The 144179-nt window shown below is 48.4% G+C and overlaps 2 protein-coding genes across 9 annotated transcripts in view; one reads left to right on the top strand and one right to left on the bottom strand.

The window, feature by feature from the left end:
- Positions 1 to 7331, top strand: part of LOC311598452 (UPF0538 protein C2orf76 homolog) — a 60153-nt gene extending 52822 nt beyond the window's left edge. For 2 of the 3 annotated variants that reach the window (XM_084783490.1, XM_084783491.1), the window contains exon 6: positions 7168 to 7331. In XM_084783490.1, coding sequence (XP_084639616.1) covers positions 7168 to 7244 — 77 coding nt within the window. In that variant the 3' untranslated portion in view covers positions 7245 to 7331. Of the gene's footprint in view, positions 1 to 6297; positions 6406 to 7167 lie in introns of all 3 variants that reach the window. The other variant, XR_014779541.1, reaches the window with a different exon arrangement.
- Positions 7332 to 36146: 28815 nt separating this feature from the next.
- Positions 36147 to 84662, bottom strand: STEAP3 (STEAP3 metalloreductase). Of its 6 annotated transcripts, XM_084792503.1 has the most exons (6): positions 84506 to 84662; positions 67283 to 67349; positions 62044 to 62543; positions 59842 to 60369; positions 53887 to 54051; positions 46111 to 47599 (listed from the first exon to the last, which is right to left on the bottom strand). In XM_084792503.1, the coding sequence occupies exons 3-6, from the start codon at positions 62533 to 62535 to the stop codon at positions 47318 to 47320; spliced, it is 1467 nt and encodes a 488-aa protein (XP_084648629.1). In that variant the 5' UTR covers positions 62536 to 62543; positions 67283 to 67349; positions 84506 to 84662; the 3' UTR covers positions 46111 to 47317. The 6 variants fall into 6 exon arrangements, with proteins under 6 accessions (XP_084648631.1, XP_084648629.1, XP_084648628.1 ...); XM_084792505.1 differs by lacking the exons at positions 46111 to 47599; positions 67283 to 67349; positions 84506 to 84662 and adding exons at positions 36147 to 36705; positions 77820 to 78033; XM_084792502.1 differs by lacking the exon at positions 67283 to 67349 and having other exon boundaries at positions 84506 to 84661.
- Positions 84663 to 144179: the final 59517 nt, after the last annotated feature.

The following is a 144179-nucleotide window of genomic DNA, read 5'->3' as shown; positions in this document are numbered from 1 at the left end:
CTGTCATCCTTCAGGCGCTGTGCACCTTGTCTTTTTGAGACAGGGTCTCAGTAGCCTGACAGTCATCAAGGACACTAAGTTGGGTGCCACATGTCCCTGCCTCCACAGCACTGGGATTACGAGCAGTGACCACTATGCCTGTCTTTTTTTTTTTGCCTCTGGAACGGGATTTGAAAAGGCAGATCCTCAGGCTTGGAAGGCATCACTTTACCCTCTGCGCCGTCCTCAGCCTGTCCTCCTTTATTAGTGTCAGTGTTTGTCTTTTCAGGTTTTGTTTCTGTTTTCCTTTCTATCAAGCAGTGCTAGGGATTAAACGCTGGGCCTTGCACACCCTGGCGGGCAAGGCACTACCGAGCTCTACCCCTGCCATTTTGTTGTTGTTGTTGTTATTTTAAAGTATCACTTTTTGACTCATAATGATTGTATATATTTTTATGTATTTACAAGTAAAGATATTTGTGCACTCTGTGGAGTATGCTATCATAATTTGATACATAAACACACACGTATATATACACACATTACACACATATACAATGATGAAGGCTATCACTTAGACATTTATCACTTCTTTACGTTGGAAACATGCCAAAGCCTTCCTTCTAGCCATTTCAAATTGCAACATACCCTGACTCCTACAAGCCATTAGCCATTCCATGAAAACAGCTTTTTTAAACAAATGTGTATAGAATTTGTATATGTTTGTGTGCATGGGTGTCTTAGGGTTTCCATTGCTGTGATGAGACACCATGACCACGGAAACTCTTGTAAAGAAAAGCATTCAATTGGGCCTGGCTCACAGTTCAGAGGTTTAGTCTGTTGTCATGCATGGCGGCCTGCGGGCAGAGATGGTACTGGAGAGATAGCTGAGAATTCTATATCCAGATCTGCAGAGAACAGGAAGAGGGAGTGAACCACTGGGCCTGGCTTGAGCTTCTGAGACCTCAGAGCCCACCCTCTGGGGTGTACTTCCTCTATCAAGGCACAGCTACTCCAGCAAGGCCGCAGCTACTCCAGCAAGGCCGCAGCTACTCCAGCAAGGCCACAACTCCTAATGGTATTACTCCCTATGAGCCTCTGAGGGCCACTTCTTTTTGTTTTATTTTAATTTTATTAATTTATTCAGCTTACAACTCAATTGTTATCCCCTCACTTGTATCCTCCCGTTCCTCCCTCCCTCCCGCTTTCACCCTATTCTCCTCCCCTAGGTCTATGACCGAGGGAGACCTCCTCCCCACTATATGGTCATAGGCTCTCAAGTCTCATCTTGGTAGCCTGCTTATTCTTTCTTTGAGGGCTACCAGGCCTCTCCACCAAGGGGAGGTGGTCAAATATGGAACATCAGAGCTCATGTCAAAGTCAGTCCCTGCTCTCCACATAACTGTGGAGAATGTCCTGTCCATTGGGTAGATCAAAGAGGGGTCCAGTGTTTACTACTGTATTGTCCTTGGTTAGTGTAATAGTTTGAGCAGAGCCCCGTTGGGGGCCACTTTTATTGAAACCACCACAGTGGGGTTAAGTTCATGTGTGTGTCTCTCCATGTGAAGGCCAGAGAGCAGCACTGATTATCTTTCTCAGTTGTTCTCTACCTGATTTTTTGAGACAGTCTCACTGACCCAATTAGGCTCAATTAGACTCAATTAGGCTGACTGGCCCATGAGCTCCAAAGATCCTCCTGTCACTGCCTCCTGCTCCTCAGTATTAGGGTTGTAGACGTGGACGTCCATGCCCGGCTTTCTGCATAGGTGCTGGAGATCTAATGCACTGCACTGAGCACTTTCCTCACTGAGCCACTGGCTGGTGTATGCATGTCCTGGTTGTATGTATGACTGGTATATGTCCTTATCCTAATGCATCTGGTCCCATGCATGCTGCTACTTATGCTTGGATTCTATTCTTCTCATGGCTGGATTGCATCCCACTGCATAGATGTTTTTACCTTTCCAACACCATGCAGGCCTGAGCCTGATCTATGGAAGTTCAGATGTATCATTATGTGCTGTTTTCGACGTGTTGTTTGAAAACTTCTCTGTTGGCTGATTTACATAGCCAGCCCAATACAGGCATTCAAAACGGGCATGACAGAGAGAGAGCCCAGTAGTCTAGACCTCCTCCCTGCATTCCAGACTCCGTCAATAAACATTTAGAAGTGAGCGCACCTCTGAGTTCTACTCTGCAGAGTTTATAGATCTAAGTTGGGATTTCCCTGCCCCCCAACAGAGGACCCAGGTTCAGTTCCCAACACTCACATGGTAGCTCACAACCATCTGTGACTGTTTCAGGGCATCTGACACCCGTTTCTGGCTGTCACGGGTACTATACACATGTGATGTACAGACAGATATGCAGGCAAACGCCCATCTACATAAAATGAAAAGAACTAAATCTCAGAAACAAAGCCAGGTGTGTGGTGTCTGACACATAACACATAAGGGTGACTTCCGGCTGCTATATGCACATCCACACATACATATGTACACACATTCACATGCATACAAAAGGAAGGATAGGTTATTTTCCTGGGACAGAAAAGAGGGTGAAACTTTGTCTTTGGACCTCAGTTGGCTCTGAGAACTGGTTTTTCTTTGTTTATTTGGGTTTTTTTAATGCTGTTATCATCACTTGACAGTCTGTCCAGATTGTGTCACAAAGCCAGCACACACACGTCAGTTTTCCTCAGACTGCACAAGTCACAACCTAAGTCAGGAATATGGATAGAGAGCCTGTAGTGTGCCTTTGTTGATACCTGATAAGTTTGTTTTCATAGGTCAGAGGAGTAATTAAATTGTTACTCAAAGTTGGAATAGATTATTCTTGCTTTCTCTTAATTCAGGTAATCATCAGTCTCTCATTAAAGAGGTATGTGTGTGCACATGCGTGCATGTGTGTGTTTGTGTGTGCGTGTGTGAAATCTGCTTAGAAGTGTTATAAAATTTGTAAGTCTAGATGTTACTCTGGCATGCCCGTATTAAGAGGCTCCACCGCCTCTTGATATTTGGGGGGCTCTCCTTGATTTCATTTGATAGTGACATGAAGACACTTGCCTGGTTTGGGATCTCACGGTCTTCAGATTCCCTCACTGAGACCTCTGTGCCTGACTGTACTGCGCTCAAAGCACATTTACTTCAGAGCCAACTGCCCTTCCTGTGGGCTCTTCTCTGCTGTGCTTAAAGAAATCAAACCCGGAGACTGAGAGCTGAAGGGGTATTAGTGGAGAGAGTGATGATGTAGTGGTCATGAAAACCGTTTGTGGGCAGGGCTGCAGCTCCCTTGGCGGAGGGCTTGCTGATCACCACAGGGCCGGTAGCTTCTTCCCCAGTGTGGTACGTGCCTGTCACCCCAGCTTGGGAGGTGGGGGAGGCAGGAGAAGAAGTTCAGAGTCATTCTCATCTACATAGGAAAAACCTGGTCTACAGGAAACTTTGTTTTAAAAAGAAAATCAGCTAGCTAGGCCTGATTGTGTAGGCCTGTAATCCCAGAACTGGAGGAGGCTGAGGCAGGAGGATCTCTGTGAGTTCTAGGCCAGCCTGGTCTACAAAGGGAGTCCAGGATAGCCAAGAAACCTTGACTTGAAAAACAAACAAGAGAAAAGGGGTGAGGTAGGGAGGCAGAAGGGGAGAGAGGGAGAGAGAGAATCACCTGTAATTTCTATTTAAATTGTTAAATAATTTAAGTACATAAACTCATTTTCTAAAATGTTTTCAACATATACCGAGTTTTTGTTTTGTTTTGTTTTGTTTTGTTTTTTTGTTTTTCGAGACAGGTTTTCTCAGTGTAGCCTTGACTATCCTGGACTCACTTTGTAGGCCAGGCTGGCCTCGAACTCACAATGATCTGCCTGCTCCTGCCTCCCGAGTGCTGGGATTTCAGGTGTGTGTCACCACATGGAGGTTAAATTTGTCTCATGCTTTACTCTGTATGTGTGCATGTGTGTAGTGTACATGTCTGGAGGGGGTGGACGTTCACAGAGGCCAGAGGAGGGTGTTAGGATGTTCCGTTATGGAGTTCCACCTAACGCCTTTGAGACCTGCAGCTAGGGTGGTGGCCACCAAGTTCCAGGGAGCCTCCTGCCTCCACCTCTCACAGAGCTGGGCCTGTAGGCGTTGTGTGACCACACAAACAAATTCAGGTCCTCTTACTGCAGAGAAAATACTCTTAACTACTGAGCCACAGTCCATTATGTTTTACCTTTGAATAGTCAAAATAGTTTGTAGTGTGTGCTTTCTGATTTGTTATGGTTGAACTGTAAATAATAATAATAATAACAACAAAAATAATTTGAAGCATTAAAATGATCCATTTGTTGGCCCAGTTTTCCAGAGAGACTGGGAGGCAGTGAGCTGAGAATAATACCTTAGTGATTTTATTCTGAGCCTTGGTAGCTCTCCACACTTTAGAAACACTGAGTTTCAGCTAGCTGTGGTAGCACACACCTCCAATCTTGGTGCTGGGGAAACGGGGGTCAGGGGTGGTGGACATGAGCTCCAGACCATCAGCCTTCATTGTACAGCACAACCTTTCCTCAGACACCCAAGCTAAACAAACAGAAAACCAGCACACTCTACGCTTGCATAACAGCCTCTGTGGGCTGAGCGCAGCCTGGTCTACATAGTGAGACCCTGCGTCAGAACAAACAGAGGCAAACAAAAGCCATAAATTCCGAGTTACTAAAGCCTCACCACCAAAGTGCCTGGTCAGTGTTTGCTTTCTGTCCGGTTATCCTGAGGGGCTGCACGTGAGTGTCAAAGGCAGGCAATGCAAGGGGTGAGGACCACTCAGTGACGTGAGCCAAGCACCAGGCGGGCAAAGACCGCACGTTCCCTATGGAATGGCACATGAAGACAGAGTCCTGCCCTGTGATTATTAAGAACATATGCCTTTGCTTTCTGTACTAGACACACAGCTGGAGGGCTAGAGACATAGCCTGGCGGGTAGAGAGTGTGTGTACACAGAACACACAGAACCCTGAAATCCAGCCCCCATACAGCATAAACTGGGCTGATGGTGCAGACTTGCTTTTCAGGAGCTGGGGAGGTAGAAGCAGCAGGATCAGAAGTCCATGGTCATCTTTGGCTACATAAAGAGTTCAGAGCCACCCTGGGCCAGAAACCCTGTCCAAAAGAAGAGAAGGGCGAGAGGGAGGAATCGGTGGTGTAGCTCTACCTCTGAGTATGCTTCCCTGCAGAAAGGAGCTTTGTTTTGTTTTACAATGGATGGTGCTCCAAATACCTTACCTTGGACTAACAGGACATCTGGTGTCTTCCTCTACTACCCTCTGGCTTTTTTACCTTGAGACAGGGTCTCTCACTGAACCAGAGCTCTGTGACTCTTTCTTTGACTGTTCCAGCTAGGCTGGCTGGTGAGTCTGCTCTCAGGACCCTCCTGTCTCCACTCCCCAGTGATGGGGTAACCAGCTCACACAGCCATGCTCAGCTTTTATGTGGACGCATGGGATTCGAACTCATGTCCTTAGCCCTGCAGAGCAAGTGCTCATACCCACTGAGCCGTCTCCACAGCCCCTGTAGCCCCCTTTTTTTTCAAGCAGCCAATGGTCGGTGTAGAGCCTCTTGGCCATTCTTTGAGATGTGACTACTTGCCAAGCTGCAAAACTGCACCACACCAGCTCACTGTTTGCCTAGGGAGTCTCGGCTCCCAGCCCCTTTGAGTCTCAGTTTCTCTCTGAGGTGTCCTCCACCCAGGCTCAATGTGATGAGGGCTCCCAATCAAATTATCCACCACTTGGACTAAACTTAATCCCGAGGATGCAGTAGGTCTGGATCGAGGATCTGTGGATATGGCCATATAGTTTTTTTCTTCTCTCAATATTTGTTTTCTCTAGAGCAGCTTATGGTAGAGAGATACTACATATGATATTCTTGCAAACAACAAAAACATTCCTAATGAAATGTCACACTAATCTCTTGAATTTCATTCTTTTGTGATAAAATCTAATGATGAGATTAGAGTTGTACGCCACAGAGCAGCAATAATCCTCTGCACTCCTCATCCTATTTATTTGGGTTGAAGAGTTTTACTTGTCTCTTTGGAGCGCCTATGTTAATTGAGTATTCAGTATTCATTACGAATAATCATGTCTGTTTTCTTGTTGAGCTTCGGAAGGGCCCTTTTGCCTTCTGTGAAAGCTGAGCAGACTGTATTAACTCCGGGTTTAATTTAAAAAAAAAAAAAAGTGTGTGGAACTTGTGGGCGCCAACACCCTTGAAGAACCACATGTTTAATAATGGGAAGGCTCGCCATCAGATCTGAATTAATAATGCTGCTGACTTATTGTTTTAGAAGACGGAGTCCTTGACCTGCTAGGTTGAAAGCACTGTGGCCGCCCTGAACCTCTGTGGGTCCTTTAGCTGAGCCATTTCCCCCGTGAATAATTAGAGGCATTTGAAGGTATTGTACAGAAGCCAATTTGTGCCTTTCACTTTGCATATTGCTGAAGCCTCATGAATTAGTCATGAGCAGGGCCAAAAATTAACTTCTTCAGACACATATTTTGATGGGTCATGAGGGAGAATGTAAAGTGATCTGTAAAATATTCTACTGATCCTCTAAGTATTAAATTATTATACCTACAGGCTAATTTCGGGAGGCGGAGGGAGACCCTTCCTTTCTGGAATTGACTAGCCTGTTTGAGAGAGATCAGGGCTTTTTATTTTCCAGGAGTATAAATGAGGAATGTTAGTATTTCTTGAGAATCTTCACTCTTGTGTTACCTCTTGATTTTAATTTTAGGAGTTATTGTTTTTAAGTGTTTAAAGTGTGTGTGTGTGTGTGTGTGTGTGTGTGTGTGTGTGTGTGTGTGTGGACAGCATGAGAGGGTCAGTTCTCTCTTTCCACCATGTGAACTCTGGGATCGAACTTAGGCTGCCAGGCTTGGCTGCAAGCTCCTTTGCCCACTGAGCCATCGTGCCAGCCTGAGTTACTTTTTTTTTTTTTCTAAAATAAATTATTTGAGTTTGATCTCCTATAACCACACTAAAACTTCTGATTGATTTGATTAAAAAGTTATTATGCAGTCCAGCCAACAATTTATCTTTTCATTTTAAAAACCTACGATAACAAACCAATGTAATATGGATTTCCATAGTTGCTTAAAATCTAGTTTCACATTAAAATCTCTTTTCTCTCCTTTTCTGTTTTTCTTATTTTCAGCCAGTGAAACTGAAATTGCATTCTTCTGCGAAGAAGATTATAAGAGATACAAAGCTAATCCCATCTCATCCTGGTGAAGGTGTCTGGGGGACACCTTTGCATACCTTCATTGCGCAAGTAACTTTTTTTTCTAAATTGTCAAATAAATCTCTTTTTAAAAAATCCTTGCCTTGCTTTCTCTCTATAGAGGTCCCTTTCTGCCATTCATTTCTCTCTTTGCCTTCCTCCCTCCTTTTTTCTCACCTGCCCTTCCTTCTTTTTCTTCCTTCCTCACTTCCTTCTTTCCTTTCTTGTTATAAAATGAGCAAAACCCTTGATTTTTAAGAATAAGTGTTTAAAAAGCATCACTTCTTAGGGCTCGGAAACAAAGCTCAGTGAGTATGCTTGCTTAGCACACACAAAGCCCCAGTTCCCTCTCCTGCAGTGAATAAACCCTGTGTGCTAGCACATGTCTGCCACCCCAGCCTGTGCAGTGGCACATGCCTGTCACCCCGGCCTGTGCGGTGGCACTTGCCTGCCACCCCGGCCTGTGCGGGAATACATGCCTATCACCCGGCCTGTGCGGTAGCACATGCCTGCCACCCTGGCCTGTGCGGTAACACATGCCTGTCACCCCGGCCTGTGCGGTAGCACATGTCTGTCACCACGGCCTGTGTGGTGGTAGCACATGCTTGTCACCCCGGCCTGTGCGGGAGCACATGGCTGCCACCCCGGCCTGTGCGGGAGCTCATGCCTGCCACCCCGGCCTGTGCGGTAGCACAGGCCTGGGTGGTACAACATGTCTGTCACCCCGACCTGTGTGGTAGCACATGCCTGTCACCCCGGCCTGTGTGGTAGCACGTCTGTCACCCCGGCCTGTGTGGTAGCACTTGCCTGTCACCCCGGCCTGTGTGGTAGCAAATGCCTGTCACCCCGGCCTGTGTGGTAGCACATGCCTGTCATCCCGGCCTGTGTGGTAGCACATGCCTGTCACCGGGCCTGTGTGGTAGCACATGGCTGTCACCCCGGCCTGTGTGGTAGCACATGTCTGTCACCCCGGCCTGTGTGGTGGCACTTGCATGTCACCCCAGCCGGGTGGTACAACATGTCTGTCACCCCGACCTGTGCGGTAGCACATGCCTGTCACCCCGGCCTGTGTGGTACATGTCTGTCACCCCGCCTGTGGTAGCACATGCCTGTCACCCCGACCTGTGCGGTAGCACATGCCTGTCACCCCGGCCTGTATTGTAGCACATGCCTGTCACCCCGGCCTGTATTGTAGCACATGCCTGTCACCCCCTATTTGTGTGGTAGCACATGCCTGTCACCCCCTACTTGTGTGGTAGCACATCCCTGTCACCACAGCACTTGAGAAGTAAAAGTAAAATAAGCAGGAGTTCAAGGCCATCCTTGACTTTGTAGGAATTTCAGGACCAGCCTCCGCTACGTGAAACTCCATCTCCTAAATAAATAAATATCATTTGCTTTCTAAAATTAGGGACTATGTTGTGGTTTAACATTTTGGGTTCTTTAAAAAGATATACCCAGAGCTAGAGAGAGGTTAGGAACAATTGCTGCACAAGCATGAGGAACTAAGTTCAAATCCCAACCACCCATGTGAAAAGCAGGGTGAGGCTAGATTTTCTACTGTGACCCCAGGGCTATAGAGGGCAGAGCCAAGAATGTCACTGGGGTGTGCTTGCTCCCTTCTCAAAGGAAAAATCAGAGCATGAGAGTGCGGTACCCAGGGTTCTCTTCTGACTTCAGCATGGAGGTGCCGCCCTGCCACACATGTAAAACACACACACACACACACACACACGCACGCATGCACGCACGCACACACAGACACACACACACACACAGACACATACACACACATACACAGATACACACACACACACACACACGCACGCATACACGCACACACACACACACACAAACACACAGACACATACACACACAGACACACAGACACACACACGCATGCACACACGCACGCACACGCACACACAGACACACACACACACACACGCACGCATACACGCACACACACACACACAAACACACAGACACATACACACACAGACACACACACACACACACGCACACACACACACAAACACACAGACACATACACACACAGACACACACACACACACAAAGAAATGGGGAAAAAATTTAAGATATAACCAAGAGCACACTATTTCATTGCGGGCTTTTGCTTTGTTTTTGTTTTTGTTTTTGTTTTAAATTCTCTTTAGAGAAACTGCTACTGTCTTTGACTGCCAGAGATTGCTCTTAGGCTCTTAGGGGACAGTCAAGGCCATCGTTTACCACGGGGTGTGAGACGTGCACCCCTCAGGCATTGGTTAGTGGCCCTTTTAGGGAGATGGCTCCTGCTACAAGAGGTTGCTTTGCTTCTGTTTTTAGTATCAGATCACACAAACAACACTGTTAGCTTTTTTTTTTTTTTTCTGGGCCATTTCCTGGCATTTATTATAGCAAAGTGTAGCAGCCAAATTCATTTGTCAGAGAGACCAGGTAGCTGGATATGTGTGCTTTCAGGAGACAATGGTGGAGATGCAGTCTGCCTCCTGGAAGACACGTTCTTCCAAAGCAGCATAACTTCCTGGTTCCTGGGGATGGCTGAGCAGTGGCCATGCTGAGGGGCTCTCCCAGCTGGCACGTGTCTGCTCGGACTGGATAGATGGGTTGGCTGCCTCTGGACTTCCACTGCTGGCCTCGTACTTTGCCGACAGGACAAACTGGCTTCACTGTGGCGATGGAGTCCTGAGACAGACGGCCCAGTGCTTCCTCTTTAAAGGAGTCTGATTAGCATGGTCGGAAGCACTCCGAGTTGCCGAATGGTTTAATAGAGTTCTTTTTTAAAACAGAGATTGTTTGTTTTAGTCATTCGTTCATTAAGCAAAGTGCTGAGCACACACACATGGCCTCAGACAATTTTTGCCTCAGTTAGGGGAAAGGATAGACGCACTTTTACTAGAATGGCAGGACAAACAGCCACAGGAACACGGATACGGGGGCGAGCAGTTCTATGAGGATTTATTTATTTATTTTTTCTAATTCCCTGGTTGAGCTACATCTTCAAGAACTGAAGACAGTTTTGCTTAGGGAAAAGTGGTTGTTGTTGTTGGGCATGTGGTGCCACAGTGTGCACAAGGCAGTGAGGGGACGGCTTTGTGGAGTCATTTGTCAGTCCTCCCCTGTTTCACAAGAGTTGGGGGATCGAAGTCAGACCCTGAGGCTTGTACAGCAAGTACCTTATTCCCTGACAGAGTCTTGTCTTTGTTGTTGTCCGGTTGCTTTGTGAGTTTTGTTTGTTTGTTTTCAAGAAGCGCTAGCAAGCTTGTAAGCAGAGTGACATGAGAGTGTTTGGGGCTTTAGCAGAACATGTAAGTTCCAGGGGTTGCAGGGGACAGGGACTTGATTCCAGTTACAGAAATAAACAGGGAAAAACGATGAGCTTTTTAGAAGAAAGTTTGGATAATGTTCATGACCTTGGGATAGAGAAGACCTTCACATGTGGCTTCTGACGTTCATCAAGTCTGACACACAAACACGGAAAATGGCGCACGCCTATAATCCCAGCACCCGGGAGGCAGAGGCAGGTGGATCACTGTGAGCTCGAGGCCAGCCTGGTCTACAAAGCGGGTCCAGGACAGCCAAGGGCACACAGAGAAACCCTGTCTCGAAACAAAACAAAACAAAAAAATCACAGTGGCTGGGGAGATGGCTCAGAAGCTAAGGGCGCATACTGCTCCGACAGAAGACCTGAGAGTTCAGTTCTCAGCACCCTCCTCTAGGAGTTCACTGTGCAACTCCATCTCCAGGGGATCTCACGCCCCCTCTGGCCTCTGTGGATACTGCACTTGTGCACAAACCCACACACAAGCATACATGCATACATACAATTAGAAAGTGAACCTTCACATCACAATGACTGGAGAAGTCTACTTGCACATATAAAATGAAGGATTGGTTTCTAGAATATTTAAAGGACTCTTGCAAATCAATGAAAAGAAGATAACCATACAACGAAGTTTTACAAAGATTTGTATAAAAGGAAAATGGGGGCGGGGCGGGGGGTGCACTGGGAAGGCAGCAAGATGCTCAGCAGTTGAAGGACTCAGTGCTGAGCCTGAAGACCTGAATGTGATCCGCAGGACTGACAAGGTGGAAGCAGAGAGCTGATTGCTGCTAGTGGTCTACACACACACACACACACACACACACACACACACACACACACGGAGGGGGGAGGAGGGGGGCAAGTGAGAGAGGGAAGGAGGGGGAGAGGGAAAGAATAAAAGGAACACACAAGTATGTATGACAAATAAGAAACTACACATCCTGTTTTTTCAAGGAAATTTGAGTTAAAATAGCAGGATATCACTTTCCATTAACAGATTGGCAAAAAAAGAGAAAGGTTTGTCAGTGCCCTTGCCTGTGATTCTGCCTGTACTACTGATAGGAGTGTAAATCTTGTACAGCCATTTTAAATGAACAATTTGGAGGAGTGTTTGCTAAAATAACTGCAAATTATAGGGACCCAGAAGTTCCAATCCTTGGAGTCTTTTCCTAAGAAATCTCTGAGAAAGCAATTCACTGTAGTGTTAAAATGGGAGACTGCAGCCAGCCTAAAAGATAGTAGTAGAAAGGCTGGGTAACCTGCGTGCCTCTGAGTTCCAGATTCCAGTTGATCAGCAGTGAGGACATCATGCCAGTTAGTGTCATAGACTCTGAGACATAATGATGAATGAAATCACAGAGGTCTCTAACGAACGTGATACAGTTGTTAAGAAGCAGTTGGGCCCATGAGATAAGGCCTGATGATGCGCAAAGGTGCTTGCTGCCAAGCCTGCTGGCCTCAGTTAAATCCTTGGGACCACACGGGGGAGGGAGACAGCTGGCTCCCACAAGTTGTGTGTGCACACATAAGGTGATTCGTATGATGCACAACGCTGATTTTCACTTTGACTGGTTCTAGAATCACCTAGAAGACAAACCTCTGGGCGTGGCTGAGTTTCTAGCTTGGGCTAATTATGATGAGAAGGTCCACACTAGCTGTGGGCGGCTCCATCCCGTGGGCTGAGTGCTGGACTGAGTAAAAAGGAGAAAGCGAGCCAAACCCAGCACTCATCTCTCTGTTTGCTGACCGGGGATGCCGTGTGACCAGCCGCCTATGCTACTGCCGCCCTGCCTTCCCCACCAAGATGGACTGCACCCTTGAAAACGTAGCCCCCCAAAATCACTTCCTCCCTTAAGCTGTTTTTGTTGGGAATTTAGTCACAGCAACAAGACAACTTATGCAACACATATGCGAACCAAAGGACACACAGGCAGAAGCTGGGATTGGGATTCAAAGGCACAAAAAGTCTTATCTATAAGGCTTAATTTTACCAGAATATATCTGCATTCAAATTCAGCAAAAACAAACCTAACACATACATAGCCAATCTTAAAACAACAAGAAAGAAAAGAGAAATGGAAGAAAAAGCCCATCAGGTAAATGCTGTAAACAAATGAACATTCTGGTGTATTATTTCCATCTGAATTGTTCTTCCCTGTATTAATATTTTAGTGTTTATCTTATTTTATGTATTTAATTTTTACAAGTAACATTTACTTTTTAGAAACCATCTTGGAGGTAATAGCCAATCCCAACACTTGGGAGGCAGAGGCAGGAGGAACTCTGTGAGTTGGAGGTCAGCCTGGTCTACAAAGTGAGTCTAGGACAGCCAAGGCTACACAGACAAACCCTGTCTAGAAAAACAAACACACACACACACAAAAAAAAAAAAAAGAAGAAGGAAAACCATCTTGGAGATAATATAAATGATATATACTGTAGCCTAGGCTAGCCTTAAACTTGTTTTGTAGCCAAGGATGAACTCGAACTCCTGATCTTCCTGCCTTTAGCTCCCAAGTACTGGGATTCTGGGCCTGTGTCATCATACCCAGGTAATACTGCTGCAAGGGACGAAACAGAAGGTCTCATGGGTCACATGCCTGACTCCTAAATGCCCTAATTCTAAGGTAAGTTCTTCGATGACCTTTTTGTACATATTTTAAGACATTTTCTGCACATATAATTTAAGTATATAGGCATAATGTAGGTACACTGCATATGTCTATAGTCCTAAGAACTTAGGAGGCTGAGGAAGGAGAATACATATATATGTATATATATATACATACATATATATATATGGATTTTCTCTCCCCCCCCTTCCTCCCTCTGTGTGTGTGTGTGTGATGGCACATGTGTGCAAATCGGAGGACAACTTTTGGGACTTCTCTGCTTCCACCATGTGAGACTAATGGATCCGGCTCAGGTCCTCAGTCTTGGCAGCAAGCGCCCGTTGAGCCACCTCGGCATCGAAGGAGAGTAACCATGAGTGAGGCTGAGAGGTCTCGTTTTGTTTCAGTCGCTGCAGTCAGACATCAGCCGTTCAGCCCCACAGCAGAGCTGGGAAGGAGCATCAGTGGATCTTGCCTTCCCCATGAAGAAAATAACATGGGCCACATTGCAGAGTTGTCACGGTAACAAGATATATAACTTTTGCGATATACATGGGCACAAATGAGTGTCAAATGAGACCCTGCCTGAAAGTCCCTTATTAACCAGGGCCTGACCCAAAGTACGCTCTCATCACACCTGTCACGGTTCTTACAGTGAAATTTGGAATAAAGACCTCTGGCCCTCCTAGATACTGAGCCACTTGCCAGGGCATTAAATCTGATTAGAGAATTTCATTTTGTTTACATTGCAAGAACTGAGTTGTCTGGGTCAATAGGATGTACACTTCGGGGCCAGCGAGATAGCTCAACAGGTAAAGGTGCTCGCTGCCAAGCTTGCTTTCCTAAGTTTGATCTCCAGGACCCACATGGCGGAAGGAGAAAACCAACTCCTCCAAGTTGTCCTCTGAGCTCCACACGAGAAACTGTGGCATGTGTATCTGCACGTGTACAAATATGCACATTGGTTCTGACTTCAACCCTCACTTTCAGAGATGCTATGAAAATAGCAGCAACGGGCCCTCAGGGAACATGATAGGAGTGTTGTCCACCTTGCACCAGTGGGCGGCTTCCGCTTCCAACTGGGCTGACCCACAGGACTTAATGCCTAGACTGCCCATGGAGCCCTGGGAAATCTACCTGCCTCCTCTTCCCTATAGGCCCTTTTATGTAGCTCGTGCTTTGAACTCAAGGTACCTTGTCCTTTAAAAAATTTTTATTCATTTATTTATTTCTTATTTTTATGTATGCATGTGTTCATATATATGAATGTGTATGCATCTGCGGAAGTTAGAAGAAAATTAGTGCTCACTGTCCACCGTATTTTGAGAGGGTCCCTGTTGCTTGCTAGTTCTGGTGCTGAGCTGGCTGGCCTGCACGCTTCTGGAAAATGCTCTTGTCTTTGTATTCCATTTCACTGCATGATTGCTGGGCTGTGGACAGACTATACAGCCACTAGTTTTACATGGGTCCTGGGGTACTGGCTGGACCATCTCTCTGACCCCCCAGGAACCTGGACTTCTGTTGTCCTTTTCTCGTTGGGTATACATTCGGAGGGGACAAGCTTAGCTCGTGACTACTGTTCACTGACTGTATCACCTCACGCTATTCTCAGAAACTCCTGAGGAATTTGCTTAGGAGCATTAACTAAAGAGGAAAATGGTCCCTTAGTTGATTTAGCAGTGACTTGAACTCCGCCATCAGGACAAGTGACTTAGGTCTTCAACATCCCCTTACCTCACAGTGACCCCACCGTATGAGGCCCTGGCTCTCCTCTTCCCTTGCTTTGGCGCTTCCAGCACCTCTGGGCAGTGCAGGTGTGGAGGAGACAGCATGACTTGTCATTTCTTCCCATCTGAGACACTTATTCAGTGACTCAGACCTGAGATCAGCCTCTGTTCCCAAACGTGCATTTGGCTGAAAACATGCACATAAGAGTTTAGATAAATGGCCTTTGGAGACTCATCTCTTTTTCATGGTCGTTAGTCAGTGAGGGATCATACAATGTACAATGGCGTAAGAGAGGCATCCGGGATGCGTGTCACAGTGCTCACATTGTGTTTGGTACATCTGTTCTCTGCTGCTCTGAGTGAGTACTCAGACAATAGCGACATTTGTAAGCAGCCAGACTGAAGATGCAGAAAATCCACTTTGGGTCCCAGATGATGCCGGATGACTCTTGAAATAAGGCAGAGGGAGATTCAGTGGGTAATGTGCCTGTAACACAAGCGTGAGGACCTGAGTGGAGATTCCCAGAACTCACTTGAGAAAAGCAGATGAGGAGCTGGAGAGCTGGCTCACCTGGGCTCAGTCCCCAGCACCCACACGGTGACTCACGACGGTCCACAACTCCAGGTCCAAGTGATCCGATACCCTCTTCTGACCTCTATAGGCTCCTGTATGCATGTGGTGCACATACATACACTTAGGCACATACATACTCACATATACATAAAGTAAATGTTTGTTTTAAGAAAAAACAGGTGGGCCAGTGAGATGACTCCATGGATAAAGGTGTGTGTGGCCAAGCCCGAGGGCCTGCGTTTGATCACCAAAGTCCTACATGGTAGAAAGAGAACTGATTTCTACACAATGTCCTCGTCCTCTGACCTTCACATACACTCTGTGGCATAAACACACACACACACACACACACACACACACACACGCAAACGCACACGCACACGCACACCACATTCAGCCAAAGCTGAGGAGGCTTAGCAGTCCTAGGAGGCCAGCCCTTTGACATCAACTCTTTCTTCCATGAGTGAATGACTCGGAGATTGTGTTTGGATTTTAAAACAAAGCTTGGCAAGTCCCCGACACTCATATTATAGCAAAATAAAGTCAGTGGCTCTGTATATAGGGAATACATTAATATAATCAGCTTCATAAACTTGTATAGACTGGGTTCTGGAAAAAAAAAAGGCTCAGTGTTCCTGAGTGCTTACGAATTTCAAAAGGAGTTGAGAAAATATGATTAGATGTGTGAGGGGCTGGTGCCGTGGCGGCTGAGCTGCTAGGCTGCTTGCCCAGTATGCAGGAAGCCAGGGTACACTTCCTATGGTGGTGCCTGCCAATAGGTCAGCCCTTGGGAGATGGAGACTTGGGGAGCGGAAGTTCAGAGTCACCCTTTATCACAAGGTCAGCCTGGGCAACATGAGACGTCTACAAAAGAGAGAAAGAGAAACGTGGTTGGTGTCCATCCCCTCCCGGAGGGGCTGTATCTGCATCTCTGGGTATCAGATGTATTTCTCTGCCTGGAAGTTCCCTGTATGCCCAGAGGCGATTCTGTGCCTTATGAGGACTTTCTTTCCCCCTTAGCCAGAAAACAAAACACTATTCTGATTATCCACCATAGGAAAGGGAATTGTCCCAGATTGTCATCTGCTTCCCTTTGAACTGACCCTGGAAAACTGGGTAGAGCTCAACAGTGGCCTCTAGAACTGTACACAAAAAGTACCTTGTGTAGAAGTGACCTAGAAGTGAACTTGTGGTGACATTTAAAATTATACAAATTACAGAAGGCAAATGGTGCACTTCTGCGCGGGGGTGAGCTGTTTGTCTTGCTGTGTTTGCTTTAGACAAGCGTGAGGCGAAGGCGGGAACACCCGCTCTGCAGTCAGGCAGAGCCAGCGCCCACCACCACTAACCTAGAGGTCTGACACGGGGGGCGGGGGTGGGTGTGGGTGGGCAGAAGCCCGGGTCTTCTGCTCCATTAAATGGGAGTGTGTGTGTGTGTGTGTGTGTGTGTGTGTGTGTGTGTGTGTGTGTGTGTGTGTGCTGAGCCCAGGATTGCCCCTGGGCTTCAGGAAAATGACCTAGCAAGGCGTGGGGCACACACGTGTTATTCTAGCACATCCATGCTTCATTAACAACATTGCACCAATTTGCACGCGCTGGGGCTGGGGATGTGGTTCAGTTGGTTAGGGGACTTGTCACTCAAGCACAAAGACCTGAGTTCTCATGCCTAGCACCCACATAAGAAAGCTGGGCGTGGTGGCGTATGTCTATAATTGCAGCGCTGGGGAGACAGAGACATAAAGGTCCCTACAGCTCACTGGCCGGCCACTCTGGCCAAATAGGGGACCTCTGGGTTCAGTGAAAGGAAGATGCTGTTTCAGAGAGTACAGTGGACGGTCTGGAGAGATGGCTCTACCGTCGAGAGCATGTGCTGCTCTCACAGACGATATGAATCCACTTCTCATGTCCGTGGTAGGTGGCTCACAAACGCCTGTTCCAGGGCATTCGACGCCCTCTTCTGGCCTCCTATATCCATGTGCACATACCTAAGCAAAAAATTAAATCCTTCGAAGTGTACTGCACGCATTGTCCTTGGCTGGTGCCGTGCAGTAAACTTTGAACCCTGACCCAGATCTAGCCAACAGACAGGACAGTCTCCACAGTTGAGTGGAGAGTGGAGACTGACTTTCGTATGAACTCGGGTGCACCATATTTGACCCCATCCCTTTGATGGGGAGGCCTGGTGGCCCTCAGAGGAAGGATAGCAGGCTACCAAGAAGAGACTTGATACCCTGTGAGCATATACAGGGGGAGGAGGTCACCCCCAGTCACAGTCATTGGGGAAGGGAGTAAGGGGAAAATGGGAGGGAGGGAGGAATGGGAGGATACAATGGATGGGATAACAATTGAGATGTAATATGAATGAATTGATAAAAAAAATTAAAAATAAATTAAATCTTTCAAAAAGAAAGTCTGGTAGAGAGTGCTTGAGAAAGACACCTGACATTGAACATGGATGTACACACATGTGAATGTGCACTCTCACGCACACATGAACACTGCACACATACACACATATATACACCTATAAAAGAAGCTGTAGATGCTGAACAAACTGCTGTGTCCCACATCAAGTAAGCGCTTACGGTGCCAGGACTTCCCAGAAGGTGGGCACATCTTGCCACCCTACTTGCCAGCGTCTGCTAGTCAAACCCTCAGCTCTGCAACAGTGGCCCAGGTGTTCTCAGGCCCAGGAAGGGCTCTTTTCCAAGAACCCCTTGCATTCCCATCGCCTTTTCCAGATGCCTTATACCTGGATACAGGCAACCCAGAGCATGTGACCTGTCCTTTTCATGTAGCCCCCTTTCCTGCTTGCTTTGTTTTCCAGTGAGGGAAAGTAGGCTCCTTCAAACCAGCACAACAATTTATACTTCCTTTGTTTTCTGGGCATAACTTGCTTCAAGTTCAGGTGCAGAACAAATGGATGCAAAGAGAGGCCAAACATGGTTTCTGCCTAGAATAGTCTTGCAAGGTCAGTTTTCGCAGTTTGAATTTTTGAGATACGCAGCTCAGAACCAGCTGATGACTGCTCCGCCACTGATCCATAGATCTTGCATCTTCCAATGAGAAGATGCTTGTAGCCTGCATTCCTTACCAGGAGTCCAGACAGTAGTTGGTACCCATCTGCCCTCTGTCAGCCACCAGGTGGCAGCAGAGTCTGCCAAGGGCCAAAGCTGGGGGCAGAACCTGAGTCATCTATTCATGACCTAGAGTAGGTGGCTGGCCCATGTGAAGGTGACTGGCCTTGGAGTTCTTTAGCTCAAAGTCAAATCCTTAAACTTGTGACTGGTGTGGCACTTGCCAGTTCTCAGAAGTTATGGTACGATGGCTGGTGTCTTAACATTTGATTTAATTTAAAAGCAGGACCTGGTTACTCTTAAAGTCATAGCACAACTTCCATATTGTGCCTCCGTTATTGCTGGAATGTGTGTGTGTCCACGTGCAACTGTGTGTGTGCAGGTGTGAGTGCAGGTGTGTGTGTCTGTGTGCAGGTGTGTGTAGAGGATTGTTTGGGTGCCTTCCTCTATTTTGGGGGGACATAGTCTCTCCCTGAACCTGGTGTTGGCTAGACTTGCTGTCCAGGAAGCTCTGTTATCCACCTGTTTCCACCTCAGTTCCTGTCCTGAGGTTCCAGGTGTGCAGCACTATACGTGACTTTACACAGGTGCTGGGGATCAAAGTGGGGCCCTCATAGGAGTACAGCAAGCGCTTGTGCACTGAGCCATCTCCCCAGCCTCCTTCCATCTTGCTGATTTCCAGAATGCCACAGACGGGCTCACACTTCACTGAATGCCCCCTGCTTATATGCTGAGGGTTATTTTTCAAAGCTGAGGACCGATAGTCGTGAGCAACTTCTGAAAGTTCCTCACCCTGATGCCTCCTGGTCCACTGCAGACTCCATTGCTTAAGCCCAGTGAGGTCCTAAGATAAACTGCTGCCCTAACCAGTGCCTCAGCAGGGGAGCTGGGAGCTGTCCTCTTGTTCCTGGGCACTGCCAGAGCTTTGGGGGCACTGGACACCTGGACAGGAATATGGAGATTACGCTGAAGAAGGGAGCATCTCTCTTTTCACCATGAAGGCTGCATATTCTCATATAAGATGGGGCCATGCGGCTGACTCATACCTTGTATAAGACTCCATGCTTGCCTCCCAATTACTTTGAACATTAAGGTTAAGAAACATCACATGGAGGGGAATAGGGTAAAAGCGGGAGGGAGGGAGGAATGGGAGGATACAAGTGATGGGATAACAATTGAGATGTAATCTGAATAAATTAATTTAAAAAAAAGAAAGAAACATCACATTTAGGTAGTGTGTTAGAACTGAGGACAAGAGCGAACATAGACTATTAAAGGGACTCTGCAGGTTAGTTTACATGACAGGCGAGGTAGTCCAGCAATGGCTCCTACATCCTGGAGAAGCTGAGAACCCAGCAGATACTCACTGGACACCTCCTCTGGAGCATCCCTGGAGAGGTGCTGGTCTTCCTGCACACTGGAAGGCTGAAGACGCTGGGTTCTGATGTCTGTGTGGCATGGAGTGGAGGCAGCGGCAGCAGCTGCAGCAGCAGCAGGTAGATGCACTCACCATCAGGAAGCAGAGGCAGGCAAGCAGCGCTGCTTTTTCTTTGGACCTCTTTTTATTTATTTACTAATAGAATATTTTCTGTTTCCTTTGACAGTTTTATACAAGTAAATAATTTATCTTGATTATCTGCACTCTGACTTCCTCCTTCCACTCCCTTCAGACACCCCCAAAATGACTTCCCTTTATCTTTCATTCCCTCTCCAACCACTTCTTTGCTTGTTTGTTTGGTTTTGGTTTTGGTTTTTCAAGACATGGTTTCTCTGTGTACCCTTGGCTGTCCTGGACTCCCTTTGTAGAACAGGCTGGCCTCGAACTCAGGTTGATCTGCCTGCCTCTGCCTCCTGAGTGCTGGAATTAAAGGTATGTGCCACCACACCCGGCCTTCAACTGCTTCTTTTGCTTTGTTTTGTTTTTGTTTGGTTTGGTTTAAGTTTTTTATTTTATTTTATTTTATTTTATTTATTTTACAGGGGGATGCCCCGGCGAGGGGGGTTTGGCAACCTACTGTGTCCAATGAATGGCGCCTGCAGGAATGTTGACTTGCCATGTGCAGGTTACCACAGCTGCAGTGAGTTCACAAGTGCACTGCCCATGCCTTGGCCATGTCATGTTCTGAAGACAGCATTTCACAGCCCTCCTGCCTTCCCCCTTCATTCTTTCAGTTTCTTTCCTGAGATGTTTCCTGAGCCTTGGGCAGGTTGACACAGATGTCCTTTTTTAAGGCTGAACACTCCATAGTTACTTATTTTTATCCAGTTCAGAGTCTCTGGGCTAACAGCTGCCCACTGCAGAGAGAAACTTCTCTGGCCAATGTATAGGCAAAGCCATAAATATTTAGGAGGCAGTATGACACCATGCCATGGACCTCTTCACAAAGCCACCTGCTCTGAGGATGGGTTTTCCCTCTGCTCCCCAGTTTCACTCTTGAAGATGCCCCAGAGATGTGTCTCCTAGATGGTTCCAGATCCCATTGCATTGTCAGTTGGATTCGCCATCATAAGTTGGAATAAATGGAATAAAATCCAAGTGCTGTGTCCCTGTGGTAAGTCCCTGTCTGGCTGATGACAGGGAGTGGAGGTGGGCCGAGAGTGGAGTCTGAGAGTGTGGCTTGGGTCAGGGTTTTGTTTTGAGAGGTCTAGTGACTCCCCCGGTGTGTTCAGTCCAACCAAGCTGTGTAGATGTTTAACCAGTCTGTAGATGTTTAATGTGGGTACCACACCTGGAGATGCTTCCAGACAGGAGGACCAAGTTTTATTATTAGAAGATATTGGGAAGTGGGAGGGTCTTAGCTGTTAGAAGTGCGTACTGGGTTTGCAGTTCCTAGTACCCACCTATAGCAGCTCACTGGTACCTGCACCTCCAGCTTCAGGGAACCTGTACTCCCCCTTCTGGCCTCTGTGGGCAGTGCACTCACGCAGATAAACACACAAACACACACAGACATAAACATGCTTTAACTTTTTTTTTTTTTTAAAGATGGTGGGATTTAAACAGTAAGAATTGGTTACCTTTTTTAAACTATGGAAACTGGAAGAAAGGCTTAGGTAGCATTTTCTAGGTCCTGAATTCCAAGTAGAGGGGCCTGATTTTAATCCCCGGAACTACATTAAAATGCAGTGCACATGGGTGCAGTTCCAGAGAGAGCTGGAGGATCCCTGCAGCTCACCGCCAGCGACACTGACAAGTAGGTGAGCTCCGGGCCAATGAGAGACCCTGTTTCAAAGGAACTGGACAGCATTGCTAAGGATGGCATCAGAGCTCTCCTCGGATCCCCACATGCATAAACGCACACATACACATACATCTGTACACATGTAAACAAGAACACACACACATACATTAAAAAAAAACCAACCGACTATTAGTTATATCCTTCAGGGGTGAGATGAGAAGGGTTTACTGTTTTCTAGAAAGGCTTTTGAGAACATCAGGTTCCTTCATAACCGACAGGACCTTATGTCACTGAACAACTTGTTGAGAAGATGGCCAGTGAGATGGCCACCAAGCCTGACAACCCAAACGGGATCCGTGGGTCCCACACGGTGGAAGGAGAGAACTGACTTCTGCAAGCGTGCACATGAGTCCCCCTCCCCCCCCCCCCCCCACAGAACAAGAAACAAATAAATGTAACCTTAAAAATTGAGGTTGGGGTCTAGCCTCTGCTTTGCTGCAGTCTCATCACAGACAGTGATGCAACAGACACTGGCGGGCACCCTCCTGCTTTCCATTCCCTTCCCTGCCTCCTGCCTGGGAGTCAGAAGGCTGCGCTGTAAGCCTCCCCACCCGACTCTCGGGAGATGGAAGAGCAGACACCACTTCTGCCATGCGGGCTGGCGCGCACTCTCTCTCTGTCTCTGTCTCTCTGTCTCTGTCTCTGTCTCTGTCTCTCCCTCTCCCTCTCTTTCTCCGTCTCCCTCCCTGGTGCTGGTGCTGGTGCTGGTGCCTGAACTCTCCTTGGAGTCCCTGCTATGTTTTTGCCCATTTGTCTGTCTGTCTGTCTGTCTGTCTGTCTATGTTATTAATAACTCTTCTGATAAACTCCTAGTCCCCAATAATCTATTTCATTGTCCTCTTGCACCACTTAACTCCCCCTATTGAACACCTCACAGCGAGCAAGCACCCGTGTTACACCATGCCTGGCTCTTGGTTGACCCTCAGTAGACCTTCCATGAGCAGCAAAGGCCACATGTCACAATTTTGATTTGCCCAGCAATGAGGGTGAGCAAGCTCTCAGGGGAGACTAAGAGGCAGTGCGTGTGAACCGGTTACTCTGCCAGGTCTTGGAAAAGCATAGACATCTGTCCACCATAACCTTGGAGGCTGCTTCCAGGACCTGTGGCTGCTACCAAATGGTATCAGGGCTGCCTTTGATTTGCATACATCCTCATAAGTATATGTTCATGGGTGTGCAAGTGCACATATGTGTGTTTGGCCAGCAAGCCCCAGAGATCTGCATGGCTCCACCTCTCCAGAGCTGATATTACAAAGGAATACTGCCATACCCTGCTTTAAAAAACAAAAACGAACAAAACAACAACATGGCTTCTGGGATCACTCAGGTTGCTGGCCATGCTTGGGTGGCAAACATTTTACTGATTAAACCGTTTCCCCAGCTTGAAAAGGGATCTTTTCAAAATCCAAGTCTGACTCTGTCCCTCCCAGTGTGCAGCCCTGTTTTCCCCCTGATAAAGTGCACTCTCTGCTGTGGGGACCCATGCTCTCCCTAGTTGCATCTCTCACCGATTGTCACACTGTCTGCTTTGCCCCTCCTTGCCTAACACAGGCCTCCACCGCTTCCACTGCTTTCCCTGGACACACCAGGTCCCCACACTGCTCAAATCCTCTCAGCTCTCTCTCAAGATGCTCAGCTCCCCAGCCTTTCTCCAGACCCTTTCCACCTTGTGAGTTATTGCCCAGGAACACATCCCTAAAACATTGCCTGTCCCGCTGCCTAGCCTCAACCCTCCTACCCCACCCCTCACCCCATTCCACTACCATCTCCAGTCAGCAGACTAAGCTCTGCTCTCTTTGGGTTCCTTAGTGTAGCCATACTGTTAGGAGTAAAGCTTTTCTTTTCTTTTGGCTTTCTGAGACAGAGTTTCTCTGTGGAGCCTTGGCTGTCCTGGACTTGCTTTGTAGACCAAGCTGGTCTTAAGCTTACAGTGACTCACTTGCCTCTGCCTCCCAAGTGCAGGGATTGAAAGCGTGTGCCACCGTGCCCCGGTGAGAAAAGAGGCTCTAAAGAGGCTCTTGTGCTCCTCCCCTCTGCCCTCAGACACCCACACAGCAAACACTAAGGAATTAGAATCTCCCCAGGAATCTCCTGCTGGCAATAGATGCCCACCAGAAGGGGGAGTGTGTCTCCCAGGGAGAGATTTCACACAGTACAGGGCAGGACCACAGCTTGGCCAGAGCTGCTTAGCTATGCAGAGATCTTGCCTGCTGTTTAGATCGAAACCTCATGTCAGGACCCCAAAGACAGAATTGGGCTTGGGGGGTTCACTGGTTCTCTTCCTGCTGTGGCTACAATGACTAACTCTCCTTTCTCTACTTTTCACTAACACTTATCTCCTCAGTTGGCCTGTGGAGGACGGTGGCTGATTGTAGTGTGTTTCCTGCTGCCAGGCTCTGACCCTAACAACTGTGAGCACCAAACAGCTCTCACCCGAACGGGCATAAGACAGAGTTTATTCTGGAGCCAAATATGAGTGACTGGAGCTCAGAAACACATTTAGGTCACCCCAGACTCTGTCTTCCAATGTGGACGTCATTTCGTGATGTTTTTACGTTGACTGGACAGTCATAAATCATGCTACTTTTTAATTACATGGGTGGGTTACAGCCAAGCAGAGATGCCTTAGCTGGGGGCCTCAGGATTCTTAGCCCTTTGATTGATGGAGAGTGGGCTTTTGTTACTACAACCCAAAAGGTTTTGACCCATTAGTCATGGGATGTTAGGTCTGACAGACGTGGGCAGTGAATGGCTATTTAGAGGCCTAAAGATAGCATAGCCCAGGATAAATTGTAATTAGACCCCAGACCCACCACCTTCCATCCTCTTTCCCATCACTGAAGCTCCAGTCAGTTTTCGCAGATACCGCTTCTTTCTAGGAATTCTCTCATAAAACTGTGACCTTGCCAGTTTATCAGAACACCGGTAGTAAAGCTGTGACTTTTTTGTTTTGCGTGGTGAGGATGGGACTCGGGACCTGACACATGGTGGTCAAGCCTCTGCTACTGGGCTATGCTTTTTCTACTTCTCCTCTTCCTGCCACACACTGGAACTTAGCAAAAGTATGCATCTGTTTTATCTGTGTATGGTGAGTCACGGCTCTCCATCACGCATTGTATATCCTTCTTGAATTTACTGGGCTTTCCCAGACTTACATTAGGAGGTTCAGATACCCGCAATAATCTCCCAATGCATCAGCTGCTGCACAAATTGCTCAGCAGCGTTATCTGTGCCTCACGCTGGGGGCCACACTTTCGGCATACAAACTCCCTGCCACACTTTGGGATAGGTACCTGGTTGGAATTTCATTTGTAGACTTAAGCTGGCTGGGAGTCTGGGGTGTGATACAAGAGACAGGCAGGGTCCTAGCTACTGAGAGCCCTGACACATAAAAAGAGGTAGGTTAGCGTGCACAGCAACCACCCAAGTTAACTAAGGAGGTTCTGTTCCCTGTCCCCAGAGACGCCTGCACTCAGCTACAGCTGCCCCTTCTGAGCCGTGTGACCCCATCAAGGGCTGCTTTCACCACTGTGATTTGTTGCAGTAAAAATAAAAAAGGAGTCTGGAAGCAGTTAAGGTCACTTTGCGCCAAGACCACAGCACTACATCATGTTAAATAAAGTGTCACTCGATCGTTAGCCTGTCATTCTTTTGAGAATGCATCGCAGATAACTCTAGAAACTGTGCGTGTATGGCTTGGACTTGACTCCACTGTCAATTTTTAGAGAATCTGGTAAGAACATATAAACAGCGCTGGAGAGGTGGCTCGGAGAGTCCCGCTCTTGCAGGAGACCCCCGTTCACTTCCAAGTACCAAGGGCAGTGGCTTCTTATGACCACCTGTAATGCCACTTCCAGGGGTTCTAACGCCTCTGGCCTCTGTGGGCACCTGCACTCACATGAACATTGGTACACACACACACACACACACACACACACACACACACACACACACACACACACACACCCCACAGGCACACACAACTTTAAAAAGAGAACTTGTAAATAGATCTACATTTTCTATTGATTGATTGATTCATTGAGTGTGTGTGTGTGTGTGTGTGTGTGTGTGTGTGTGTGTGTGTGTGAGAGAGAGAGAGAGAGAGAGAGAGAGAGAGAGAGAGAGAGAGAGAGAGAGAGAGAGAGTTCATGTGGGTACATGCATATGCACGTGCACGGAGAGGCCACAGGTTGACTATGACTGTCATTCCTTAGGGACTGTCCTTCCCGGTTTCTTGCAGGCAGAATCTCTCAGTCACCTGGGATCACACATTATGCTAGGCTGTCTAGCCAGCAGCCCCAGGGGTCTTCCTTATGTTTATGGGTGTTCTCCTTGCAAGTATGAGTGTGCACCACACCCATGCCTCATGGCCACAGAGGCCAGAAGAGGGCAGTCAGGTATGAGCCTCCATGTGGGTGCTGGGAACCCACAGGGCTCATAGGAAAGCAACCAGTGCTCTTAACTGCGGAGCCACGTCTCCAGCTTTTTAATATGGGTCCCTGACATAGGGCTCGGGTCCTCATGCTTGCCTGACAAGCACAGTCCTGACTTAGGCAGCTGCTGCCCAGACTAAAGAAAATGAGAGCCAGTGGTGGTTGATGGCACTGTGTAGGTCCTTCGCCTCTCTCCTCACAAGATCTCCCCCATGGAGCATAGGTAGCAGACCCCGTTCCAAGGAGAAACACCACAGCCCAGCAGGTGAAGCTGTCTGAAGTCTCTTACAGCCCACGTCACAGACGAAGAGCTCATCCTGCCTAGACCTATCCAAGTCTAAATTCACTCACGTGAAACCGTGAGTGAAGTGTTTTAGAAAATTGACACCTGGGAGTTTCTGTAAGTAAATACCTATGGTATGTTATTTTTGAAGCCACATTGATCCATGCATGTGTATTTCAGGTTTTTCTTATGAAAGGGTATTTAAAAAAAATAAACCAATGTAGTCCAATGCTGTCACATAATAATCCACTGCTATACCTAGGTAGCAAAAGTGAAGGTTTCTTGTGTTCTTATATAGACATTGTCAATGGCAGTACAGCCACATTAGCAAGAAGTTAGCTTTGGGTGAATGAAGCATCCTTGATAGCTCTACCACCTGTCAGCACTGGAGATATGCATCTACGTGAACAAGTAGGTACTAAAAGCCTCACCATTGAGCTACACACTGAAGCTGCACAGAGCACAAGGGGGGGATGAAAGCTAAAGACTGAAGACTACTCAGCTCTCTCTCTCTCTCTCTCTCTCTCTCTCTCTCTCTCTCTCTCTCTCTCTCTCTCTCTCTCCCTCCCTCCCTCTCCCTCCCCCCCCCCCCCCGTGTGCATGCACGCGTGCGCACATGTGCACATGCACACGCAGGTGTGCTTGATTGTGTGTGTGTAGGTCAGAGACTGACATCCAGTGTTTTCCTCAAGTGCTCTCCAGCCTTTTCTCTGGCACAGCGTCTCACCAAACCTGGAGCAAGCCAAGGGGTCCTTTTGTCTCTGTCCACCCAAAGCTGGGATAACAAATGGATGCCACCATGCCATGCAAGGATTTTTTAAATGTGGGTTTTGGGGGATTGAAGTCAAGTCTTCATGCTTGCAAGGCAAACACTGCCTGGCTGAGCATCTCCCCGGCCCCACACTCAGGTCTTTTAAACCTAAGTCAGTTAGGGGCTGGAGAGAGAGCTTTGTAGTTAGCTGCTCCTGCGGAGGACCCATGGAGTAGCTCACAGCCATTGATAACGCTAGTTCCAAGGAATTCTCTTCTAGCCCCCAGGGGTGCCTGGCAAGCATGTGGCACACATACATACATGTAAGCAAACACTCATACACATAAAATAAAGAGAAATAAACTTTAAAGCTGGCCACTTAAAAAAAAACATAACATGTACCAAAACTCCAGGGTATCTCAAAGGCACAGGGGTTAGAGCCCTGAAGCAGTGAACCTGTTTCTCTCTTCTTTTAGGATGGAGGAAGCCATGGAAACAGAATGCTGTGGCTGCTGTGGTACCCAGTCTCCCCACACCAGAGAAATCATGCTGGCCTCATGTGTTCATTTTGGGTTTTAAAACAGAAGAATACTTTATTGGAGTGGGGAGAGAGAGAGAGAGAAAGAAAGAGAGAGAGAAAGAGAGAGAGAGAGAAAGAGAGAGAGAGAGAGAGAGAGAGAGAGAGAGAGAGAGAGAGAGAGAGAGAGAGAGAATATTTCTAGAATGTGAAGGCGACATGGTTCATAGAGCGTATTCTCCGGCTTGTGAACAGTGAAGGCATGCAAGCAACTGAAGTCAGTCCTGGGGGCTGTTGGGAGGAGGAAACATCGTGCCTTAAGGAGTAAAGTGAGTCTGATGTTTTTAAATTTTATGTGTGTGTGTGTGTGTGTGTGTGTGTGTGTGTACAAATGTACAGTGTTTGTGTGTATATTAGAGAACAGCTTTGGGGAATTGGTTCTTTCCTACCATGTGGGTCCCTGGGATTGAACTCAGGTAATCAAGTTTGGAAGCCGGTGCCTTTAGCCACTGAGCCATCACACCTCCCCCAAGTGTGGTGTCTAAAAATCTGCTTTCCTTTCTTGGACTATCAGGGCATCTAAGAAACCACCTTCATCACGCTATGAAGGTGTAGGCCATTTCAACTTGCAGTCTCCTGAGGCTGGACTTTTTGGGGGAGCCCTACTGACAAATTTCAGTCCCATTTGTCAAAGTATCAGTTTCAATTTTGGAACGGAAAAAACAATAGAAAGATCCTCAAGTTCCGATTCTTAAATGTTGCGAAGTTGAGATGGACGCAAGACAGGAAAGAGAAGAGAGACGGGAAAAAACAGAACGCAAGAAGGATGATGGAGTGAGGAGGAAGCTGGATCCAGTGCAGAGGCTGGGCTGGGCTCCCAGGAGTGTGGGGAGAGGAGGTTGTAGGGGGGCCGGGGAGGGGCAGTACGGGGCTTCGCCTGCCAAGCATATTACATAAGCACAGAATGGGAGGGTAGGGGTGGCCACCCAGGCTGTTGGCTTAGCTCCTGTGTTTCCCCGACTGCAAGTCACTGAGGCCATTGTGGGCATCTAGCCAAAGCCTCAAAAGAGATGCTCTCAGCATCTCTCAGCAGCTGAGGAGCCAGAAAGGGCTCAGTGCAGCCTCCCTGTGCAGGCAAAGGGGCCTGGGGTGAATAATATTGATCATCAACTTGGCAGAAGCCAGATCACCTAAGGGACAAACCTCTGGGCACATGTGTGGAGGGGTTTCTAGACAGGGTTTATTGAGGTAGGAGGACCCACCCTAAATATGGTTGTCTGCATCCCGTGGGTTGGGGTCCCAGCCTGATTAAACCATGAGAAAGTGAGCTGGGAACCAGCATTCTTCTCCCCTGCTTCCTCACTGAATGCAAGGCGAGCAGATGTCTTGCTCTCCTGTTGCCATGGCTTCTGCGTCACTGATGGATGGTACCCTCAAAGCGTGAGCGAGAACGAACTCTTGCATCCTTAAGTAACTGTGGCTAATGTCTTAGTTACTTTTCTGTTGCTGTGATAAAGCATCATGACCAAGGCAACCTATAAAAGAATTTAATTTCGGGGGTCATGGTTCCAGAGGGTTAGAGCCCATGACTGTCGTGGTGGGGAGCATGGCGGCAGGCGGGCAGGCGGGATGCCGGGGCAGTAGCTGTGAGCTCACACCTTGACCCACAAGTACGAGGGAAAAGGATGTAACTAGGAATGGCATAGGCTTTTTGAAATTTCAAAGCCCTTCCCTAGTGACACACCTCCTAATCCTTCCCAAACAGTTCCATCAACTGGGGACCAAGCATCCCATTATATGTGCCTCTGAGGGCCACTCTTGTTCAGACCACCACAGTTAGATACTCTGTCACAGCAAGGAGAAAGGTAGTTAATATAGGGACCTAATGGTGAATGGTGACCCCAAGCCATGGGATGGTGACACCGACATTAAGGGTGGGTCTTCCCACCTCAGTTAACCCAATCTAGAAAGTCTCCCACAACATGTCCAGAAGTGTGTTCCCTAGGTGACTCTAGCACCTGCCAAGTTGATGATCAGTATTATTCACCACAGCCCCCCTTGCCTGCACAGGGAGTCTGCACAGACCTCTTTCTGAATCCCCAGCTACCGAGGGATGCTGACAATTTGTGGCACCCTTCCAAGGCACTTGGACTTTCACAGCTTCTTCTGTGTACATCCTCAAAGAGAGAGTGTCAACATGAAATACTTTCTTCAAGTGGGACTTAGGTGAATTCTCCAAGGGCAAACAGATTGTTACCTAAGTCCTGAGGTAGGAAGAGTGTGAAAGCAGCTGGGGAGATGGGCCACTTGGTAGAATATTGTTTTTAAAATTATCTGTATTACCAGTAGGCCCGGCTAGCGACCAATTAAGACACAGACACTTGTTAGATTTTAAAATAGCCTTAGTTAACCTGGGGCAGGGCAGATATCAATCCTTTAAACTACCTCCCATAGTGGGGTAGGCATGGGATCCCTGTCTCAATCCCATGTCATCTGTTTTTAATAACTTTTATTAAGCTACATCCTATCCATAATCCCAAATAATTGTTAACGTTCTTCATCTGGGCTGGATTCTCCATCCACGCTGCCACGTGCTTCTCCTCCAGCTAACCCATGGCGGCCTTCCTCTCTTCACTTTAGGTCTCTCTCCTTCTTTTTCTCATGGCGGTCCTTTTTTATTTTATTTTTTTTTATTTTTTATTTTTCCCAGAATTTCTTTTTCTCTTAGCCCCACCTATCTCTTTTGTCTTGTCCAGGTGGGATGGCTTTTTATTAAGTAAAAGATAGGTCACAGACAGAAAGCAGTAATTAACATCAAAATACATCAGACCATCCCCCAACAGCAGAACGCTTGCCTTTCAGGCATGAGGACCTGACTTCATCATATAAACCCATATACATGTATGTATAGATGTCCATATGCATTTATGCGTACAAGCTAGGTGCAAGGGCACATGCTTTCAATCGGGGCACTAAAGAGGCAGGGCCAAGAGGAACCCTGCGGCTTGCAGGCCAGTGAAAGACCCTGTCTCAAAAACAAACACATTAAAAACTAAATTAGACAGTGCCTGTGGAATGGCATCTGAGGTTCTCCTCACACATACATGTAGGCATGTTTACCTGCAACACACTGGCAGTTCGGGTTATGACCCCCCTCATCTGATTTGCTTTTCCTCACAGCCCCTCTGCACCGCAAACCTGGATTACTTTTTAATCTTCTTTCCTATTTTTGTTATTCTGCTGTTGGACCTGATTATGCAGAACTGCTGGCGTGCTGTTGACTCCTGCTGCACCTGTTCCCCGGGGACAGAGGCAAAGCTCCGCTTTCAAACCATCCCCTTGATCCTCTCACAGGGCAGCGATGCACCCCATGCTTGCTCACCCTGCCCACTGAGACCCTAGAGACTGACACTTTACATGGCCCTGTCACACCAGCCACACCGGGCAGCAGGCTCAGAGGCACCCAGATCCCAGATCGATTACTACCCCCTAGCCTCTGTCTCAAGTGGTCAATGCATGGAAATCAAGAACGAGCAATTAGCTAAAAGAGGACAAATGGCAAGTTGGCTGTGCAAATGTCACCCGGAATCACCTCCCTCCCGGGAAGCGCTGACTCACCCTAGATGAAGGACAGCAAAGAGGTGAGTGACATTCCCAGTCCTGGCTGTGCTCAGGACAACAAAGCCTCAAATCAAAGTGAAAACAGATTCCTGCATGAGAGTAAAGCAGGCTGTGAGAGCCTTCTCTCGGCTCAAGGATGACCGCATGTCCACAGGGTTACTCAGGACACCTCCAGCTTCCTCAACTTTCTACATCTTAATGGCCTTTCCAGAATGTTCAGCCATGTGTAACCATCCTGGAAGGCATGAAGGCATTCTAAAGAGACATTGTGCCTGCCACTTGGGTTATCAATGGACCCTAAGAAATTAGAATTTCCCCAGGAGTCTCCTGCTGGAGGAAAGAAAAGACTTGGAGCAGGTGCCTGTCAGAGGTGGGGCATGTCCCCTGGAAGAGACGTCCCAGGGTGTTGACAACATGTCAGACCACCTTGCAGGAGGGATTGAAAGTGGGACAAGGATGGGTCAGGACCACACTTGACCAGGACAGCTTAGCTATGCACACGTCTTGCTCTCTTGTTTAAGCCTGAGCCTGGGTCAGGACCCTAAAGCTAGAGTTTCAGGGTACAGGATCTTTTCATTTGTCCATTTTCTCAAGGTAGCTGCTTTTCACTACTGTCTGTTTAGCTGGCCTCTTGAGGACAAGTTCTCAAGCTGAGCCTCACTGCCGGGACCCAAGCTCTGGTTCTAACTGCTCCAGTAATGATGGTGGAGTGGGGCGTGATCCTGGGTGGCAGAGCAAGGAGAGAGTTGCTCTGAGTTCTCTCATGGGTCTCTCCTGGCTGAGGGAAGAGGCTGTCTCAGCTTGCATCATGTCTGTCTGGTGTATTGGTAGCTCCCTAGAAGTGAAGACTAGCCTCGGGGCTGGGCTTGTAGTTCATTTGGTAAAGTGCTCACCAACATGCACGGCTCTGTGTTTGATCCCCAGCACAGCATAAACCTGGCACTGTGCATGCACCTGTACCCTAGCACGAGGGAGGTAGAGGCGGGAGGTATTGGAAGTTCAAGGTCTCAGGTACGCAGCAAGTTTCAGGCCAACCTGGGATACATGAAACTCTTATCTCAAACAAACAAATACAACAACAGAGACTAGCCTGGATTTTGTTTTCATCACACACACTCACACACACACACACACACACACACACACACACACACACACACACACACATCCTTTTCTTTAAAGCATGGTTTTAAAAATCACATATCTAGGGCTGATATGGTGGCTCAGTGGGTGAAGACATCTGCTGCTAGGCCTGGCAACCTTCACTTGATCCCAAATCCTACAAGCTGGAGAGAGAACAGATTCCTTCAAGTGCTCCTCTGGCTCCCACATGAACTCTGTGACACACACACACACACACACACACACACACACACACACACACACACACACTACATTTAAAAAGATGAATAAATAAATGTAATTTAAATATGTTAAGGTACACTGTCAAATACTAATGTTGAGTTTGTTGTGTCTAATTATAAAAAGAACATAAGAAAGGACAGAATCTACCCTACGTTTGTTTTTAGCTCTAACGCTTGCTTGAAACACTGCTGCCCTCCCCCTTGGTTTTTCAAGATAGAGTTTCTCTGTGTAACAGCCCTGGCTGTCCTGGAATTCAATTTGTAGACCAGGCTGGCCTGCAATGGACAGAGATCTGCCTGCCTCGGCCTCCTGAGTGCTAGAATTAAAGGTGTGTGCCAACACACCCAGCCTAAAAGCAAACATGAAAGACAACTTTAGAAGTCATGTAATTATGCATCTCTAAATAGTATGTTTTGCTTTGCTTAGCTTCTGAGGTTTATGCAACCGATGTCTAATGACATATTGTGTGTTCTGTTACTCGCCTTTGCTCACCCCATGTTATTTTTATTTTTTTAAAGATTTATTTATTTTATTTATTGCATATGAGTGATTTATCTGCAGAAGAGGGTATCAGCTCACATTATAGATGGTCATGAGCCACCATGTGGTTGCTGGGAATTGAGCTCAGGACCTCTGGAGGAGCAGGCAGCGCTCTTAACCACTGAGCCATCTCTCCAGCCTCACCCATGTTATTTTTAAGTTTCACTCAGCTATAGATTGTTCATCATCTGCATGGCACAGTTTGTCCATGAAGCCTCCTATAGATTGAATTTGAGTTGCCCTCCAGTTTGGAGCAATTATGCACAATAATGTTATGTACATTTAAAAATACTTATTTGTTTATGTGTGTGTGCATACATGTGTGCGTGTGTGTGTGTGTGTGTGTGTGTGTGTGTGTAAGTCAGAGGACAGCCTAAGGGAGTGAATTCTCTCTTTCCACTGTGGGGGTTCTGGAAGGATGGAACCTGGGTCATCAGGCTTGGCAGCCAGTGCCTTTGCCAGCTCAGCCATCTCTCCAACCTACTAGGAACAATGCTTAAAGTGACAAGGGCCTGTGAAGGAACAGAAGATAGGAACCTCCCAGACACAGTAGATCTAAACAGAAAACAGCAGGGAGGAAAGAAAAAGGAGGGTGGAACTGTGGTAGCTAGACTGGAGGCCTGCTGCACAGAAAAGATTTGGGGCAATTATTGCAAAGGTGGGGGGTTGCTCTGGGAAGGGAAGGGAAGGGAAGGGAAGGGAAGGGAAGGGAAGGGAAGGGAAGGGAAGGGAAGGGAACACTGTGTTTGGGAGAGGGAGGAGCAGGCTTACAGGGTCAGAGCAGTGTCTTTCCCACAGACTGCCTCAAGTGTTCATCTTTCTCTGTCATTAACAGTTACCTCGTTTTATACTGAATGCTCGCCTGCATCAACAGTTACTTTAGCGATCAGATGTTTTTCCTTTTAGTCCTTTGAATGTTAGATATCTCCAGGTCATTCTTGGAGGGTGGGGGAAGGGAGGATACACTTTGACTTTAAATATGCTTCTTTTATTAATTCCTGGAGATTCCACACATGCATGCAATGTATTTTTATCATATTTACCCCAAGTCTCCCCACAGTTCTCTCTCTCTCTCTCTCTCTCTCTCTCTCTCTCTCTCTCTCTCTCTCTCTCTCTCTCATCTTCCTCTATAGGCCCCTCTTGCTGATATGACCCACATATGTCCATCATCCCCAAAAGGTGCCCATGTTCAGGGACCACTGTTTGTTACTGAGTTCTCGCTCATGTCCCTCCACTTTGCCCTCTTCGAGCATGTGTGGATTCAATGTCTGACTTCCCCTGGCTCTGCATACAGTCTTTGTTGGTGACCCAATAGTTGTACGGATCAATAATTATGTTCTTATTACTATGCAAGACTTTCAGAAGGATGATAGCCAGTTTGATGACCTAGTTGGGTTTTTTCCTGGAAATTTCCTCCATACTGTGAATAACTATTCAAAAAGTTGTAGTAGAAGCACTGTCCTCATTTCCTTCTTCCTGCCCTTCCTTGGTTGCTTTCTTTCCCTCTCTGTGATGTTTTGGGGACTTCTGCACTCTGGGTGGCTCCAAACATGCCATGTGGCAGAGGATAACCTTGAGCTCCTGATCTTTCTGCCTTGACTTTCCAAGTGCTGGGATCACAATGTTGTGCCACCCCACACCCCCTCAGTGTCACTCTCCTGATTTTTACCAGCGGGTAGCTATAACGTGAGTGCAGGGGCTGGCGAGATGGCTTAGCAGGTGGAGAAGTGTGCTGCCAAGCCTGACGACCTGAGTTCGATACCAGGGCCCCATAGGGAGAGGGAGCACCAACTCCCACAAGACTGCCTCCGACTTCCACATGTGCACTGTAGCGTGTGTGCACCCACGCATATACACACATTCGCACATGCATGAATAAATAAATAATTGTACAATTAAAGAAAACACCTAAAGGCTGGTGGGTGGTAACAGTGGAGTAACTGCTAGCCAGTGGTGCTGCAGAGGCTTTCAGGTGCAAGAAGCGTTCTGACTTAAGAGAAATTAAAATGCACAAAATGCGTGTCTCCGAATCAATAAAATGCGGCATATCAGGTTTCTGTATCTGTGTGAGTCTGTTTTTAGGTTTTCTGTTCTATCTATTCCTGGGCTTCCACCACATTGTGTTAATTAGGATAGCTTTAAAATACATCTTGATATTTGGTCGGGTGCATCTCCACATCTGATTTGTCACGAGTACCTTAACTTGACTTGGGCTTTCGGTTTCTCTGCCGAGATGTTGGCACCAGCCTCTGCGTTTGTGGCTCCAGCTTCTGGAGAGCCTGTGCTTCCACACCCACCCTAAGTGTGTTTGCCAGATACACCTTGTTTTGGTCAGGACACCTTGCCTTGGCCCCTTGCTTCTCTGTCACCCACTTTCTTTCAGGGTGCACACTGTGCATGTGTGTGCGTGTGTATGTGCACTTGTTTGTGCGCACGTGTTTGTGCATGCATGTGTGTGTGCGCCCGTGCATGCGTGTGCATGTGTGTATGTGTGTGTGCGTGCATGTGTGTGCATGCATATGTGTGCATGCATGTGTGTATGTGCATATGTATGTGTGTGTGCATGCACGTGTGTGCGTGCATGTGCCTGCGTGCATGTGTATGTGCATGTGCATGCATGTGTGTACATGTGTGTGTGTGCGCGCGCGCACGTGTGTGTGTGTGCACACGCAGAGGTCAGAGGACGATGTTGGACATCCCATTCTATCCTGCACTGTACATGGTGCCAGGCTGCACAGCCTCAGTGACCCTCCATTCCTCCTTCCTATAGGATTGGGGTTACAGAAGCACGCAAGTCTGTATTTTTTTTTTAAATTTTACTTATTTTTGTTTTATGTGTATGGGCATTTCCCCTGCATGTCTGTATACCACGAGGGTGCCTCTTGCACAACAAGGCCAGAAAATGGTGTTAGATCTCCTAGAACTGTTACAGACAGCTGTGAACCACCACGTGGGTCTGGGAAATTGAACCTAGGTTCTCTGGAAGAGCAACCCACGCTCTTAGCGGCTGAGCCATCTCTCCAGCCCCGACTCTTGGCTCTTTGTGTGGGTTCTGGGATCTGACCTCAGGCCCTCATATAGCAAGCACTCTTACCCACCAAGCCATCGCTGCAGGTTACATTTTCGAAATAAAATCCTCAGCCTGTGCCACTTCTGTGCTGGGGTTTCATGTGCTGGTCTCTCTGCACCCACATAATCATCTCACAGCCAGACACAGGCCATATTCCCAGAGGCCGCTGCTCGTTCTACCAAGCCGTTCCCTCTGGTGGACACTGTGGTGAAGGCCCATTCCCAAGTCGCTCACCTTGCTTCCCAGCTGACTCCAGTGCGCCCTCGTGTGGACAAATGCAGCGTGCTGCATCTCTATCAGCAGATTCACGAGCACTACAATGAAATAATAATAAAACCTATTGAGATAGCTAGACAATTTCTTTTTTAAATATTGGGCTTTTATCTCATCGAATATATAGATACATTTAGAGAAAATAACGACTTTCTAACATGGAATTTTCCTTCCCAAGATCATATATAATGCTTTCAATAAATTTCCGTAATTTCTTTATAGTTTTTCCCCATATGTATTATATTTTTATTCTATACAGCTTTTATTCTTGCTGTCATTGTAAATGTTTTTGCTTTGTTTTGTTTTGTTTTGGTTTTCTTTTGGTTTTACCCTGGCTATCCTGGACTCACTTTGTAGACAAGGCTGGCCTAAAACTCAGAGCAATCCACCTGCCTCTGCCTCCTGAGTGTTGGGATTAAAGGCGTGCACCACCATGCCCGGCATAAAAGTCATTTTTAAAGTGTTTTGTTTACCACTGTTGTTAGCATATGAGGATTCAGTATTTTTAATTTCTTGAGACAGGATCCTGAAGGTTAAATAATATCTACCTCTCCCTCCCTCCCTCCCTCCCTCCCTCCCTCCCCCCCCCTCTCTCTCTCAGTCTCTCCCCCCCCCATCCATCCACTTAGGTAGCCCAGGATGGCCTCAAACTCCCTAAGCCATGGAGGCTGACCTTGAACTTCTGCTCCTCATGCCTCCATCCAAGGCTGGGTCGACTCACCAGCTCTGGTTTATTCTGTGCTGGAGACAAGAACTCAGGGCTTCACACATGTGAGGCAAGCTCACTATTGACTGAGCCAAATCCCTGCTTCAGCAGATCTTTATGTTAATGAAAAGCAGGCTGGGTAAAGCCTCGCAGCGGCTACAGGGATGTTTGCATTTGTCTGCTTTTCAGGCACACGTGACTGTGTCGTGTGGAAGGACAGAGAGGTGCATCTTCCCTGGCACAGGTGGCTTTGCCTCTTTGCTCATTTGGTCTTCTGCTTTGGCTGGGATCTCTGTGGTGGATGTGGTTTGAAATAGAAATGGTGACGGTGAGCGCCCTTGTCCTGTTCTTTAATTCATTAATTTAATCTTGGCAACACCTGGGATGGGATCCAGAGCTTTGAGCATGCTAAGCCAAAGCTGTGCCCCTGAGCCGCACCCCCAGCCCTGGATCTTGATTTTAAAGTGCAATGTGACAAACGTGTCAGCACTAGAGTGATTATAGATGATGCGTTTTGGGTTAAGAAATATCTTTTGGGTTTCTCTTTTCTAAGAAATTTCTCTCTCCCTCTCCCTCCCCCTCCTTTAACACACACACACACACACACACACACACACACACACACGTCATGAATGATATATATAATTATATATTACATCAATATATTGTATTATCATTATATATGTAATACATATATATTAGTCTCGTTTTCTGCTGCTGTAACAAAATACCTGAAGTTCAGTAATCTGTAAAGAAAACAGGTTTTGTGTACAGTTTTGGAGGCTGAAGGTCCACGGCTGGACATCTTTATGTATGTTGGTAGATGGTATCACGATTGTGAGGAGATCTCATGTGAGACAGAAAACAGGGCACCAAGAAGGAAGAAGCTGTTCTTTCATGTGTGTGTGTGTGTGCTTGTGTGCGCTTTTGCAGTTCCATGTGTGTGTGTTGTTTGAGAACATGTGCATACGTGTACATAGGGAGGCCAGAGGAGGACTCAGGCATTGTTCACCCTGTTTTTAGAGACAAGCCCTCTTACTGACCTGGCACTTGCTTGGTAGGCCAGGCTGCCCAGGCAGTGAGCCTCAGGGATCATCTTGTCTCCCCGGCGCTGAGATGACAAGTGCACACCACCATGCTTGGCTTTAAAGAACAAAAGTGTGAAGGCTTTCGTGGGACATGCCCCTTGGGCTAATGTGCAGATATAAGTGAGTATATACCATTTGAGTCTTTCTGCTTCTGGCTTAACTCACTCATTATAATCATTTCTAGCTCAATCCATTTGTCCACAAATTTCGGGAATTCCTTGTTTTTAATAGCTGAGTAGTATTCCATAGTGTATATGTACCACAGATGAGAGAAGCATGGGAGAATGGCAAAGTAGAAGGATCCAGAGGGTCCTAGAAGCCTACAAGTAGAACATTATGATAGGCAGATTTGGGCACAGGGGTCCCACTCAAACTAAGGCACCAGCCAAGGACAATACAGGTGGTAAACCTTAAACCCCTACCCAGATCTAGACAATGGATAGAACACTCTCCACAGTAGAGTGGAGAGTGGGATATTACTTTCTCACATACTCTGGTGCCTCACCTTTGACCATATCCCCTGGAGGGGGAGACCTGGTGGCACTCAGAGGAAGGACAGCAGGTTACCAAGAAGAGACTTGATACCCTATGAACATATACAGGGGGAGGTAATCCCCCTCAGGAACAGTCATAGGGGAGGGGAATAAGGGGGAAATGGGAGGGAGGAATGGGAGGATACAAGGGATGGGATAACCATTGAGATGTAACAAGAATAAATTAATAAAGTAAAAAAAAAAAAAACCAAAAAAACCCCAAAAGTGTGTGTGTGTGTGTGTGTGTGTGTGTGTGTGTGCACGTGCACGCATGAATGGTGTCTTCTGTTTAGACAAACTCAGGTCCTCATACTTGTAAGGTGAGGCTTTACGAATTGGCTGGGTAGTTTTGTGTGAACAAGACATAAAGCCAGAGTCATCTGAGAGAATGAGCCTCAACTGAGATGTTGCCTGCATAAGGTCAGGCTGTAGGCAAGCCCGCATGATATTTTCTTAATTAGTGATTTTTGCAGGGGCGGGGGGGGGGGGGGGGGGAGAACGACCTATTGTGGGCGGGGCCACCGTTACTTAGGCTGGTGGTCCTGGGTTCTATAAGAAAGCAGAGGGAGCAAGCCAGTAAGCAGCATCCTTTCCAGGCCACTGCGTCAGCTCCTGCGTGATTTGAGCTCCTGCCTTGGCATCCCTCAGTGAACTGTGACTCAGGATACGTAAGTGAAACAAACTCTTTCTTCCTCAAGTTGCTTCGGCCATGGCGTCTCATCACAGCAATACTAGCACTAACCAAGACGCCAGCTGGACTGACTCTCTGGCTCTGGTTGGTTTGTTTTTATTTTCTGCTGCATTTTTATTTTTATCAACCAGCTCTTACAGGCTACTTAAGACCCTTGAGACCTATGTTAAATTCTCCCCCAAGGACAACACTCGATGATGACCTAGTCACCTTCCCCAACGTGTGTCACTCCTAAACGGTCCCATCACTTCTTGATAATGCCCCACAGCAGACAGGTTTCCAATGCAGGAGTCCGTGGGGGACATATTTACACTGTATCCATACCATAGCAAACACATGATAAATTTTATCATTTTCCTTTTTTCCTTCTATTGAGATGACCAAAATTTCCATGTGTTGATGGTGGTCAGTGGTATTTATAGAGTCTACATTGAGATGCCCTTGTATTTCTATAATAAGCCAAACTTAATCACACTTGTGGCCTTGGTCACATCACAGGGTAAAGCCTGCTTTGCTTGCGATTGTCTCCCTTATGTTAGGAGTAAGAGCGGACTACACTTTTCTTTGATCATATATTACCTTTTTCTATGCCTCATTGTCTCATAGTGTAACTTGGAGAATAGTTTGTTTGTTTGTTTGTTTGTTTGTTTGTTTTAAATCTTTTTAGGAGTCTAGAGAGATGGCTCCGTGGCTAAAAGCACTGGCTGCTCTTGCCGTGGACCTAGGTTCAGTTCCCAGCAGCCGCCTGGCAGCTCAGCGCAGGCTGTGACTCCAGTTCCGGTGGATCCAACGTTCTCTTCCGGCTTCTCTGAGCATCTCACACACATCTGTATAACCTTGTTCTTTCTGTCCAGATTTCCAAACTTATTTGTATAATCTCAACATGTGACCTCTTTACATTTTATTTTTGTTATTTTAAATTATGTGTATTGTGTAAGTATGTGTACTGTGCTCACAGAGGCCATGGTAGAGGATCCTCTGGAACCGGGGCTGCATATGGTTGTGAGCCACCTGACAGGGATGCTGGGAACTGAACTCAGGTCCTCTGGAAGAACAGTAGGTGCTCTTAACCACTGAACAGCCTCTCCAGACTGTGCATGCAATTGCTTGTAGTCTCTCTCTCTCTCTCTTTTTTAAAGATTTATTTATTAATTATTATATATACAGTGTTCTGGCTGCATGTATACCTGCAAGCCAGAAGAGGGCATTAGATTACATTACAGATGGTTGTGAGCCACCATGTGGTTGCTGGGAATTGAACTCATGACCTCTGGAAGAGCAGCCAGTGCTCTTAATCTCCGAGCCATCTCTCCAGCCCACTTGTAGGTCTCTTTAAAATTCTGTTTCATCTGTACTGTTGTCTCTTCTTAAGTTTTCAATGGTTGTTTGAGTCTTCGTCTTCCTAGTCATGATCCACCTTATCAACGATTCATTTATTTGATTAGTTTAATTGAAAAAAATGATGTTCCGGTTTGCTTTTTTCTCTACTGTGTCTTTGTTTCTTGCTTCAGAAATTTCTGCTCTTACGTTCTATTTATCCTCCTATGTACTTTGGATTTAAATTTTTTTCTTTTTCTTTTTTACTTTCATGTATTTATTTGGTGTGTGATTCCTGTCAGATCTATTGGTTTCCTTCTCATTAGTATTTTTGTTGCATCTCAAACTCTTTGGTAAAAGCATTTAATAATAATCGAATTAAAATTTTTTGAAAAGTTTCTATTACAGTTTTCTCTTTGATAAATGACCTAATTAGAAATGAGTATTTTAAATCCCAAATGTTTGGAGCTTTAATAGCGTATTGTTCTTGAATTCTAATGTTTTCTCATTGAATTTAGAGACTGTGTTCTAGATACTTATTTCTTGACATTTGTTAAGATTTGCTTTATAGCCTAATACATTTTTTGGGGAGTAGAATTGTGATGTCCAGGTGCTATCGTTAAACACACATGTAATGTTTACCCATTGGGACTTAGTATGGTGATGGCCTCGCTCTCCCTCCGGCTGTCCTTCCTGCCTTACTCCATCCTGTGATGGCCACTTGTTGTCATGACCTTGATACAAGATAGAGTCATCTTGGAATAGCGAATCTCCACTAATGGACAGCTCCCATCAGATTGCCTGCAGGCAGCTCCGTGCCTACTGTGGGCAGTGCCAGCCCTGGGCTGAGCAAGCCATGGGGAGCAAACCAGGAAGCAGCACTCCTCCTCCATGGCCTCTGTTTCAGTTCCGGCCTCCACTGGAGGTCTTACCTTGAGTTCCTGCCCCGGCTCCCTTTGCAATGTGAGATGTAAGAGGAAATAAGCCTTAGAAAGCAAGCTAGGGTGTGTGTCACTTCCTTTAAGTATTGTAAAAATATTTATTTATATTTTTCATTATGTGTATGCAAGTGTGTCTGTGTCTGTATGTGCATGTGGGGGCGGATGTCTGGAAAGGCCGGGGGTGGGGGGGGGTTTGCTGGCAGCCCCTGGAGCTGGAATTACAGTGGTTGTGAGCTGCTCAGGGTGGGTCCTCTGGAAGATCAGCAAGTGTCCCTAACTGCTGTAGGTGATCTGTCCTTTTGTCTTTCCTTACTGTTTTTTAGAGCTGCTTGCTGGGTCTGAGTGTGGCTTGCTTTTAATTTTAACTTTTACTTTTACTTTCAACTTTTACTCTTTGCTCTCGGCTTCAGTTAGATCCCAGTCTTACTGGCTTTAGAAAAACCTTGGTTTTCACCTCTCCACAATTTGCCTGCCCACAATTCTCTGCTTGTGCAACTCCAATAATTGGTATGTGAGTCTTCTTTTCTTTCTTAGGATTTTTACAAATCTACTTTATGTATTTGGATGTTTGCCTGTATGCATATATGTGTACATCGAGCATACCTGTTGCATGTGCTAGGATGGGGGCTACAGAGGGCATCGTGAGCCATTGTGTGGGCACTGGAGTCAAACTGGGTTCTAAACAAGAGCAGCAAGTGCTATTAACCCCTTCGAGATCTCTCCAGCCTCTCCCCCTTTTAAAGACTTTTATTTGGACACTCTGTCTCTCTGTCTCTGTCTCTGTGTCTCTGTGTCTCTGTGTCTGTCTGTCTGTCTGTCTGTGTGTTTGTCTGTCTGTGTGTCTGTCTGTCTGTCTGTCTGTCTCCCTCCCCCCCCCTCTCTCTCTCTCTCTCTGTGTGTGTGTGTGTGTGTGTGTGTGTGTGTGTGTGTGTGTTGGAATTACAGGTATTTGCGAGCTACCTAAGGTGGATACTGGGGACTGAACTCCTATCCTCTGCAAGTACTTTTCATCTGCTGAGCTATATCTCCTGCTTGGGGGCCATTAGTCACTTTAGTTTTAATTGCTTTTGAAAGAATTATTATCATTTGGTTTAATGTGTATGGATGTTTCCCCTGCATGTATGTCTGTGTACCACATGCACACCTGGTGCTTGCAGAGGCCAGAAGAGGGTGCTAGAGTTCCTGGAATAGAGTTACAGGGGGCTGTGAGGCACCCTGGAGATGATGGAAACTGAGTCCCAATCTTCTGGAAGAGCAGCAGGTGCTTTTAACTGAAAAGTCATCTCTCCTGCACCTCTTTTAAAAAATACAACATTTTAATCAATATCTTGAGCATTCCGAGTGTGCACACAATGTATTTTGATCATATCTACCCCCAACTGGTTCCCCCAACATCTCGCAAATCACCTCCTACTTCCTATCAACTTCATGGTTTGGTTTTTTGGTTGGTCGGGTTTGTCTTTTGTTTTGTTTTGTTTTGTTTTTCTTAAAGGCCCACTGAGTTCAATTTGTGCTACCTGTATATTCACGAGGCTGGGCCCATCCTCTGGAACATGGGCAGCCTACCAGTGGCTACACTCAGAGAAAACTGACTCTCCCTACCCCAAAAGCCATCAGCTGTCCACAGCTGCTCAGCTACGTGTGGAGTGCACTCTGTGCTGGCGTATTGGGTGGCTCCATCTTGGTCAGGCAGTTGCAGATGCTGTAGGTTTATGAGTACAGTGGTTCTGTCATGTCCAGAAGATACCTGTGCTGCCTTTGAAGTCCTTGGTGCAGGGAGGGGGGGAGGGAAGTGGAGGGGATCTTCCTGTGCTGTCTCACGTGTGGCTTATTGCTGGTGGATGCTGAGCTCCTAGTGAGCTGGTGTGAACAAGGTTGTTTTTCACCAGGAAGCAGCTATTAGCCGGGCAGCCCTCTACTCCTTTGTATGTCCCATCTATTTCCAGCCCCACGAATTGCCTGGCTTCCTGAGACTTCAGAGGAGCCTTAAAAAGAATGCATTCAAGGCCAGTGAGTAGTTTCAAGTACTCAGTGAGTAAAGGTGCTTGCTTCTAAGACCTGGGATCCATCCCTGGAGCCTGCGTGGAGGAGGAGGAGAAAACTGCCTCCTTCAAATTGTTCTCCTGAGCTACACACACACACACACACACACACACACACACACACACACACACACACACACATCCTCTGGAAGCAGAAGCCTGATGTTTGGGGAAATCTTATGATTGTCTAAGACAGTCTTTTGAAAACCAGGCTCTGTCTATGACAGGAACTTACAGAAACAAGCCAGATTTCTGGTCCAATAAATGAAAGCAGCACTTGGTAAACAGGGTTCATTATTCACCTCATGGGAGGACAGGGAGGGCTCACCCGGCCAGTGCATCCCAGGGGAGGGCTGGAATGGCCAGTGCATTCCAGGGGAGGGCTCACATGGCCAGTGCATCCCAGGGGAGGGCTCACATGGCCAGTGCATTCCACGTGAGTGTGAAGCAGAAGCATTTCTGAGCAACTACGGAGATCTAATTCAGCAGAGAGAAACCATCTGAAATTACCGAAACTTGCAAGGGGAAAAAAAAGTTTTGTGTATATGTGAGTGCACGTGCGTGCTAGAGGACAACCCTGTCATTCCTTGGGCACTTGTGTTGTTTTCTACATCCTGGTCTGTTTGGTTGTCAGGACCTTGCTGGCTCCATCACTGGCTTATCACTCCTCCACACACCTGCCATTCCTCAGTGGCCACCTCTGGCAGACTGCTGTTCACCTAGGCAAGCCTTCCGCCACCCGCCCTCCCACCATCTGCTGTATGGCAGAGTGAGCACAGGCTCCAGCCACAGAGGGACCAATGCCCTTGTGACCCTTTTGCCAGAAAGGAAAACCCAGAGTCCACGCGGTGCCTGTGTACTGTCACCGTTTCTGAGGGAGCTCTGTAAGAGACAGAGAGCGTGCCCACCGTAGGCTTTGCGTGTCCACTGCAGCCTGTGACATTTCCGTTTCTAGAGCACCGGGCTGCAGTACCCTGGGACCCATCGCACAAAGACTTTACCAGGCTTAGGGAGTGACCAGCCTCCTGGAAGCTGCTGTCTGCCTGGGGAGATAGGGGAGAAGCAGGGACAGATGCAAGCTTAGGGCCAAATACACAGCCCACTTGCCGCCCACGTGTTGACTGATAAGCACTCACTCCCATCTGGTAAGCAGCTGTGGCAGAAGTAGGGGAGAAAAGGCAGGAAGTTCCACCATTTCCTCGCCCCCCACCCCTGCCCTGTGGGTACTTTTGCTACAAGAAGGCAGATCCCCACTAGCTGGGATCTTTGATGGCTTCCACTCGCTGTTTGCAGTGCTCTTCCTGCTTCCGGTCAGCAGGGAATTCCCTGGCCCATTGTGTTGGGATCTCTGCTTTGGCCCCGGCGGTCCTCTCTGGGGACCATGGGCAGAGCCAGTTCAGGTCATAAGCCCTGTTCCTAGCATGGAATATTGGTATTGGCTGCCCACACCTGCGAGCAGGCACCGGACTCTCCAGTGTGGCACCTCTGACCATCTTAGGCCAAATGGGAGGTTCTTGCCCTGGGCTCTGACCCCTTTTCACTTAAGGACCACTGTGTTGCCTCCCTGCTGAGAAGGGGGGGACATCTCTTCCTGTGTATGTTGGTCAGTCCTTCTTCCTTCCCTCCTACTTCAAAAGATGCTTCTTGCCCAGGGGAGCCAATAGAATCTCTGTTATGTTAGTGGTGGTGGGTCACTCAAGGCCTGCGGGGTTTGAGGGGGACTGGCTGAATAGCTATCTCCACACAGATGGATGTCACCGAGCGGGGAGGATAGAAGCCCTGCCCTTTGCCCTGGCTATAGTCGGGCCTGTGCTTTGTGGCAGCAAAGTTGAACACTTGTAGCTTTGGCAGAAAAGCACCCTCCCAGTTGTTCTGAAATATAATACTGAGGTCTATTTAGGAACTCCTGAAACTGCATACAACTGAAACACACACACATATACACCCGTGTACACATATACACACTCACACACACGCTATATTTCCCCTATACACACCCATGGTTAGGTCTAATTAATAAACCAGGCACAGGAAGATTAATAAGAGTAATAACAACAAAGGGCAATTGCAACTATTGTAATAAAATGAGGATGTGGTCTCTTTAAGAATTAAAAAAAAAACAAACAAACCCAATATTTGCAGACTTTAATGGTTGATTGTAACTGAGAGGAAGGGAGAGAAGGAGGCAAAAGCATGGGCAAGGGGGGCTGTGGAACCCCCTGTGGAGGAGCATGGGCCCAGAGTGCTTTCCGGGTGCTCAGAAGGTAGGCTCTCTGCCCACAGGCAATAGGATGAACTGAAAGGGGTCCCTATTATTCTCCTTAGGGGCTAATTTAATAAAGACAAGCCCCCCAGACCTGGGACACGTGCGAGGGGAGGGTTCGCTGGTCAGTCTCAACACACTCTGATGCTTCCCTCCGCCTTGGGCTGCTCTGACAAGAGCTCACTCCAGGCCTTCCAGGGAGATGTCCAAGTTAGCGGATGGAAAAGGCGAGAAGGCACAGTGGTTTAAAGGAGGGGTCACCACCAACTTAATGGAGGGAAAACAATTACACTCCCCCTGAAGGCCAGGTTCATTAATGGCTCCGGGGAGGAGGTGACTTCACACCTCGGCAGAAGGATCAATTTGCAGGCTCCTTGGTGACTCCAGACTTTCAGGGAGGAGGGGCAGTCTCCTCAGCTCAGCCCGGATCAGATCAGATGGGGCAGCTTCAGACCCTTTGCTGAAGAAAGGAGAGACGTGCAGAGGCTCCTGCACCCATGGCTGGGCCCGTCTTACTCCTCCCCACACACGCCAGGGGAAGCGGGAGGGTCCAGACCTGGCCCTTCTGTTCACCCGGGCCACTTTCTCAGTCCTGGGCATGGGGGTAGGATACGCCTGGGCAGTTCCTGGCCCAGCTCTGCACCAACATCAGCATTAGCTAACAGGGATTATAGAGATGGGGATTAAAGAGTAGAACCCAACAAAATTGTCTCTCCTATACCAAAACTGTCCACCTCTGCAAATGTCACAAGGCTTAGGATCTGCTGTTTATGGTGCGGCACTTGCTTTGAAATGCAGAAGTTGAAATGTAGGGACCCACCTTTTTTTTTTTTTAGCTAAGTAAGAATAATAGCAAATCCTATTATATATGAAATATGTGTGAACACATATCACGCGTGTGCTGTGTCATTCTGAATATCATGGCATACACCTGCACCCCAGGAATTCGGATCTCAACCACCCATGCATAAGCCGTCACTCCATTGTGCAGCATCTGTCCAGAAAAGAGACCCGAACCCAGTTCAGGGCCCCCCCATCTCCACAAGCTGTGCCTGTCTCCATTTCCTAGGCCTCACACGTGGCTTGTTTTCTCCCCCTGTGTGTGGTCGGAGGGCAATGTGAACTTGACAGCGCTGTCTTTCTCCCAGCCCCTGCGGATCTTGGTGAGTCTGCGGCTGAGGCAGGGCAGGAGGAAGAGCCCCTTGGCTAGGATGATCACACAGGGCAGGAACAGCGTGAGTGTGAACGTGGGTGGCAGGTAGAACTTGTAGTGGTTTTCCTCAAAGGCACGGGTCCAGCCGTAGGTGAGCGTGTGCAGTGTACTTAGCATCAGAGCCACGAAGCCCAGCGTGGACTGTGGGAAGAAAGAAGGCAGGAATGAGAGGAGGGCCATTGGGGCCAGGTCACTGAGTGTTCAAAACCCGGCCCCACCTCTTTCTCCCCGCCACCCCCTCTTTGTTTCGTTTGTTTGTTTGTTGTTTTTTGTTTCAAGGCATGGTTTCTCTGTGTAGCCTTAACTGTGTCCTGGACTCACTCCGTAGACCAGGCTGGCCTCGAACTCACAGTGATCCACCTGCCTCTGCCTCCCGGGTCCTTGGATTAAAGGAGTGCACCACCAAGCCCGGCCCACCTCTTTCTCTTTTAAACCTTTTTTTTTTTTTACATTTTATTTAGGGGGTAGGGCTGGGGGTGGGGGCGTGGTGTGCGCACACACGTGCACACACACACCTGTAAGTCCTAGGAATGGACCTCAGCTTGTCAGGATTGGCAGCAACTGCTTTTACCACTGAGCCATCTTGCCGGCCCTGGCCATCTGGCCCCTCTCTTCTGACCAGGTCTTCTCTTCCAGACTTAGTGTGTAGCCGAGGATGACCTTGACCTCCTCATCTTCCTAGCTCTACCTCACAAGTGCTCCGCTGGAGAGGGGATTCAGGGCTTCATGCACGGAAGGCAACCCCTCTCCCTGAGCCACACCCCCAGAGCCCACTGCTCTGGCTGTGCATGACACAAAATGTAGTGGAAGATGGGTCATTGGTGAAAATGCTCACCATATATCCTGAGGACTAGAGTTTTGGTTTCCAGAACCTATAGAAATGCTGAGAAGTTGAGGTGGGCTATCTGTAGCCCCAACCTTAGAAGGTAGAGACAGGAACCGTAAGCAAGCTAGCTGGTGGGGCTAGGCTCATCAGCGAGCTCTGGGTTTTATTGAAAGACCCTGCCTCAATAAATATGGTGGAGGAGTGATCAAGGATGATTCCTGTCACCACACACACACACACACACACACACACACACACACATACACACATATACACACATACACACACACATGCACACACACACATATATACACATACATACACACACACACACACACACACACACACACACACACACACACACACTGAGAACCCCAATCTCTCTCCATCTCATTTTATTTCTGACGACGGGTTGATAAGAAGCTGCTTTCAAACCAAAGCTGCATGTTAAAATCAGGCAGAAAGCTTGGGGTGGGGGGTGGGGGGAAACAGGAGTGCATCAGACCAGCCCTCAGAAATTCAGATCCGACTGGTTTAGGGCGGGGCTCCATCATCTGTTGTTTTTCAGAGTTCAGCAGATGATACAAATGTGTCAGGACTAAGCCACTAATTTTGGAAACTCTCTCACCCACACCCTTCTAGCATGGGTTGAAGAGCCCATGCAGGGCCCCGGGGCCCAGGCTGTTTTATTGGTGAGGACCCAGTTCTAGCTCCCCTTCAGTAAGCAACCACTGGCCACATGCTGGGCCACAGCAAAAGCAGCCACGGTGAGTACCCACTCAGGCTTAGGGCGTGACCTCCAGGGAAGTACAGTATCTCTCCTGGTGATACGCCCTGTACTTCCAGAGTTTGACCCATGGGGACGCTGCATCTGAAGACTAAAGGACAAGCAGGCTGGCCCAGGGTCCCCCAGCCACAGCCAGCAGCACCTCATATTCCCTCTTTTCTTTGTTTTCTGAGTCCCATGATACACGTGGCAGGAACCCTAACTTTGGGCTAGTCGTTTCGAGCCGGGGCTCACAGAGAGAGAGAAAGCCTTTAGTTTTTCCAGTCCTGCTGGGGAGCCGAGTGTTTTCAGCGAATTTGTTATTCCTAAAATTCTCTCTGTCCTTGGGAGCAAGCTTTAAACATCCTACAGTGACCATAGGAAAAGGGTTGTCAAGGAGTTATTAATAACCCCACCCCACTGCCGCACCTACGCGCGCATCCCACCCCCTACCCCCTACCCCAAGCCGGGTCCATTTTTATTACACAGAACTCGTTAGCTGTGGCTCCTGCTGGCACTCAATTACCGCAGCACGAAGGGCTTTGGTCATCGCTCACCAAGTGTGGGGTCAAGTTGGTCCTTGTCATTACTGCAGGCAGTGGCTGCATTGAGCAAGGTCAGAGGAAGCTCCTGTCACTCAGGGACAGAACTTGGTCTTTCAAGGCTGCACCTCGGAGTATAACTGAATAGGGCAGGTCCAATATAGCCAATGCCGAATGGAAAAAAACCAAACACAGCAACAACAAAACTGAAAACTTTGGAGGGCTGAGGATATTGTTGGCCTTCTCCCAGCATCCCTCAGTGGTCCCTACCTGCTGTAGGGCGTAGCTAGCATACCCTGCCCTCTACCCTGAACTTTCTGGTCCAGGGGCAGGGGCTTCCGCTCCCCCCTCGCTATATAATCCAGACATATTGGTTCCTCTCGCTCTCTTTCTGCTTCCCCCCGGCCCCCGCCCCACTCCATGGCAGCCACGTCTGCTTCCAGTAAACCTGCATTTATATACTTTAACTTGCATTGCATTAATTAGTTCACATCGCTGTTTCAAGAATGTTTATCAGACATAACTCAGGAGTAGACTGTTTGCCTAGCATGTATAAGTCCCTGGGATCCATCCCCAAGACCACATAAACAGGGCATGGTGGTGCATGCCTGTAGTCTCAGCATTTGGGAGGCAGAGGCAGGAGGATCAGAAGTTCAAGGTCATCCTCCGCTGTAGAGCCAGTTTGAGGCTAGCCTGGGCTTCATGAGATCCAGTCTCAAAAAGGAAACAAACCAAGAGTTGAGAGTACAACTCAGCTGGAGGAATGCTTGCTTAGCGTGCACAGAGCCCCGGCTTTCATCACAGCACCACAGAAATGGGTGTTATGGTACATGCTCGGCATCCCAGCACTCGGGAGGATGAGGCAGAAGGATCAGGCAGGCAGTCAATGTGTTCCTTTACTACACAGCTCAAGTTTGAGGCCAGTCCTGACTAAATGAGACCCTGTGCCCCAAACTAAGCTAAATGCACAAAACAGCAGCACCAAAATCACCCAGGAAACAAAAAGTTAAATGTGCCAGGCTGGGTAGCACATGCCTTTAATTCCAGGACTCAGGGAAGCAGAGACAGGTGGATCGTTGAGAGTTCAAGGCCAGCCTGGTCTACAAAGTGAATTCCAGGACAGCCTGAGCTTTAAAGAGAAACATTATCTTGAGGGAAGCAAAACAAAACAACAACAAAAAAAAACCACAGGAAAAACAAAACAAACAACCCCTCCAAAGGTTAAATGTAGACATAAGAGGCCTTCTAATGGGATCAGCATTCCAATATTGGAATACTGAAATATTCCAATATTAATGGCTCAGTTAAACAAAGCATTCTAGGCCCAGGGGTTGGACCAGGTTCTCTGGAACACCAATAAATAAGTTTGTAAATCTAATAGTTCTTTATGGCTCGTGAACTTGACAGCAATCAAGAAGGCCCGAACTTCCCTCACTCACCGCCCCCCCCCCAGCTGTTATTGGACACAGAAATCCTGCATTTTACACATGTCCCACTCACATTCTTGTGGTGGTCCTAGGTGGGGACAGGTACTGGTGATGGGATGAAGAAAGCTCCAAGACACGAGTGTCTAACGAGCAGGGAGGCCAGTAGGTGCCTTTGAACGGAACCTGTGTTTCTGCCACTGGAGGGCAGCATGCACCTTTAGGGGGCACCTGGATTTCCTGGATGTCCCTCAGTATCTGAGAGGGGATGCCTGATGTCTTTAGCTTTGTGACTTTAGAACCTTCCTTGACTCCCGTTGTAAACATTTTTGATGTTGGCTGACAATAAGAAGTGCATTTATGCATTCACATGCCCAGTGGACAGGCAGACATAATGCAGGAGAGAGAGAGAGAGAGTAGCAGGTGTGTCACATGCACTTGTAGTCCCAGCTAGGAGGATCTCTTGAGCTCAGGAGTTTGAGGCCAGCCTGTGTTACACAGTGAGACTGTCATCACCAAAACCAAAACAGAAACAGATGGTTGATGCTTCTCAGAAACAGTAGGGATGTGACCAGACACCCCAACAAGGAGAAATAGCAATGTGCTTTCTATTTTCTTCCCCCCCGACCCCCCCCCCCCCCGCATCATTTTTACCTGTCTCACAAAAGTTTTCTCTGACCGCATTTATTTCATTTTTCAGGACTGTAAATTAAGGTTTGGGTGGGTAGGGGCATGGACTGCCCATACCCAGAGAGGGTGGTGCTGGAACTGGCTTGGGGGGTGGGGGGCAGGGAGCTGGCAGACTCTCTTCCAAACTAAGGCTTTCTCGGGAGAGGGAGCATGCGGTTTCTGAGGCTGGAGCGCAGGCAGGCATCAGATCCCCACAAATGACACTCTGCCGTTTCACTTGTTTCAATACATAGAGCAAAGCGTGACTCTCGAGGCCCAGCCAGCTTTTGCTAACAAAATCAAATCCACAGGCTTCCTCTAGCAGCCAGAGCCGGAGCATGTAATCTACAGCTGCTTAAGGGGAAGAACCTTCTGGAAAGGGAAGCGACCCACAGCCTGTTTTAATTGTGGCCAAACCACATACCCAGGATACTTGAGGCGGGAAGAGAAAAATCCGAGATTTGGGTATAAGACAAACAAGGATTAGTGGCAGATCAAGAAAATCCCTTTCCCCCCCACCCTCTTAGGTCAGCATGTGTCGGTCCTGAGCCCTCCTCCAGGGGCCTTCTGGGAGAAGCAGAGCCCTTGAGATTCACAGGCACGCATTAAAAACCAGCCACAACTGTTTGGGTCTAAGGTGCGCTAAGGGTCCCCAGTCACCAAGAATTAATTTGGATTATATAAGAGCAGTATTCTGTGTCTGTCCCTCTGAGTCCTTGTTGAACAGAGAAGCTACGACAGATTTTGGTTGACAGTGGGGGTGGAGATGACGGATGTTCTCTGCCCCGATACAATACAACAGGCAGGAGCCAAGATGAGTCAGCCTCCATCCACCGGAGGGATGAGCTGGTGTGCCAGCCCTGACCCTCCTGTACTTTAGGAAGAAGAAAGGGAGGGGCCCAGGGAATTGGACACACATCCCCCAGGTAGGCTATGTCCCTTACAAGCTCTGCTCACCTTGACCCCGACTGCATCCTGGGACTAGAGTGACGCCTGGTATGTGCTCAGAGTGGCCACTGCCTTGAAGAACGCAAGGAGACCCTCTCCCAGCAGCACTGCCTCCCTGAGTGTTGGCAGCTGTTGCTTGAGAAACAGAACCAAGGTGGCGGTGTTCACAGATCCCTGCTTATCTAGAATCTCTGACGGGCTATACTGTGACTCTCTTAGGGGAAGTAAATCGGGTGGTGCACGCCTCTAATCCCAGCAATTAGGAGGCAGAGGCAGGAGGATCTCTGTGAGTTCAAGGCCAGCCTGGTCTACAAGAGCGAGTTCCGGGACAGCCAGGGTGACACAAAGAAACCCTGTCTTTAAAAAAAAAAACCAAAAAACCAAAAACAAAAAAACAAAACAAAAAGTAAATTCATAATCTACTGGAGGATTATTGTCTGTGTTTGGAGAACTATCATCTGTCTGTCTGTCTACCTATCACCATCAATTTGTACATGCATTCCTTCATCTGTCTATACATACGTACATACATACATACATACATACATACATACATACATCTGTATCAACACGAATCCATCTATCAATCTTTATCATCTATTCATTTATCTATCTATCTATCTATCTATATCTCTACCATCTGTTTATTATCTATGTCATCTATCCTCTATCTATCTATCTATCTATCTATCTATCTATCTATCCATCTATCTATCATCTCTATTTTGCAGAAATTGAAGCAAGTGTCCTGCCCACATTTAGCAAGTATTCTACCCGTAAGTGACACTCAGTCTTTGTAGTTTCTCCTCTGGATTTGTCCAAGAAACAGTACCACTCAGCAAACACTGTTTCTTCCCACCACATGGCAAGTCTCACATTTAGCACAGGTTGAGCTGAGGTTTGTGTTGCTGGAGTTTCTGAGCTCAGACACAGCTCACTGCCTCCCATGTGCACCAGGATCCTCCAATGACTCTCTGTGGAAGTGCTGTGACCCTGAGCAAGTGAAGCCTTGGGGTTCCACGCTCTGTCTTCCCTTCTTGTCAGAGCCTCTATGTGAGAGACTTCCTGCGCGTCAGGAAAATTAATTTGCCCCTGAGCAAGCTGAAGAAAGATCAGGAGGCCAGGAGACACTGCAAGGTGGGAAGTCCTCAACACCTGACCCAGTGTCCACGCTGAAATATTTCATAGAGTACAAAGCCAGGGTGGACCAGGGCCACACGGCGGCTGGCTCTCAAGGAGGGGATGCGCTTTACCTGCACAAAGCTGAATTCCTTCCAGTTGAGGGAGTTGGCAATGGATGGAAGTGAGGTGACGGCCAGCAGCGACAGCATGCCCAGGGCCAGCACACCCAGGGACAGGTAGATCTCCATTCGCCAGACTTCCTCCTCAACCCAGAGGCGGCTCTTGTTGGCCAAGACCTGACGGAAAGAAAACCACAACCATTGTAGCAAAGGCTGCCACCCTAGAGCATGTGTGAATAAGCAGGCACCAAAGGACCAGAGTGAGAAAGCTACAGTATGTTCGTTCATGCTCCCCTGGACAGCTCCCATGTGCTGAGAGCATTCTTCTTCGTTCGACCCCGGTACTTGAAAGCCATTAACTGTGCCTGGAGAGGTGACTTGGCACTTAAAAACATTTGCTGCTCTGGTAGAGGGCCCAAGATTGGTCCTCAGCACCCATGCCCTCACTACCATCTATAAAGCCCACTTGCAGGGGCTCTGACACCACCTGGCAGTGAAAGCATGCTCAGGGCCTGCACTCATGTGCACATATCCATACATGGACATATACACGTCAATAAAAGTAAGTCTTTAATCCCTGCACGCAGGAGGCAGAGGCTGGTGGGTGGATCTCTGTGAGTTCGAGGCCAGCCTGGCATACAGAGTGAGTTTTAGGACAGCTACAAGACACAGAGAGATCCTGTCTTGGGGAAAAAAAACCCAGAAACAAGTTCAGCAAGCACACAAGAAGTACCTACTGTGTGCTGCACCCTGAGCTGCAAAGAATGGGAAGCTCTGCCATCAATTAGCTGCTGTCCCCACTGAGCTGCAGGGACACGCAGGCGCATCAGGAGTGCTCTGCCAACCCTCAGGTCACCCCCTCCTTCGTCACCCATCCCGGACCCAGAACCTGCATAGGCAAGAACTTGAATCAGGATCCTTCCATTGGGACTGTCGTCATTTCCAGCTCAAATCTGAATGCTAGTGCTTTAATCTGCCACCAGAAAAGTAATACAGCCTCTCTAAGAGGACTAAGCAGGCTGCTAACAGAGTGACTCAGATGTGTGTGTGTGTGTGTGTGTGTGTGTGTGTGTGTGTGTGTGTAACTACTTTAGCAAAGGGAAAAAACAAAATTTGTGTAATCCTGGTACTGGCATAAAATATTAAAAATGAATCCAGGGGCTAAGCAAAAAATGGATACAAAGCTTATCAAAGAAACCAAGAAAATGACATCAACGGCCACTGCCTGGCCTGGTCTTTTGTTTTTGAGACAGGGTCTCATGTAGCCCAGGCTGACCTCCAACTCACCAGGTAGCCAAGGATGACCTTGAACTGTGATCCTCCTGCCTCCACTTCCCCCAAGTAAGTGCCCTGACGTCAAGCTCGCACCACACTGCCAGGTTGTAGGTGGTGCTGGGTGGAAGCCAGGGCTTTGTGCACGCTAAGCGAGCACTCCACCAACTGAGCTGCGCGCCCAGTTTCCCACTCTGTAGTATTTTGGCTCAGGCTTCTTCATATGGGTCTCTGAAAGCCACAAAAGGACCAGGAGTTGGGAGACCCGCTTCTTTCCCGGCCACTAGCCATGTGCAATTTCGAAATGCCGTCTCTGGGCCTTAGTTTCTTTACCTGACAGATCCGAGCAAGCCGGGATTTTGCCGGTAATCGCCATATGGTGAAATTAGCTAGAGCAGCATTTGCTAGTGGGGAAGAGACTGATCTGACCTTGCAAAGGGCACAGGTCCCTGCTTCAGCAGCCCCCAGGCAAGACTGACTCAGGGCTGGTGGTGGGGTAGCGGAGCAAGTCATCTCCACGTGCTTTGCTGCTCACTCATTACTCATCCGCTTACTGAGCTCAGGTGGTAATATTACAAGTCCGGCTTTGCATGACTGCAGTGTAGTCAACAGTGGCTTGCAAAGCTGGCGCCCCTCCCCCTCCCCCTCCTGCAGAGATGAGCAGGGAAGGGCAGGGAACAGGCCTTTGGGGTGTGAATGTTATCGAATATGCAAGTTGGTAAGTAGGCTAAGCTGTTAGGCAGAGAGCCTCAGGGAGCTTCCTGCCTCTGCCTCCCAGGCGCTGGGAGGAGGGCGGGCAGCTGCCATCACTCCCAAACTCAGCTCCTCACGCTTGCAAGCCAAGTCGTTGGTTGAATGTCTGTCCCCAAGCCCACTGTCAGCTAAGTTTTACCCCTTCTCTGGTGGCCCCACACTGGTTAGCTTTTGGAAGGAGGCTGACAGGGAAAGCTGCCTGTGGGTCAGATTTTGCTTTTGACCTTGATTTCTGACTAACATGGAAAACGCATCTCTACAAACAACACAGGCAAGTAAAAAATAGATAGTTAGAGATAGTAGTGGTCTTGTTAGTAATCATGATCTTGAAGGCTTTGGCCTCCCAGCCTGCGCTGTCTTGGGATTCAGGAAAATGTTGAGTGGCTTTCCTGTGCTTGTGTTAATGTTAATGCGCTCCCTAGTGCCACAGGGCCCTGCAGCAGCCAGTGCGCGCAGTGGCCACAGGGAGGCGCTGTCTGAGATAGCCAAGGGCAAGCAGGCGAGGGTGGCTGCTTCCTGCAGGCCAGGCTTTAGGGACTGGATACCACATTCCTCAACAGCGTCCAGGCCTGGGACCCAAAGGTGCAGCTGATCAGTCAGCCGGTCACCTGCCTAAACACATCCAGGCTGAACCCACTCATCACTGCCAGCCTTCAGCATGTTACACCCCAGCGTTGCTCTGAGGGTCACCTCAGAGGAGCCCCCCTCAGCCTGGCTCTCCCCTTGAGAATTTAGCAAAACAGCTGAAGCCTCTTTAGGGGCAACTTAGTGAGACTGGGTCTTAATATATTAAACAAAACAAAACAGAAAAGAGGTTGGGGGTGTAACTCAGTGGCAAAGTACCTGTCTAGCTTATGGGAGACCCTGGGTTTTATTCCTAGAACAACAACAACAACAACACAAAGCATCAAAACCGTTAACACTAAGGATGACAAGACTTCACACATCAGGACCCGGAGGCCAAAAGGTCTTGAGACTTGTATCGCTCGCTTTGTTTGTATTGATTATTTATATTAACTATTTCATTATTTTGTTTTGAGACAGGGTTTCAGGTACTCAGGCTGGCCTCCAAGTCAGGAAGCAGCCAGGGATGGCCTTTATCTCCTGATCTTCCTGCCTCTACCTCCTGAGAGTGGCTCTTCCAAGCATTCACCCCCCCACCCCCCAGGTTATGTGGTGCTGGCACTCAAAACAGGCAGGCCTTCACCAATGCTCTGCTGGCTGAGTCATCCTTACCAGCAGTGGTGGCTTCTAATCAGCGATATAGGATGAGAGGGGGTCCTGGCCTCTGTGAGGCCACCACCAGCTGAGGCCAGGGACAAGACTGTGCCTTTCTTATTCATTTCTGTGGCAATAGGGCTTTATAGAGAGGAAGTGCCTGGTGAATGAATGAATGAGATCATTTACTCAGCTGATAATTTTTTTTTTCCGTAGAAAATAATATAGGCACCAGTACGGCTCTGGTATTGAATAGCAAGTTCAGGATGCTAATGCTGCTGTGCATCTTCGGTCTAGTTACTTTACCTCTCAGTGCCTTGGTTTTTCTCATCTGTAAAGGTCAGTACAGTATAGCACTTGCCTTAAGGAATGAGTGGGGGAGGGGGCAGAGGAATTCACCATGAGTTTCTGAGCTCTCCTAGTGTGCATGGAGCACAGTGAGTGCCTTTGGAAGAACTCACAACTCTTTTTTTTTTCCCCCCAGGACCTCGCTCCTTTGCCTGAGTCTGGCGCTTGCCAGGTTCCTGGGGGTGGAAGGATGGAGGCCTCTGAGAAGCCACAGGCAGGGAAGAAGGAGCCTGAGGTGGGCAGGGGTGGAATAAGACCACATCTCAGTTAAAAATGCCAGCTGAGGCGGTAGCTCAGCCGGCAAAGTGCTCGCCTTGCAAGCGTGGGGGTCTGAGTTCGAATCCCAGAATCCATGAGTGAGCTGAGCATAGGTTGGGGAGATGGTTCAGTGGGTAAAGTGCTTGCCACACAAGTGTGAGGCCACACACACACACACACACACACACACACACACACACACACACACACACCAGGGATGCAAAGATGGGAGATGGAGACAGGCGGATCGATGGAGCTTGCAGGCCACCCAGCCGAGCCTGTGTGGTCACGTTCTAGGCCAGTGAAAAGCAGATGGTACCTGAGATAACAGCACCTGAGATTATCCTCAGACCTACACACAAGAGAGAAAACAAGCAAGCCAACGAGACCATTTCCTTGACCTTGTTCCCTCTCAGCAAGTGACAACTCCATGTTCTAGGGGCGCAGACACAAAACCCAGACCTGCCTGTAAACCCCACTGCCACCCCGCTTCCCCCTCCTACGTCTATTCCTTCAGCTTCTGTGTGTTTGGCCTTAAAATACGCCCTCTCTCCCCCTGCCACACCTCCCTCATCCTACTCCGTGTCCCCAGTGCCAAGCATGTAGGGCCACGAGCCACTTGTTCTTCCTTTGGCGTCTCCAGTTGTCTGCCTTTGACCCCTCTTGTCTATCTGGAACCCAGCAGCCAGATCCTCACTCCTCAAATCCAAACCCTCCCCTGCCTCCATTTCCCTCGGGGGCTCTATGCCGAGGCTCCTCCCCAGCCTTCCAGGGCCCAGGTCTGGCTGCTGACTCCATGGCTCGCCCTCAGCAGGCTTCCTTGCCTCTGGCTCCCTGGTCTCCCAGCTGCTCCTGAAAGAACTGCTCTTGCTGCCCTTGGCCCATAACACCTGTCTGGCTCACCTGTGTCCATACGCCACCCCAGTAGCAAAGCCACCTTTGCCACCTTTAGATGTACCCAAGGCTGAGAGATGACTCAGCTGGTAGTGCTTGTCATGAGGTACAAGGATCTGATTCAGTCCCTCGGAACTCAAGTCTAAAGCGCTGGGCATGGGGCTGGAGAGATGGCTCAGAGGTTAAGAGCACGGACTGCTCTTCCAAAGGTCCCGAGTTCGATTCCCAGCACCCACATGGTGACTCACAACCACCTATAATGAGATCTAGTGTCTTCTTCTGGCCTGCTGGCTCACATGCAAGCAGAACACTGCATACATAATAAATAAATTCATCTTAAAAAAAAAAGCTGGGCATGGTGGTGTGGTGTCTGTCATCCCAGTGCTCAGGAGGTGGGGACAGGTAGACACTTGGGGCCCACTGTCTAGGCAGCCTGGCCTACACGGTGAGTTCCAGGACACAGAGAGACAGCTTTGAAAAACAAGGTGTGGCTGAGAAGGCTTGGTGGGTAATTCACTTACTGTGCAAGCCGTACTATCTAACTTCAGCTCCCCAAAGCCCACATGATGCTGGGTGCTGTAGTGCTGCACATGTGTAGTCTCCACACTCATGTGGAGAGAAGGGATGCAGAGACAGGTGCGTGTCCAGAAGCACGAGTGACAGCTAGTCCAGGGTACGCAGAGGCAAATGACAAAGGACCCTAGCTCAAACAATTATATGTAAAGGATCAACTCTGACCTCTACAAGTGCTCCATGGCATGTACATACCCACACTTATAGGCAGCATGTGCACATGGACACACATGCACACATACATACACATACAAGTGTTCCATGGCAGGTACATACCCACACTTATAGGCAGCATGTGCACATGGACACACACACATGCACACATGTACACACACATACACACACACAAGTGTTCCATAGCAGGTATATACCACACTTATAGGCAGCATGTGCACATGGACACACACACATGCACATAAGTATACACACACATGCAGATAAGTACACACACACACACACACACACACACATCACCTGCAGTCACACCCCCACTCACAGACACATACCTTGGCACCTCTCTCTCAGCTATGTCTTCCTCCTCAGTGCTCAAGAACCTGCTCTCCCTTGGCCTTGCCTTGTTTCAGTCTGCACGACTGAGGACAACCACACTGGTACCCAGCCAGCTCCCAGGGAAGACGGTGTGTGTGGTACCTGCTTCACAGCCAGGTTGACCAGATCGTAGCGATGGGAGCGGCGCAGTGGCAGGCAGAAGCTGTAGAGAGCGTGCAGCATGGCGAAGAAGAAGCTGAGCAGCCCAATCTGCTTGCGATGCTGCAGCCAGTGGTCCAGCCAGTCTGGGAAGCGCTGGTACTTGGTCCCCCTCCTCAGCTGAAGGGCGGCTGCCAGCACACCAGGCAGGTACACCAGGGACAGCAGCACGTAAGCCACACAGGGCAGTGTGGTGTTGACCACAGACAAGGGCATCTTGTAGAACTTGCTCTCGTTCTTCCACATGTATGGCTGCAGGACGTCCCGGATGAAGTTGTAGGCATAGAAGCACACAAAGAGCCCCAGCGCCAGGAGGGTGGGCACCTTCCAGGAAGGAAGGAGGCGTAGGGGTATGGCTTCTACCTCCCGCGATGAGGACAGGGACCCCATGTCCAGGGGTGTGAAACCCATGGTACGGGCCATCTCTGAGATGATGCGCTTGGCTTCCAGCTGGTCACCGCAGATGAGCACCTGTGGGAGGGAACGGGACAGTTGGCCAGAGGCAAGTATGGCATGGCCACGGAGACTATCGGCATCAAGCTCCATGGTGAGTTGAAGAAACCGAGGCACAGAGGGACATACAACTGGGAGTACAGGGTGGCTGTGATGCTCAAGCTAGGGTGCTCCTGAGGCCCTGTGGCTTCCGCATCACTGGAAGAGACAAAGCTGTCCTTGAAGGTGTCCTGCGGGCTCGATGACATCACTGTCATGGAGGATGCTCAGCTCAACAGCCCCTGCTGCCTCTGGAACAGCTGGCTAACTGCTCAGTGGCCACAGCTGACATGTGCAACTGCAGGTGTGTCATCCTTCAGTGCAGAGGATGCTACCCCTTGGTTCCACGGAGACCCCAGTCTCCAGCCTTGCCTGCGTATCAGCCTGTAAGTCCACCACGCCACCTGAACACCATTGGAAGATGCATTGGTGACTTTCGGTGCCCAAGGCCCCTGTGGGCCACTGTTGACACAGCTGAGATCCATCTAGTCTCCAACAATACGTGAGCACCCAAGTAGTGATCTCAACCTCCCGCCTGGCCTGCAGGTCGGTACTGCGTACTACACCCATCTTTCAGATGAGCCAACTAAGGTCTGAGAGCCTCGGGGTGTTTTTTTGTTTTGTTTTGTTTTGTTTTGTTTTGTTTTAAACTTTGGATCCTTTGCAGATTGTCAAATCAGCCTGGGGTGTCCTCTCTGCCTCTCGAGCCTGATTCTAAGGCCAGCTGAGGGCCTTAGACTTCCCCAGCAAGTCCTTTGCTCTGTCCCCTTGAGCCCTCTGTCCTAGTCAGCTTCAACTGTCAACAGTGGCCATTAAGTCACCTGAGAGCCTCAATTAAGGGACTGCCCAGATTAGATTGTCCTCTGGGCATGTCTATGGGGGATTGTCTTAACTGCTAATTGACGCAGGAGGGCCTAGCCAACTGTGGGCGGTGCTGTTCCTGGGCAGGGGGTCCTGAGCTGTATAAGAAAGCTGGAGACCCTTGAGCCTGAGTGAGGCAGCAAGCTGCATTCATTCCTCTATGGTTTCTGCTGTGCTTCCTTGGCTGAGCTCCCCGGACAGAGGCGATGCTGTGTGGCACAGTGGACAGGCCTAGGTCCTTATCCTGACTTACTCCAGTGATGGACTGTGACCTGTAAGCTGAAATAAGCCGCTGCCCCCTACACTGCTTTCAGACAGAGTGTTCTATCACAGTAACAGAAAATGAGGACACGATATAAAACACCCTGTAAAACCCTGTCCACTGTCCCTGTTAGACTGCTTGGCTACCAAGCCCCAGGGATCCCCACTTCTGCCCCCCAGTGCTGGGATTAGAGCCACCACATACAGTTTTCATGTGGGTGCTAGAGATTTGAAGTCAGGTTCTACCGCATAGAACATGTTTGCCCACTGTGCCACGTCCCTGGCCCTAAAATACTTCCTTCTTGACTCCCAGGTCACCTGCCATCATCTTTTTCCTCCTTGCTCTGAGGAAAGCCAGTTCCCACTTCAAAAAGAACATGGATCCCGTGTCTGTATAAATAGGGTTTAAACCCCAACTTGCCAGCTCTGGGTTAAGATCATCAGTGTCTCCAAGCTTCAACGTCCTGCTGTTTAAGAGATTTTTTTTTATAGTGGTGTGAGGGATACTGGCTGCCATTCCCCAGCACCTACCTGCCGGTTCCCATCCCTTGGGCCAGCCTGCAGTGCCCATGCAGAGATGACATTGAAGGCCTTGACCACAGTGCAAGCTGGGAAGAGTGAGGCCAGGTACTCAGCGTTGGACTGGTGGTGCCGAAGATGCTCCTTCTCCGTGGGGTTGCTTACATCCACTAGGATCTTGCCAGCCAACTTGTCACCGAGACTGCACAGCGAGGAATAGTGCTCCCGGAACATGGCTACAAAGATGACCTCTGGAGAGCTCACAGCCTCCTCCTGGAAGGTCACTTGGGCTAAGGAGGGGAAGAGGCCGGCTGTGCGTTTGGGGTTACGGCTCCCCACCACCACGCTGAAGCCAGAGCCCACCAGGCGTGTGGCCAAGGAGCGGGCAAAATCCCCACTGCCCAGGATGCCCACTTTGGGGGCCTCGCTGGGGACCTCGGCCAGGCTACCATCGCTGTCCACCAGGCGGCGACTGATGAGCGGCTTCTCCATCTCCCCCGACATTGCGGTGGCTGAAAGAGAACGCAGAGACCCGGTCACCACCAGAGGCTTCCAGTGTATCTGAGCCCTCACCTCCCCACCTTGTGTCAAACATGGCTGGCTGGTCCTTCATCCAGTGGACATCACTGAGTCCTCCACTTGAAAACACAGGGGACAAGATGAGGAAGAGCAGCCCCTGCCCAGATGATGTCACATATGGACTGGCTGGGAGTGGGGGTGACAGGGGTGGCGGAGGTGGGGTGGGGGTGGGGGTGGGGGGGAGGGGGGAGGAACTCCTAGCTGCTGAGGAAGCCTTGCAAGACGGTGCAGCATGTAAAGACCTCTTCCATGCAAGCCCAAGGGCTGGAGTTTGGATCCCCAGCACCCACATAAATGCTGAGTGGGCACAGAACTCAGAAGGCAGAGAGAGGGGATCCCGGAGCAAGCTAATTACTCAGACCGGTCATATCGGTGATCTTTGGGTTTGCCTTGAGACCCTGCCTCATTGAACAAGGTGGAGACCAACAGGCATGCGCAGACACGTGCACGTATTCCACGTGGAGACACATGGGGGAAGTCAGGCAAACGTAAGGGGACAGGGGAAAGAAGGGGTGAAGCCTCTCACCAACTGAGAAGCAGGAATTCCAGCACAATGAATGACCTCTGCAGTGACACAGGTTATATGCGTTTTCTATAGAGAAGAGTGGTAAAACAGCACAGGCCTGGATGGGAGGCGGCTCTGTGGATAAAGCACTTGCTGCACACACATGAGGGGCTGAGTTTGGATCTCCAGAATCCATGTACAAAAGCCAGGCAGACAGATGGAAACCACTGGCCTGCCAACGTAACCAAATTAGTTTCAGATCCCAGTGAGAGATTCTGTCTCAGAGACACCTGACACTGGTCTCTGGCCTACACAGGCACACACAAACACACACACACACATGCACGCACGCATGCACACACATATACACACACGTGCGCTCATGCACGAACACAACACACACACACACACACACACACACACACACACACACACACACACACAGAGATAATAGTGCTTTCCTTACAATGATACAGCAATAAGTAGAGTAGGGCTAGGCACACCTACACTCGCAGGTGTCATTAGTAAGTATTGAGTGTGTAGAAGCCTCTCTGCACCAATGCGAGGCACCCCTCAGGCCCTAGAGATTACAGAGTTGGGCCAAGGGGCAGTCAGGGGCAAGTGATCTGCAGCTTGGCAACAGAGACCCTCTGTCCAGCCACCTGCCACCTGGGGGCACCCCTGCTGACCCTGCAAGGCTTCCAGATTAGGGAGTCCACATTTGCTACCATCTGTGTGACCCCAGAAGCCTGGATAAATGGAAGTGTGTCTTCCATCTCTACTCTCAACTGCTAGGGCAGCAGAACAGGGGAGAGAAGAAGGCTGGGGAAGGCTTTGTGCGAAACCTTACAAAATTAGCACATAAAAATTTGGCAAAGAAGAAAGCATGAAAACCCTTGGCTGTGGCACTAAAGCAGGCCACTAGCACAGGTGCAGGTGTTTGTGCACTGTCCTTTCAGTGTGTGTGTGTGTGTGATGTACATGTGTACACATTTGTGTAATGAGTCTGGATAAGTGTGGACATCAGAGGACAGCCTTGCACGTCGGTCCTCACAGTCTACCATGTTTGAAACATAGCTTCTTTATTGTTTTTCCTTTGCATACACTATGTTAGCTAGCCCATGAGCTTCTGTCTTTGCTTGCTATCACCTCATAGGAATGCTGGGATTACGGATGCTCACTACTGTATCCAGCTTTTTTTTTTTTTGGTAGGTTCTGAGGATTTGAACTCAGGTCCTCATGCCTGCACAGCAAATCCTTTTACCCACTAAGTCATCTCCCCAGCTGTTGCCCTCACAGTTCTACATGGCTATGGCCACACCCAAGGACAAAGGCCTGCCACTAGTGTGAAGGCCTTAGGGAGGGACAGAGCACGCGGAACCTCCTAGAGGTCTGAGAGGACCAGGAGTCGCTGCTGCCCGTGTGTTTGGTGGAGCTAAGAGTCTGAGTCATCTGGCCTGCCCACTAGCTGTGCCCCTGATGTGGGATCTATTTATAGGCTGAGGCACAGAGGGAGAGGGGATCGAATTGCAGCTGGTGGGCCCAGGTCTGTAACCTACACTGCTCACCTCCCCGCCAAGCTACAGACAAAAGAGCACTGCGGCTGGGGTGAGTGGCCCTGTCCCCTCTGGGTCTCTGCCAAGGCTGCTTGTTCCCTCTCACTTCCCAGCAGAGCCAAAACACGGGCTGCAATTTGGCTCTGATGTACAGCCAACCTGCCAGCTTCTGCCAGCTCCTGGTAGGTAGGGGTGAGAATGGTCACACAGACAGTGGCCCTAGCCTTTTTTTTTTCTCATGGGCTGTGACAACCCTTCAGATTCTAAGTGAACCAGGATCCCCTGGGAGCAGTTATCCTTCCAGATGATAACATATACTACAAGGAAAGGCAACAGATTCTCACCCAGAACCAAGGATTACCACCCCCCCCCCCAGTCAGGGATGCCCCAGTGTTATCTTTGAGTGTGTGTCCCCACTCTAAGGATGAAACCACAGAACTACATCCTTTGCCCACTTACTTTTTTTTTTTTGAGCCTTCATGGGGCGGTTATGTGGGGTGCTGTGTTGTGGTGGGGTGTGCGGGTGTACACATCGCCATAGTTCACGCGAGGAGGTCAGAGAACAACCTTGATGTTGGTCCTCACCTTGTCTGAGATGGGGTCTCCTGTTGTGCAACTGTGCACAGCACGCTGGGTGGCCTGGAAGCTCCAAGCAGCCTCCCATCTCTGCAACCCATCTTGCCATAGGAACCCGGGGACGACAGACACATACTACTGCATCTGGCTTTTATGTAGGTTCTGGGAATCTGAGCTCAGTTCTCCATGCTTGCACTATAAGCTCTCTGCTCCCTGAACCATCTCCCCAGCTTTATTTTATTTTATTTTTATTTCAAGAGAAGGTCTTATAGTAGCACAAGTTGTCTTCAAACTCATTATGTAGCTGAGGATGACCTTTGACTCCTGATCCTCCTGTCTCTACGTCCCGAGTGCTGGGATTAGAGGTGCGCCATCACACCTAGTTTATGCAGGGATGGAGATTGGACCCAGAGCCTTATTCATGTTAGGCAAGCACAACTCTGCCAGATAGCCACAGCCACACCCCAGCACCCCTATGTTTTATAGAAAATTTTATCCATCTTCTATAGTGGAAGTTTTGGTTTCTTTCAAAACTCAGTTATGTAAACATGTTTTTATTTAAATCCCAAGCGTGGAATAGGGGGGCTGCCTTAGTGATCCACAGCTGAGAACAGCCTCGTGTGACTCAGAGAGGGGCATGGTCTTTGCCAGCTGCAAATAGTTTAATTCTGAGGATTCAGATTCAGAGAGAGTATAAATATCAGAGCAGAGAGAGAGAGAGAGAGAGAGAGAGAGAGAGAGAGAGAGAGAGAGAGAGGATGCCTCAAGAAACGCTTTGAGGGTAGGAGGAAGAGGCTGCTGGTTCATTTGCTGTTTACTGGTTAGCTGGACTGCTGGATACCCTGATGACTGAGGTTGATATTGCCCCCTCCCCAAACCCAATGACCCTAACCAGCTAAAGAGAACTCAGTCCCCTCTCCCCACTAACCTTCTTTCTTTCCTACCTAGTGTGGCAGTAGTTGGTGGAAGGGAGGGCTGAGGTATAAGAAACCAAAGTGAAATAGCATAAAAAGGAATGCCAGCAACCTTCAGCTTCCTTTCTATGGACAGGGCTTTGCTGAAGATGGTTGCCTTTGACAGTCCCTGCCTAGACCCTGGTCCTGCTAACCTGCTGCACACAAGTCCCCACCCCCCCAACCCCGTGTCCCACCGACATGCCAGTAAACCACTGACCCACAAGAACAGGAGGGGACCTTGGGAAAATGCCACCTCTGATAGGCTCTTTTTTTCTATATGCACAGGCAAAGCCATGTTGCCATCCCAGAAGCTGGAGGTTCACACACTGCGTGGAAATGGTTAGTGGAATGGCCACTGTGGAAGGAGGTCCTCATAAAGCTAAGCAGACAGTTTTCCACTGCTGCAGCCATTGTGCTCCCAAGATAAATGAAAACACACCCACACGAAAATATGTATTAATAATACTCATAAATAGCGAAAAGTATAAATAACTCAAAATCCTATCAACTGACTGTTGAATTAACAGGGTCCATCCCAGGAGTGGAATACTATTTAGCCTTAAAGAAGAGCTATATGCTAAACCCGCTCCAACATGGCTGACCCTTACAAGTAGTATGCTTGCCAGCTGTAGCAGTGCATGCCTATAATCCAAGCACTTGAAAGGCTTAAGCAGAAGAACTCCGAGTTCAAGGCCAGCCTGGGCTACTTGCTAAGACCTGTCTCAAACAAACAAATGAGAGTAGATGATTAGGAGGCAGGCAGGGGGAAGGGCCACGTATCCTGTGACCCCCCCATCAGTTTGACCCAACAAGAGTAAGCGAGGCTGGAGAGATGGCTCAGAGGTTAAGAGTACTGACTGCTCTTCCAAAGGTCATGAGTTCAATTCCCAGCAACCACATGGTGGCTCACAGCCATCTATAATGAGATCTGATGCCCCCTTCTGGCTTGCAAGCAGAATACTGTATAAATAATAAATAAATACATCTTAAAAAAAAAAAGTAAGCAGGGCTGCAGACGGAAGCAGACTGGTGGTTGTAGGCAGAGGGGAGAACTTCAGGGAAAATGGGAGTGAACTCACCAGCACCGAGTTTCTTTTTTGTAGTGACACAGATATTACGAAATCGCTTGTGGTGACAGCTGCACAACTGAATATATAGAAAAAAAATGGAACACACGCAAATATGTGAGCATATGCAAAATATATGCTGGGGCGGTGGCTCAGTGGTTGAGAGCGTGTACTGCTTTTGAAGAGCTGCAGGTTTGGTTCCTAGCAGTCACAGAGCATGGATTACAACCTATAACTTCAGCTCAAGAAGCATCTGATGCCTCTGACCTGTACAGGTGGCGCATTCATGCGCATGCACCCACACAGAGACACATAATTAAAAATACGGCAAAAATTTAAAAAGTTTTTATATGCTTGCTCAGCATATGTAGATAATCTGGGTTTAATCCCAGGCATCACACACACACACACACACACACACACACACACACACACACACACAGACACACACACACACTTTGTTTTTGTTTTTCAAGAGACCGAGTTCCCGGTGACTATTATTTCTGTGACTGACAGTAAGCACACTTTAGGAATGAGCCTGGCCTCTGTGACTCATTTGACTCTCCAGCCCAGGGCTGTTTCTGTGTTTTCTACCTAGCTGAGCCCTCTAAGCCCCGTGACCTACAGTGAAGCCAAACTTATGCAACAGCCATCGTTAACTGTTGGAGAGGAGCCATGGCCCTGGGACTCAACCATGCCTTTGGCTCAATATCCTTGGTCTTGGCGGGCTCTGTGGCTGGCTTCCACCGCTGCTGAGCCCATCATTCCGGCATGGTGTGGATGGACCCGTGTGAGTGCCGAGGTCTGCCCTCCCACCCCCAAACCGCTCCCAGCGTTGTCTGGGGACAGGACAGATGCGCTCCAGCTGGGAGGGGCCAGCGCGATCCTCTGCTATCCACGCAAAGGCCTGGGTTTACATAAGGGCATGCGTGCAGCTGGGTAAGGCACACAGCTGCAAATCTTTGATTGGAAGGTCACCTGATCTTCTGATGAGCTCAAGTTGGGCTATAGAAGGATTTTTGGTGGGTAGATAAAAGCCAACATTCCTCATGAACTTGTGATTGTTTGTCTTTCTTTCTTTTCCTTTTTTCTTTCTTTCTTTTTTAAAAAATTTTATTATTATTTTTTTTTCCTTTGGTTTTTCAAGACAAGAGTTTCTCTGTGTAGCCTTGGCTGTCCAGGCCACTCACAGAGATCCTCCTGCCTCCGACTCCCAATGGAACTTGTGAAACAGGTTGTTCCCCCCAAATGAGACCTTTCTCCTTGCCTCTGGCAGTATATTGCCATTGCTATATACCTGTGGTTGCATATCAAAGCCATGCTGGTCTCTAAGCTCCCTCAGCTGCACCTACTCACAAGTCCCTGTTATCTATTTCAAAGCTCCCACACTAGGCTCCTGGCTCTTCGGACTTCCTCCCTCTGAGGCGCCTGCCAGCTTCTCCTCCTTATACCCACGCGAGTTTTCCACCCGCTGCTCTCTCACAGACAGGCCTGGCCATGTCCAGCCTGATTCTTTCTCTGCTCTGGACTTTTCCAGATGCCTCTGGATATTATTATCTCACTTATTCACAGTAAGTGGGTAAAGGGGCATGCCACCAAACCTGACAATGTGAGGTCTATTCCTAGGGCCCAGTGGTAGAAGGAGAGAATCAGCTCCTGCAAGTTCACTCTGTCTAAGCCCAGCCTCTGCCCTACACAAGGGGCTGTGTTCTTCATGGTGAAGGCTCAGCGCTCTCTGTGTCCCTGTGTCCCTGTGTCTCTGTGTCTCTGTGTCTGTCTGCCTGTCTGTCTGTCTGTCTGTCTGTCTGTCTGTCTGTCTCTCTCTCTCTCTCTCTCTCTCTCTCTCTCTCTCTCTCTCTGTGTCAGGATTTCACTGTATCATGCTGGCTGGCCTGGATTAAAGGTATGTGACACAACACCCAGCATTGAGATTCTTTTATGTTTTACTTTTCGAGGCAGGATTTCTCTGTGTAGCCTTGGCTGTCCTGGACTCACTCTGTAGACCAGGCTGGCCTCAAACTCCCAGAGATCTGCCTGCCTCTGGTACCCGAGTGCTGGGATTAAAGGCGTGTGCCACCACACCCAGCTGCCTTTGGAATTCTTAATTCTCTTTTTCATTTTACTCCTCTGTCTAGGATTTAAAAAAAACAAATAAGCAACAACAACAACAACAACCCCCATTTTGTCTGTAGTAAAGCAGAAATAGACTCCCAAATCAATACAGCACATTTCTAAAAATGTGCTTCTGAGATAACGGCCCGAAGGCACACATGCATTTAACCCTAAGCCGGTTTAATGGGGTGAGGGCTAGGGTGGGGGTGTGGCTGAGTCTGCAGAGTTCTTGCCCAGCACGCAAGAAGGCCTGGGTTTGACCCCTCCCTGCCCCCACCCCTCCATGCAATAAACTGGAAGTGGCGGTGCATGCCTATAACCCCAGAGGCAATAGGACTGGAACTGTGATGTCATCCTCACCCACATAGTGAGTTTGAGGTCAGCCTGGGTTACATGAGGAGACCCTGTCTAAAAGAAAGCAAACACAGAGACACCCAAAGGAAGCAAAGGCTGCACCTGAGACTCTTAGATGAGGAGGGAAGTGGAGCCTGGCGTGGCAGCACAGTGCCAGTAAGTTTAGGAGGGGAGCCTTGGGGTACCTGCCAGTGACAGTTCTGAAGCCATGGTATCCCCAGGTTACCCTTCCCTGCCAGGATCCCCAGCTCCCAGATCAAACCCACAGCAACCTCTGTTCAGCTATGGAGTCCTCCCCACTTCCTACCTGCTCCTCCCCAGGCTCCAAACTCCTCCAGGGTTTGGCACAGTTTGGTTTGGAGTCCCCAGCACTCAGTGCCATTCCTGGTACGTGAACTTCAGCTAAGTCACACTGGCATCTGCCGAGGCTGCAGAGCTCCCGAAGGTCCAGGGGTCACACTTTGAATGCTGCTGCGGTAGGTGCTCTATAAGGAACTGGGGAAAGGGCTGCTGCGGAGTACTCAGGAAAGAGCACTTGCCTAGGTCTTGGTTACTTTCCTGTTGCTGTGAGAAACAACACAACAGCCAGGGAGGGAAGGTGGGAAGGCGGCCTTACAGCCCCATGGCACGGTTCCCCAGGGGAGAGTGGTCTTACAGCTCCACAGCATGGTTCCCCAGGGGAGGAGAGGGTGGTCTTACAGCTCCACAGCATGGTTCCCAGGGGAGGGAAGGGCAGCCTTACAGCCCCACAGCACATCCCATCCCTGACAGAAGTCACTAGAAGCACAAGGCAGAAACCTGGAGGCGGGAACTAAAGCATAGGCCGTCCTCCTCATGGCTTGCTCAGCCTGCTTTCTTATAGCACCCAGGACCACCAGCCCATGGGTGACACTGCCCCCAGTGGAGTGGGCCTTAGCGTATCAGTCAAGAAAATGCCCCACACACTTGCCCACAGGCCAAATTGATGGGGGCATTTTTTTCCATTGAGGCTTCCTCACACAAAGACAGCTCTAGGCCTTCCTCCTGGGACTCAGCCTTGATGACTTCACTTCCTCCTGTTCCGTCTAGTTGTGAAATCCTTTTCCAGAAAGGCTTTAGGGGAACTTCCTCTGCCCTGAACAGCCACTTCCTCTGGACGCCTGAGGACACCCTCCTCACCAGCTGTTCTGGGAAGACCAGATCATAAGGCCGCTCCCCAACCCCTGCCATGGGCCAGAGCAGGCTCTTTCACAGGGCTCAAGAGACTAACCTCAGGAGTGGCTCTTGGTTTCCTCCTGGGCCAGGCCAGAGGGGAACCTGGGCTCCATCACTGGCCTTTCTTGTTATGGCCACCTACTGCCTCACTAGTCTGTCCCTGCACAAGGTATAGGCTGCTTCTTACATACGTCACCATCACTTAGCCCAGAGCCTGGCGTCCAGTAGGTGTTCAATTAATATTTGTTTGAATAATGTACTTTCTGCCAAGGGCAGGGTATACATGTGGGTCCTCCCATACCTTAACCTGGGTCCTGCATCCCAGGGGTGATGAAGTAGTGCAAATCTCAGTGTCTCTTCCCCTCCCCTCTCCATCCCCTCCCCCTCCTCTCCCTCAGGGATCATGTTTAGTTTTCTGAATTAATCTTTTTTGTCTGCAAATCTTCTGTCCTCTAACTGACAAAACTCAAGGTTGGTTCTAGTTTGCTTTCTCTTGCTATAAGGCTCGTTGGCTTGGCCAGGCTTGGTGCCACACACCTTTAATCTCAGCACTCAGGAAGCAGAGGCAGACAGATCTTTTTTTGAGTGCAAGGCCAGCCTGGTCTATATAGTGAGGTCCAGGACAGCCAAGGCTACATAGAGAGACCCTGTCTCAACAAGCAAACAAATAAACCAACACAAGCCACACAAACAAAGGGGTGGGGGATGAGACACTGACTAAAAGCATCTTGGGCAGGGAAGGGTTTCTTTGGGTAATACTTCCGGGTCACAACCCACGGCTCCGGGAAGTCACTCAGGGTAGAAGATGGAGGATCTCAGCGTGCATTGGCTCAAACCCTGACTTACTCACTGGCTTGTGCTCAGCTAGCCTTTAATATTTTTTAATATTTACTTTATAAGTATGAGTGTTTTGCCTGCATGTGCATGTGTCTACCACATGAGTGGAGGAACTACAGAGGCCGGAAGGGGCTGTTGGAACCCTAGGACCTGGAGTTACAGGACGTTATGAACGGCCATGTTGGAGCCAGGAATCAAACCCAGGTCCTCTGCAAGAGGAGTCAGTGCTCTTAACCACTGAACCATCTCTCCAGTGCCTTCAGCTAGCTTTTTCATACATCCCAAGCTCACCAGCCTAGGGACGCCGCCGCCACCACCACCACAGTGGCCTGGAGAATTAATAGACCCTCGGTACCTCAAGAACAGTAAAGGTGCTGGCCTTGCTGACTGAAAGCAGATTGCTTCTAGCCGTCCTTCTGCCCAAGTGCTTGGGGGGAAGGTACCAGAAGGTGTGTTAATCTGCTCAAGAAAGGTTACCACATATGCTTTCCCTAAGGAAAGCAGCAGCAACCAGGGTTACTACTTAAGTTTTCTCTCGTCAGCCATCATTCTCCACAATCCATTTGTCTTCTACACACAGCAGAGTTGAAGGGATGTGCGGTGGGAACCGCTACCCCTGACTCTTTCAAGCCCTTCACGGTAGGCAGCACTGATTTACGTAGCCTTTCTAAGGATATCTGTACGTCACTGTTTTCCAACGTCCAGTTGAACAGCAGCGCCCGCCAGCTGTAAGTCCGGCCCGAGGGAAGGAGCAATAGCAAAGCTGTTCAGATGGGCTGGTGGCCCTCTGGTCACTCTGTGTCTTCCAGCATTAGGGAAGGGCATGTGTTCTGGGCTCTCCTGCTGTGGAGGACTAGGACCAAGGCAGTGGGTCCACTCTAGCATTTCATCTTTCCTAAGCTGGTAAAGGACATCAGGCACGTCCAGCTCACTCTCGGTAGGCCTTTATATATATATATATATATATATATATATTTCAGCCAACATATAAAATGAGCTTTTTTTTTCTCCCCCTGAGATAGTATTCTATACAGTTCCATCTATCCTGCAATTCGGAGATCCACTGCTTCCGCTTCCAAAGCACTGGGACTAAAGAAAGGTGTGAGCAGCCGTGCTCGGAACTGCCTCAAACTGTTTGAAGGTCCATTTTAAACCTACAATCTCCACTCAGTGACCTTGTATCCATATCTGTAAGCTCTGGCTGGTCCAGTGTTTTCATCCTTCCACCGTTATCCCACACCCTTAGAATCCATCCCCACACATGTTCCCCAGACTCCTGCTTGCGCAAATTAGCAAACCCATTAGGGTCTTTACTGTCGTGGTACACCTCTTTATGAACCACACTTTGTTTCAACTCCGGGGGCCTGTTTAAGCACTGAGCTCCATCACATGCCTAGAGTACAAATGAGAGAAAGATTTGACAGAATAGGAGATGTTTAACTCTCACTAAACAGAGAAAAAGGAGGCAACTTAGGAGAGGAGAGGAGAGAGAGAGAGAGAGAGAGAGAGAGAGAGAGAGAGAGAGAGAGGGAGGAGACCGTTTTACTGGGAGAGATTTACAAAGAAAGGCTGTAGTAAGCTAAATACAGGTGAAGCCAGTGAAGCCAGAGAGCCAGAGAATGAGAAGGAGCCAGGAGCCAGAAGATTAGAACAGATTGCTAGAAATAGTTTTTTTGTTTGTTTATTTGTTTGTTTGTTTTTTGTTTTTCGAAACAGGGTTTCTCTGCGTAGCCTTGACTGTCCAGCACTCACTTTGTAGACCAGGCTGGCCTCAAACTCATAGCGATCCGCCTGCCTCTGCCTCCCGAGTGCTGGGATTAAAAGCATGCGCCACCATGCCCATCATTCAATTAGCAGGGATTTGAACCCTGGACCTTTTGTTTCACAGTCTGAAACCTTGCCAGTTGAGCTACTGCATCACTCTGCTAGAAGTAGTTTGAGGCCAGGCAGAACAATTCAGTCAGAAGCTGAGAGAAGCCAGATAGAATCAGTTAGCTTAGAGAGGGGTTTGAACCAGAACAACTGAGTTGAGCCAGCTAGCCAGAGTTCAGAAAGAACCAGGAAGGGAGAACTTCCTCAGCACTAAATCTTAGAAGCCGAGAACATTCTAGACCTAGGTTAGCAGATGGAGACAGTGAGCCTCTGAGATGACAATTACATCAGCAAATAAAAGTCACTTTTACAGGCAACACATTCTCTAGTGTGGGAAGACTACTTCCACAGATGAAGAAATCTGAAGATTCAATGTCCTCAGCCTCCTTAAGGACCCCCCCCCAACACATCTCCATCCTGAGCCACAAGATACCAATTTTTGTCTTGTTTTGGTTTTTCAAGACAGAGTTTCTCTGTGTAACTTTGGTTGTCCTGGATTCACTTTGTAGACCAGGCTGCCCTCGAACTCACAAAGATCCGCCTGCCTCTGCCTCCCTGAGTGATGGGATTACAGGCATTTGCCACGGTGTACCACTTAAGATCCCAATTTTTTTTTTTACTAGCTAATCAGTGTCCTCACCGTAACGGCTGACATCCTTCAGGACTGAGACTCAAATGGGGCCTGGGGTTTGACTTTTGGCAACTTGAACTTTCCATCTGCTGGAGAAGAGATTTCTTCCAGAACACACGTAGAGAACCTTAGCCTGTTTAAGAGCATCTGGAGCTGAATAACTTTTATCACCGAGGTCATTCTTTTCTTTTCTCATTTTATCCAGAGATTCTGGAAGTCACCAGCCAGCACCATTATTGTCCTTGTTTTTCCATATAGACAAACATTTTATACATAGAGACACTAAACTACTTGCTCCTCACAAGAGATGACTCGGGATGATTTGTAGATGGATTTACAGGACATGGTCTAGGTGATCCAAGAAGCGCCTGTCGTGCGCTAGAGAGGCCTGGAATCCAGGGTTGGCTCAGCCTATCAGCTACGTATCCCAACAGTCCCAAACTTCCCTAAAGGTCTGGAGACTCTTGTAGAGCCACAGGGCTTTAGTCTATGATGAAAACTCAAAGAAGCTGGTTCTAGCATCAGAGGCGGATGCTACCACAGCAAGATAAAGGAATTTGCCAGCAAGACCGAGGACAACAGGCAAAAAGCAAGTGTTTCCTTCTCCAAGTCCTTTTATCTAGGCTGCCACCAGAAGGTGTCACCTACATTTAGGGTGGGTTTTCCTGACTCAAATAATCTGATCAAGAGAGCCTCTCAGCCCAGCGTGGCGACACACACACACACACACACACACACACACACACACACACACACACACACACCATTAATCCCAGCATTTAGGAGACATAGGTAGGCAGATCACTGTGAGATTGAAGACAGCCTGGTCTACAAAGAGAGTTCTCTGCTAATCAGGGCTACTAATGAGAGCCTGTCTCAAAAAGCAAACAAATAAAACCAGCCCAAACCAAAATAAAGACACACACACACACACACACACACACACACACACACACACGAATATACATGCTTTTTTTTTTTAAGGAGGAAGAAGAGAGGCCTCCCAGTTCCTTTTGCCCTCTGGTCCCCTGGGATGGAACAAGTATAGCTTCCCTTAGAGTGTTGGGGAGCCCCAAATTCTCCTGTCATCCCTTCCCACATATTTCTGGCAATGTTACACCTAGCTCCCTTTGGTAAGAATGCTTCACACCCCTCGGGCAGGTGGAGGGAGTGATGTCTATAAAGTCTTACCGGGCTGGGGAGACGGCTGAGGGGTAAAGAGCAGGCCATGAAAACACAAAGACCCATATAAATGCCAGACAGGAGTGGCAGCCTGCCTGTAATCCCAGAGACACAGACAGGGGAATCCCCCGATAGGACTAGCAGAACTGGGAGGCAACTGGTTCAAACCACAGATTCTGCCTCAATAGATATAGTGGAGAGTGAGTGAGAAAGGCATCTGACCTCCACATGAGAATGTACATATGCGAGCTCACATGTGTGAACATACAGACACATACAAATTACACACACAAGCCTTGCTCATTTTATCGACCTGAAGACATGGGTGTTCCTTGCCTTACAGTGGCGTGGCAGCCAACAAATCACTGTAAACTGATTATAGGGTACGTTTTAAATGCCTGGGAAAGGATCCAGATTCAAAATGCGAAGAAACGGTTTCTACTGAGTGCTGTTGTTTTTTGTACCTCCTTAAAGTTGGAAGGTCCTATGTCAAGCCATCATTAAACTGTGGGATTGCCTACACAGCTGGAGTGAAAATTACACCCTTGCTACGCAAAAGGTAGCCATTCCCAGGGACAATTCCTTCTCCTCCTTTCTGCCACGTGACTTCTCTGAGTAGCAATCTTAGGTTTCCTCGGGGCATACGGCTACTGAGGGAGGCAGCCAGCACACCCTGGCACTGTGTAAGTGCCTTGATACCTATACAGACCAAATCCCCAGGGTCAGATGAGAAGACATTAGAAGAGGAGGCCAGGTTACACCTGCGGCAGTCATGACCTTGGGCTCTGTATGTGGGTGTCACAGATGTCACCCGGCCAGCACCAGGTTCTAGATTTGTGTCTGTTTTCTTCCTGTGTCCTTTTATCTTCTGAGTGGCTGGGAACAACTTCCTAGTCACTCCTCTCGCTGTCCCTGTAAAGTGGGGCTGTCCTCCATCCTGGGCCCTGAACCCAGGGTTTGCTCGGCCCTGGGTTCAGTCCCCAGAACCATAAAACCATACAAATGGTGCGGTGTGTATGCTTGCCATATTTGGGAGGTGGAGGCAGAGGGATGAGAAGTTCGAAACCACCCTTGGTTATATGACAAGGTTGAGCCCAGCCTGGGCTACAGGCACCCCCCTCCTTCCTAGGTCTGGGGACTCCAGGCTCTTTCTCTGAGAAACCTCTACTTCTGCCTCCCAAGGTGAGAGAAGAGAAGAGACCACCAGGCTCAAAGAAGCATGTCAAAGTTGGTGGCATATCTTGGGGTGCAGGCCGATTGGTAGAAGCTCACATAGCATACACAAAGCTCTGGGTTCAGTCCCCAGAAGCATACAAAGGGTGTGGTGGTGTGTGCTTGCCGTTCTCATGTTTTGGGGGGAGAGGCAGGAAGATGAGACGTCCAAAATCATCCTGATGGTTACAGGACAAGGTTGAGCCCAGCCTGGGCTACAGGAGGCTCTGCTCCAAACAAAACAGAACATCTAACGACAGACAAACATGTTTCTTCTGAACACTTCTGTTTTCTCCGTGGGAATTTCTCCTATCTGATGGACTTTTACAAACATTTTGTTGTTGCATTTCTTGTACTACTACCTGGAATTGTTATTTAGACATCACAAAAATACATTTTTTTTAAAAAAGGAAGGCAGTTTTGTTTCTGCTGAAGAGAAAACAAAGCCCATGCATATGAACCAGGACACACACACGCACACACACACATGTACACATGCATGCACATGCTCACACATTTATATACACAAAGCACACACTCATCCACACATCCACATCCACACACAGGAGCCCGCAAGTTTGCTCTGACAGAACACAGAATTTTCTCCCCACATCACTTTGCAAAATAAAAGTGCATGAATAATTGATAGGGCTTTTACAAACATCTAGCTTTTCAAATCCTTCTAGAAAAATCCAGTTCGATTACTTTCAGCCAGCAGTTCTGTGTAAAATTTATAATTCCCAACAGGCCCACATTCCTCAGAAATACATCATGAACATTAACTTTTTTTTTTTTAAAGCAACACACACTAAACCCCACAAAGCTGCTGCTTTCTCTCTGTGTGGAAACTGGAGCCCTACACTCTGACAGGCTCCTGTATTCACTGCCTGAGCGCCCTCCCTGGGAAGGGGGGGGATCCTGAGATGTGCATAGCGGACAATCTCCCACTTTATTTTGTCAAGACCCCATTCTACTGTGCTTTTCGCTGCCAACCTGAGGCTGCACAACCCTCAGGGAAGGCTGCTCTCTCTGGACTCTGGTAAATCTGCAGACCAGAGCAGCACTTTCAAGTGGACCAGCAGATGGTGTACTAGTTAGTGAACAAAGTACTAGTTAGCGAACGAGTGGCTGCCTTGGAGCCCTGGTCAGACTTACCGGCAACAGGCGGCTGCGACATCTGGCCTTCAGCTGAGGTCTGAAGTTTTTAGAGTCCCTAGGTGAGCCCACTGCAAGTCACTTCTTCTGACTAAAGTGTCCACCTTTGGCAGCCTGTTGTGGTTTCTCAGAAGTGGGGAGGCCACGGGCCTTCTAGGGCGTGGGTAACTGGGACACCTCCCCTCCCTCTCAGCTTGCCCGCCTACAGCTGGCCACAGGGACTGGCCCAGGAGGTGACTGATGCTTAGTGAGAAAGTGCTCGAGAGAGCAATTTTGCAGGAGACTTCCTGTTTAGGGAGGTAACCTCACTGCAGTAATTAGTGGCTCAGACTCCAGTGCCTTTGGTACAGGAATTGAGGCAGGATGGCAAGCCAAAGCCAGGATGCATAAAACGAATAAATGTCATCCAACATAAAGGAGAGGGCGGGCAGAGACACCGAGACCCTTCCAGGTCCAAAGCAAGCATAATGGTTACAGAAAGGAGCAACTGATCAATTTCTCAGCGGGTAATCCATTGCAGTCACCATGGCTGCCACCACTGGCTTTGAGATAAGTCTCTCAGCATCTTGTGCTGATAGAGGAGGCGTCTCTGATACTGTGTGCCAGACAGTGCCCATAGCAGAAAGATGACGACAGACAGACAGCTCTATAGGCAGAAGACCATTTTGTGGGAAACGGTAGATAAAGGCATCCGCCCTCCCGCCTGCTGCTGGTGGCTTACCGCTGAGTTCCAAGCCTGCAAGGGCAGCAGAGTTCACAAAACTTGTATATGGTGGAAGGGAACTGTGCTAGCTGGGCTTGTGCACAGGCGTATCTTCAACCTGTCAGAACTGTTGATCTTGCAGCCTAATGAAGTCTGTTGACAAAAAGCACACATCCCCACCTGTGGCTTTATAAGGACGAATAACCACAGCAAGGCCATACTCCTGACTGGTGGTCTGCTATGCTATGCCTGTCCCTAGCGGTTAAGCCTCCCGGTGGGGCAGGGCTAGTCTCTGGATCTCAGCACAGGCCAATACAGAGACTGGTTCTGTATTCTCTTCCTTCTGTGCCCTGACCTGTGGTGACTGCCCTGTACTTGGCCTGTTACTTGCACCGGAGCTTTAACATGTTCCTGACCCACGCAAATCCCCCTTCTTTGGAGATCCAACCATGCTGTTGGATACTTAAGGCACTTGCCAGCTCCTGGAGCCCTAGGCAACATTTGCCCACTCGGAATTAACAAGTCAGGCTGGGTCAGCAGCTGGCAGCTGTACGCAGGCAGCACCCCTGAATATGAACTTGAGTTCAACCACATGCAAACAGTGTGACCTTGGCCGGCTTCTTTGCCACACTGAGGGTCTCATGTAGACCAGGTTGGCCTTAGACTCCCTGTGTTGTAAAGAGTAGCCTTGAACTCTTAACCCTCAACCTTCTACCTCCTATGTGCTAGGATCACAGAGATACTCCTCATGTGCAGTGTATGTGGGTCTTTGGCTGGAGCCCAGGGCTTCATACATGCTAAGCAAGCACTCTGCCAGCTGAGCCACATCCCCATGGTTCCCTCTATGCTTTGATCATTAAAAGAAAGCAATGACTATGAGAGCCCTTAAAGGAACAAGTTATTCAGGTACTATTGTTTGTATGTGTCTGCCTAGTGTCTGGATCTGCCCTCTATTGCTGGGGGTATCGCATTATCCCTGGACAGCATCAGCTGAGGACAGAAACCCAAGCATCTCCCATAGTCTGTCCCTCTGAGCTGTGCTCTCTTGAGGCTGGAAGATGTCTGTGGGACCAGTGGGACTCAAGGAGAGCCCCCATCACCAGTGGGCCCCCAGAATCACCTGGAGAGATGCGGAGCAGGATTTGGGGGCGGAATTCCTGAGTCAGTACATGGGCCCTTAGCATACTGTGTCTCAGTCAAGGTTGCTGGGTGAGCACCAGGTCCCCTTGGAGTGACTGCTCTGAGTGGAGGGGACACTTCCCTGGGGAGAGGTGGATGCGGGGAGGGGAACACCTGCTGGGTGGAGCGGAAAGGAGCTAACAAACTCTTTCAGGTTCCTGAGGGTTCCACCTGCTCCCATGGGGCTTTTCTTGTGGAGACCCTGAAAACAGAGAGGTGCATTGTGGTCTCCACCTCCAGCCAGAGCTGGCTTTCCAGAATGTCACCCCCAGCCCAGTCAAGATCCCTGACAACTAGGCTCCTTCCCTTCCAGATCTGGCCAGTCTGAGGCCATCTCTCCAAGGACCAGCCAGAGGACAGTGACAGTCTTGGTGGGAGGCGGTATCGAATTGCTGGGCACAACCACTGCTTTCCAGTATGCCTCTGACCCTTGCGCAGGCATGGCTGCTCACCCAAATAACCTAACATAGGCTCCTTGTCATAGCCTAGACTGTCTGGGTCAACTCCACCAGGAGGGCCCGGATCACAGCCACCTAGAACAAGTTTGCCCTCAGAGATATTCAGCTTCACTGCTGGGGTCCTGTCACCTCCCGAAGCCTACCAGGAATAATGACAGACCTCTTCCCCGACAGCCAGACAGCCACCGCACACATATCAGGTGCCTAGGGTATGGGGGAGCGGGAGCCACTATTCAGAGCCTGCTCCCCAGCCCCAGGAAGGCCTTGCTGACGTCACATGACCTTGGACAGCCCACTCCACCCTTCCCTGAACTTCTTATTTCTATACATTTGTGCCTTGGGCTAGTGTGATGCTCTTGGCTCCGAAAGAAGCAATTGGAGCCTGGGAGCAGCTCAGCCCAAGAGCACTTGACCAGCATGTTCTAGCTCTGTGTTCAGTTCCCAGCATGGAAATATTGCCTAAACACCAGGCTGCTGGCATGGAGTGGACGGCAGACCTGACTATGGAACAGTGATGTTCACAGTTGCTCCTATGGGTGACCAAGGTGATAGGTAAGGACGAGTTGCTTGGGGAGGGAGGGGCTCTCGGGGTACAATGCTTTTACTCTGCAGGGGTACCTGGACAGTGGTCTACCCAAAACAGTGCCCTGGAGAGCTAGGAGAGAGGCCTTTTCTTTACCTGTACTCAGAAATACAGAGGGGACCATGAGTGTGGGAGTGTAACATATGGGAGTCCTACCCCTGCTGTCTGAGTGCGCGGCACCAAGTTAGTGCTCTGTAAATGTTAATTGATGAATCATGGATGAAGCAGGATTTGGACAGGCATAGAGTGAGTGGTAAGGGTTCTCTGGGGTTGTAAGAAGAGGTTGGAGGCCGGGCGTGGTGGTCTGTAATCCCAGCACTCAAGAAGGTAGAGGCAGGTGGATCTCTGTGAGTTCAGGGCCAGCCTGGTCTACAAAGCAAGTCCAGGCTAGTCTGCCCTTGGAAACGGCTCATGGTTGGGAGGACAAGACCATTGCTTGGTTCTGGCTCCGGTAACTGCTTAGGATCAAGGACTGGCATCTCAGGCGGGATGGCACCGGCTCGTGGCAGGGCAAGGACGGGAAGGGAGCTGAGCTGCAGTGCACCCTGAGAGGCTGAGTGGGACAGAGAGTAGGCCCCGCTTGAGGGGAGCCAACCAGGAAAAGCTGATTTCCTGACTGGCTACTTGCACCTCATGCGAGGATCCCAACCCCCTCATACCCTTCACAACCTCACAGATTAGAATGGGGTTTCATGGGTGGGGCAGGAGCAGGGAACAGGCACATGGGTTGAGAAGACAGCTCGGCAGGTAAGACGCTTCCTGCACAAGCCCAGTGACCTGATGACTACATAAAGGCAGAAAGGGAGAACCACAAGGTCTCCCACGTTGTCCTCTGACCTCCACAGGTGTGCCACGGCACGCACAGGTCTTCACAGATTAGGAAACAGAGGCACACATCTGTTTCTTCCCAAAGGAGGAAAGAAGCCAAATGTGGGCTCTAAGGGACAAATCCTCCATTTAAATCCAGAGGCTCTATTCCTGGGGCAGGTGCTAGAGAGAGATTTCATAGAGTACTTAAGGTACTCAGCCCTTGCCTGCCCAACCCAGCAAGTCCTGACCACTCTGCAGGGTAGGGAAGGCAGCAAGAGGCAGATCTTGTTTCAGTTGGAAGGCAGAGAACCCAAGTCCCGGAAGGCCTTCCACCCTTGCCCCAGCCTATTAAGGTTTCAGTTTGCAGACAGCAGGAAGCACAGACTGGACAGACACAGGTGCCCAGACTCTCAGGAAGGGTTCTGGGGTCAGCCCTGTCACAGAGAAGGGGGATCCCAGGGTCCACTCTGGGCCCCAGTGGTCTTTAGAGAGCAGGGGCCTAGAAGATCCAGTCAGATGAATGCTCGAATCTGACACAGGGGAATAACTTGGTTGATAAACCTCTTGCCTTACAAGTGTGAGGACCCGAGTCCCACCCCCAGAAGCCATATGAAAAAGCTGAGCACATAGTGGTGCACACTTGTAATCACAGAGATGGGGGCAGCAGACGAAAACAGGCAGCTCCCTGGGGCTCACAGGCCAGCCAGCCAAGGTGAACTGGCAAGTCCCAGAGCTGCGAGAGAGCCGGTCTTGAAAAGATGAATAGCTTCTGAGGAATGACACCTGAGGTTGACCTCTGGTCTTCATAATCATGTGAGCATGCACATGCACACCTGCACACACGCACACACACACACACACACACACTTATACACACGCCCAACATAGACATGAACAGAAATCCATAACATTAATATTCAAAGTCTCGGGAGCAGAGTGAGGGAGCTGATCCTTAACAGTCTCCAACGACTCGGAGTTGCTTACAGTTAATGCCCGTGGGCAGCACGTCCTCTATTTTATGGGGGTATAGCGCCTAAAGCCCCAGCCACGTTCAGAGAGCCAGAAGACTCCAGTGTCGCCTGAGAGTCAGACTGGCTGTTTGCCGCCTTACAAAACCAGACTCATCCCACCCATGGTGAGGGTGTGTGGCTTCGGACTTTGATCAAGAACTTTCACTTTTTAACACCCCCGAAACCCTGCCCAGCACTCTGTCTCTGATAAGGCCAAGGAAGAAAGAACCACGAGACAAGCACAGAAGACAGGCCAGGCCAGGAATCTATCTGCCTCGTGTCTTCCGGCTAGAGAGATACAAGCTTAAGCCTAGAGGACCTCGGTAAGCTTGGGGTGGTCTGATCAAACTCCAGGTGACCAGTTGGGCCAGCCTGAGTTTCCCAGCTGGCTCTGAGGCTAGTAGCATCCCATGTCAATCCCATTCTAAGGCCTCTGTCAGAAAGCCTTCCTGTCCCTACTACTTCCCCCAGGGACACTGCCTGCCCCTTCCATCTCTCTATCCCTCAGACATTGATTAAACATTTGCTTCCTGCCAACACCTTTGCAGACCACTGGTGAAGGAGATGAGTAAGACAGACGGACCCACAGCTGGGCCCTCCACAGGCTCCCGGACTGGTTCAGTTGGCTGCCCAGGGGGCCTCTGGGTTGGGGGAGGGGTGTCTGTGTTTTTACCAGCCTTTGCAGGGGCTGGGGAGATGGTTCAGTCAGTGAAGTGTTTTCTATGCAAGCATAAGGAAATGAGTCCGGGCTGCCTAGAACTCAGACGAAAAGCTACTGTCCTCCAGCACGCTTGTAATGGTCGCCTTAGGGAGGTGGAGACAGGAGGCTTCCCTGGGCTTGCTGGCTAGACAGCTCAGCCAGTTGGTGGGCTCCAGGTTCCGTGGTGATCCCATCTCTTAAGATGTGCAAATCATTAAAGGAAGACACCCACCATGCGCTTCTGCCTCCACATGGACACAGCCAGCCCTTGCAGTGGCTTGAGGAGGCATACATACCCTTTCGTCTTGGGGGCAGCATGGCCGCCCTAGGGCTGCAGTCATTGGGCTATCCAGATATTCTGAGGACCCGGTCTGCTTCACATTCTAGAAGGCCCCTTTGTGGGGAAAGTCTGAAACTTCTACGACTTGCTACCTGTGTGTCCTTTTGAAACATCAGGGATCTTGAAGTCTCAGCCTTCCCCTGAATAACAACGGAGAAGAACGGGGTTTCCTAGCTGCCAGGATTCACTGGACTAGGATGTGCATACCCCTGCAAGCAGTCTGGCACACGTATAAGCGCCTGAGACATGCTGACTGCTAATTATATCATAGCAGCACCCTGCTGGACAGATGTACCTCCCTAGGGCACTTCACAAACCCCAACTTCTGGAACCTATTTCAGAGGTAGCTATAAACACCTGTTTTAGACTTCTTGGTGCCCTGTACCTCCCCCGCCCCCGCCCCGCTGCCCCCACCAGCACAAGATGCCTTTTCACCCAAACAGCCTAGTCCCCAACCTCCACTTTATCTAACTAGAGTGACCAAAGTTACCGCTATGCTCCTGCCGGCAGCCTGCTCCCAGATTTCAGAGGGCAGGAGGAAGAACTTTCAAGGGCTACTGCTCTGCGAGCAGAGGCGGGCACTGAGCAAACCTGCCAATTGGGTACTAAGTACTTCCTTCCCTGAAACACGCGGAGCGGAGCACGTGGGACCCATGGTAGTTCAGGGCTGCCCGGAGGGTGGCTGACAAGTGCAACGCGGGCTCCGGACGGGCGCCTGCTTTCCCCTTGTCTGTGGCCACCCCGCTGGGATCTTCTGCCACCAGGCTCACGTGGCTTGGTTTTAGGGGGACGAGGTTTCCCGACCAGTAGCGCTTTCTCAGGGTGCGTCAGAGCTGGCGCGCGACAGGGGTCCCGGGGACAGCGCACAGCCTAAGGCACGCGAGCCCGGAGAGGGTCACTCACCTCAGTGGCCAGCCGCTAGCAGAGAGTCTTGGCAGCTGCAGGTCGCCGGCGGAGGCGGTGGCTCAGCCCCAGGCCCCTCCTTTCCTTGCGCCCCGCCCGCCATGGGGCCGGACCTGGCAGGGTAGTGGCCGCCCGCCAGCTTGCTGCCTTTTATCCAGCAGTGCCACCCCTCCTGGCCTCAATCGCGGTCCCCGCCCTGCACTTACAAGTGGAGGAAGCCACCAGCCACCATCCCCCCCTCTCTGTTCCCCTGGGGAGTCTCAGAGGCAGTCTTGTCATTTCCTGGTCTGCCCACAGGCTGTGAGCAGAACCGACCACCCCGACAAGGAGGAGCAGGGAGTGGGAAGACGTGGTGACCTCTGCCTGCCTCCCACACTCGAAGAACACTCCAAATCCAAGTGCAGTTTATGATCAAGGTCAAAGTGGTTATTTGGGGGAGCAGACTAGGTGGACAGAGCCCAAGGTGACAAGTGGGGGTGGGTTTCTTCCCTCTTATGCTGTGAAAGTAGGTCTCTCCTATCTCTAACAAGGGTGCACAGGCTTGCAAATACGATGGAGTACCGGTGTGTGTGTGGAGGGGGAGGGGGGCGACTGTAGCTGGATCACATCTGCATCTCCTGCCCTCTTTAGGGATGACTTTTGACCTGCCCTCCGAAGTCTGCAGGTTTCAAGGGTTTTGTGGTGAGCTCCATCTTGGCTCCTTGGGAACTACTGGCTAAGTTAGAACCATACACACACTACTTCTGAGTTCCAAGATGCCACCCTGCCCTGACAAAGGTGTCCCCTGCCCTGGGACACTGCCTAATGCTGTCCCCCACCCCAGCGCCACCGGCTTTGTTGTGCTGTAGGGCACAGCACAAAGATGTCCTTTCAGACTTATGCTATGGTCTTACCAACCTGCTACTGATGACCCCTGCGGCATTGCCTTCTACTCAGCTTATGGGAAATGGGAGTGTGGCTTTTCTGACTCATGGGACTCATGAGCCTCTTTCTAGACTATTCCTAGAGGTCAGAAGAAGGATTTTCCATTAAGCAGCTTTGCAGTGTGTGTGGGAGAGCGGGGGACTTGTAAAGGTGTTGGTAGATGTCTCTCTCTCTCTCTCTCTCTCTCTCTCTCTCTCTCTCTCTCTCTCTCTCTCTGTGTGTGTGTGTGTGTGTGTGCATAAGTGAGGATGTATGTGTATGAGGGCCAGAGGTCAATGTTAGGTCTTTTCCTTAATTGCTTCTCCACTTTGTTTTTCGCGGCAGTGTCCCTCACAGAACCTGAGCTCACTGGCACTGCTAGGCTAGGCTAGGCTGGCTGGCAAACCCTGGGGACTGGGATTGCAAGCATCCTGTGCTGGCTCTCTACATGAGTGCTGGCAAGTGGAACTCAGATCTTCACATTTGTGTGGCAACCCTTTACCAATGGAGCCATCTCCCTAGCCCCTTGTTTTGTTTTGTTCTTTATCATTTTATTTTTTGGTCTGTTTTGTTTTTTGAGACAGGGTTTCTCTGTATAGCCTTGGCTGTCCTGGACTTGCTTTGTAGACCAGGCTGGCCTCGAACTCATGAAGATACGCCTGCCTCTGCCTCCAGAGTGCTGGGATTATAGGCATGGGCTACCATGCTCAACTTCCTTGTTTTGTTTTGAAAACAGCGCCTCCCTAAGTAGCCCAGACTGGCCTTGAACTTGCAGCAATCATCCTGCCCAGCTCCCCTCTGCAGGGATTACAGGTATGAAGCACCATACCTCAGCTGAAGTTACTTTGAGGAATTCTGAGAATCTTGTTTTCCAGGAAGCCCCAGGGTATTAGGGAAATAAAGATTTGGAGAGGCCAGCAGGATAAGAGGCTGGGCCTCAGGAATGGCCCTAAACCACATGCTTAAAGGCATCCTGGGAGAACCACCAAGATGGCTCAGAGAGTAAAGGCTGCTCCCATCAAACCTGAGTTCAATCCCCGGAGGCCCACAAGTGAAAAGAGAGAACCAACTTCCAAACGTTGTCCTCTGACCTCTGACCTCTGACCTCCCACCTCCGTATGTGTACTGTTCGAGCTTGTGTACACACACAATAAATGATTTTTTTTCTTAAAGGTACAGTGGGATGAAGAAGCAGAGTTCCCCACTGTCTGTGGAGGAAATGCTGCTTTTAGGGGTTTCCCTGCGCTCGCCGTAGCCCACAGCTCACATGAGTATCTTGAACTTTCTCTTGGGTAGGGGCTTCCTTTATTGATCCACTGTGCCTCCCCGCCAGCTCTCTATTCTGTCTGCCCCAGGACCTAGACCCTCTCTACCTCATTAAAGGATCCCATTGATCAAATCTGCCCCAGCAAACACATCTCAGAGTTCCTGGGGGTCTGTCTTTCTTTCTTTCTTTCTTTCTTTCTTTCTTTCTTTCTTTCTTTCTTTCTTTCTTTTTTCAAGACAGGTCTCTCTGTGTTAGCCTTGGCTGTCCTGGCTTTGTAGACCAGACTCACAATGATCTGACTGCCTCTGCCTCCCGAGTGCTGGGATTAAAGGCCTGCATCACCACGCCCAGGCCCTGGGGCCATTCTTAAAGGTTCTTTACCCATTCAGGCTAGAATGCCCCAAGGTGTCATGCAGTGTTCCAAGGACTAGGCAAAGCGCCAGGGCTGGCAAGAACCAGTGCTTGGAGCACTGTGATGGCCCTGGCATGCTGCCCACACAGATCTTGAAAATCTGTCTAGGGAAGTTGAGGAGACAGACGGCTCAGTCAGTAAAGTGTTTGCTTGCCTCATACGCATGGGGACCTGAGTTTGACCCCTGAGAATTTACAGCTTGCAATCCCACTACTGATGCGGCAGAGACGGCGGATCATTGGACAGCCTACTTGGTGAGCCCCAGGCCAGTGAGAGACCTTGCCTCAAAAACCAAGGTGGATGACATCCCGTGGAACAACACTCAAGGCTGACCTCCAGCCTCCATATGGAAGCACATACATGTACACATGCATCTACACATGTGTGCATGGACACATATACAAAGATTCTGCCTGTGAGGGCTCCTGGCTGCTCTGCTGTCCTGTGTACCCAGCAGCACTGGAACATGGCAGGTACAGCGTAAGTTAAGGCACTCACACACAGTGTCTGCACGTTCAGTTCTGAGCAGTCTATTTCTAGAGACCTTGAGGCAGCTGTTTTACTTAAAGATAAGGCTAGCCCTTTGGCTAAGAGCATCCAAGTAGAAAACCTAGATTCATCTTCTATTTGGCCCAGCGAGGAATGGGATATTTCTTGCTTTTGTATTCTTGGATTGGACTCCCACTTATAATGAGGAGAGAGTGCATCTGCCTCTGTGCACAAAATAAATACTCTGCTTGCCTATTAAAGCCACAGGAATCCATAGTGTATTCTGGCAGCCACAGGGAAGAGCCAGGCCACTTGACTCTGGTCCTGTCTGACTGAGTGGGATGGGCTGTGGTCCCAGGGAATATCCTATTCTCCAACTGTGCTCTGTCTCAACTACGCCAGGCACCTGGAGACTCCCCCATGCTTTGGCAGTGTGGGGTGGGGTGGGGGCTGTTCGCATCTATATGGGAGGAAAACTGCCTTGGATGGAGGATGATCCAGAAAAGTCAGGAATTCTTTGCTATTATCATAACCCAGTGGTTAAAGTCCATCTTAGCCACACCCAGAGAACTGAGTCAAGTAGGTGAGGGGGACTGGTCCTTGAGGCTAGTTGGCCTTGGAATCGAAGGCATAGAGTTCTTATTGTGAGCTAGTATGGTGTATCACTCGGTACGGTAAGATGTAGCTTTTGAGACACTGGGCAGCACACTGAGTATCCTGCCAACCCCTTGCCCCTTGATTACTGCCCTGCTATGGCATAAAGTTACCTCTTTCTATTCCTCTACTTTTTTTTAGACAAAGTCTCATGTATCTCAAGCTGGCCTTGAACCCACTGTATGGCCCAAGGTACTCCCTGGTACAATTTTGTTTTGTTTTGTTTTGTTTTGTTTTTGAGAAAGAGTTTCTCTGTGTAGCCTTGGCTAGTATGGACTCACTTTGTAGACCAGGAGGCCTTGAACTCACAGAGATCTGTCTGCCTCTCCAAGTGCTGGGATTACAGGTGTGCGCTACCATGCCCAGTTACGTACAGACATTTTTTTCAAAGAACTTAAGAGTGAGGAAAAGTTCCTTTTTCTCCCCTATAACATTATCTCTTAATATGAAATATCAATATTTCCCTAATAATTAAAAACATGGCAATAAATAGTCAGGTGTGGTGGCACTTGCCTTTAATCTAGCCCCCCCCCCCACCCCCATGCCATGCACACAATCAATCAGTCAATATTTATTTACTTAAAAAAATTCCCTGTGTGTGTGTGTGTGTGTGTGGAAATTCCCCATGAACCAAACAGACTTAGTCTACTACTGAATTTCTAAAAATATGGCCTAAATGACTCCATCCTTCAGACTCAGACACCCAATACGCGTTAAACAAAGCTTCAGGGAAGAAAGCGGTTGTAGCATAATGCCTTCTTTCTGAGAGGAGCATCACATAGAAGTCAGGGTCAGGCTTCTGACAATGCTATCTGTATTGTTACTATGAGCTCCACAGGTAAGCGTCTCACTAGAGCCATGCAAGCTACCTTTAGGTCAAGCTCACTCTGTAAGCAATCAATACCCTGGCAGTCACTTTCTCCTTGCTGGGAGACAGCTTAGTAAGTAAAGTTCTTGATATGCAAGCAGAGGACCAGAATTAGGTCTTCCTGTACACACACAAAGCCAGATTTGGAGGTACACGCAGCTCCGGGGAGGCAGAGACCGATGACATGGGATACACCAGCCAGCCAGTCTAGCTAATCCAATGAGCTCCAGGCCAAGGCACCCGCTCTTAAAAAAGTAAGATGGATGGCACTTGAGGCTGACTCTTCTTGTACACACACACACACACACACACACACACACACACACACACACACAGAGAGAGAGAGAGAGAGAGAGAGAGACAGAGAGACAGAGACACACACATACAGACACATGGACACACACAGAGACAAACACACACACACATGCACGTACGCACACATGCACACACCAGGCACGAATCTACACAAGCACAAGAAGAAAAAAAAAAAAACAGGGTGCACTTGTTTGGAGGAAGCATGCCTAATGGGCTTCCAGGGTTTCTTAGAAAGGAACCCTAGCAGCTGGGATCAGTGCAAGCCGGGGAGAGTTGGCTAGGATACTTACTGTGCTTCTGCCATGTCCCGCTTCCTCCCTGCCACACAGACCGCAGCTCATCAGGTCTAGAGTAGGCTGCACTGCCCTCCTTCTCTGGTGACTTGCCACAGCTCTGTGAGAGGGTGGTGGGGCCAGAGCCCTGTTGCCCGTGGGCCTCGGCAGCCATTTCTCTGTGTGCTGCTCTTCTGTAGCTGGAGCCCCCCAGGCTTGGTGGTTGGAGCTCACTACAGCACTGGATCAATGGTGAGCAATGTAAACCAAGCTCCAGGCAAACAGGTCACAGCCCCGCCCAGGCGCCCCCCCCCCCCCCCCCCCCCGTGGGATGTGGAGGGTGCGGGTCAATGACCTCAGGCCATCTGCAAGCACACCGAGGTCAAAGGTGGACACCAAGCCTCTAGTGTGAAGGTTGAGATTCCCCTTGCCCTGTTGGTCACTACTTCCTGAGATTTGGTCCTGCCAAAGGAGGAGAGAGAAAGAAAGTGACAGTTGCTGAGCTGGTAATGGTGTCACTTTGAGAACTCTGCAAAATGAATGCACCAGAGCTGGGTGGGCACAGGCACCCGCCTTTAATCCTAGCCCTCGGAGTTGGAGGCAGGCAGATCTCTGTGAGGTCCAGGCCAGTCACTGCTACACAGTGAGACCTTGTCTGTCAAAACAAAACAAAGAAGAATAGACCAAGGCCAATGAGAAAACTCAGAGGGTGACTGCTGTCAAGTCGAGCCTGACAACTCCATCTCTGGGACCAACAAGAAGGAAAGAACCATCTCCCTCAGGCTGTCCTCTGACCTCCACACTTGCACCTCCACACATTTACAGAGTAAATAAACAAAGGTAATAAAAATGTTAACGTAATAACAAATTTAAGAGCAAAAGAACAGATCAGGCCCATCTTTCAGATAACAGAGGGCCTCACCATTATAGAGCGAGATGTGGCCTACCTGGGATTTAAACCAGCTTCCTCTGAACCCTGGATCACCTTGGCTGCCCCTTCCCCGGTAGAGGACTCCAGTGTGCAGTGGCCTCCTCTCCCTTCGAGACTCCTTTTGCGCAAGGTCTGAGATAGAGTGTGAGGCCTCTCAGGGGTGATGCACGCTGGATGACTGGGAGGAGATAAAGCTCACCCGAAGGGGCCTCACCACACCCCCCCACCATGCTGAGGGAGGGCTCAGCAGCTGTCCACAACCTCACAACAAGATGGCAGCTCCATGCTTCAACTCCCCAGAACCACCTAGGGACCAGGTCAGTGCATGGAATATCAGGTAAGTCGCTAGGAGTGGTCCTGCCTGGTGTCATAGACTCTACAGATACCCACACTAGCAGGCCATGTTTCTGAACCATCTTGAGACTTGGATCCCCCCCCCCACACACAGGAGAAGCCAAAGCCTGAAAAGATAAAGGCAATGGCGGCCTGTGACCTGCTGTGTGCATGGCTGTATGTCCTAAGCAGTCAGGTTGGGGTCTCTAGAGAAGGGGAGGAGCAAGGAGGGTCCCTTTAGAGTCCTCCATGAGTATAGAACATGTGCGGCCTTCACTCCTCAGGGCTGAGGTCCCAGATGTCCTTTGTTGCGCTAGCTTTGGCTGGATGGTGCAGTCTTCACTCAGGTCCTCACGCATGAATCATCTTCTCAGGCACTCACAGACTCTTCACGGGCCAACTAGAGGTCCCCAAGGTCCTGGTGTTGGAGACACCCCACTGCGGTGAAAGGTGCTGGAAAGGCTCCACCCTGTGACTGGCTGGGGGATCTTAGTGGTTCTATAGCCCTCCAGGCAGGTGTGAAAATATTCTTTTTTTTTTCTTCCCTCGAGATAGGGCTTCTCTGTGTAGCCTTGGCTGTCCTGGAGTCACTTTGTAGACCAGGCTGGCCTTGAAATCACATCGATCTGCCTGTCTTTGCCTCCCGAGTGCTGGGATTAAAGGCGTGCACCACTACGCCCTGCTTAATTCTTAAGAGAACCTTTAGCTATAAAACTATTGAAACAAAGGAGTCCAAGAAATGGGAATTGCCCCAGGAATCTCGTGCTGGGAGAAGGAAAAGCCTGAAGTCTGGTGGCCTTTGGGGGAACTAGTTTTGTGGAAAGAGATGTCCTACACTTCTGATACCACATCAGACCACCTCGGCCGGAGAGACTGACGCCCCCAACAGCCACCATAAGCAGGCCTACACCTTGACCAGGACAGCTCAGCTATGTACAGACTAGATGTGGCTGCGCCCACTTCAAACCAAGCAATAGGGATCTCTCACAGCTGTCCCTTCCACTTTTGGATTGCAGTTCATTCCAGATGTGGTCAAGCTGTCAACAAAGAGCCAGCTGCCCATACCACCAAAGTTCAACTCGGTGAACCAGTGACTCTTATTGGGGTACGTAGGCACTGTTCTATTGCTGCGACACCATGATATGAGAGAGAGAGAGAGAGAGAGAGAGAGAGAGAGAGAGAGAGAGAGAGAGAGAGAGAGAGAGAGAGAGAGAGACTGCTCACACAAGCGCCCATGCACATTGGTGAGCATGTGTGTAAAGGGCAGAAGACATCATTAGGTGTCACCCCGTAGCTGCTTGCAACCCTTTGTCTGTCTCTGGTTAACTGGACCGTGGTAGTTATCCACCCCTCAAGCGTCCAGGGGTCACCTGTCTCCATCTCCCATCTGGCTACTTCTAGGATCCCATATGTGCCCAGCTTTTTCTCTGAGTTATGGAAACCCAAACTCCTATCTTCACACTTACCCGGCAAGTGTTTTACTAACTGAGTCGTCTCCCAGTCGGTCCCGTGATGCCCCTTTCTGGAAGGCAGAGCTGCCTGAATGAGATGATACAAGACCCACAGGAACTAGAGAGCTTGTGCAGTTATGTAAATAGCATGCAAATGAAGCTGCCCTTAGGGTGGGTACCCGGGGATAGTGGCAGCTGGTTGGGGATGGGGTACCCCCTCGCTTTTCCTACTGACTTTGCCTTAAGCCTCTGAGGACCTTACAGGGACAGACCCACTGACTTCCTACTGCACCGTCCCTCTTCTCAGTGGGTTTCCGCAGGAGACAAACAGCAACTGTAGAGCAGCTACTGTGACTAGACTCCTCAGAGCAAGGACTCAGAGAGACAACAGAGGGACAACGTCAAGTACAGCCTTAGGCTCAGCATAGTCCTATTCAGGAGTGACCTCGTTTAATAAGAAGCGCTGTGGTGCTTGGAAAGATGGCTGTGGGTTTTCTTGTCCCATGGCTAGAAGTGGGGCGGTACCGCAACCATCTTACCCACACCTGGATGTCTGCTGGCTTGCCACATTAGGATACAGATGTGGTACGGTAATGGGCGTGTATGCCTCTGTGTGTGTGTGTGTGTGTGTGTGTGTGTGTGTGTGTGTGTGTGTGTATCAGTGCTAGAGTGGTGGCCTAGCATATGCAAGGCCCTGGGTTCCATCTGCAGCACCTGGGAAAGAATGAGAGAGGCACTGGAGGGAGAGAGGAAGAGGAAGGAAGGAAGGAATTAGATGTCGGAAACAGCTGATGTGCCAGCACGCAAAGCATATATACATGTGGCTACTGGGTCCCCTTAGATCCCCTATGATATAGTCTTTCTTACCCTATGGGAGGCCTAAGCCTGCTGAACACAGCAGTCTTGGACCCTTTCCATGCCAGCCCTGTGCTCGGCTCAGGGACTGTTTCTCATAAAGTGTGAAAACTTGCCATGGGAACCTTGAAGTCTGTTTTAGTTTGCTTTGTTTCTTGGGGGGAGGGAGGAAGCCCACGTTGGGCATGTGTGATAAATAAGTGCTTTACCCTTAGTTGTCTCTCTATTGAGACTGTTTGACTATACCTCAGGCTGACTTGGAAGTCACTGCGTAGCCCAGGCTAGCCATGAAGTTCATATTTTACTGCCTTAGCATCTCCGGAGCTGGGATTACTGATGTGTGCCGCCACGCCTGCCTGTTGACTGTTTGTAAGGCAGCCCTGCGTAGACGGAAAAAGGTGTCCCAAGGCAGCTGGAGCAGGTCGTCTGAATGCAGAGAAAGGGTTATTCACTTAGCTAGTCCCTGGGAAAGAGGCTAATGCTGGAGCTTGGAGCAGTCTTTAACTTGGGGAGGGAGGGCTCGTGGGGCCTGAAGACCTTGGCCTTGTAGACAGAAGAGTCACTGGCACTGGGGGCTGAGTGGCTACCTCCCTTCTCATGCCCACTTCCCTGTCAGGTGCAGAGAGTCGTGTGGGCACAGGTGGGAATGGAGTGGAACTCTGAAGCCAGGCTTGAGGTCTATGTGCTCAGTGCTACACACACACACACACACACACACACACACACACACACACACACACACACACACATACACACACACACATACACACACACACACACACACACACACACACACACACACACACACACTCAACTTCAGAGATATTTGGCTCAAAGTCATGACTGGTTGAGCCAGGAGGTGGTGTTGCACACTTTTAACCCCAGCACTTGGGAGGCAGAGGCAGGTAGATCGATGTGAGTTCAAGGCCAGCCTGGTCTACAAAGTGAGTCCAGGACAGCCAAGGCTACACAGAGAAACCCTGTCTCGAAAAACCAAAGGAAAAAAAAAAAGACAAAAACTAGTCATGACTGGCTGGTTGAACAATCAGGGATCTGATCCCTCTCCCTAGCAAGCAGGCATCTTGGGCCTCGCTGGAGAGACCTTGTCTCAGGGACCACCTACATCATGAGACACCAGTGGCCGGATCTGCAGCTGGAGGAAGGCTGCTTCTTAGAAGGCCCTGGAGACAGTTCTTTTGGGGAGACACTCCTAAATACACTGGAGAGGTGAGGCGGACGTGTACTGGGAAAGAAGGTGAACTCTGAGGCAGGTAATAAGGCTGTAGCCCTCCTTACAGGAAGGAAGAAATCCTAAAGAGCCTCTTTGCCTATCAGACTGAGGAAGAAAGGGACCCAGAGAAGTTAGCACTCCCCGGGAATCTCATGCTGGGGAAAGGCAAAGGCAGGGGCCCCCCATGGTACCACCAAGGAAGCTTGTCTCTTGGAAAGAGATTCCAGACTGTCCTCATAACAAATTTGAGGGAGAGACTGGAGCCAAGACATGATGGGGCAGTGATGAATAGGACCCCACCTTGACCATGGGGCCATGGACACTTCTTGCTCTCTGCTTAAAGCTAAAGTTCACTTGTGTACTGACCATGGACTCAGGGGTCACTGGACCTTCTTGCTGTTCTTTCCACTGTGGCCACAGTGAACAAATCTCCGTTCTCTGCTTTTCACTCTTAGCCTTCTAATTGGCTTATTGTGGGTAAATAGCCAAAGCTAGTTTGCGAGGACTGTGGAGGCCCACGTTCTTAGATATCAGTATCAACAAAAGTGAGTGCTGCAGGGGGGACACAGGGTGGGGGGCTCAGAGACCCACAAGCCTCCGCTCTGATATGTCCCTAGGATCAGCTAGCCACAGTGTGGTGGGATAATACTGAGTGAGTCCAGGATGCTGGTGGCCAAGGAAAAACCAGAGCTGGCCAAAGGCAAGGACCATTGCAGCAGCATGAGGTGGGGGCGGGGTGGGGTGGGGTCCCCAGGTCAGCAGTGGGGCTCTTCTGTAGGCAAGGTCTGAGTACAGAGGAGCTCACACAGCCATGGGTGATTGCAAGGTTAGCTCTCTCCAAGTGTACCACTTCCCAGGGAGCAGGTAGAGCCATGGATGCTCGTGCTGTGGAGGCAGTAGAGACACTGGACTCCAGAGCAAAGTCAGGAGTTCCTGCCATCAAGCGATCCAGAGATGAAGGCAGCCTGGAGAGCAGGGCTGTCCTCGGTTTCCTGCCTCAGTAAGGCAGTGTTGGGGGAGCATGGATGGAGGCTTTCCTCACCTCTCAGAACCATTAGCAAGACAAGTGGCCATTGGCAGTTGACCACACTCCTTGTACTAGGTCTTGGAGAAAGGAGTCAAAGCTCAGTGCTCATAGAACAATGTGACGCAAGCTGCACACATGAGGCAGCCCAAGTTTAGTGCCTTTTGGAAAGGAAGAAAAACAACGAGCCTGCCCCACACAGGTTTTCTCACCAGTGTCTCTGGGCAGGCAGCCTGAAGACCGGTGTGTCTATGGGGTAGGGAAGGACCGGGAAACAGTATGTTCCTTACCTGAGGCTCTGAATTCTCACCTCAGGGATATTGTACCTGGTACTTACTCTGAAGTAAAGTCCACATTCACAAGTCAGCCTCCAAAAGCGCTCTCTCTCTCTCTCTCTCTCTCTCTCTCTCTCTCTCTCTCTCTCTCTCTCTCTCTCTGTGTGTGTGTGTGTGTGTGTGTTCACAAGTGTTTGTGTGTGAGAGTCCACATATGTATCCAGGTGTACATAAACATCCATGCATGTGGCAAGTAGAGGACCTGCTGCCAGGTGCAGCCCACCTGACTTTAAAAAAAAAATTATTTAATTAATGGATATGAGTGCTCTATCTGGATGTACACCTGCATGCCAGCAGAGGGCATCAGATCACATTACAGATGGTTGTGAGGCACCATGTGGCTGCCGGGAATTGAACTCGAGACCTCTGGAAGAGCAGACAGTGCTCTTAACCACTGAGCCATCTCTCCAGCCCACTTAGTGCAGACACTGGAGAAGTAGCTCAGTGGTTAAGAATTAAGAACACACACTGCTCTTGCAGAGGACCAGGGTCCACTCCCAGCACCCACATCAGACAGCTCACAATTACCTGTAACTCCAGCTACATGCGCGCACGCGCACTCGTGCACGCGTGTGCACACACACACACAGACAGTCACACACATATATACATAAATAAAAAATAATAACGAAAGAAAATACTTCAAACTGGCTGGGTGTAGTGGTGGATGCCTTTCCCAGCACTTGGGAGACTGAAGCAGGTGGCTCTCTGTGAATTTGAGGCCAGTCTGGTGTACAAAGTGATTTCCAGGAACCCTGTCTCAAAAAAAAAAAAAACAACAAAAAATTTCAACTTTTTTTTTTTGCTTTTATGTGTATAGGTGTCTTGCCTGTATATATGCCTGTGCAGTTCATGCGTACAGCGCCTGCAGAGGTCAGAGAGGATGTTGGATCCTCTGGAACTAGAGATACAGACAGTTGTGAACTGCCGTGTACTGGGAATGGACCCTGGGTCTTCTGAAAGAGCAGCAGTGCCTTTAGCTGCTGAGATATTCTTCTCCCGTCGCTGGCTGTTTCGGGATGTGATGTATAGATCACAGTGGTCTTGAACTCACAGAGATCTGCCTATTTCTGCTTCTCAGGTGCTGGGACTTAAGGTGTGTGCCACCGTGCCTGGCTTTATTTTGTATTTAAAATGATGATGATGATGATGATGATGATGATGATGATGATTGTTGGGGGGATGGCCTGATGTATTTTGATGCTAATTAATTACTGCTTGTTGTCTGTGTGACCCACCTTTTGCTTAATAAAAAAGCCATCCCACCTGGGCAGGGCAGGAGATAGGTGGGGCTAGGAGAGAGGGATCCTGGGAAGAAGAAAAGACAGACCACTACGAGAAGAAAGGAGAGAGAGCTGAAGGGAAGAGAGGAAGGCTGCTATGGGTTAGCTGGAGGAGAGGCATGTGGCCAGCGTGGATAGAGAATCCATCCCAGATAAAGAACATGAGCAAGTATTTGGGATTATGGATGGGAGGGAGCTTGATAGAAGTTATTAGAAGCAGATGGCATGGGATTGAGGCAGGGATCCCATGCCTGCCCCACTATGGGAGGTAGTTTAGAGGATTAATGTCTGCCCTGCCCCAGGTTAACTAAGGCTATTTTAAAATATAACAAGTGTCAATGTCTTGATTGATTGCTAGCCGGGCCTACAGGTAATACAGATAATTAAAAAAAAAAACAATTGATGATGATGATTTTTTTAGATTATAGATATGTTGTGTTTGGGGGGTCTCTGTGCACATAGTACAGGTGCCCTCAGAGGCCAGGGTCTTTGTATCACCTGGAGATGGGGTTACAGGCAGTCTAGAGCTGTCTGCTCTGAGAGACGAGATCCTAATTTGGGGTCTCTGCCAGAGCATTACATACTCTTAGCCCCTGAGCCATCTCACAAAACCTAGCCACCATTTTTGAGACAAAACTATCTCAACGGTTTGGAGTTTATTAAGTAGATTAGATTGGTTGGTCACTAGCCCTGGGGATCCACCTATCTGCCTCCCCAACACTGAGATTACCATGCCTGGGGGCTTTGGGGACCAAACTAAGGTCCTCACACTTGCATGATAAGCATTTTATCAACCGAGGTTATCTCTTTATGCCCCAAAGTCTTCCTTAAGGAAGAAGCTTTGTCTTAAACACCCAGGCAGAGGACTGGAGACATGACCCAGCAGTTAAGAGTACTCGATGTTCAGGTAGAAGACCAGGGTTTGGTTCTTAGCACCTACATGGTGACTGACAACCAGCTGTAACTCCAGGCTTGGCGATCCAGTGCCCTTTTCTGGTTACTGTGATTACTGCACATAGGTGATGCTTTTGCACACAAGCAGGCAAAACACTCATTTATATAAAGTAAAATTTAATATGGTCTTTAAAGTGAAACAACAAAACAAAACACCCCAGGCCAGCACTGGGCTCCTCTCTAGTGAACCAATGTTCTGTGTTCATCATGGCTGACATCATAGCTGTGCAGGGGTTGGAAACCTTCCTTCCTGGAGGAGGAAGGCATGTAAGACTCAGGAAATAAACAGAATCTACAAGGCTTGAAAAGCTCTAAAAAGGTATAAGATTCACAAGGCCCCTCTCCAAGGTTGTATAAGCAGTGACATTTGCCACTGGGGGGGGGCTACTAGGGACCTGCCTCCAAGTCCTGTAGGGGCCCCACACTTGCTTTTTTTAATGAGTCATCACTCATGCTGCCACCCATGTTCCCTGTTAGATCAAGAAACTCATAAGTAACTGTTTACCATGCTCCTATATATAATCTCAGTAAATGCATACTTTTACCAAGATAGACATGGGTGCAATTGTCCCTTTGGCCTGTCCTGGCATTTTGTCTAGGGTTAATAGAAATTTATTCCTGTTTCCCTAGGAAAAGTTGCATGATAATTCCATTGTTAGAAGAGTTTCCAAGTTCTTTGGGTGGGTTGGTGTTTCCCTCCCAAAATGTACCCTGCCTACAAGATGTGCAAGGATAAAGATAGAGCAGAGATTGAGGGAATATCCAACCAATCCCTGAGCCATGGGAGAGAGCCAACCTCTGATACTATTAACATTATTATGCTGTGCTCCCAGACAGAAACTTAGCATAGCTGTCCTCTGAGAAGCTCCACCCAGCATCGGATCAAAACAGATGCTGAGACTCACAGCCAAACATTGGGTGGAGCATAGGGAGTCTTGTGCAAAAGTGGGGGGAAGGATAGAAGGACTTGGAGGTGACAGGAGCTCCACAAGAGAACCAACAGAGCCAACTAACCAGGACCCAGAGGAGACCTGTAAAGACTGAAACACCAACTAAAAACCATGCATGGACTGGACCTTGGCCCCCTCTACATATGTAGCCAATGGGCAGCTCAGTCTTCATGTGGGTCCTCTAGTAAGGGGCGCAAGAGCTGACTCTGACATGGACTCTGTTACTTGCTTTTTGATTAATTCCCCCTGGAGGGGGGCTGCCTTGCCAGGCCACATGGGAAGAGGATGTGCTCAGTCCTGGTGTGACTTGATGAGCTGGGGTGGGCTGTTGGTGGTGATTGGGCTCCCCTTCTCTGAGGAACGCAGGGGTGGGGTGAGGGGAAGAAAGAGGAAAGTGGGATAAGGAGGAGAGGAGGGAGGGGCTACCATCAGGATGTAAAGTGAATACATAAAATTAATTAATTAAAAAAAGAAGAGCTCGCAAATGCCTATTTCTCAGTTGAGAACACTTGTATTCCAATTATGTTTCTTATTTTATGGCAAGTAGCAGAAAAGCAAGTTGGGATTTTCTTTGACCTAAACATTCATTTACTCATTCAGTCAGTTAGTTTTGGCAGTGTTGGGAATGGAACCCTAGACCCTGCGCACACTAGGCAAGCACTGAAGCACTGAGCCCCAATGTTTATGTTTTAAATACTTCACACAATACTTGTTAAAAAAAATAAGCATATACACAAATAGCCTTTCAGGGGGCTGGAGTGGTGGCTCAGGGCTTCCAAGCACTTGATACTCTTCCAGAGGATCTGAGTTTAAGTCCCAGCACCACAGTGACTGCACGTACATCCCGGAGATCAGATGCTGTCTTCTGACCTCCACAGGCTCTTTCATGCACACACCGACACATCCTATCCTAACCTTAAGCCTTGCGATGCTTCTATGACGTCACCATCACCCTCGTCATTGGGATTCCCAACTGCTGCTACAGTTCCAAATAGACTTTGCATTGTTTAGGCAGTGCATCTAGGGAAATCTGGGGAGGGGGGGCGGGGATTAAAGAAACATGTAAATAAACAATTACATAGCCAGACGCACTAACTGAAAACAGGAAAGAAAAGAAAGTCAGAAACACCATAAAGTATACAAAGGTTCAAAATGAAACATACAAGTATAGAAATGATTTTAAGCCTTTAAACAGTATTTTAAAACCATCTTTTTTTCATGGAATCTCACTTGTTAATTGTTGGACTATTTCCTGAACAACTAGAGTTCTGCTGGGCAACTGCTTGCTTATACCAGGGTTCTCTAGAGGAGTAGAACTGAGAATGTACACACGCACGCGTGCACACACACACACACACACACACACACACACACACACACACACACGAAGTGTGCTTATTAGAGTGGCTGTGGTGAGGCTGGTCCAATAATGGTTCTTTTTCATTGAAAAGGCTAAGTACCCAGTAGCTGTTCAGTCCATGAGGCTGGCTGTCTCAGCTGGTCTTCAGTCTGTGTCGGAATCCCACAGTAGTAGGCTCTAATATCACTGGAGGGATGCCTCAGCGACAGGGGAGATAAAGTTGCCGGTGGGAGTGAGGGAAAGGAGGCAGAACCCAAAAACTCTCTTCTTCCATGCACTTTTACATGTGGGGCCACCAGAAGGCGTGGCCCAGACTCAGGGTCGGTCTTCCAACCTCTGATAATTCAATCAAGGAAATGCCCCAGGTGTGCCCCGCTGCTGTGGTTTTGCTTGATTCTAGCACACCCAGAATCAGGTTGACAAGCGAGATTAACCGTCACACCAACACCTGGAGGCAGTTCCTCTACTGTTTCCCTCCCCGTCCACCCTACACCAGGTCTCACATTAAGGTGCTTGGTCCAGGTGGAGTTGATTTTTGTACAGGGTGAGAGATAGGGTTCTAGTTTCATTCTTTTGCATGTGGATTTTCAGTTGTCCAGCACCGTTTGTTGCAGAGTCTATGTTTATTTCAACACGTATTGTAGCTTCATGGTGTTGCCGCCTGTTCTAATCTATTGATCTACAGGTCTGTTTTGGAGACAGAACCATGTTACCGTGGTTCTGAAGTATACCATGAAAATCAGGTATGGTGATGCCTCCACACTGTGTTTATTTTTTCCTCAGGGCTGCATTGGCTAGCTGGGGTCTTTTGTGCCTCTATATGCATTTTAGCTTTTTAAAAAAATAATTCTGCAAAGAATTAAATTAGCATATTGATGAACATTACATTGAACCTGTAGATTGGTTTTAATACTACAGCCAGTTCATACTATTAAAATTGCTCATCTAAAACATCAGTCCTAGAAAACATACATACAGGTGACATTATATGGACTCAATATATATTTGGGAATACGTATGCATGCACAAATACAAATATGCATGCAATAACAATAAAGAAAGGGAGCATGAATTTGAGGAGGGTGAGGAGAGGAACGTGGGACGATATGGAGTGAGGAAAGGGAAGGGAGGAACATTGTAACCAAAATTACAGGCTCAACAAATACGGTGCATGAAATTCGCAAAGGATTAATACAAAATTATTAAAAACAAACAAGAATTTCTAATCTAAGAACATGTAAAGTCTTTCCCCCTCTTAGTAGCTTCTTCAATTTCTATCATGTATTAAAATAAAACAGCAAAGAAGACAATCAAGTGAAGACACTGCTTAAAGAATTAGAGGAAAACTTCGTTAGCTTTATATCTGATGGAGGATTAATATCTATAATATAAAAATAACTGAAATTAAACACACACACACACACACACACACACACACACACACACACACACACACACACACACACACACTCAAAAACAGCAAACCAAACAACTCAACCAATAAGTTGGTTAAAAAATATGATTAGAAAAGTGTCAAGAGGCTGCAGAAATGGCCCCAAGAGCTCTGGCTGCTTTTCCAGAGGACGAAGGTGGCTTGCCTCCGCCGGTAACTCCAGTCCTATAGGATCGAGCGCCCTCTGCTGGCTTGCTCAGGCATTGCACACAGGTGCTACACAGACATATTCAGCCAAACATACATAAACTGGAAGTAAATAAGATCTCAAAAAATTTAAGAAGATAAAGTACAAATAGCCAATGAACTCAAGAAAAAAAGTTCAGTGTCATCAGCCACTAGAGAAATCCAAATAAAAACAACAATGACAGTTCATCCCACAGTAGTCAAAATGGCAGCCATTAAAAAAAAAAAGAAAGAAAGAAAAAAAAAAAGAATAAAGAAAAAAAGAAAAACAATGCTGGCAGGGATGTCAACAAACAAAAGGGAGGCCTTATTCACTGATGTTTGGGAAGTAAACCAGTCCTGTTATTATGGACACCAATATGAAGGTTCTAAAAACAACCTAAAAGTAAGTATGCCATATGATCCATCTACATCCTGGGTACCTACTCAAGAGACTGTAAATAGTTTATCCCAGATACTTGCATACCTATGTCTACTGCAGTACCATGGGCAGCAGCCAAGCTATAGAATTAATCCAAGTTGCCCATCAACATAGGGTACCATATAAAGAACATGAGGGATATATACACAGGTGTTCTTAGCTTTGAAGAAAAAACGAATTTATGTGGTCGTCTTAGTTTCTTTTCCTGTTACAGTGATAAAAGCAACTTAAGGGAGAAAGCGTTGATCTCAGCTCACTCTTCCAGGTTCGATCCACCCCAGTGGGGAAACCAAGGCAGCAGGAACCTGATCACATTGCACCTTCACCCAGGAGAAGAAAGCAAACAACGCGTGCATGTTAGGGCTCAGCCACGCCTCCACACGTAAATCCACACTCCGGGACCCCTGACCCAGCCAGTGGCCCCACTCACAAATACCCCAGTTAATGCATCCCACACGCTCCCCTGCAAGCACACACAGAGGCTGGTCTCCCGGGGCCTTCTAGTTCGGGAGTTACCACTTACAGTTAACTCGGTGGTTTGCCGTAAAAAGGATGAATTGTAGGTAATCGCATTAACGGGACCAAGCAAGTCTCATAAAGACAGACACAGCATGTGTCTTGATGAGGTTCTTTTTGCCATCGTGATCCAAGCTGGAGTTCTTTGGGAATTGGGAACCATGACTGAGAGATTGTCTTCGTCAGATTGCTTGTAGACAAGGCTGTTGGGAGCTGGCCACCCGAGTGAGTCAGCAAGTGGTGTTCCTGCATGGTCTCGACTTCGGTTCCTGGCGCCATGTTCCTGTCTTGAGTTCCTGCCCTGACTGCCCTCCCTGAAGGCCTATCGGCGGGAAGCTAAGATAAACCTTTTTCATTCCCGAGTTGCTTTTGGTCATGGTATTTATTATAGGAACAGGAAACAAACGAAGGGCGCATCTCTCCACTTGTGTGTCCTAGACATTATATAATCATACATGTGCCAATGACATGAAAGCAGAAGCCGTGTTGGTTAGGGCAGCAAAGGGCACTAATGAGGCAGGAAGAAATGTAAGGACTGTGCCGTGAACATGATCAGAGTGTATAGGTCACTGTCTTAGTTAGGGTGTCAGTGCTGTGCAGCGGCATCATGACCAAGGCCACTCTTTATAAAGGGCAGCATTTAACTGAGGCTGGCTTACACTTTCAGAAGCTCAGTGCATTATCATCATGGAGGGATGGACACAAGGCAGTGTGCAGGCAGGCATAAGTGCTGGGGGAGCTGGGAGTTCTACATCTTGGTTGCCTCATACAGCCCTCATTGCCTGAGTTGTAGGGGTAATTCCAGTCCCGCCTCTTCGTTTGCAAATGGTCATGCTTGAACTTTTCTGTTGGGTTGTTGGTCCCATGGGTGCGAGGTAAGTGTGGTCAAGCTTTGATCACAAGGGGCCTCATTCCTTTCTTGTATTGGGAGTGCTCATTGCCTGAGCTGTAGAGGTAATTCCAACCCCTCCCTCTTGTTTGCTTGTGCATGGTCAGGTTTGACCTTTTCTGTTGGGTTGTTTCTTTGTCACATGGGTATAAGGTAATGGGTTCAAGCTTTGGTCACGTGGTTACGGGATCTGACCTATTAAAATCAAAGTTTTAGGCGATACGGCTTTCTTTTATGATGCGTGCTGTGATGTGACTTTTGAAAATTTTTATTCTATCTCACTCACTACTTTTCAGGAAAGGTAAATGACTTCACTCCCTAAAGTTTCTATACTGAGCTGCAAGCAGCCTGTCCCCACGGGGTCTCACGGAGAGTTGCCCAGCTACTGCTTCTGAGTTGAAAGCCACTTCGAGGGCTCTTGACTGCTTGTCATCCACCACAATGTCAGACAAGAGCAGGAAATGACTGAGGCTGAAGATGCGAAAGGATTTGTGGTCAGCAGGGGTAGGAGATGTGCAGGGCAGGATCACACAGGTGGTGATAGAGGCGATAGAGGCGGCACAGTCCTGGCCCTTGGAACGCTCACCTTTCCTTACCTGGCTGAGGAGAAGACTAGAGGTACCTATTGGAGAGGCGGAACAACTTAGGGACTCCAGTTCCACAAGCAAATGTAATGGAGGAGGTTAAAACGGAAGTTCTTTTCTGTTGGTCTGACATGATGTCTTGCTTTGTGGCCCGATTGGCCCTGACCTAAGAGATCCTCCAGCTCCATAGAGAGTAGCTGGGACTCCAGGTACGTGAAACATTGAATATGAGTCTTTTCTAGCTAAGGCTGATGAACTTGTGCTTGAGACAAGGAATTCAGGTATTTTGTTATTGCTTTTTAATCTCTCCACCTGTAAGACTCTTATGCAAGTGTGCACTCCCACCAGCAATGAAGGAGTGTTTCCCTTTCTCCACATCCTCACTAGCGTGTGCTGTCATTTGAGTTTTTGTTCTTAGCCATTCTGATGGGTGTAAGATGGAATCTCAGAGTCGTTTTGATTTGCATTTCTCTGATGACTAAGGACATTTATCATTTCTTTAAGTGTTTCTCAGCCATTCAATATTCCTCTGTTGAGAATTCTCTGTTTAGCTCTGAACTCCATTTCTTAATTGGGTTATTTGGTTTGGTGGTGTTTAATTTCTTGAGTTCTTTATATATTTTGCATATTAGCCCTTCGTCAGATGTAGGGTTGGTGAAGATCTTTTCCCAGTCTGTAGGCTGTCACTTTGCTCTGTTGACAGTGTTTTCTGCCTAACAGAAGCTTCTCAGCCTCATGAGGTTCCATTTATTAATTGTGGATTTTAGAGCCTGAGCTACTGGCATTCTGTTCAGGAAGTTGTCTCCTGTGCCAGTGACTTCAAGGCTCTTCCCCACTTTTTCTTCTAACAGATTTAGTATGGTTTTATATTGAGGACTTTAATCCACTTGGACGTGAGTTTTGTTCATGGTGACAAATATGGGTCTAATTGCATTTTTCTACACGTAGACATCCAGTTAGACCAGCACCATTTGTTGAAGATGCTATCCTTTTTCCACTGTATAGATTTGGCTTCTTTGTCAAAAATAAAGTGTTGATATTTGGAAATCAATCTGGTGCTTTCTCAGGAAATCGGGAATAGGGCTACCTCAAGACCCAGCTGTTCTACTCCCTGGAATGTACCAGAAAGATGCTCCACTACACAATAAGGACATTTGCTCAACTATGTTCATAGCAGCCTTATTTGTAAAAGCCAGAATCTAGAAATAACATAGATGTCCCTCAGTCGAAGAATGGATAAAGAAACCGTGGTACATTTATACAATGGAATACTACTCAGCTATTAAAAACAAGGAAATCTTGAAATTTGCAGGCAAATGGATGGAACTAGAAATGATCATGCTGAGTGAGTTAACCCAGATTCAGATAGACACACATGGTATATACTCACTTATAATTGGATACTAGCCCAATAGAGATGTCCTCTGAGAGTCTTCATTCAGCGGGACATTGGGACAGATGCTGGGACTTGCTATTGGGACTCCAGGTGAGAGAGGTATGGGAGAATGGGGAGATAGTAGGACCCAGAAAATCCTGGAACCCTACAAGAAGACCATTAAGGCTGATGGATCTAGACCCAGGGGGCTTGTGCAAACTACTGTGCCAACCAAGGACAATTCATGCAGTAAATCCCTATTCAGAGCTAGCCAATGGACAGCATATTCTCTGCAGTGAGGACTGACTCTGACATGAACTCTGATGCCCCCTATTTGATCACTTCCCCTTGGTGGGGAGGCCTGATGGCACTCAGAGGAAGGGTAAGCAGGCTATCCAGATGAGACCTGATAGGCTGTGATCATATGGTGGGGTAGGAGGTCCCTTCTGTCACAGACCTGGGGAGGGGAATAGGATGAAAAAGGGAGGGAGAGGGGGGAATGGGAAAATACAAGTGAGGACATAACAATTGAGATGTAATCTGAACAAATTATTCAAATAAAATAAAGAAGACTCTTATGCAAATGTTTTAATCCCTTAGCCCCAGTAAAATCTTCATTTACACAAAAGCCCTGCTGAATTCTCAGAATTAAAGTGAATCAAATAGTGACCCCATTTCTCTTTTCTTTCATTTCCTTTGTGCCAGTTCTTTTTAAAACCAGACAAACATGAAAGAATGTGAGGTCGGACCTCAGCCAATGGGAAAAAGATACAGTCATCACCTGCCTTAGAATAAAGTGCGTTTCCTGTCCTCAAGTGCTTGCTGTTTGAGCATACCTTCTTGATCAAGAGGGAGGTTTTGGCTTGTTCAGACACTCCAATTGCAGTGAGGATCTCTATCTTTGTTACCGTGAAGATAGCACGGCCGCCGCATCTAGTTTGGAAGGAACTTCAGGGATCCTGTATTGGACTTATGATAGGCAGAACCTGGTCCCTGTTAGGCCTAGCAACGGAGGTTTGGCTACCAGACCTCAGCAGGTGAATTAAACAGAAAACTAGTAGTTAAAAGCAGAAAAGCAATTTGTTCAATGTGGCCACACGGGGAAGAAGATCAAATAAAGAGGTCCGATGAGCCCCGGCCCCAGCTCCATCTTCAGAGTGCTGACCCAGTTTAGGTGCTCGGATTATGGGTGTATCCCTCATACCCAGTTTTATGTGATGCTGGGGATGGAACCCAGGGCTTCTGGCATGCACTCGACCAGTTAAACCACAAGCCTGGCCATCATCATCATCATCATCATCACATCACCATCATCATCATCATCATCACCATCATCATCATCATCACATCACCATCATCATCATTACATCATCATCATCATCATTACATCATCACATCACCATCATCATCATCACATCATCACATCACCATCATCATCATTACATCATCATCATTACATCATCATCATCATCATCATGTATGTGTCTGCGAATAAATGGTGAAATGCAGAAGATGCGGGCTCTGTGGGAGAGCTTCACAACAGCAGGACATGTTCCCTCCCTCTCCTTACGTGCACTTCCAGTTTTCTTTCAAAGTTGTTTGTATTTTCTTCCTCCTTTGTTTTCCTTTTTTAATGTATTCTCCCTCCCTCCCTCCCTCCCTCTCTCTCTCTCTCTCTCTCTCTCTCCCTTCCTTCCTTTCTGGACAGGGACTTGCTATATAATCCAAGTTGCCTCAAATTTACTATTAATTCCTGTTGTCCTTGATTTTTAGAAATCCCCCTGCCTCATTCTCCCACGTGCTGCAGGGATTACCAGCATGCACCACCCTGCCCAGCTCCAGGTCTATGGCATTAACCTTGGGTGACTCACCATTTCTCTCTCTGAGCCCATTTTCCCATGTACATAATAACTTCAGCAATCCTTGCTCAGAGATTGATGGCAGCATGCCTGGCCCCGGTGTAGGGGCTACAGGACCACAAGTCCACACAGCCAGCCGTATGGTAAGGAAAAGACAAAGGTGACACTTTAGGAAAGGAGCGGACAGGAAACATACCCTTCAGAAAATGGGCTTCATTAAGAGAGAGGGAGGACCAGCTAGGTGTGGCAGCACATGCCTTTAATCCCAGCATTCCAGAGACAGAGGCAGAGGGAGCTCGGTGAGTTCGAGACCAGTCTGCTCTACATAGCCAGTTCCAGGACAGCCAGGGATGCAGAAAGCCCCTGTCTCAAAGAGAAGCGAGGAGGCTGTCTCACAACCGTAAGGGTCATGGAGCCTTGAGGTAGGAGAGTGTTATGGAGGACAGAGGACAGTACGTCATAGCAGAGGTAGCGTGACACAGATACGAGGCAGGACAACACCGTAGTCTTTGTAAAACATTAAGTTCACTTACTGTGAAAGAGTAGAAGAAATAATGTCAGGGACCAAATGAGGGGGTACCTGAAGTGTGTGTGTTGCGGGGGAGGCAGAAAGGGAGAGAGTGGGGTGTTGCTTTTTTAACTTTCCCTAGGGGTTGGGAGTCTGTCCATGGTTCAACCGGTTTAGGGGCAGAGGCGTCAGGTCATGTGTTCAGAGCTGTAGAGTGGGGTGGGCAGCAGAGATAAGGAAGCACGCTTGCCTCCCGTTACATCTATGAGATAAGAGACCAGAGCAGCCAGGGAGGTGCTACCACTGCTGTGATGAAACGCCGGCAGCAAAGCGATTTGGGGAGGGAAGGGTTAATTTGTCTTTTGTTTCATCATCACCATTCATCACTGAAGGAAGCCAGGGCATGACCTCAAAGAAGGCAGGAACCTGGAGGCAGGAGCTGATGCAGAGGCCATATCGGGTGGGGCTTGCTCAGCCTGCTTTCTTATAGAACCTACAATCATCAGCCCAGGGGTGGGCCCTGGACTAATTAAGAGAATACCCTTCAGGCTTGCCTGTAGCCTGATCTTATAGAGGCATGCTCTCCATTGAGGCTCCAAGGTCTCAGATGACTACAGCTTGTGTCATGTTGATGTAAAACTAGACAGCATAGAAGGAATGGCCTGATTTCTGAGTGCATGTGGGATGGGGGTTGGGAGGGGCTGGACTTAAAGTCCTGTGTCAATGTCCCCGGCTCAAACTTTCTCTCTTAAAGATGAAGAAATGGAGGAGAAGAAATACAGATCTCTCCTAAACACTCACAAGCAAACGAAAGACTTAAGCAATGTTGGGAGATTAGCACCAAGGCAGAGGTGTGGTCCTTTAAGTCAGAGCCTGTGCTTTCATCTGAATCCCAGGATGCAACGGGTGTGGTGTGCATGTGTTTGTGCATGTGTGTAAGTAGTCTGGAGTCCCAGATGTCCCACACAGCAGTCAGCTAATGCCATGTTTCACTTCAAAGATGGCCAGGGTTCCATTCACACAAATGGGGACTCTGATGACCTGGCACGAGACAAGGGCTTCCCATTGAATCCAGAGAGGCTGAGGTGAGACAGGCAGGAGTCACAGACCGCCAAATCATGGCTTGGAGACTGCCTAGTAAGACACAGTGGCCACCTATGCAGACAACAAATGCTACTTCTGCCCTGCCCTGCTTCTAGGTGTCCCTGGCTGGAGCATCTGCCTGCCTGAACATGAGATGCTTTCTGCTTCCCAGATGCCCAGGCAGAAGGCAGCAAAGCAGGCCCTCCTCAAATCTCCCTCACACTCCCCGAGGTCCATTCTGGAACCTAAGTGCCTCCTGTGATTTTTGTAACCTCTGGCCATCCTGCATCTGCCCTGAGCCTTTTGTATCTGTAAAAGGGGTAGTGGGGTAGGAAAAGTGCTGCCGAGCGTGCCGGCATACCTCAGAGCCCACCGAGAGGGCACTGCCCAGTGGCCGTGAAGCTTTTTCTCATCATTCTATAATTGTGCTGGATATGTTAATTTCCTGAATACAAAATATTATGCCAGGGCCTTTCCTTTCTGATGGCAGAATTGGGCTCAAAGGCCTGCTAGCCTTCAGGAAGACAGCTGTCAGGGTGAAGACAGGACACGGGAGCTTTCCTCTGGACATGCACTCTCTTACATTTAGAGCTGATAGGCCCTGTGGTGTTCCCATTGCTCAGGCAACAGGAAATGGCAGTGGCCCACATAGATCACTCTGAGGTAAGCATTCCTTCACTTGCTACTAGCTGTGTATGTCCATCGTTAACCTGTCCGTCCGTCCGTCCATCCATCTCTCCATCCCTCCCTCCATCATCCATCCATCCATCCCTCCATCCATCCATCCATTTGTCCTTCCATCCTTCCATCCATCCACCATCCATTCAACCACCCATTTACCTGTTCATGCATGCATGCACCCAGCCAGCCGCCTGTTTATCTATTCATGCCTGCATCCATTAGCTGTCCACTTATCTGCCTGTCTATCCATCTGTCTATCCATCTCCCTACTAGTAGAGAAGAGAGCCAGGAAATGAGCAAGCATGAGACAAGGAAAAGGGAGCTTTATAGGGGTCAAATCTTGCCCAAGGAAGATGAACTTTCAAGAGCCTTGGACTTGGATTTGGGACAGTTCTGGTGGCTGTGGTGGTTAGCAAAGCTAATGGTTGTGAGCAAGGGCTTTAAGATTTGAGCTGGGCTTCTTCCTCTGATGCCTTTGAGGAATCACTTGGCTTCACTGGTTTCTGTAGTTGTTATAAGGGGACCATGGTGGTTTGAATAGGTATGATCCCCATAGACTCATATATTTGAATGCTTGGTCATGAGGGAATGATGTTACTTGATAGGGATTAGGGGGTGTAGCCTTGTTGGAGGAGTAGGCGTGGCCTTGTTGGAGGAGTAGGTGTGGCCTTGTTGGAGTAGATGTGGCCTTCTTGGAGGAGTAGGTGTGGACTTTTTGGAGTAGGCGTGGCCTTGTTGGAGGAGTAGGTGTGGCCTTGTTGGAGTAGGTGTGGCCTTGTTGGAAGAAGTGTATCACTGGATGTGGGGTTTAAGGTTTCAAATGCTCAAGCCAGGCCTGGTGTCTCCTTCTTTCTGATGCTTGAGGATCCAGATGTAGAACTCTTAGCTACTTCTCCAGGGCCACATCTGTCAGCAGGCTGCCATGCTTCCTGCTCCAACAATAATGGAACCTCTGAAACTTAAACAATCTCCAATTAAATGCTTACTTGTATAAGAGTTTCTGTTGGGAAACTGTGCTGCAAAGGTCGCAGTCTCCATTACTGAAAAGTCCTAAGTTCAGTATAAAATGGAAGACTCCTTTTGTTAGCAAGACTTTCTCTTCTCTGCCTTGGGGATGCTAGGTCCCCACACTCTCTACCATGTCACATAGGCTTTATGGAAATTACATGTCCAATTCTCTTTCCTCTGATAGGAACCCATTCAGTAAGCACCCAGGAGTCCTGGAATGCCTCCTATGAAAATAAGGCATCTCAGTGCCTTAGCCTTTCAGCCAAGTTCCTTTGCCCATGCTGAATATTCCTAGCCCCTCTCCAGAGTTCTATGTAACCCTCATTCACTCGAAATAAAATTGATCTGCTTCCCCAAAGCTGATCCCGGAATATTGTCTTTTCCATTCATACTCTTGGGGCTTCCAACCGCCTCGACCACTGCCCCTCCTTCCAACTGCCCTCATGAACCGACATTGGCCAACAATCCCTGGGGACAGAGAGGGTCACAAGTTTCCATGGTCATGGTGGTCTCTTCACAGCAATGGAACAATGACTAAGATGGGCACAGTACTTAGGAAGGTGCTTGGCACACAGTACCTTTCACCTTTTCATGGGACGTGCCACTTGCAGCAGAAGCAGGCCAGGAAGAGCACACATCTGGACTGGCAGGGGTGAAGGCACGGACACGACCACATCCCTTACTTTGGTTATGAGATCATTGCCAAAGCAGACCCCAAGACACTGGGATTCCTCCAGGATTCCGAGTCTGTGAGCAGAGAAAGTATAAAGCCTGGGCTGGCCAGGGAGGGAACCTTTCTCTGACAAGAGATTGCCAGCTTGTCATGGAGGAACTGGGGTCAATGGCAGCAAGGCCACACCTGGCCTGGGACTGCAGAGCTATGTGGTACTGTGGCCTTGACTTAAACCTTGGCTTCATTTCAGAATCTCCAAAGATGGGCTTGGGGGTGCAGGTATCACTAGATCTATTTGTCTTTTCCAGTGTGGACAATAAATATCTCTCTCTCTCTCTCTCTCTCTCTCTCTCTCTCTCTCTGTCTTCCTTTTTCACTACTAATTTGGCTATTTTAATTGGCTTCTTGAGCCTCGGTGCCATTAGGCACCACCAGATGCTTAAGACGACAGAGTTACAAGTGGAAGGATCCTGAATCTCTATAACTGGAAGGCAGAATGTCAGTTAGTGCATCGCTCAAGGTCAGGATCCATGGGTCCTGCTCCAATCACTTTTCATCCTGGGCACATGATCTGCAGTGCAAGCCTGACAGCCAATCTCCGCGCTGTGTCCTTGGTTACGCTTCTCTCTCATCTCATCTCATGACTTTTCCTGCACCGACATCCACCTCTCTCTGCTTCCTGAGTGGATGCAACGCATGACCAGCTGCTTCAAGTTCCCTGCTTCCTGGATGTGGGCGTGGCATGACCAGTTGCTTCAAGCTGCTGCTGCTAGCTTTGTCTTCCCCTTCACTGTACCCCAACCTGTAAACTGAAATAAAGTACACAGTGGGTTCCAAGTTGCTATCATGATTTGGGGTCCTCCATTAAAATAAAATTGGCTTGCTGAGGATACGTAACCCATCTTGGCTTGTTAGGGGCACAGTCTGTGACCTTAAACCTAGTAACAGAAAGCTGTGTGAAGGGTGCCCATCGCACTAGTCTCTCTGTGGAGAAGAGGGCCCAGGAGTGGGCGGCGGAGGAGATTCAGAAGAGAATGCAGGTCCTCGAGGTGGTGGCAGATGCACAGGCTCAGAGGGAGAATGCTTAGAGGAGCAGTGTCCCTCACTGGTAATGATTTGAACCATTTCCCATCATCCTGAGTCTGCTCATGGCCATAAAATATGAGATGACACTAGATTTGGTCATTAAGTAAATGGGATAACAAAATAATTGGAAAATGGATCCTTGTCCGGAAAGGGTGGGATTGTTCCCTGGGCTATTGTCTGTGTCCTGCTCTCTGAGTAATCTGCCAGAGACAGGCAGACAATGTCAGGATCAGAAGTGACGAGAAACTGTGTGTTGAAAAGAGCCGGAAATTACCCATGGCTGTAACAAGAGCCTTTGTCTCCTGAGGAGAAGGAGCTAAAAAAGGGCTCTGAGTGTTTCTTAGGTGTGGGTTTGGGGGGTGAGGAGTTGGGAGCAGAGGAAAGGAGGATGGTCATAGTGAGGCGGAATGTCATATCTGAGTCCCAGTCTTTGTCTAGTGAGGAGTGACCGGGGGTCATCTGACCCTGCTGGGTGACTGGGTGCTCGCAGGCTGCAGAGGAGGCTAGGGGAGGTGACCCTGTGTGCTGAGAAAGGCTGCTGGTCAATTTGTCTGCCTGTCTTCTAGGCTGCTGAAATTGATACCTTCCAGTTCAAGCCTCAGTGCACCCCCCAAGCCACAGCTCCCCTTGGGACCAAGCAGAAGAAAGCCGGGTGGTAATCTAGGAGGCAGATCTTGTGGGACAGCCTGGCTTTTTGGAGGAAGGTCATGGACAGGACAGGTTGTGTGATGGCTAGCTTTGTCAGCTTGACACAACTTAGGGGAGAGAGAGAAAGAGAGAGGGAGAGAGAGAGAGAGAGAGAGAGAGAGAGAGAGAGAGAGAGAGAGAGAGAGTCCCAGAGAGGACTTGTTTATGTTGGATTGGCATACGGGCAAGTCTGTGGGGGGATTGTCTTAATTACATTAACTGATGTGGGGAAGACCCAGCCCATTGTGGGCAACACCATTCCCTACTTAGGGGACCCTGAACTGTCTATGAGTGGAGAAACTGGCATGAGAACAACGAAGCAAGCAGGCAAGCAAACAGGCAAGCAAGTCAGCGAGCATTGAATGCATTCACTTTTCTCTGCCTTTGACTGTAAATGTCATCTGACCAGCTGTTTCAAGCTCCTATCACGGTGACATCACTTACTCCAGTGACGGACTATAACCTGGAGTTATGGGCTGAAACAAACCCTTTATTCCCTAAGTTGAGTTTCGTAAGGGCATTTTAGCACAGCAAGAGAAAAGAAACCAGAACCCACGGGAACTGCCCCCACCCCATTCTCTATGAATGAAGAAACCAATGTGTTGTGTCAAAATATGTTAGGAACAGGTCTGATCCTAGAGGGCCCCTGATGAAATGTACATGTCCCTGTGCCTTGAATAATGACTTGGATCAGGGACACATAGATAATGATAGAAATAGAGGCAATTTACTAAAAAAGAAGAAAAGGCATCCCCAGGGGAATGGAGTGGAGGTTAATGAACTGGGAATAAGACAGGCTCTCAAAAGTCCAACCTTCTGTGAGTTCAGACTCTTCTCAGGTCATTGCGTGGTGCCCATCTTCTCCCCCGTTTGCACACTCTGGCCTTTCCTCATGCTTTTCTGTTTGATTGCTTTGTTTTTGTTCCCTGTTGCCCAAGCAGGGGAGGGTTTCCATTTCTTGGCTGACTTCTCTCTGTACCATTAGTTTGCTGGTACAAGATGCCAACCTGAATTGGTACCTCTGGGGCACCCGGAGGAGGGTATGTCTCCTATGTGAGCTTTTAGGCTCAAAGCCTGGACTCAGGTAGCCCCAATAAGCAAGGCTCACTCACCCATCCCCAGTATGTATATTAAAGAGACAAGTAATTGTGGGAAAGCCTAAAATAGTCAGCTTTTATTTTGAGGGGTAAATTATAGGTCCATAGCACTGGCAACCTGTAGCTCGGCTCTTTTTTGTTTCCCAGTTAACCACCACTTTTTAAAATGTTATTTTAAAAAAATTTTTTATCACATTTATTTATTTGTGTATTTATTTATCATCTACCATCTGTCTGTCTGTCTATCACCTTTCTTTGTGTGTCTGTGCACCTTTGTATGTGTGAGGGTGCATGCACCATGCCTTGCACGTGGAGGTCAGAGGACACTTGTGGGATTGTTCTCTCCTTCCACCATGTGGGTTCCGGGAGTTGAACTAAGATTGTCAGGCCTGGTGACAAGTCCCACCCTCTGTGTTGCCTTGCCAGTACTTAATTACTTCTCGGTGTTACCTTAAAAAGTAGAATCTTTACTGCTGGGGGTGTAGCTCAGTGGATGGGTGCTTGACCAACATGTCTGAGTCCCCAGTTCAATCCCTGGTATGGGGCTCGGAGCGGGGAGCAGAAGCTTGGAGTCCTTTGTTCCCCACATAGTCAACATCGCCCTCTTATTCTTTGTCCTTGTCTTCTTTGGGGAGCAGCAGCTGCTTCAGCTGTCCGTGTGTGAACCTGCCACCCTCCTGGCATCATTAAAGCAGAATGGATGGTCCAGCTGCACGTCCGAGTGCCTCTGCAGCTACTTGCTGCAGCAGAGAGCTTTGCCCTTGAAAGACAATAGTTTCAGGAAGATAGAATGGTACGGGCTGAAGCCTTCCTTCCGGAGCCTTAAAGAAAGGGGAGAAACGTGGTAAGAATCAACACATGACTAGATCTGAAGAGAAATTTGGGGAGACCTCACGGCTCATGTGTATTCAGGATTGCTGATGCAGGAATAGATGAGGGGCCTCAGGGTCTCATTGGGTGATGTAACCTTTTCTGCTTTGTAGGCATATAGATAAAAATAATATACTTTCTTACCAAGCAAATATGGCTATATAACATATACAGCAAGCTCTAAATCTTTAGTTATATCAAAACATACTAACAGCCCCTAACGTGGATGAGATTCAGGTGGTGTTTTCTGTTCTTTGGAGAGTCTGCCCCTGGGAGATATAAACAGTATTCCTCTCTCTTCATGAGTTCCCAAGAACAAGCCAGGAAACCGGTGAGTTTATTAAGCTCATTAGGTGTTGCTTGCAGGAGGATGGGCGACCCCCACGGCAGTGCACTGGGTCTTCATGCAGCATGGACGATGCTTTCTCCAGGGCTGTGTAAGGAGCCTCTTCCCTCACCTCCTGCAGCATGCGTGCTATGGCACCACTTGGGATCCGCAGGCCTCGTGCGGTTAGTGTGCACTTGCATACAGATGGCTAGGTGGAGACTTTAGAGTGTAAGAATCCTCCTCATGACCCTTGTCCCTGAGAGGAACAGCAGGAACAGCAGGTCTGCTGAAGACTACAGCTGTTTCTTTCTTAGAGAACCATTCACTAAGAGCCAGTCATAGGCAAACTAGAAACAAGAAGTCACCACTATGAAGCCAGAGGTGCCCATCTGCTACGTCTGTATAAGGGGCCTAGGTCCAGTCTGTTCTTGGTCCTTGGTTGGTGCTTCAGTTTTGTCAAGCCCCTCTGGGCCCTGGTTAATTGCCTCTGCTGGTCTTCATGTGGAGCTCCTGGCACCTCCAGGTCCCTCTATCCATCCAACCCCTCCTTTTCCACAAGACTTCCTTTGCTTTGCCTGATTTTTGGCTGTGAGTCTCAACCTCTGTTTAGATCTGCTGTTGGGTGGAGCCTCTCAGAGGACAGCTACACTAGGCTTCTGTCTACAAGCATAGCAGAGTGTCATTAGTAGGGGTGGGTCTCAGATTGAGCTAGGCATTGGTTGGACATTCCCTCAATCTCTGCTCTATCTTTATCACTGCACATCTTGTAGGCAGGGTAAATTTTGGGTCAAAGTTCTTGGAGTGGGGGCTGTCGCTGATATAGATTTGGTTGCCTGCTTTTTGATCACTTCCCCCCAGGCAGGGCTGTCTTGCCAGGCTACAGAGGAAGAGGATGTGCTCAGTCCTGATGTGACTTGATGAGCTGGGGTGGGTGGGTAGGAGGGCTCCCCTTTTCTGAGGAATAGGAGAAGGAGGGTGAGGTGAGAGGAGAGGATGGATGGGGCTATGACTGAGATGTAAAGTGAATAAATTAATAATAATAATAATAATAATAATAATAATAATGATGATGATGATGACGATAATAATAATAATAAGTCTCCTTCAGGTGTCATGACCCTCACACTTTCACCTACTTACGCATTCACCTCCACCTTACCTAGAAATATATATGGATAAATAAAACATAATTTTAAAGTCGAAGAGAAATGTAAACATGCCTGTAGGTGTTACCCACAAAACCTGTGGGTGTTACTTGGAGGAGTCTTTTTAGACTGAAACACATTAGAAAAAAAAAAGATCAAACACTGACATGACTACTCAGATGCAGAATTTTGTTGACAGTAAACCATCAGCCAGCTGTAGCTATGGCATTTTATTAAAAGTGAATGAAGTTATAAAGTCAATTATTTGGTCATCTGAACACACTTTAAAGGCTCAGCAGTCACATGTAGCTGATGGTGGATATATATATATATCCATTAGGGCTGAAAGTCCTATTGGAACATATTCTGGCATATAGCAGAAGAAGCAGAAAGAATCACATTGCTTTAGGGAGATAGGTGTGGGCCAGCACATATGTGTCATAGTGCATCAATGAACCAAGAGCTTAGGTCTTCAGCAGACCACTCAACAGAAAAGTCTTCGGCAAATGTTACCAGTGAGAAAGGCAGCCAGAGGGATGGCTCAGCAGGTGGAGGTGCTGCTGTGGAGCTTGGTGGCCAGTGTTCCATCCCCCAACCAACATAACGGACTGAGAGAACTGACTCCTACACGTTGTCCTCTGACCTTCACACACGAGAGCATCGTGCAGACGCAATCAAACAAACAAACGAATGAATGTAGAACAATTTTGCAGAAAGAAAAGGGATAGTAGAATTGGAAAAAGAGATACAAACTGGAACACAGAAGAGCCTTCCATAGTGTTATGGAAGGTTGGGGAGGTGGCCTAGTGGTCAAGAGCATTTCCTGCTCTTACAAGAGGACCCGAGTTGGGTACCAGCCCTGTGGCTGGCAGTTTACAACCATGCGCATCTCCCACTCCAGAGGATACAGCATCATCTGCTGGAGTCTACAATCACTGCACACATGTCTCTCTGGTATACATAAATAAAAATAAAAAAATAATATTATACTACAAGCGACTTCTTACTGTTAACATTGGGGACCTAGATAAAATGCTTCTGATAAGAATAAAAAGAGCCTCGTACAACACCCCTAAAGGAGAAAAAAGTAAAAATACTATGACAATGGAGAGAAACTAGAGCCAGAACTCCCCTGCAGAGGACACTGGGTTGATAATACTTAAGGACAGATTCTGTTCCACTCTCAAGGAAGAGGTAATGGCAACACAGCGGCCAGAGTACACAGGAAGTGTGCAGAGCTGCTGAGCTCAGGCCAGTCTGTTAGCATAGCAAGCCTGACTGGCACAGCCAGGTGCAATCTGTGTCTACTCCTGTACGGAGCACACTGAGCTTTTGTATGTGAAGTCGCCACAGGAAAACACTGTAGACTTGTGTGAGAATAAGAGTGAAAAGGCGAACAGCCTCTTGGTATGCTAACAGAGATGGCTTTGACCTTATGAATGCTCAGAAACCATCTCTAAGATGAGAGTTCCTGGGCACTCGCTCAGAACAGTGCCAGGAAACCAATATCAGTCAACATGGGTTTGTGTTTTTAACAAATTTCTGAAGTTGGTGCTTTGGTCTGGATTCTATGAAGAACGTGATATAAGCGGTTGCTTTCAGGCAACTTATCTTGGAAATGATTCCAGGGTGACAAGACGGAATGCTGGGAGAAGTGTTCTGGGGAAGCTGAGAAGTCAGTTATTACTGTGGGGACTCTCAGCGAGATCAACTGGCACTTGCTTTAGAATTATCTGACACAGACCTGGGGTGTGGAATGTTTAGTCACTGTCCTATTTTCTATTGGACAAGGACTTTTTGAGGGAGGGTCACTTTCCCGACACTTCTGGATTTGATAGTGTAGCAAAGGCTGGGGTGGAACGGAAGGTAGGTATGCCTGGCATTGCTAAGGGGAAGCTAGCAGTCACACCTGGAAAGAGCAGGTTGCCATGGTAACTGCTGTGCACAAGTCAACCAAGAGAATGTGAGACAGGGCTGAAAAGATGTCTGACATTATGTAGTAAAGTTCTAGAATAATACATGAAGTAAACATCTCCATAAATAACAAGTCACCAAATAGCATATACATTTTTCTCTCTATATGTGTAGCCATGCCTTGCATAACAACATCTGGTGAATATGGGATGCTTATAGGCAGCAGTCCCATAATATTTTATCAGTTAGTGATGATGCAGCTGCCATAGTTTGTATAAACACATGCTGATGATAAAATAATCCAACAAGGCCTGGGAATGTCGCTGAGTTTGTAGATTGCTCACTCAGCATTGTTGTGTGACGTTGTCACTGCAGAGATGTGAATCCAAAGACAGACCAAAGTATAGAGCCTCTAAGGTCAAACTTGGTGAATGCAGAGGAGGATGGAGAGGGAGATGCTGAGGAATGTTAATTCAGAACATGGCTGTTTTGGCAAGAGATCATATCCAAAGACCTTCTAGGTCTATAAGATCTGGCTGGAATACAGAAATGTCTTTAATGCAGGAGACCGAGGCAAACAGATTTGAGTTCAAGGCCAGCTTGGTATAGAGGAAGTATCAGGTAAAGAAAAACTTAGATCCAGGTGTGGCCTTTAGTCTGAAACAAAGGTAAAGTTAGTTTGTAGAAGGCAGACACCCATGTGATGTCTAATTGAGTGGCAGAAGAGGTGATGAATCAGAGAAGATTTGACAGAATAGGATATGCCCAACACTCACGAGAAACAAGAGGAAAGGGAAGCTACTTAAGAGGCAGTTTTTCAGAGAGAGAGAGAGGAGGCCATTTTTTTTCCAACCAGGACAGTAATAGAGAGATGGGTTGCAGAGAGAGAACTCAGGTGAAGATGGAATGGGCTAGAAAATGAGAAGAAGCCAGAAGATAGAGCAGATTGCTGAGTTAGTTTTGACGCCAAGCAGAACAATTCAGAGATCAAGAGAAAAGCCAGATTAAATAAGTCAGCTGGGAGAAGAGTTTGAGCCAGAACAGCTGAGTTGAACCAGCCAGCCAGAGCTCAGAAAGAACAAGTAAAGGTGAGCTTATTAAGTAGTAAGTCTCAGAAGCTGAAAACATTCTAGGCCTAGGTTAGATTGTATAGAGGCTAGAAGCTTCCAGGACGAGGCCTAAGCCAGCGGAAGGAGACAGTAAGCCTTCCAGATGACAAATGAGTCAGGAGAATAAAAGCAACTTTTACTGGGAGCCACCAAACAGCCTGATCCACCCTCCTCTAGGCCACAGAGTAGGTCTGAGCCAGGGAGGAAGAAGTTCCTGCAAGGGTGAATTTTGATTTAGACAGGGCTATGCTCCTATGATTGAAAATACTATGAGGATTAAGTGGTTCGAAATGACTAAGAAGTTAGTGCGCAGGCTGGCACTCAGAGCCTGGAAAAAGAGACCTGATAGCGCAGAGCTGAAAGTGACGAGAACAGAGTTGAAGGCATTTCTTGACTGTGCCCGTGGAGTTTGGCCAGTCTATAGACCAGCCATTCTTACTTGCATTCAGTGTTATATAGCCAGGCTGTGGGTGTGGCTGGGGTGGCAGAGTGCTTGTGTTGGGGTTTAAATGGGAAATGTCCCTCATAGGCTCATGTGTTTGGATACTTGGTCCCCAGCAGGTGGCGCTGTAAGGGAGGTGGAACCTTGCTGGAGGGAACATGTCACTTGAGTGGCGCCTTGAGGTTTTATAGCCCTGCCCTAGCCAATGCAATGTGACAAGCCAGTTTCAGGCTCCGTGCCTACCCTGCCATGAACTATCAGCTGGATTAAACCCTTTCCCTTAAGTTGCTTTGGTCATGTATTTTTGTTTCAGCAGTGTGTAGAGCAACCAAGGCAGCTTGACTAGCACAGAGTAGGTCCTGTGTTCAGTCCCCAGTGCTTCATAAACTAGACTTGCTGGCCAGTGCCCAGGATCAGGCAGGGAGGTGAAGGCAGGGGCCTTGGAACTGCAAGGCCACCACTGAGTACAAAAAGTCAAGGGCTTTCTTGAGGTATATGAGATTCTGTTGCCAACAAACAAACAAACAAACAAACAAACAAACAAACTGTATTGCCAGAGTCTGTGGTTCATACTTATAGATATCTGAAAGGCTAAGACAAAGGGGTCAAACTTCTGGCATATGAGATCAGCCCTGGGAGTACAAGAGGAAAATGAATATGTATACACAGGAGAAGCCAGTGCAGATTTATCTAGATGCTTCTCTATTTGTCCTGTGTTTAATCAGTTGTCTTCCCTGGACTGGTGCAGGTGTTGTGGGTGCTGCCACAGCCTCTGTGAGTTCATATGTGCAGCAATCCTGTTGTGTCTGGAAGACACTGTTTCCTTGCTGTCTCCCATCCCTTTGGGTTCTTACCTTCTTTCTGCCTCCTGTTCTGCCTCTCTCCTCGAGCCCTGAGGTAAGGGGATGGCCTAGTTTTAGTCAGGTGTTCACATAACTCTGTGAAGTCACACAGACACGGCAAAGCTGCCTGGTCAAACAGCAGAGCTCACAGAGGTGCGTAAGTGTGTTCTGGAGCTGGGAGCTTTGGCATTTGGTGAGCATCTTAGGTAGTGTTTCTATTGTGATAAAACATCACGACCAAAAGCAACTCTCAGCTTTTCACACTCAGGACTCGTTCCACCGTGGAAGGAAGTCAGGGTGGGAATTCACGGCAGGAGCCTGGAGGCAGCAGCTAAAGCAGAGGCCGTGAAGGAGTGCTGCTCACTGGCTTGTTGCTCACGGCTTTCTCAGCCTGCTTTATTATACAGCCCAGGGCCACCTGCCCAGCATGGCACTGCCAGCAGTGGGCTTGGCCTCCTTCTATCAATTAGCAATGAGGAAAACAGGCCACAGGTGTGTGTGTGTGTGTGTGTGTGTGTGTGTGTGTGTGTGTGTGTGTATGTATGATGGAGACATTTTCTCAATTGAGGTTCATCTTCCAAGATTATTCTACCTTGTGTCAAGTTGACAAAAACAAACAACAAACAAAAATAATCAGAACAGGGAGAAAGTTAGTAAATGGTGCTGAGTCCTTTCATACAAAATAGTCCCCATCACTGTGTGTGAGTGTGTGTGTGTGTGTATGTGTGTGTGTGTACATGTCTGTGGAGGATAGAACTCATCTTCAGATGTGAGTCTTCGGGATCTATGCATCTTATTTTTTGAGACAGGGTCTTTCACTGGAACCTGCGCTCACTGTTTTTTAAGCTGGGCCAACTGCCTAGTGATCCCCAGAGATCCTTCTGTCCCACCTCACCATCACCGGGACAGTAAGTGCACACCCAACTTAGCTTCTTACATGGGTGCTGGGAAGAGAACTTGGCTCTCCCGATGAGTGTAGCAGGCACTTTAGCAACTAGCCACCTCCCCCCACCCCGCGGATGGGCTTAACACTAAGAGGACTTTGGTATTCCCATGTGACTTTCTGAAGCCCCACGAGACTTCCACACGTATGAAAATCTCGTAAAGCCTCCAACGTCAATTCTGTGTGATATTTAAGCTCTAACTAGCCTTCTGCATGGCTTTAATACCCAGACTCTCCTAGGAACACAGCCTCTGTGTCAATCAAGAGCGATCGTACTGTTTTTGTTTGGAGCTTCATCAGGAGCTGTTCACCACTTAAGAGTGTCTTTGTAAATGGCAGTGGCCTTGTGTTGCCTGAGTCATCCCTACATCCCCGTGCAGTAACACTGGCTCAGCCTTGGCATTTCCAATACATCTGCAAGCACCTGGCTCCCTCAGAGCACCTTGCAGCACCCTGAGCGTCTGCTTGGTGAAAGGCCTATTCTTTTATTCTAAGCTTATTTTTCATGGGACTTGGGATCAAACACTGTGCTTTGCTTGCACCAGCCAAACACTGTACTAGCTAGCTACAACCCCCCCCCCCCCAGCTCGTAAACTGCTTTTAACTCCCTTTTTATTACAATGGGGCGTCGTTCTGATTGTCTTTTGAAATGTGTCTTTGTAGGTGGATTGTGTTACCGATGAATTTTGGCTTGAGGGTTGAAGGAGAACAGTTACGAGAACAGCGCTTTTCTGAAAGAGACGGGTTGTAAGAGTATCGTTTTCAAGAAGGGCAGCTGCTTGGACGTCCTGCTTGCTCCAAAAATTCAAGGTGGTCTCTTTTCTTTGCCAGAGATTGTTTTTTTTTTTTTTTTTTTTTGGTTATTGATGTATGATGTACTTTGGTCCAGTGAGATAAGTTGGCAGGGGGGAGGGGGATGAGATAGGGAGTCATCTGGTAGCTATGGGGCGCTCTCTTTTTCCTCCTTCCTTCTTTCTCTTTTCAGTTGTTTTTGTTTTCCCCCAAATATTGGAGGCTGAACTCAGGCCCTTACACATGCTAGACTCCTGAGCTACAACCACAGTACTTCTTAATTGAAAAAAAAATTTTTTTTTTCCGGTTTGGAGACAGTCTTGCAAACTTACCCAGGCTGGCCCTGAACTTACTATGTAGCCCAAGCTAGCCTTGAACTTGTCTTCCTCCTGTCATTCCCAGACTCCCAGTTAGCTGTGATTATAGGCTGGGACCACCAGGCCCAGCTTTCTTTTCCTCTTGGGCAAGATCCTGGTATGCAGCTTGGGCTGGCCTTCAAACTGGAGATCCTCCTGCCTCCACCTCCTCAGTGCTAAGTTACAGGAGTGGACCATGATGTCTAGATTTTAGGGTTTTTTTAACCCCTAAAAATGAAAGGGAAGACCTCTCTTCCCCTCTGACCACATGCTTGACTCCAGGCCATGGGGCCGAGAAGTGAAGGGCGGGGCCTGGAAGTTGAGATGGCACAGCTCAAGGAAGCAGAAGCCACATCATCACCTGTCGTATTGTTGAGCTGCTAAACAACCAGCCCCATAGGACCACGCTTCATTTGTATTTAATCTATTTGTAAATCAGAAGTTATGAGAGACTCTGAGAGAGTACAAGGCCTGGATGTCACCAACATTTGGTTTTGTTATTGTTAAAATTTTGCCTCCCCAGACGAAACAACGGAAAAAAAGTAATAACACACCCGATTAAAGCACGACGTAATGAGAAGTTGCCTCTCTTGTAGCAGACACCAATCTGGCCTCTAGAGACAACAAACACCACCAACTCTTCCGTATTTTTCTGGAAATAGTCTATACGTATAAAAAGCGTGCACATCTATGTATACACATACAAATGCATCTCCTGCCCTTATGTCATACTTAACTCATCTCCAAATGAAAACGATGGGTAAAGTAGCTGAATATGGTGACACACACCTTTAATCCCAGGACTCAGGAGGCAGAGGCAGAGGCGGAGGCGGAGGTGGAGGCGGAGGCAGAGCCAGGTGGATCTTTGTGAGTTTAAGGCCAGCTTGGTCTACACAGTACATTCCATGCTGGCCAAAGGAGCACAGTGAGATTCTGTCTTAACAACAACAACCACAACCACAACCACAACAACAACAACAAGAGTAAGTGTGGCCGTGGGGACGACTGAGTGAGTAAGAACACTCACTTGCTGTACAAGCACGAAGACCTGAGTTTTGATCTTCCGAAGCCACAAAAAGCCAGGGGTGTCCATGCACCCTGTCACCCCAGTGGGAACAGAAGCAGGACTTGTTGGCCACCAGCCTACCTGAACTCTTTGTCTCAAAGGAAGAAGACAGAGAGCGATAAAGAAAGGTGCCAACGTCCTCTTTGGGCATGCTCTCATCCCCTCCCACCCGCTCCACGCACAAGAAAATATCAGTAGAAAATTCACTGACCAGGTCTGGCTTGCCACGCTGAGTGCAGCCGGCTTCACTGTGCCCAGGGCGCTGTGATTAGCTGACAGCTGGGCAACCAACCTAACGCACAAAGTCGGTGTTTTTCTTTTTCTTTTTCTTTGTCTTTTTTTTTTTTTTGAGACACTAGTCTCCCATATCTCAGGCTAGCCTCCGTGCAGACAAGAATGACCCTGATCTTCTGACCCTCCTGCCTTCATCTCCCGAGTGCTGGGATCACAGGTGTGCAGCAGCAAGCCTCGTTCTGAGGCACTGGGGCTGGAACCCAGGGCTTTGCGCATGCCAGGAGGATGCTCTCCCAGCTGAGCTACATCCCAACCCCCAAAACCTGTTTTACGACCAGTGCTGAAGAGTTCACTCCTGGGACTTACTGAACCTAGCTAATCCAAGGTATCCAGTAACCAGCAGAGAGAGAGAGAGAGAGAGAGAGAGAGAGAGAGAGAGAGAGAGAGAGGGAGAGAGAGAGAGAGAGAAGCAGTTCTTAACCTCCAGCCTGGGAAAAGACTAACGTTAGTGAAGTATGGGGACCTGCCTCTGTAATTCCTGCATTTGGCACAGGGGACAGTCATATTAGAAGGTCAAGTTCATCCATTACATAGCAAGTTCAAGGCGGGCCAGCCTGGGCTATAGGAAACGCCATCTCAAGAGAACCAAAGCACCGGCTCTACTGGGCGTGTATAGATATGTACATAGTTTTTACCCCACAGTAAATGTTTCTTTAAAAGTGTTATTTGGGGGCTAGAGAGATAGCTTAGCAGTTAAAAGCGCTGGCTATTCTAGAAGAGGACTCAGCGTTGATGTCCAGCATCCACACAGTGGCTCACAACCTCCCGAAACTGCAGTTCCAGATCTGACTCCCTCTTCTGGCCTCCCAGGCTACGAGGCTCACACACAGCACACAGACATACACAAGGCCACACACCCAAACACATAACATAAAATGAAAATAAAACCTTTAAAGTTTGTAATAAGTGCTATTCCAACCATCGTAATTTCAGTACCATCAATCAGTAAGGTAAATACCTGAACATACACTTCAAAACACATTTATTATCTGTGTGTGTGTGTGTGTGTGTGTGTGTGTGTGTGTGTGTGTGTGAGCACATGGGCTACGGCATGTATGTGGAGGTCAGTGAAGGTCAGAGAACAACTTGCTGGAACTGGTTCTCTCCTGCTAGCATGTGGGTCTTGGGGATTGAACTTACTAGGCTTGTCAGCAAGTCTCTTTACCCACTGAGCCACCATGACAGCCCTCATGACTTTATTAATCTTGGCAGTGCTGGACATTAAGTCCAGGGCCCTGCTGGTGAGCAGTCTACCACTGGGCCCCCATGTTTCACCCCAGGGTGAAGACAGGGTTTCTCTGTGTAGCCTTGGCTTTCCTGGACTCACTCGCCTTGTAGACCAGACTGCTCTCTAACTCACAGAGACACACGTGCCTTAGCATCCCTGAGTGCTGGGATCACAGGCATGCGCCACCACACCTGGCCATGGTTCAGGCCACTGCTACTTTATGTGGCTTCCTTCTTTCTTTCCTTTCTACCCTGTTGAGGGATGACACCCCAGTCACGGTGACAGGCCTTTGTGGTTGGGGTATTGTCCCACTTGGAGGATACCGGGAGTAGCTCTTTTCTTGATATGGTAAAGTGAAAAACCCCTTGTGTCAGTACTGTCAGCCCATTTTGCACTTTATTTTCTTGGTTTTTCATTTTACTTTCAAAATGTAAGTGTAGAATTCCCATCATAGGAATACAATTTGGCTGGCTGTGGTGGTAAATGTCTCTAATCCCAACATGCCCAAGGCAGAAGGAGGGAGGCGGATCTCTATGGCTTGCAATCTGAACCCAAGTCTTCACGCACGCTTCACAAACGGTTCCCCCTACTGGTCTACTGACAGTTTATTTTAGCTGATGTAAAATTTTGGGGTAAGGGGAAAGATTCCCTTCCCAGTATCAGTGAGGGAGCTGCATCAGAGCATAGGTGGACAAGTCTGTGCCATTGGACAATGTCATATCATTGTAGGCAAGCAGCTGACTCACGAGCCACGCCTGCCGCTTTGCCTGTGATCCACTGACTACCCTCGATTTCACTTGCTGTTGTGGCCACCGGCAATCACAGGTCCTTCTGTTTCAACCTCAGTTACTAATATTTGTGTCAGCTAATGCATTAAAGATACCCTTGGAGGGGAGTCAAAATGCATTACGTCATGTTAAGGACGGGAGACAGGCGCCTTCCTCTCGGTGGTGCATTTGGCTTCTTCACTTCTCTGCCATCTGCCTGGTGGTAGTCTATAGTTACCGGCCTGGTTGTCTGTTGTGTGTGTCTGGTCTGTCTGTCCCTGCTGCCTGTGTGTGTTGAGTCAGTCTCTGACTCTCTGTGCTGGGCTGTCTGTCCCTAACAAGGCTGTATATGTTGAGCAGTACAGGAAACATATTATGGGAAAGGAACAAGGGATGCTATTTTACAGAAATCTTTCAGAGTGCCTTAGCAAGGGAGAAGCTACTTTACTGACCCAGCATAGCACTGAAAACCACACACAGACGTTATCTACATCTACGCTGCCAACATTTATGGGATACTTATTGTTTAAAGCTGCTTTCAGCAAATTGTTAGCTCAAGTGCACACACACACACACACACACACACACACACACACACACACACACACACACACACTCACGTTGTTCCGGGTAGGGGATGTAGAAGAATGCATAACTTAAGATTAAAGCTATGCATTAGTGTAGGTTATAAGAGCTGGTTTTTATAGAAGTGGAAGGCATAGTCAGGCTGGTTACATTGTTCTATGTAAGGCAGGCTAGACGTAAACAAGTTGAGTGCACAGTAGGGCATCCAGTTAAGCACATGATGGTCTTCAGTGCTCTAAAGGCATATTATTATTTTTGGCTCCAAGGTCTGGCAAAAGTTTATTCTTTTCGAAGATCAGAGATAATTTAAGGAAAAAGCATCACCACCAACATCAAGTCGCCAATGGCACGCTTCACTCTGTAAGACAGACAGATGTACATCTGCAGACACGCGTGCTGTAGGATGGCTTAGAAGGCGGTAGAGAGGCGGCAGAGTTCGAGGGGCTGAAGTAGGATATAGGGACAGCCTTGAGAAAAGTCTCTCTAGGGATCCAGATATGGAGTAGGACCTGTATTACAAACCTTCTGGCCAGCCCAAGTGTCAATTTGAAGTGCCCCGGCCTCTCGGCAGGGGACAGTGTTTGAGCTGGGGCTTCAAGCCGGGGACAGCGGTTTCATGCCCCGGCAGTTTTCCTGGGCAAGGCTTGCAGCAAGTGAGTATGCTTGTCACGCCTCAGTCTTGGGGGGTGCTCCTTCATTAGGGTCCAGATGAGGGAGTTATAGCCAAGATAATTGATACGTTCATGTGTCTGGTATCTCTGAGACGGTTTGCTTTAGTCTCAGGTGTCACTCTTTGTTGGCACAAGTGTGTTAGTTATCGGACCATGCTTCCTGGTGAGCTAATCTCAAAATAGTTCAGTTCAGAATGGTTGCTTCGTAACGTGGAGTGATTCCAGGCTAGGCGCAGCTGGAGAGCCAGCGTTCTAAAACAAGACAGAGAACCCAGGACCCCAGGCTGCTCTCCTCACCTCCACAGGGCATTTTGAAACGCTGAGGAGTGAAGTAATAGAACCCTTGAGATTCTCTCTGAAGCAGAGAGAAAATGGGAAACAGTGAGTGAAACAAGGGCGGGGTATCCACGGGAAGAGGTAAGGTGCTACAGAACATGTCTTGGGACATGCCGTGACTGGGACATGCTGTGGCTGTGACATGCCATGGCTGTGACATGCCATGGCTGTGACATGCCGTGGCTGTGACATGCCGTGACTGGGACATGCTGTGGCTGGGACATGCCGTGGCTGGGGCATGCCCTGGCTGGGGCATGCTGTGCCTGTTGCATCCTTGAACTCTCAGCCCTTGTGGTTATCTACATGAAATCTCACAAGGCTGGGCTCGTCAGCATGTTGTCATGGAGTGAAGAGGGGCTCATTCAGCCTGGCCCCACCCTGAGGACTTCCAGGCAGTTAATAGCTGCTGGAGAGGAGAGGCGCTTTCTTCAGTGGTGTAGCCGAGAGATTTCACCAATAGTCCTAGGATATTAGGTCTCTCAGGTCTTTCCATGTTAGGTAAAAAAACAAGTGTCTATGCAAAAACGCAGTTCTTGCCTCAAAAAGGGATAAGAGATAGTTTATTTGGGGCCCAAATAGGAATGACCCCCTCAAATTCTATGTTCCAGCGCGATATTAGATTCATGGAGCTTTTAGATCAGTAGAACATAGAAAGAAAGAAAGGAAGAAAGAAAGAAAGAAAGAAAGAAAAAAAGAAGGTGCTTTTCAAATACTCTGAGGGGACCATTGGGTATGCACATGGCGGGACAGAACAAGATGGCTGGACTTTGCTGTATGCCTGGGTGCCATCAGATCACACTCTCAGCTCTTGGTGGGAAACTAGGGTTTTGTCAAGGTGACGCATTCCAAGAGGTGGGAACGTTAGATGCAGCTTTGTCTGCTAGTCACACAGGCCCCACACAGAGACAGGCAAGGCATGGTGGTTTTGGGGGCTAAGGATAAGTTGTGGTTGTGATTAGTTAGGTTCTGGACTCCCAAAGTCTCAACCTCTGTGCATTGAAGTTTAAATCAGTCAGCCAGCTTTGCAGATGCAGCTTCTCTGCTGGAATTCTCATTCCCACAAGGATGGGCCAATGAGCAGCTATTAAGGGGTCTAAAAATAGCCCGATATAATTTAGCTCTGGACCTGCAGCATCCCAACTCTTCAGTTGTATATGTGCTAATCAGTCCTTGAAGACTCTGTAACATACATATGGCTTTTTTTTTTTTTTTTTTTTTTTTACTTTCTGGGAACACCAATTCAGGCTTTCATGTCAGTATCTCAGAGCAGCATAGATGTTCTGAGAGACCATGTTTCACACATATCCTCACCACCAACAAACCAAAGCCATGGCCCCTCCAAAGTCCAGCATGGAGAACCAGTGAGTGTGCTGGGGTTCTTCACAGGAACATCAAAGGCCACTCTACTGTGGTGACTCAAGGGAGCTGTGGCTGGGATGGCCAAGCAGCTGGACAGGTGGAGAGAGAGCCTCCTGCAGCCAGCTGGCCTCCTCTCTGCTCCCCAGCAGTAGTTTACCGCTTCTCTAACTTCCGGGAGGGGTCTTGTGAGCCTTGTAAGTCACAGCTCCAGAGCACTGGCCTTAAGCTCTCTAGTTGTAGGCCTCGCTCCAGCACAAAAACATCTCACCTCAGGAAACCGCTGGACAGCACGTGGACCACTGCATGGCCCCCAGCAACTAATGTTTCTAGTTCCATACTGAGAGGTTTGGGGTTTGAGGTTCAAGGCGGACACTGAGGCAGATTGTCCAATTGGATAGGATAATTATCAGAAGAGTTATCACCGAGCAGGCAGCAGCACTGAGGGGGCTCTGGGGAGATTTGAGACCCAACATCTTTAAAATTGTGGTAAGGATGTTGAAGTGTAGCTCACCACAGGTGATGGCTCGGGCAGTGGTGCAGGTGAGAAGGACTCAGTTTTCTTTCAGGGGCTGGCTACCCTCCAGCAAGTATATGGGCAACACAAATTGAACTTGTTTGTTTGTTTCTTCCATTTTTTGAGGGGGAGGTGGTCACAAGAGTCAGAGGGCAGACATGGGAGGACTGAAAAGTGAGTGTGAATGGGGTGTATTATGTGAAATTCCCAAATAATCAATAAAAATGTTATGTTGAAAAAAGAAAGATAGCTGAACATGGGGGCACGTCCGTAATCCCAGCACTCAGGGAGGCAGAGGCAGGTGGATCTCTGTGAGTTCGAGGCCAGCCTGGTTTACAAAGCGAGTCCAGGTTAGCTAAGGATACACAGAGAAACCCTGTCTCAAAAAGGAAGAAGAGGAAGAGGAAGAAGAAGAAGAAGAAGAAGAAGAAGAAGAAGAAGAGGAGGAGGAGGAGGAGGAAGAGGAGGAGGAGGAAAGGGAAGAGAGGGGGAGGAGAGAAAGAAAGAAAGAAAGAAAAAGAAGGAGGAGGAGGAGGAGAAGAAGAAGAGGAAGAAGAGGAAGAGGAAGAGGAAGAAGAAGAAGAAGAAGAAGAAGAAGAAGAAGAAGAAGAAGAAGAAGAAGAAGAAGAAGAAGAAAACAAAACTAAAAGAGTTTAAGACAGCCCAAGTTAATTCTAGGTCTGGATCTTCAAAGTCCCATCTCTCTATGTCCACGATGCTACAGCTGAAGTCCAGTAATGTTCTGGATCTTTGCTGTACACACAGCTTCTTCAGAGAACTTGGACTCCTCCTGCCAAGTGTCCTTTTACATGCTAATAAGATGACCGAGGGCCTCAGTTAACCAGGGCTGAGCTGGCTGCCAGAGTTGTGTATTGGGCGGAATCTGAGCTTCCAGCACACCACTCCACTTTCCACCTTCCGTTCTGGGAGAAGACAGTGGCTGAAGGTTGAGATGGACACCTAGGTCAAAATGTTTAATCCATACCTTTAAGCCCAGCCCTGGAGAGGCAGAGGGAGATAAGTCTCCGTGAGTTCAAGACCAGACTCAGCTACATAGTGAATTAGAAGACAGTCAGGACTATATGGTGAGACCCTGTCTCAAAGAAAAGAAAAAGGAAGCATTTGATCTGGCCAGTCAGCTGACTCCGCTGGGGAAAAGCGATTGCCAGGCAAGCCTGATCCCTGGTATCCATGATGAAAGAAGAGAACTGACTCCTAAAAGCTTCCTCTGACCTGCACATACATGACATGTGCGTGTAAACACACCACACACACACACACACACACACACACACACACACACACACACACGAGAGTGAGAGAATATTTTTAATGTAATAAAATTATTTACGCCATCACACCTATATAGCGAAGTGTCTGTAAAAGTCCAAAATGATGGAATTAGTTCACCTCAACTCAGAAAAGACGAAGTACCCACACTTAGGGACCTTCTGGACCCCACCCTATGGATTTCTTCATCTAGTGTTCATCTGCAATGAAATAAAATATATCATTAAATATTTAAAATATCCTTTGTTAAATGCTTTCATTAAATATTTATCATATCCTCTGTAATAAGTCTGCAATAGTGAGTGAACTGTTTTCATGGGTTCTATGAGCCACTCTACCAAATGATCAAAAAGCCCCAAAGGGGGTCAGGGGAACCCTGAACCAAGGGGGACAGATGCTGTGAGTAACGTTGTGATCTGTGACTTGTGCTTGGCATCTGACGTGGAGGCAGTCTGGCAAAACTGAGCCCTTAACCCTCCGGCTCACGCTAAATCCAAGTGGTATCAATTAAACTGGATCTGACGACGGCTAGGTTTTGTCTGTAAAGAACTGGACAAAAGGCTGTGGGCTGGGACGTAGACAGTTGGGAGTATTGCGGTGGGGGGAGCACAGCAAAAGCTGTTTTTCCTTTCCTTTGTGTTTGGGCTGTGCAGTGTGATGCTCTGGTCCTGGCTTCTGGAGACTAGAAAGGCAGAGGGTGGGAGGGTAGGTGCATGGTGCAATGATTTCAATGGTCAGCAATAGGCCAGACCCTCCTGCTTGCAGTCTTTCTTTCTTTCTTTCTTTCTTTCTTTCTTTCTTTCTTTCTTTCTTTCCTTCCCTCCCTCTTTCTCTCACTCTCTCTTTTTCTTTCCTTCCTTCTTTCTTTCTTCTCATTCTTTCCATCTTTTTTAAAAGAGGGGTTCAAAATAGGCTCTTAAACCCTTTTTAAAAACAGCTGTTTAGGAGCTGAGGAGATTGTCCAGCAGTTAACAGAGTGCAGTGTTAATTATAGCACCTAAGAATAAGACCACTACCACAATTTTTTGGCCAAATTTCAAGTAAGGTTTATTAAATACTGGCCAGGAAGATGACCACTGGCCAGGCCCACACCTGGGATTCGCAGAGAATGAACTTGTTAGTCTTGTGCTTATAAAGGCAAACTCCACAAGGCTAGGTACTTCCTGCTTCTGTCCAATCAGGGCCAAGCATACAACCTGATGTACTTCCTGCCTGTGTACCTCCCACCCTCGTGTGATGGCGCACATCTTGCACAGCTGGGGCAACCAACCTTGGTTACAGAAGTGAAAACGCATGGCGTGTTATCTTCCAGCAGTCTCCAGCATACCAGGAAGTTATTTGTCCTTGGGCAAGTGGGGCTTCAGGTTAGCAGCGTTTTTGTGTTCTAGATCTCTGAAGCACAGTAATTTAAACTTAAACTTTCCAACTGCTCTAGCCGAGGTCTGGACTTGAGTTTTCAGCACCTGTGTCGTTCAGGAAGCTCATGACAGCCTGTAACTCCTGCTCCAGGGGAACTGATGCCTTCCTCTAGACACTAAAGGCCTCTGCACTCAATGCACAGATGCAGATACATGTGCACACATGTAATTAAAAAGTAAAAAAAAAACATTTAAATAGGATAACCATTTACTTTTTTGTTGTTTGTTTGTTTTTCGAGGCAGGGCCTCTCTGTGTAGCCTTGGCTGTCCTGGACTCTCTTTGTAGACCAGGCTGGCCTCGAACTCACAGCGATCCGCCTGCCTCTGCCTCCCAAGTGCTGGGATTAAAGGTGTGCACCACCATGCCCAGGGTAATCATTTACTTTTAACCTCTATCTGACTTAGCAGTCTCACGACTATTAGGCAATGTCTCACAACGTATTGTTCAGCTTAACAGACCTTGAGCATCTGCAAACCCTGAATCTAGGGGTGTTATAAAACAAGATCTGAAAGCGAGTGTTTCCCTGGGGCTGGGAGATGGCTCCGTCTGTAAAGGGCTTGTCACGCATGCACAAGGACCCGAGTCATGTCCTCAAATCATGTAAAAAAGCAGGATGTAATGGCATAGGTCTCTAATCTCAGCACTGGGGAAGCTGAGACAGGTAAACGCCCCCCCCCCGGGACCTGAAGAACACCTCTGAAGTAGACCTCTGGCCTTCATATGAAAGGGGGAGGGGGAGGGGAGAGGGAGGGGGAGGGGGAGGGGGAAGGAATCCCAGCTTCTCTGTGTGCAGCCCACTTGATTTCCACTCAGATTTTGTTAGCTCTCCTGATTTATATGACTCCCTTTCTTCCTTCGTTGTACAATCTTACTCTCTTTTCACAGAAAACGTAATATTTAGAGTAACCTGAATCTTGTTTTTGAGCCACGGTCCTTCTTTTTTGGGGGGGGGGCTAGGAATAAACCGCGTTGTATTTCCTTTAAAGTTGAGTCATTTACACTGACAAGCACTTTGACGGCCCTGATCTAGATACATCACAGGACGACACTCACATGTCAACTGGGGCTGCTGTCACTCAAGGGCTTGATGGGGCTCCCGGCTTTGGTTTTACCATAAATATCTTAGTTTCTTTTGTCTGTAGCCGTGATAAAACACTCAGACAAAAGCAACTCAAGGAAGAAGGGGGTGTTTTATTTATTTATTTTTTTAATACATTTTTATTAATTTATACATATTACATCTCAGTTGTTAGCCCATCCCATGTATCCTCCCATCCCTCCCTTCCTCCCACTTCCCCCCCCCTACTCCCCTCCCCTATGTCTGTGTCTGAGGGGGATCTCCTCCCCCTGAATATGCTCATACGGTATCAAGTCTCTCCTTGGTGACCTATTATCTTTCCTCTGAGTGCCACCAGGCATCTCCATCCAAGGGACATGATCAAATATGGGGCACCAGAGTTTGTGTGAGAGTTAGATCTCCTTCTCCACTCAACAGTGGAGAATGTCCATTGGCTAGTCCGGGTAGGGGTTCAAGGTTTTTACTGCCTATTTTTTCCTTGGCTGTTGCCACAGTTTGCGGAGGACCCCAGGGCCCAGACTCGCCTGTAGTTTTCCAGGACCCACTGGATCCTTCCATTTCCTCTTTCTCCCAGGCTTCTCACACCTAAAGTTTCAATAGGATGTCCTCCCCTCTTACCCATTATTCTGGTAGGTACAGTTTTTCATGGGGACGTACACCTTGGACTAGTGTCTCGATATAAGTGAGTATATACCATTTAGGATGTACTACCACACAACAGGGACATATGCTCAACCATGTTCATAGCTGCCTTATTCATAATAGCCAGAACTTGGAAACAACCTACGTGTCCCTCAACAGAAGAATGGATAAAGAAACTGTGGTACATTTACACTATGGAATACTACTCAGCTATTAAAAACAAGGAATTTCCAAAATTTGTGGACAAATGGATTGAACTAGAAATTGTCATAATGAGTGAGTTCACACAGAAGCAAAAAGAAGGGGGTGTTTTAGCTCACGGTTCAAGGTAGTCCTTCGAGGTGGCGAGGTCCAGGCGGTGCAGCCTGAGGAGCTGCTCACCTTAAGTCCGCAGACAGAGGAGAGAGCTGAACGCATGCGCAGGTCAGCTTCACCATGCCATAGAGTCTAGAGTGGGTTTGTAAGACGTAGATATGGTCTATTCTCAATATGAGGTGCACTTAGAATTAATCGATGTTACAGAGAACAAGACACACGGGGTCTTCTCACCCCTAGCTGGCAGTCTGTGGAAACTTACAGACATTCTGCTATGTGACTGAGCCCACCACAGAAAAAGGGGGGCAGTCTCAAGCCCCAAGTTATCCATTAGGTAAAGTACTGACTGTATCCTGAGCCTGAGATGGGAAGGAGACACGGCCTCCTAGTGTCTTCTCTATGGGAGAAGAAAGCAGGAATTTGAACTGTAAAAACCATAGTCTTGGCCAGATAAGCACCCAGCCATTCTTGCCTTTTCTCTGCGCTGGGTCATTTAGAAGAGAACTAATTATATATTAAAAGCTGCCTTTATTGTCTTATTTCCAACACACCCAGAATTAAGTTGGGCCTTCTCACTTTAATGCCACAACAATCACGATACCCTCCGCCTCCAGTGCAGGCTCAGAGACTTGTCTCCCAGGCGATTTTAGGTTCTGCCAAGGAGGCTATTGCCACCACACATCAGGTAGTTGTGTGTCATGAGGGCACTGTGTCAGAAACAGCATGGAGTCCTCATTGGATCACTTTCCAGCCCACCGAGGCACCTGTCCCACTACAAACTCTTATGGAGAACTCGGTCCAGGCCTATCTGTGAAAACCTCTCACAGTGGACACATGTCTGGAAAGGAACCTGTACACTCATCAGTGACCAATGGTGAAGCCAAGGGTCGCATGCATGAACCAAAGCTCCCAGAGGAGCTTTGTCAGACTCAAGAAGGGACAAGAGAAGAGACCAGTGCATTTGATCAGACCTGCATTTATTGGTCTTATCAGCAATGCCATATTTTTATCAATGTCTTCTCTCTGTGGGGTATATGTATCTGATGTGTGTGGGGGCATATGGTTGCATGTACCCATTACTGCACTTATAGAAGTCAGAGCAGGACAGCGGGTGTCTTTCTCTACCTTATTACATTGAGGAAGGCTCTCTCACTGAACTCAAAGCTCACTATTTTGGCCAAGCTGGCCACTAGCAAGCTTTTTCGATCCACCAGTCTCTAGCCTCAGCATCTGCACGGATGCTGAGGATTTGAACTCAGAACCTTGGGCTTGCAGAGTAAGTACTCATATCCACTGAACCATCTCAGGCCCCTCCTCAGGCAATATTTTTAAAAAATACTTTTAAAACATTAAAAAAAATTTAAGATTTTATTTTTAATTATGTGTCTATGTGAGTGTGAGTATGGGTTGGTGCACATGAGAGCCGTGCCCATGGGGGCCAGAGAGATGCCCTGGAGCTGGAGTTCCAGACAGATGTGAGCTGCCAATTTAGGGTGCTGTTAAACAAACTTAGGTTTGTTTAGCTGGGAACTGTACTTGGGTCCTCTGTAAGATGATCATATGTTCTTAAGCACCGAGCCCTCTCTCCAGCCCCTATTATCAGTGCTTTCAGTGAAACTGTGCAAAGGCTTTACTGGGCATCACTAACAAGTCCAGTGAAAACATTACCTTGAAGGTTTAGGGTTGTATCTTAGTAGCAAGTACTTAGATATCACATACAAGCCACCGAGGTCCAAACAAAATATTCCTCAATCGTTATAGCTTCCTGTTATTTTCTGAACTGTCTGCAGCACTGGCTACGACATCCTGGCTTCTGCATGCTGGCAAGTGCCCTATCACTGAGCTGTACTCTGGCCCCTTTTGCTGATGTCTATTTTGCATGTTCTTAAGATGTACATTACTTATTAATGCTCCAGTTCCCAGGGAAAGAGATGTAAATATGCATATCCTGGGGTGCTTGAGTCGAGTTTGGAATCATGAAAAGCTGGCCTTGGTGCCCTGCAGCTACCACACGGTCTCTCAGTTGAAAGGCACGGAAGGCCAGAGTGCCACAGCCTGAACGGCAATTTGGGTGATGGAGGTGGGCACCAGGGAAGGCTTGGGGCAGAATTTCCCAGCAGGCACTTTGGAGCTTCTGGTAAGTCCTGTAAGGGAGAGGCCAGGAGAGCACAGCTTCTGGGTAGGTTATCTTTTTTGGCTCCAGGAAGCCACCATATAGCAGGGTGCTGCTATAGTTCAGATTGTGTGTACATGCGTGTGTGTATGTACGTGCGAGCGTGCATGCGAGCACACGTGTGCCCGTGTGTATGCACACACACCATGACCTGCGCAGCTTTGGACTTGATCTGACTGAAGTGACAGGGAATGAACAAATGACAGACACAGGTCATAAGCATAAACTTAATTCTGGGATCGGGTGGGCCTTGTGCTTGGGTGGAGGGTGCAAACAGCCTGGACTGGTAAGTTTATTACATATAACTGGATAAGGAGGTGGGTTAGTTAATCTTGTTAGTGGGGTCATTAGGTGTCTCTCAGTCATCTTGGGGCTCACCAACTGGGCGAGACACATTAGCCAGAGAGCCTCAGGGATCCTCCTGTCTCTATCTCCCTGGTTCTGGGATCACAGGAGCATGCTGCCACACTCAACTTTTTACATGGTTTCTGGGGATTGAAGTTGGGTCCTTGTATGGAAGAAGCAAACACTTTTACTGACTGAGCCATCTTCTTAGGCCCTGTAAGTTGGATTTTAAAAGTTTCTTCAAGGCCCACGTTGAAGGCTTGGTTCTTAGGTTCTGGCACCAATGGGAAATGGGAATAAATGTAGGAGGTGGGACCTCAAGGAAGGAAGTGAGATCATTGCAGGACTCTCTAGTCTTTTCCTGTTTCATTGATTTCCCAGACATCATGGGCTGAGATGCTTTGCTGGGCCATGGGCTGCCCACCCTGATACCTTACTCACAGACCCAAACCAAACCAGCCATGTCGTGTAGCTCTTTGCTCTGAATAGAAACATTCCCTTCTGAGAGGAGCGGGGTGGCAGTGGGGTTGAGGGGTTAGGGGTGTCTCAAAAGGCACAGAAAGTAAACACAACTCACAAGTCTTAGAAAGCTGAAACTTACAAGATTCACAAGCAGAACTCCTCCCCGAACACCTAGCATGTGCTCTAGGGATACAGCTTTTGTCAGCTGTCACTCATACCGGGGTGGGTGTGGCTTTCTGTGATCCAGCTGTCGTTGAGTCACCTGTGCTCTCAAAGTAACCCTAGTAAACTCACTGGTTCACTAAGATAGGTTTGGGAAGAGCTATTTCCTTAGTCTGTTGTCAGTGCCCTGTCTACGGTGCGTAGACATTTGTCACACCTCCCAAGGTCACTGAGAGCCGGAGGTGGGTCAGGGCAAGAGGAGGAAGTGAAGACAGGAAACCCGCCACCCTTTAGGACTCTGAAGTGGAGCATCCGGCCAGAGAGGAAGCAGCTTGCACTCCCACCCCTTGGTGGAATACATCATTACTGCTTAGACACGCATGGCCTGGAGGAGTCACTCATTCTTTTGGTAATCACCTCTTCTGACTCCCTGTGCTGGGAATCCTCATTGTCCACATGACTGAATATTTAGAGTCACCATGGGAACACACTTCTATGCACTCGTGTAAAGGGTTTCTGGATTGGGTTTATTGAGGAGGGATGCCCCAGCCTAAGTGTGTAGAGCACTGTCCCATGAGCCCTGGGCTGAACAAAAAGGAGAAATTGAGCTGAGCAACCAGTATTCACCTCTCTGCTGGCTGACTGTGGCTGCAGTATGAGCAGCGGCCTCCTTCGCTGGCTGCCATGCCTTCTCCCCGTGGTGGACTGTGTGCCCTCGAACCTCAAGCCAGAATGAACTTTCCCTTCCTTCAGTTGCTTTTTTTTGTCAGGCATTTTGTCTCGGCAACGAGAAAAGTAACAAACATGCTACCCCTCCCTCAGCTTCTTTCACGTTCTTTGCCCCTCATTTCTTCAGGACTCCCCTTCCCCTCCAGCTGTTTTCCTCCTCCCTTTCTCACCATCTTCTGCCTGTCTTGGTTTCTTTCCTGTCACTATGATAAAGTACCCTGACAAAAGCAACTGGAGGGCAGGACCATTTGTTCTGCCCCCCTTCTACCCTCCCCTCCCCCCCACCCCCATTCAAGGGTAGAGTTCATCATGGTACAGAGAAGTGATGGTGGCGGGAGCTTGAAGCGGCTGGAGTCATCTAATCCACGGCCAGGAAGCAGAGTGAGAATGAATGTTCCTTCTTATTCAGCCTGCGGAGTGGTGACACCCACAGTGGACAGCTCTTCCGATCTCAGCGAACCTAATCTAAACATCGCCTTACTGATGCGCCTTGTCTCCTAAGTGATTCTAGGTCCCATTATGTTGGTCGTCAATGCACTCCATATGTCTGGTCTTGGGCATCACCTTCTGCCAGGGCTCCATCAACGGAGACGGGAGATGGACTCGTCAGAAAAGAAGCTAAAGCAGGTTCCCGCCCGTGCAGCACTCCCTCCTGCGAGCCATTTGAAGATCTTCCTGGATCTTGTTTTTATTTATTTATTTTCAAACTTTGTATGTATGTGTGCCTGCATGTGGGTATGTGCAGGTAAGTGGAGGTGCCTGAATCCCCTGGAACTGAAATCACAGACATTTGTGGGCCTCCTGATATGCATGTTGTAAGGGACCCCCAAGATCACGTTCTCAGCACCAAGGAGATTTATTTGCTCCAGAGAGATAGATGCCAGAGAATAAGAGACAAAGACATGAGATAGGGGATGAGGAAGAAAGAGAGGGGAAAAGGGGAGAGGAGGCAGGAGTATTTGTCCCAGAGGACAAAGGATTGCCTTTGGATAGAGAGAAGACGGACCTGGCCCACAGGAAAATGGCAGTTCGTAAAGGCAAAGGGGGGAAACTCTTATTAGAATGAGGTGTTTAATTTTAATTGGACAGGTTAATTAGGTGAGCCAAAGGGGGCTTTTGATTGTTGGACTTCAATACCTGGATAAGAGGACCTTGTTATTCAGCTTCAGGGGGAGGAAGTGGCCACATAAGGGACAGACCATGATGACTAGCTTTAGGAATGTAATCTGACAGTGTTCAGCAAGGCGGAGAGAGACGGGGAAGAGGGGCAAGGTCTGCCGGAGCCATGTTTGCCATACTCAGGCCTGCCAGAGTCTCTTTCAGATGCTGGGCATGGAACCTGTAAGACAAGTGAATGCTACTTACCACTGAGCCATCACCCCAGGCCCCCTTGCGTCTTTTTTGTTTGTGTTTTTCAAGCTAAAAAGAACAAACTCTGACTATTTCCCATATATATATATATATATATATATATATATATATATATATATATATACATACATACACACACACATACACGCCATACACAAACATATATATGCATGTTTGTATATGGATATGTGTCTGTGAGTACAGGTGCCTGCAGAAGCGGAAGAGGACACAGGATCCCCTGGAGCTGGGGCTTCTGGGAACTGAACTCAGGTCCTCTGAAAGAGTTGAATGTGAGGCTGGCTAGGCATAGTGCTGTACACCTTTGATCCCAGCACTTGGGCGGCAGAGGAGAGGTAGAGGCAGCCAGAGTTCTTTGAGTCTGCTGTTAGCCTGGCCAACATAAAGAGTTCCAGGACAGCCAGGGCAATGTAGAAAGACCCTGACTCAAAAAGATACTCCAACCTTATAGAGAGTATTTGGGAAGAAAACTGCCTCTGTCATCTTCTCATTTGGAAAGCTACTAACCTGTATTCCTGGCAAACGCAGGTAAACAAGTTTATTCCTTCTTAAGTCTCTGATGGAGTTGAAGACCAGGTAGCTTAGTTTTACAATGAGGCTTAGTTGTTTAGGGGTTAAGGTGTTTCTAGGTCTAGATAGGTGTTCTAAGTTGATAATGACAAGATGTGATGGGGATTGATTTACATTCAGAAATGTAGATGCACCAAGATAGGAAAGATGTCTTCTTTAAGGCTGTCAAATACAAATAGCCAAAACACTAAGAATGTAACTTTTATGTAATTCCTGATTGTGTCATGGTTCTTCTTGCTATAAGTAATCTACTGTATATATGTGTAATAATATAAATGTATATATAAAAAATATTAAAAAGTAGCATGTGCTATTAGCCACTGAGCCACCTCTCCAGACCCTCTCTTGGCATTTTTTTTGTTTAAATAAGAGCTAAAGTTTTAGAACTAAACCAAATAGCCATATGTATGAGCCCATGTGGATTAAGCAGAAAATATAAAGTACTGTATGTGTTGTTGTAGTAGCATGTGCCTTGTAAACAGGGCTCAAGAAATAGTTGTCAATAAAGTAGTTGCTATGTAAGCATGGGGACTGGAGTTTGATCCTCAGAAGATACATTTTAAGAAGCCGGGTGTGGGTATGCATGGAAATCTACCACTGAGGAGGTGGGGACAGGATGCTCCTTGGAGCTTGCTGGCCAGGCAGCCTAGCCAAATTGGTGAGTTCCAGACCAAAGAAAAAGCCTGTCTCAAAAACAAAAACAAAAACAAAGCAAGGTGAGTGTTAGAGGTTAACCTTGGGCCTCCACATGCATGTGCACACACGTGTATTAGCACATATGTGAAGTGCACATATACCCTCACACACACAAAAAAATGAGTGAGTCTGCATGATGTGCCAAATGCAGAGATGAGCATGCTTGGTGCCTGAGAGCCACAAGTAACTGAGAAGTTGCCAGCATTAGCGAACAGTTTAATATCACTCGATAATTATGACACAAATATTAGCATCCTTTAAATACCAGTTTTAAATGTATCATTTATTGTGTGTGTCTCTCCTTAATATCACATGAGTGTGTGAGCGACTGCATGCTATCGTGTGCATGTGGCTGTCAGGGGACAACGTGGTCAAATCAGTTCTCCTTCCATCTTTCGGGGCGGGGGCATCGGTGGAGTCCAGGGATTGAACTCAGGTTTCCAGGTTTGCTTGGCAAAGGCCTTTACCTTCTGAGCCATCTCGCCAGGCCCACATTAGTTAATAACATCCCCCTGGGGGTTGAGAGTAATGGGGAGATTTATGTGGGCGTGCCTTTTGGCTTTGTAGTCTTGGGTCTTATTTAGCTGTTATTAAAGCAGATGTATTCGTTTTTGTTATATAAATAATTTCGGAGAAGGGAAGAAGAAACACTCACAAGTCCCTTCTCCCAGCCAGATGAGAGGCAATCCGGGGAGCAGCTGAAGTTGGGTGTTGGGAAAGCGTGTGGTGGGGGAAGAAAGGGATTCTAAATTCTGTTCTGACATGTAACCGCTGCCTTTTGCCCTGGGCTCTGCTCTCCCAGGCATCTTGCTCCCTGGTTCTCTTTTCCTTTCTCTGCCTTTTTCTTTCTGTGTATAGCTTGTGACAGAGATGACAGGATCAGTCTTACAAGCATTCCAGTGCTTTGGCTGGAGGCACCCATGCAAATGTCTATGGGTGCCCTTAAGCCCCTGCCCCTCTCCCAGAGCCACATCCAAGGTCCCTGGGGGGCTCTGCTGTCTGCTCTGGCTCCTGCCCCATGGCACATGGCCTTGAGAGGAGCCCAGTCTTCCTTCCCCAAATCAGGGCAGCGCAGTACCGGGTGCAGCCGACATAACCAACGAAGCCCCTGGGATTCGCTACAGCGGTGTTGAACTCAGAGCTGACAGATGAAATCATATGGGAAAACTAATTATATTTTTTTCCCAGTTTTTTTCCCTGGGTATTTGTGAGTCTGCAGGAACTTAATTTATGTATTAATTACACCTCAGAGCTAAATGAGGGGGCGGGGGCACCTCAGACAGCCTCTGTGTCGTATTAGGCAACATGGCACATGGAGTCGGGTTCGGAGGGAGAGAGCTTCCTGCAGTTTCTGTCTGAGAAGCCAGTAGGCCTCCAAGAAACAGAAGCTTCCAGATGGCCCGGGGTGGGGGCGTGGCCCAGGCGGAGATACTGTGTGCCAGGGTTCCATTCTGCTTGTGGGCTGACTTGACACACTCAGCTTCTCTGGGCATCTTCTCCACCCAGCCACTGCACTCCAGCATCCCTGGGCTGTGTGAGGCTCCTTCCTTTGTTGGCATGGGTGGCTGTGTGTCACCCACCTTCAGCTTCTGTGCCACAGGCCCAGGGAGGCCTTAGATTGGCTGCTGTTGTTCTTTGTGGGACACCTCCACAGACAGCCTCATTAGGCAGGCCCCACTGAGACCGGGGATGTCCCTGGACTTGACCACTTTGTCCCTCTTCTCAGTGTGCCCTCGTCAATACATTTTCTGCTTCCTACTATTAATTTGGCTCCTTTAATTGGCTTATTGAGAACAGGTGACTGAACCTGTCTTGAGATACAGGCAGTGACCTCCAATTTTAGTAACAGAAGCACTTCCTTAATAGGACTCAGGGAAGGACTACAGGTTGACAGACAGGTACCCACAAGGTAGTGAGCCCTGAGTACGGAGCTGAGACACCTAACCAAACCATCTGGCCCTGGCTTACAGTACACCACCATGTGCAGCCCCCACATGGCCCTGACGATGGCTCTGATTCTTTCAAGGTGTGTGTGGGGGGTCCCCACAAGGCAGACCCACTTTATGATGATGTAGGCACACAGCTGTCACACCGACAGATAACTGTACACTGAGCTCAGGAGAGAGTTGACCATTTGTGAGCATCTAATGATAAGGAAAGAGCATGTTAGGACACATTTGCTCACTGAAGTTCCTCTGTGGGCAATGGGTGTTTTGTCCACTGAGATAGTGATGGCGTGACTTACTGGTAGGGCACTTACATAGTGATGCAGGGCATCACCAGTGATAAGCAGGGGGTGGGGGACATGGTTCAATGGTAGGGCACCTGCCTAGGATCCCCCAGTGGTGGGCTGAAGGTGTGGCTCAGTTGTAGTGTGCCTACCCAGTATGTATGAGGCTCTGGGTTCCAGCCCAGAACCAAAGGAAAAGGAAAAACAAAGTTTTTGGTTCAATTACTAGTGCGTTTGAATTTTGAGGTCTTGAGCATGCCAGACAAGCTATCATGGAGCCACCTCCCAGCCCTGCCAATATGGTGTGGATTAAATCTACCAAGAACCTAGAAAAGGGGACTGGAGAGATGGCTCAGAGGTTAAGAGCACTGACTGCTCTTCCAGGGGTCCTGAGTTCAATACCCAGCAACCACATGGTGGCTCACAACCATCTATAATGTGATCTGATGCCCTCTTCTGGTCGGCACGTGTACATGCAGGCAGAGCACTGTATACATAATAATAAATAAATAAATCTTAAAAAAAAAAAAAGAGCCTAGAAAAACACAAGGCCTAAGCTAGCGGCTGACAAATGAACATGAAGAAGAGTTAGGGGAGTTGATTAGAAATGTTGCCCAGTC

Source organism: Acomys minous, assembly GCF_964271855.1.
Source record: "Acomys minous genome assembly, chromosome: 1".
Classification (NCBI taxonomy): Eukaryota; Metazoa; Chordata; class Mammalia; order Rodentia; family Muridae; genus Acomys; species Acomys minous.
The sequence above is the reverse complement of the archived record's forward strand: the minus strand, read 5'-3'. Positions and strand labels throughout refer to the sequence as shown.

What these genes read in the sequence shown, in the direction of transcription:
- STEAP3 (XM_084792501.1), bottom strand. Translation starts at nt 83,580, where the DNA reads ATGCTGCCCCCAAGACGAAAGG. An exon ending in GCTGCCCCCAAGACGAAAGG is followed by an intron (nt 62,544 to 83,558) that starts GTATGTATGCCT and finishes GTTCTCTTTCAG; the next exon opens with CCACCGCAATGTCGGGGGAG. An exon ending in TCAACCTGGCTGTGAAGCAG is followed by an intron (nt 54,052 to 59,841) that starts GTACCACACACA and finishes TCTTTCCGTCAG; the next exon opens with GTCTTGGCCAACAAGAGCCG.